Raw genomic sequence first — 129,818 nt, 5'->3', positions numbered from 1 at the left:
GAAAAACCATTGGAATGCCGATGTGCTCAAAAAATACTATGTGTAAATCCTTCGGATAGTACAATCTATGTAAGTACACTGATTTTGTTTACAAAAAGGCCATCGAGCCAGTATTCATTCAGATTGCGTGTATTCTTTAAGTCTTTATGCTTTCTACGGTTTTTCAAAAATTCAAGGTTTCATTCGGCGCTGTCCGGGGTATTGCATAATGATGCCTTGTACCTCGGCAAGCCGTAAAACCTGCCAAAAAAGGATACAAGCCCGAAGTATTGCATAGTGATGCCTTGTACTTCGGAGAATCTGTTCCTTTGGGCAAAAAGGCCATAGACTTATCCGAAACATAGCCTAAAAAATAGGAACTGATAAAGCCCCGAAGTATTGCATAGTGATGCCTTGTACTTCGGATGAATCAGTTCCGGGTGGTAGTTGCAACTCTGAAGTATTGCATGATGATGCCTCGTACTTCAGATAAACTGCTGCCCCGGCATGGTGTTTCGGATAGTTGTTCCCTTGGATGAATTGAAGAAAGTGTCACAAGAGTACCATCTCTAGAGTGAAAACTCTCAGGTGGGAAATCAGTACTTTAAAAACAGATGTAGAAAATAAAGCAAAGTGTTCAAAGATCCTCGGCTTAGTCGAGAAAAATTATCAGCCATTCCAGAATTCAGAAGACCTCATCTTCAGATTTCTGGGGGGGCAGAGGGAAATAGAGAAATGGCACAACTGATCTAATACCCTTCAGCTCAGCCGAAGTTTGATACTTATGTCAGTTTTTTCACAAGTTGAAAACATCCGAGTACAAACGGCAAAAAGAAGTCTCAGCAGAAATGATTCTCGCTAGCCGAAGTTCTGCACTTAGCAAATATTTGAAAGATCATTCAAAGAAAGCAGTAAAGTGCGAAGACTGGTAAAGCGAAGAAAAAAAAAAAAAAATACACAAGAAAGCTGAGAAAGTGAACTTCTTTGAAATAAAAATGTTGAATTACAAAAATAGTCGGCAGCCGCCCACAAGCGGAAAGTAACAGCTGCCGAAATACGTACAGGCAAAATAAAAATATAATAAGCTGTTGTACGATAAGGCAAGCTGAAGCAAAAAAAAACAAAAGGCAAAAATTCAGAAAGCGGCAAGTCTAAAGTTGAGCGCATGATGAACCGCAAGATTCTGAAGACGACTGCCCGAGTTCCTATGCTTCAGCCTGAGGATCAGACTGATCAGCTTCATTGGGCCCAATGGTGGTCTCAGCTCCAGCAGCAGAAGAAGCAGGCTTTGCACTCTGCCGAGCCTCCCTTTCCCTCTGCTCAGCCTCCAACTCCATCCTCTCAGCTTCTTCCTCGGCTTCCTCAGCCTTAAGGATTTCAGCTTCGATTGGAGTGGCATACTTCATGTGAGGGTCTTCGGGATCTTGGACCCATTCAGCACATTTAGACCAGCCAAGCTTCGGCTCAGCATGAAGGCAGAGTCTTCGGCATACTCGGAATCCGTTTCTGAAACCCATCTCATATTCCTCTTGGGTGTAAACACGGACTTTGAGTAAAGCCTCAGCATCAGCCAGCTTCTTCTGGGTCTCCTCCAAGTCTTCCTTGGATTTCTTCAGCTGTTCAGCGACTTTGGAGGAGGACCCCTTCAGCTCATTCAGCTCTTGCTGAATTTGGAAAGCCTTTGTCTGAGCTTGGGCCACTTCAACTTTCTGGATCAGCAGTTGATCCTCAGCCTCTTGTAGCTTAGCTCTTTGAGCTTCAGCAGCAGCAGCAGCCCTTGAGAGTTGGACATCCCTAGCTTGGAGCATCTCTTCAGCAGCCATTCTGCTGGCTTCAAGAGATTCTAGCTGATGCTGCACCTCAGCCTGTGCAGCAGCTCCTTGGATTCGGCTCTCGATAGCAGCCTTGAACTTGGAGATGTCCACCCCCAGGTGCTCTTGGAGGAATTTTTCCCCTTCCATCAGTGGGGGAAAAACCTCCATCTCCATAGCATCACAGAAGGTTTTCAGAGCTTCGGCAGCTTTTTTACCGTACTCCTCAACCTCCTGCTGCTTCTCTTCAGCTGCTGCTTGCTTCAGCTTAGCAAGCTTAACTTCCTCTTCAGCCACCTTCCTTTCGTGCACAGCAGCGTCTACCCTATCTTGTAGGGTATCAATCAGCTCTACAGTGAGAGTCTGATTGTGCACGAACTGAAAACAGGGGCACAAGTTAAAAAAGTAAAAAATAATAGCTGAAAGGTTGAGTTCAGAAAGAAATCAAGGCAAGGAGAATTACCTGCATCATCAGCAGTTGGTTGGACCTGGCAGGGTCAGGAACTGATCTGCTGGATTCGCCCATCCCAGCAGTGGCCTTCAGCGACCAAATCCTTGCCCTATCTACTTCGGACAGGCCAGCAAAATCGCCGAAGTAGGCTGCAGCACCTTCTCGGTTCTGACCCCATATGAGGTCCCAGATGTGGTCTGGGACTGGAATTCGGGGGGCCGAGAAACCCATTTCTCCAGACTGCAGCGTCTGGAAGGAAGGGAAGGATGACGATGGAGCCTCTTTAGCTTTGGGTGGCTCAACGTCCTCCTCCTTCTCAGAAGAGTCAATTATTGTGACCTCTTCTTCTTCAGGTGTGAGGACGAAGGCCCCAACCTCTCTGGCAATGTCCGCCGTGAAACCCTCAGCACTGGGCATCACGGCGTCTCCATCCTTGTCCTCGGCGGCACTCTCTCGAGCTTCTTCCAGAACCTCTCCCTTAGGTTTGGGAGTTCTCTGATCCACCTCCATCTCGGGGGGTGGCGGAGAGGCCCTTGGGGGTGATTGAGGCGGTGGCCGGGGAACCCTCGGCGATCCATTGCCTTCCTCGGGTTCCCTTATTTCAACGCCGATGGTCATCGGCCTCCGCTGAAAGTCATGCGGGCCGATGATGGCCATTCTTCGGCGCCTCTTCTGAAGCGGCTGCTCGTCCATATCTGAGTCTGAAGACTCTTGTATTTGATCTTCGGGACGAACAGGAGCTTTGCCTTCTCTGTGTCTGTTACTCTCTTCAGACTGTAACAGACAGGGGGGAAGAAGAGTGTGAGTAAAAAAAAAAAAAAAAAAAAAAGAAGAAAGACAAAGTTAAGTCTAAAGGCTCACCGAGGTCTTCAGCAAAGCCTCGTCTTCTTCAGCTGCCCTAGCCGCAGCTTCTTCAGCAACTCTGGAGGACCCTTCTCCACCTTCACAAGCTTCAATAACCCGTGCAACCTCTTCGGCTGTACGGGCAGCTTCAGCTTCTTCTTCCAGCAGCTGAAACAAGGGATCCCTCTTCTTCCACCAAGGCTTCTGCCTCTGATACAGAGCAACAGCCTCAATTTGGAAGTGGGAAGAGTCTAGGTGAACCTCTCGGCGCCTTGGTTCAGTGATAGGGGGAGCCCGATCAGTTACGACTCGTTCTCGGTTGACGCCAAGGCGAGCGTAATCAATGCCGATGTTGGTCTCGTCCCGTTCTGAAAAAGAAAAGGGGAGAAGTCAATTCAGTTAGTTCGGCACATCACAAGAAAGCAAAATGAAAGAAGAAAAGAGATAATTAAAAGGCCTCGGCCCCAGCCGAAGAAGATTACCATCCCTAAACTTTCGGCTGAGGCCGACAGCTGCCAGCATATTCTCTTGGAAAACATAGTGCGTATCGGGGAGCCAAGTCTCCGGGATATGCTGCATTCGGCCGCTGCCTCCCCGGTTCGGCAGCTTGCCGAAGATGTTCTGCTGATTAAGGTTCGGGTCTGGCCCGCTATCTTCGGGAGGACCTAAACTTCCCATATCAGGATCCGGCTCGGCAAGATACCGGGGAGCGCTGAAAACGTAAGGGTGGCTCGGCTCCGTGGGTGCCCTAACCCAAATCCATTGACCTCTCCAGTCCTTGTCTGAAGAGTCGTTCGGCCACATGGTTAGGAACGGGGGCCGAGACTCAATCCGATACCACCCAGAGCCATGGCATCCGTGCCCACTTTGAATGTTTGGCACTAGCCGATGGAGCCTTTTGAAGCAATGCAGGTTCGGCACGTACCTGAAGAATTTGCAGACCCATAAGTACGTCATTACCCTTCGGATGCTGGTGGGGGTCAGCTGGCACAGGGAAATGTTGTAATGGATCAGCAAGTCTCGGACGAAAACGTCCAAAGGGAACCTCAGCCCATACTGAAGCTGTCTCGTGTACACCCCCACATACCCCGGGGGTGGACGATGGATTCTATCGGATGCTGAGGGCATTCGGCACCAATATCCATCAGCTTCAAAAATGCCGTAGTGCAACTCAATTTGCTCGGCAAATCGATATTGATCGGCGTTCTCTACCCACCATGAGTAGGGGCGGTTCTTTATCATGGCCGAAGCGACTTCGGCATTCTCCCACTCTGAAAACCCAGGGAGGATATCCCAAAGGACAGCGGGAATTTCATCGTCCCGTCCAGAAGCACTCGGCTCATCCGTTCTCTGAGGAGGAGCCGAAGAAATGGGAGTCGCCCTAACCCCTTCAGCAGGGTCAGACTCTGTCCTTCGTCCATTCCAGGTCCCAATCCTGTCCCTGGGATCGGGGATTAGCCTTGCTCTTCTTGGAGCACGGGCTCCACCTCTAACTCCCCTCACCATTGACGAATTTCGAAGGAAAAAGTCGAAAAAGGGGAAAGAGTGCAAAGTCGAAGAAAGATGAAATAAAATCAAAGGAATTTACCTTGATCTGAAGCAAAAGCCGCCGATTTACGAATTGGTAGTGACAAGTCTCAGCTTCTAAGCTTAATGCTCGGGGAATTTGCGAAGTTTTGATGCGGGCTCTTGAGCGTTCTTGAGAATTCTGGGTTTGTGTTGATGAGTGAGTGGGGAGAGAAGACGCGCCTCTATTTATATCTCCAGAAATGGGAATTCAAGGAGTCTGCGTTTCAATTTCTCTCAAGCACCCCACTAAGTAACCGTTAAACACACGACCTTGCAGTTAAATCGCCCACTACCCATCCAACTTCCGCAATTATCCACATTAACTGTTGTTATCTCATTAATCATGGGTTAATTACGGTTTAAATTCACATTTTTGGATTAACAAATCATTCACTTCCCTCCTTTTCTGATTAAATCAAACCCGACCCGTCATCCTTCCAAATCGGGTCTGGGGGGCAAGTTGTTTGGGTCCAATTTAGTCCAATTGGGCCTGGTCACTGAATGATCCAATTAAAAGCCCAAGGTTAAGGTTCAACTCTCCAAATGTGCTAAAGTCAAAAATCAACATCCTCAAAGCCATGTCAAGGTCAGTCAACGGCCCAATCAGCTTGGCCCAGCCCAACTGACTTCCGGGCCCAATCCGCCTCCTTCATTAGCCAAGGTATAAAAGCCAACAATTTGGTCAATTCTTGGTAAGACAATAAAGCCTCAAGCAACTAAACTCTTGCACAGCTTTCTCTCTCTAATATACTGACTTAAGCATCGGAGGGGCCTTCCTCGGCGTCCCCCCCGAGGCTAGTTTACGTGTATTTGTTGTGCAGGAAACCCTCGGCTCCTGCGTCGTTCGGACCGAGACCAAGTTCCCTCAAGATAAAAGGATCTTCCGAGATTCGATTGTTTTCATCCGAAACAAAGCATATTGCACTTGAATCATTTACGACCAAGTAATTAGGATTTGAATAATATAGTTAATTAGAATATAAATCATTGATCTTTTCTTCATCTTAATTTTTTGGTTATTTTATTATGTAATTTTCACCCTTATTAGCTGTTATTGTTTCTTAATCGATCTTAGGTCCTAAATTTTCTATCTTAAGATTCTCAACCTTGTATTCCCCAACTCAAAAATCAAGGTGTGGAGTTGTCATTTTTGTTTTTTGGTATTTTTGCATCAATCATCTACTTAGTAAGATTTTGAACTAAATACTTACATTAATAGTATTATATATATACTCATGTCCCTAAATAAAAGTCTCATTTATCATAATATATATTATTGTTTGATCTCTAGATAACATTCATTTAAAGTCTTGTTTTCATCATCCACTAACTTTTTATTACTTTACTTTAGTTCCCAAAATTTTCTAAACATGTTATGTTCTCTCACTACTTGTTTTTAGAAACCAATAAACTTTTAACACAACTTTTTTCTACTATACGATTTTTATCAACAGTATCCTTCTTTTTTCAAATCTCGTGCATAGAAGAAATGATTTTTTTAATATTATTTAGATTAAAAATGGAGGGAGTATTTTAGTTGAAAGCCAGGCCATACATCATGATAATTTCTCATGAAATGTGGTTGATGTCAATCAATATATAGCTAGTGTTTACTTAGATATGGAGTATTACATTGTTTCAATCAGTTAGGGAAATTTGTTAAGATCACTAAAAAATGAATTCTATATTAACAAGTACATGGACATGCTGACATAATATTAAGGGTATTTTCTTAAGATAGAGTTGATTAATTAAGCATCAAATCTTTTATACGCCAGATGCAGGTCTGATTCACCCACACTCATCAAATTGCAGATGTTTCATTCAGTAATATACTTCTTATCTTCGTTGGATCTAAAAAATATATGAAGTCATTAATTACGCCTTGTAAAAATACGGTGAACGTATAAATAGGTACACTTAGATCAGATGTACTCCATATTAAAGAATTGTACACGTAAAGTTTCAATGGTAAGATCGATCTTTCTAAAACATAAAATATTTACATTACTCCGTCTTGCTTTTTTTTTTTTTTTCCTTTTCTTTTTCTTCTTAATAAATAAATAAATAATCAGGGTGAAAATGGGGTAAACATAATAGGTATAAAATAGCATGGAAAATCAAACTAATTGAGCATATACTAGAGCTAAATTAGATATTGCGATGCATTAGTTCATATGTAGTTACAATGCATGACTTGGGTAAAAATATGTTTAATAAATGTTTATGTGGCACACAAATTTCAAATTACAATGAGAATAAAGATGAAACATGCAATTTTAATAGCAAATTAACAATTATAAGTCGTTAAATTTGTTGAAGTAGTTTTTCTCATTTCATCTGCTAGCTTAGCATCATAGTATAAGTTTGAAATTTCATAAAGTCAAAATACAAAATAAATAATTAATAAATTTCACATTTCAAGTACAATTATATTTCCCTACTAATTGAAAGATCTCGCCAATACGCAACAATTTATATACCGACATAACACCAAATTAAGTTCCACATGAATGATGCATTTAGTTAGCCGTGTACGCGCGACTAAGGTTGTATTTTGTTTACTTAGCTTGGAATAATTTAATGTAGCAGTATCTTGATTTTAATCTTCTTGAAGACAAATGTGAGATTGGGTAAACCCTAGGATTGAAGTACATTCAACAAATCAATAATTATAAAGGTTAAAATATACTTTTTTTTTTTTTTTTTTTTTATCAATGCACATTTTATAACTTTAATAGTATTTTAAGTTGTAAAAAACAATATAATTATTAAATGTATAAATCACAAAAATCGATTGAAAAAGTTTGTGTGAATAGTGTGAAATTACAAACGTTGCGGTAAAAAAAATGAAGGAAGACAAACAAATATATTATTTAGGACAAACTAAATAAGTGCATGACAATTCTAACTTTTAGGACAAACAAAAACAAAATATTATTTACATATATTATAATAATATTTTCTATATATCTACGAGGAGAATATTTGATGAATATTCTCTATTAGTTAAGTCTAAGACTCTAAGATGGTCTGTTTTGTCCTTTTGATTTATTGAACTTTGACTTAATTGTCAGCTCATATGTAAAAATGTTCATTAAATTTCTAAAACATAGTAAAGAGAACAAAACTAATGCGCACACGTGAGGTCAACGTGTGACACGACATGGGTGCGTACCACAAGGGACACACATTGGCTTCACACGACACAAGTGTACAACTTATGTGTAGCGCTAAACGCTCCAACAGAAACACCATATCATGTTATGTGCTTGGCCGGCGCATAGCTAGCATATCATTTGCCATCAAATATTACCTGGCTCAACATAAAGGCCAGTTATTGAAAACTCCTTAATACATCCCTTAGATTGGTCTTGCATTAAGCTTAATCTACCCCTTAAATATCTAGGAGGTCTAGTTCAAACCTAATATGGCTGCCGCCCAAAGCTTAATTTCAAGCAGTAATATATTGTTTAGGTCTTCTTATTTATTATTTAGGTCCTCTAATTTGGCTTTTTGTAGCCAGCCAATAAGCATCTACACGGTTGTAGAATCTAACCCTCACCCCCAAAATAGGCATCATGCCAACACAACAAAATTTGTCCACCAACTAACGAAAAACATAAAAGTAACAAAATTAACAAAATTCTAATTGTGTGGTCAAGAATGTGTCATCAAGATTAACAAAATGGTAACATATTACATATATAATTATATTATTATCTAATAATAATTAAAAAATACTAATTATCATCATTAGCATATATATAGGTGGTTCTTGTTTTACATTGTGGTGTATTACATGTAAGCATCCATGCATTTATATTATCTTATATTACTATGAGTAATTTATAAGGGTAGCTAGCCAAGTAGATTTTTATAGCTTGGTATTTATTCCACTTTCTTTATTGTTTGAAAGCTACGTTGCATTTTTGACTTCTTGTCAAAACCAATTAAAAATTAGTATAAGATAATCATGAATTAGGGAGATTATATATAATATAAGCAAAGGCGGTCGAATTTGCTTAATTAATACACTAGGGTCTTAATCTTATCAAACTTAGTGACTCCATGTACTTATACAACGTATTATTATATTAATTGCTTTGATAATCCACTATTACATTGTGGAAATCAAGTCACCCAAGTGCCATGTATATGGAAGTCGATGATGTAGTAATAAATAAATTGTGATAGGAGCTTTGTTCAGAGGTTTACTTCTGTTCCAATAGCATTGTATTGTATAGCTACTAGCTAGTACCATGATTTTTGGAAGATTACGTACTTAATATCCAAGCTAAGCTATGCTGATTAGTATTTCATTCCAAGATGATATGGACTAATCAAGCTAGCTCTTTTGTGTGAAACTACTTATTGATATATATACACATTACGAGTACCAACTATATTGTAGAAAAGCCTTCTTTCCGATTAGAATTAGTTATCACGTTGTCTTTACTTCACATGATTAAGCAAGTATTGTATATGACATACACAATTTTTTTTTACAAACATATCTTTCGATAGTTGTGTTATCATAATATCATGTACTTTGTCTCTATCATTTCTCCATTACTAATTTCGTTAGATCACTTGGCTATTATTACTTTGGGGGGATTAAAATTGATGACAATAAGTTTAGAAAATCACTGTTAACTACGGACGTAGAAAGTAGTTTAGGGCGACGTGTTCAGAAAACTAGTCATAGTTCGTAAGTAGTAGCTAGTTGTGTGAGTATATGTTATATTTCAACTACAAGTAGTAATTTTTAGATATAGTTGCTAACATAGATGTATGGTGAATGTGTTCGGCAAATAATAACTATATATTGAAATAGTAAAATACGAGGTAGTAAATTTGAATAAGGGAAAGTACGTAGTGTTATGTCAACAAATTAAACACTACTTCAATCAATTAGCTTCTGTAAGGCGCTACTTGAAAAGTTAAATAGTATCATCCATACCTCTATAGCTCTACTACTTTGCCAAACACTATTACATGAATATATAGTGTTTTAATTTGCATTAGTTAAAATACTAAAAAGTTATTGTCAAACATGCCGTAATAGATGAGGTGTGGCGAAATGGCCTTACATAGACCTAAGTATTGGATATGCATGACTACAACCGTACAACATCTACAAGACTACAAGTAGTAATAGTGTCGGTAGGGTTGGCTCTATACTTCATAAGCCTGAATGCCTGATTACCCGATTGGAATATAAATTATTCGAACAATAATGTATGTTTAATTAGCAAGGTGTAATATTCACCTACTACTACTAATATAGGAAATCATTCTATTAATAAGTAGAAACGTTTCTACTTAAAATAGATAAATCCGTACTACTTCATATTAGCAGAGAATTGCCCTTGCTGACCATATTATATCTTCCAAAATTATATATCCACATACAAATAATTCAAGTATGTCTAAACTTAGCTATAATCCACCAAGAAACTGAAACCAAAAACATTATCATAGTAGAATGAGAATATGATGAATTGGAAGAGCACCTTAGCTTAAATTGTAACTAAATTAGACATAAAAATAAAGATTAACATAAAAATTAATTGTAAAAAGATATTATAGCATTATCTATATATCTTAAATTTATTTAGTTTGGATAAGAGGAGACTTTAATTAAGAAATAGCTAAGGAATCCATTCATGCACTAAACTAAGCATGACCAAACTAAAACTTTAACTTGTAATCAATCAATCTTCTAGCAAATTCGATAATACAAGTATTTAATGTTTAATCTCCAAAGTAGATGCATGCTAGTTAAGTTGACAAGCATGATCAATACACGTGCAATACTATTGGTGACACTATGACAGGTAGCTTCTCTTGATCTAAGATAATAATTAAGGGCACTAATTAAACAATTAGTATGACATATCTTGGGGTAGTTCAATTGATATTTAAAGAACATAGGGTGGATGAAGTGGATAGATGTATGCATGAGAGTGGACAAAGAATCCACTTTTAAAGGCTTATTATTATACAAGTATTTGTAACTTTGTAAGTATGATTTTGATAATTGAACTCTCACATAACCTTTTAAAATTTATCCGAAATATACTCATGTAAGACAATTGGTAGTTATTTCGATAACAATCTATTTTGAACTTGATCTTTTATGATTTTTTTATATTTATTTAATCATATAAAAACTAAGAAGTATGCATAAAGCTAATGATAGTAAAACAATGGCGACATTAGTTGCGAGGATGTGGGCTTGGTTTAAGCCCCCGGTCTATCTGATTTACTTTGTGGAGATTGCACGAACCTTTTGAAATTCTTGTTGGCTGGCTTGATTTTAGAGATGTCCATATTAGTTGTATATCAACCTTGTTCTCTTCATTTAATATTTCGACTAGGTTTTGAGACTATATTATGAGAATGGTCACCGAGTCTTTAGTTGAGCTTTTTTTTTTTTTTTTTTTTTTTTTTTTTTGGTGTTTAGAGAACCACAAGAGCGGGGGTTGAGCTCATTCCTTTGTAAACGCAAATGAGGATGTTTGTTACTATAATGTTGTTTAATTTGACAACAGATTCAAAGGTACGTAGTTCGTTCCTCCAAGAATAATTCTCGTACGTTCAAAAAAACTGATGATCATCCAAGTTACCAAGTACGAGTACCATCTTTTTCCAACGACCTTTCGACTCATCCTCTAGAAAAGGTACTCACGTGACAAATTAAAATTTGAGACTTGAAAATCTCGCCAAATTTACATAAGTTGAATCTAGCTAAAGCAAACAAGTTAAACATTCTAATTCCTCAATCATATATACAGTACGGAGTATTAACTAAGAAACAATAATTAATCATTGGAGTTTAATTAGTGATACTAATTATCAATTGAAACTTGTGGAAGAACAAGTAGCTACTAAACTAAACAAAAACTACGTGCAAGAAGTACAATAACACTATCATTCTAGCTACTTTACTACTTGCTTTAGTTGGATAAGAGATAAAGTAGGAGTAATTAATAACACAATTGCAATTAACATTGGCTAAGCACAGCTAAATGACCTACCATATACGAGACAAAATATTGTGTGACGATGCGTGCAATAGATGTTAATTTTTTTTAGATTGGTAAGGAGGACCCTGACTAAACCTCAACTCTCATGGTGTTTTTAGTCCAGTATTTGCGGGCCAAACACTTGAGAGTAGAGGGGAGGGAGGAAATCTCTACCCCTAAGTACCCTCACTTAGTAGGATTCGAACCCCAAACCTCTCGGATCCGAGGTAAGAACCTTACCAAGTGAGCCAACGCGTTGTTGGTGCAACCGGTGTTAATTACTCGGACTAAAAATAATAAGCAAAGTGGTGCATGTATGTACTTGTACTAATTAAAATGAAACTTTCTACGTGTGTGCGTCATGTTTTTGGCTAACTATATACCTCTATCGTTGTGTAAAGGGCAATACGTAATATAATTGCTTGAATTACTATACCGTCGATATGCCTTTGCTTGCTCATTTTATATGTAAAGGGCAAACTTATTTCCTATAAGCAAAGGGGAAAGGGAATATTAATAAAGTAGTACTTGAATTATTTTTGTTAACTTCTCACCTGTCTACGAGCGCACGCAACGCCAAAAAATTACATTCAAACTCATATATACATGAATGTATTAGTAGTTTTCCAATGAAAAATAGGTAGTTGCAAACTGTCATCTTATAAGATTATTTTATTTTGAATTGAAATTGATACTACTGATGTAATGATAATATATTGGATTGAGTACGGGGGAGATTTTAGATATTTGTGAGCGTTATTTTTTAGAAGGAAATAATATAAAATTTAATTAAATGAATCTTGCTACGTCACAATTTTGATGAAATTTCAACGAATTGTGATAATCTTGTATGCCATTGATGATCATAGTAGAGCTTGCAAACTTCAATCTTGTATATTACTCTTTTGTTTTTATTTTTTTATTTTTCAGTTTGACTTTTAAGTTTTAACCCTGGCTTCCCAATGGACACATATGGCCATTAAATATCTCTAATTTTACATAAATAAAAAGTATTACAAGTTGATCAATATTGAGACGATTTTAACAAAATCTTATTTGAATATATTGTCTTATGTATAAAAAAAATTGTGGTCAAATAGAAAGTGTGTAGTAGTGCCGATCATAAAGTGAGGGCGTACTTCATATTATTCTTATAGCAATGTCTACTTTGTGGTAATGGTTGCACATCCAAACTTTCATTTTGATTATAATATTGTTTTTTTTTAAGAATAATATTGATTATTGAACTAAAAGAAAATAGTATGAAATTAATATACAAGTATAAGCAAAGAAGTATGACTTTATTAATTATATTTTATGCACTATTGCCCGTTATATGTTTGTCCAAAATAATCTTCACCTACAATAGTTGTAAACCCAAAGCCTTCTCAACCAATCAAAACACACATATATTCTTCATTATGTTCAACTAATTTTGACTTAATGGCAACAAGATGAGTTTTATTACCCTTTTTTATAAGTTATAACATGTTCACCAAAAAAAAAAAAAGAAGTCGAATCCTGTAAAACTAAATTCAAAAAAGTTAGCAATCTGTAAAATATAAGTTTAAACAAACAAAAAAAAATTAATAAGAACATTGACATAAATTAATGGATATTTTTATTAAATTTTATCGTCATAAAATTATAAAGTACAAATGGGAAAAAAGATACATGTAGTACAACTCCTTTTAAAGAGGTTCAAAACTCATCATTCACTCTTATGGCTTAAAAAAATAAAAACTCCTTTAAACCTCTAAAATCTCCCATTGTCTCCAAAACGCTCATTGCCAAACAGATTATAGAGGTTTGAGAGGGTCATGCAGCAAAGGCCCAATAAAATAAAGGCCCATAACATGAACTGAGTAACGAAAAGCCCATTTTCTGGAGTTGTCAACTTGTCATCCATCTACGAGTAGCAATCAATCAAAAACCCTAAAATACAGAAAAATTCACACTGATTAAAACCCTAACCCTTCATTTGGGGAAAATTCATGTTTGAAATGAAATTGGTCAGTTTTGAATTCGCAAATATCTCCAAATTGCTATTTACAATCATTGATTTCTTATTGTTATACATAATTGTTGATTTTTAATTGCTATCTATAATCGTTAATTTATGATTGCTGTTTGTAATTTTTTTGCATTTTGATTTTACTGAAAAATGGGGTTGTTTTTTTGTTTCAAATTGTAAAATAATTTGATTAGCAGCTGGCCGAGCTAATTGGCTTAAGAACTGCCAAAATTAGTAAGTTATTCAGCTGCTTAAATTGAAATTTGGGGCATAAACCAGCTCTTGCTTGTGATAGTTTCAACTTGACAAGATTGATGTTGCTCTATATTTTTTTTATTGGAATGGTTAATTTAACCCCTTTTTTCTTAAAAAATAGAACTGAAAACTCCAGTTTAGAATTTCTGATGAATGTTTGTAATCTGGGTTTGATGATAAACAGAGAGGGTTATGTGTTTTTGAGCTTGAAAACCCGAATTATTACAATTTTTGATGGACTATATTAGTGCTCGAAAACCCGGGTTTGATCTGGTGATGTTATTGAGTTGGACATGTTACATGTTTGCATGATTTGTATTTCAGCTGCAAGTATTTTTAAAAGATTGTTCTTGTTTGCTATGTTGAAATATGAAGGTAGCATTGTAGTGGTAATGTGATAGGGAGGGAAGGGGAGACTGGGAGAGATTACAGTGCTCGTATCGTTGTGTGTCTGGTGTTTAGCTTTGAAGTTTGATTATGATGCTGTTTTATGTGATATTGTTATACTGAGCTGCTGAGCTGAAAATGTGTTCTGCTTATGTGAGATTGCAGTACCCGACTGCTCGTAGTTCTGAAGTTTTACTATGGTATAGCTTTTTGTAATTATGTTATAATCAACTGCTGATTATGTGATTTGCGTTTGCCTCTTTAATGATTATGGTCGAAATTTATTGGAATTATGAGGTACCTGATATACAATAGGTGCAATTACATCCTGAACTCTGTCGGAGATGTGAAAAGAATTCATTTTTAGGCAGATACTTTGTGATTGCAAGTGCATTGAAGCATACAAAAGGTCTCTCCTTATTGTTCCTTATGTGTTAGTCTTGTTAGAGGCATTAGACCAATGCCAATGGGATGATGATGAAGTGTGAATCTCATAATTCCGCTGCACTATTTTTGACTCTTTCGATTCTTTTATGTTCTTGTCTTAAAGCACCTTGATTTGCAGTTTCAGCACATGAACCATGGATAGGTAAAAGATGTACGTCTTGGTACCTCAGTTTACTGGGTTATAGCCTCACACCGAGATGTAAACAAAGCTGTTTGTTTTTTTGACCCCTTGCAAGGTTGCATGCTGAATATGTGTATTGCTTAAGTGAGGTTGCAGTGCTTGACTGCTCTTACCTCTTATTGAGTTAGTTCTGGTGTTTAATTCTGAAGTTATACTATGGGGTTGTTTTAAGGAGTTATGCTCTATATTTCTATTTGCTGTTTGAAGGAGTAAGGTTGAAAAGTGGAATTAAGACATTTATGATCTAGAATACGTGAAATTCCTTCTAACATCTGCCATAGATGTGAAAGGAGCCCAAACTTAGGCAGATAAGTACATGTATTAAGGTAGCTACTCTGTGATTGCGAGTGCAATGAAAGCGTATGTTATACATATGGCCTGCCCTTAGTTGCTGGTCATGTATTCTTGTTTGAGGCATTAAGGCAATGACAATGGTAATGATGGCGAACTGTGAGTCCCGTAGCTCCACTGGACAATTTATTGTTCTTTCAATTCGTGCATGTATATATTTGAGTCTGCTATTGTTGGGTTCCAAGTCTTGTTGCCTATGTTTACTCAGGTTCAATCCTCACACCAAAATGTAAATAAGGTGGACGCATTCTATGACCTCTTGCCAGGCTGCGTGCTGTCGGATAGCCTCTTTCTCTAGGCACCTCCTTTGATTTATCGATCCTCTTGTGATGACGCTTCCAAAACTTCAAATACGCCCTTCCAAATATTGGTTGGTTTGTATGCAGACCCTTAGAGAACTACCTTGTTTTAGAGTATTCTGATGAGTCCGAAATCAGAGTCTTTGTGATTACTGATGTAGAAATCCGATTTTGTGTGATTACTGATGTAGATACTGCTAGTCTAGCTTCCGTTAAGTTAGATGGAGAAATCTTAGCAGATTAGAGTCAATTAATCTTATATTACTACTCCGTAGTAGGAAATAGAAGACATGATTAGAGATTCTTCTAACATAAAACATAATGTTCTTGCATGTGGTTTATAGCTGAATCTAGATCTAAGTCTTTTGTTTATATTTTATCTGGTTTATGATTGGCTGGCTGTTGTATTAGAAGATGACAGGAACCCATATAGTTGATCGGATATTCACATGCATTTTAGTGATGTATTTATGCTTTTAGTTCTCTCTCCTTCCCTTTGGATTGTACCATAACCTTCTTAATTATTTTAGACTTATTGTATGTGGTTTTTATATTAATCATTACTCTTATGGCTTCTATTGAATAGTCTTTATTTTAGATAGAATATATGGTGAATCAATGTTGCTGAAGTGATGCATTCCGATGGGATCGGTTTTGAGGAACACGGTTGAATAAGTTATGGCCCTGTTTGGCAATTAGTTGTGATTCGATATTTAATAGTGATTTGTATTAGTTCACATGACGGACAAATTGTTTTTTTTTTTTGGTGTTTAGAGAGCCACAAGGGCGGGTGATGAGAATCGATCCCAAGATTTCCTAGAACCGGGAGGGGAGCTCTAACCACTTGAGCTATATGTCACTCTCTCGGACAAATTGTATTAGCTGACTTGAATAGCAGGTTGTATTTGGGTTTTCAACTATTGTCCATTGACTTTGAATAATACTAATAAGAGATTTTAGCAGGCTTCTTGCTGTCTTTTTTCATAGTCAAAGATTATGTGGTTAGTACTTAGTAGTTTATGAATTTGATGTGGAATAATACACTTTTCACAAGATCTATTTCTCGTGCATCTTTACAGCATCTAGTTATCATTCTGTTTACAAGAAAACTATGAGCTCAAAGTATAGGAGGAATTGTGAATAGTGGTTATTCATAATTTATACGTACTTTTCTTAATATTTGCTTAATTATAAGTATTATTTTGACAAACAAGATTAATTACTCCGTATAATTTGAAGTAGTGTACTGGAAAGTATTTTGCTAAACTACTACAATAGATGCTCTGTCGCGTGTACTCCGTATTATGCTTCAAACTCGACATACGTTGATGTTCTACAAGTTCACAAACATTATTGTGCTCGTTGGAAACATATTTGCTTCTTACAACACAAAATTCTTTCTACGCAAGCAATTATCCATTTACAATCGAGAGTGATAAAATCATGTCACACAAGTTACGAGTATATACATTGTTTTTTTACAATTATTCATTCCACCTACCCTTTCTCCCCTTTAAAACTAGAAAGCTTAAACTTCACTTGGTTTACAATAATTTTAGATAATTAAAAATGTTCCATAAATAAACTAATCTTAATTTTGTTGTAATTAATGTTTTGGTAAGTTTCCTAAGTTAAAAGAGTATAAATTAATTTTAGATAGTTCGGATGACCAAGTTTGACCGATGTAATTTCTAATAAGGGCAGTTTGGTAATAGGTAAGAAAGATACCGTTGTAAAACACATGTTCGAAAGTAGAAAACTCCTAAAAATTGCTATTTGCACACTCTTTTTCATTCGCTCTCACGCTCTCTCAATTTCTCTCTCTTTTAACAGAAAAATCGAAAAAAAAATAATAATATTTTGAAAACTGATGTAACCTGTAAATCCTGTAATACATCGAACAGAAGAAGAAAGAAGAGGGAAAGCCAAACATTTATAAAAACAGGTTTTTTAAAATTAAATTACAAGTAAATTATTAAATAAATACTCGTTATTATTCTCGAATTCATCCGAAAATTACGTAATGGGTGAAATTGAATTTTCTAATTCACAGCTGGCCGTCAAATTCCTTGAAATTCACACCTTCTTATAATTTTTTATTTTCTTTAAATAATTAAGTGGGTTGATCATGCAATTTGAGGAGAAGAAATTGAGATAATTTGGGAAGGCGGCGATCATTATTTACATCTTAATCAAGGTATACATAATTATATGATTTTCCCATTTTATAATTCTTTATTTTATTTTGTAGTTATACATTTTTGAATTTTATATTGAAGAAAGGCCAATTTTTTTGTGTTTGTATTTGATTGATGACGTGAATTTTAATTTATTAGGCAATTATCTGAGAATTTTTTAATAAATTATTATTTTGCGTGAGTGGTTTTTTTTTTGGAGTTTTTTAAAAAGATGGGATTTTTATCTTAAGAATTCCGTGTTAAGAAGTGATTGATGACAGATTGGAGTTTTGATTGCATGTTGTAAGTAAGCGTGTTTATATGAACTTATATTTTCTGGGTATGTGGGCGTTGTTTTTATAAGCTCTAATTTCTGCATGTTTGAGAATTTTTAGGGTTTTTGTGAGCAATTTGATTTTGGGTAGTGCTTATTAATGAGTTTGATTATATAACTACATTGTTCTAGCATCTGGGTACACATTTAGGAGATTGAGATTGAAAGAGCACGAGATGAAAAACAGATCAAGGATTCGGGGGAGGTTTTTTTTTTTTTTTTTTTTGATGTGTTAGTAAATTGAAGTTGTGGGACTCAAATTGTGTTTACAGGTTGTTGAAGTTTGAACTGATACTGTTAAAGAATCTACATTCGAGTTTGTTCTGATTCCGGTTTTACTTTGGTTTGCGACCTTGGGAGGAGATAACAGTGTTGGTTTGGTGGTGCATTCTTGAGCTACTTCTGTAATTGGGATTTGGCATTTGAGTCTTTCTATTGCATGGTTCGGGCATTGTTTGATGTTTGCATTGTTGCTTGTGTATGGGATGTTTGAATTGTTTCCTGGACTATTTTGTTGTTGGATTAATTAGATTTAAGGCGAATTGGAGTTCATTCCTCCAACCCCACTTGAAGGCGTTGCCCTTTTGATGTGAGGTGACCATCTGGTCATTGTGCATTCAAATGAGCATTGCACAATGAGTGGGGAAGGAGGACTGTCAGTAGATGGAGGAATCAAACAAGAAAGACTTTGATCTATTTGGTATTCTGAAGGCATGGCTCCCGTGGCAGAGCAACTCTGCTAATGTGTCGAGGTCCTTTTGGATGCCTGACCATAGCTGTAGGGTATGCTATGATTGTGATGCCCAGTTTACAATATTCAATCGTAGACACCATTGTCGGCTTTGTGGTCGAATCTTTTGTGGAAAATGTACAGAAAATTCAGTTCCAGCTCGTAGTGCTGATCCCAGTAATTTGTTGGGTGAATGGGAGAAGGTTCGGGCGTGCAACTATTGTTTCAGGCAAGAAGAGCAGCGTTTAGCTAATGTTGGTCATGGCCCTCATCGGTCTCACGAAGTTATAGATCGTTCACTCTCAGTAGCTAGTGACTCCAGTTCAACTTCTAGTGAATCTGCTTATGGTAGCAATGATACTATTTGTTCAATGTCAGTCGGTATCTGTGAACAGTCTTCTGAGTGTTTTTCTCACAGTCCATATCAATCAGCTTTGATGGATCTGTCTGTAGATGTCCTGGGCACTGAGGGATCAGGGAGGAGCACTTTTACTGCCCCCTATGCAGATGATTCATCTGTTAATCAATGTGGATCGGGTACAAACAGGTTCAATCCCTTCTCCTTTCTGGCTGAAGAAGTTCCATAATGTTTGCTGTTGATTAGTTTATTCAAATTGTCATCTTGAACCCTTTTTTCTTTGTCTCATTGCTGGTTTTGCCTATTAAATTTGTTGTCCACTTTCCTTTTCTCCTTATTGCTCTTTATAAAGGATTGGTTTCTTCTGCAATAGTAGTATCTGTAAGCGCTGTTGCTGTGAATTTGTGCTGTTTTCAGGTTCTACTATGCGTGCTGTTATTTTATTTATTTTTTATTTTTATTTTTATTTTTTTTGAGGAAATTGCATTCTGTTATTAGCTTCATTTCTTTCAAGCAACTTTTGTATGCCTCTTTAAGATTGAGTTTCCATTCCCTTCCCCCCCAAAAAAAAAAGTAAAAAAAGATCAATTGCTTACTCATTCTTGTCTGTGATTTGAGATGTCATATATCAGTATATTGACTTGCTTTTCAGATTTACAGGGCTTCAAATTAATCATTAGGACCTGTAAAAGTATTAATAGAGCTATACTACATATTACTCATTTCTTTTGCATTTCTGAAAAGAAATTTGATGTTGTAGTTCTCAAACTAGCTCTCTCTCTCTCATATTTATTTATTCATTTTTATGCTGCTAATGCTTCTTCCCCGTGAATGATGATGTTCTTACTCTGTTGCATTGTTTAACACTATCAACATTATGATGCAAAACCTTGGAGATATAGTGGTTGATGTGTTGATTAATTTGTGGTTAATAGGAGTGATGATGATGATGATGATGATGATGATGTCTTTGGTGTTTATGATATGGATTCCAAATCAACTAGTTGTTCACAGGCTAATGGCTACTATGGTACATTGGAAATCAATGCGATGCAAAATGCTTATGAGTCACATGATCAGGTTCCTGAAATGGGTTATTGTGACACAAAAGGCTTGAGTTGTTCGGCTTTTCAGGGCAGCTATGATGTGCAAGATGATAGTGTACACCAACTTAAGAAGAAAGAAGATAATGATTTTGGTGATGAATGTGAAGCATCTTCATCTCTTTGCGCTGTTGAGGATGTTAACACTGAGCCTGTTGATTTTGAGAACAATGGACTTCTTTGGCTTCCGCCTGAACCTGAGAATGAAGAGGATGATAGAATTGCTGGTTTTTTTGATGATGATGATGATGATGCAGATGCTTCTGGAGGGTGGAGACATCTGCACACATCTAGCAGTTTCGGTAGTGATGAGTATCATGAAAAGGAAAGCTCTGTTGAAGAGCAGAGTAATGTTATGAAGAATGTAGTTGATGGACATTTTAGGGCTCTGGTATCTCAACTTCTGCAGGTTGAGAACATTCCAGTTACTGATGACGACAACAAAGAGAGTTGGCTAGAAATTATTACTGGTCTTTCCTGGGAGGCTGCTACACTACTGAAGCCTGACACGAGCAGAGGTGGGGGGATGGATCCTGGAGGTTATGTAAAGGTGAAATGCATAGCCAGTGGACGTCGCTCAGAGAGGTAAGCACTTTTATCAGCTTAATGAAACAGAAGATGCATATCTTTGTGGGATATACCTCCTTAAGATTGTCGCACTTCTGGCTTTCTTTTATCCTTCTTTTTTTTGTTGATCACTTCTTGATGCAGAATTTTGGTATTGTTGCTCTTAGTATGGTTGTCAAAGGAGTTGTGTGTAAAAAGAATGTTGCACATCGTCGGATGGCAACAAGAATCGAGAAGCCTCGTCTCATGATCCTAGGTGGAGCTCTGGAATATCAGCGGGTTTCCAACTTATTGTCAAGTATTGACACACTTCTGCAGCAGGTTTTGAAAATCTTTTCTACTTTTGTGTCAGGGGAACCTGGAATGTGTTACTTAAATGGCAAATGAGATACTTTGATTGCTGATTTTCTCCGACCACCTCTTCTTCTTTTTTTTTCATCAGGAAATGGATCATTTGAAGATGGCAGTTGCAAAGATAGAAGCTCAGCACCCTAACGTCTTGTTGGTAGAGAAGTCAGTTTCTCGACAAGCACAAGAATACATTCTTGAAAAGGACATTTCTCTTGCTCTCAATATTAAGAAACCACTTCTTGAGCGTATAGCACGCTGCACAGGAGCTCAAATTGTTCCCTCAATTGACCATCTTTCTGCACAAAAGATGGGATATTGCGACCTTTTTCATGTAGAGAAGTGTTTTGAAGATTATGGCTCCGCTGGTCAAGCTGGAAAAAAATTGACCAAGACATTGATGTACTTTGAAGATTGTCCAAAGCCACTTGGTTTCACAGTAAGTCCTGACATACGAAGTATGCTGGAATAGCAGCCCAAAACATTTTGGTTAGCATAAACTTTGAGCCTTGGATTTTAGGATTTTCACCGGAGTTGTCTTGCTTGCAATGACAAAGGTTTAATTTTTTGTTTTTTGAAAAAATGATGCAATGACTTACCAATTGTTTGGAGATTAGAAAGTCTCTTAAACTCCAATGTATTTCAGTAGTCAGTGTGGGTCCAATTATTGATGGGGGTACAGAACTGTCCAATGACCAATGTCCAAAGCTACACCAGCTTCCTTTTTAGTTATATTTATTAGAAATTAGTGAGGACTATAGCTCTGAATTAAATTATTACAGCTAAAAATGAAGTAGCACTATCATCTTGTTACCCTTTATCTTTGTCCGTGAACAAGAAATTTTCTCTTGGGCTACTTATCGATTTTTGTAGCTAAACCCACTGACTTTTAGTGTATTTGTTGGTGGTGGCTGTGGTATAACGGTGTCCCTAAACCGATTTCATCTTCATACATGATTTGGACTGAGAGACAGCAAAATTCTCTTATACTATGATTAGTATGGCCTATTCTTCTAAGCCTTCCCATATGATTCTTGAATCAGATAACCTTTTTATGTAACATTATATTAGTATTCCATTTGTTAATGTAAAAGCTATGAAAATTTATTTTCTTAATATCTCAAGAAGTCTGTCCCAAGTATGATCATAGAAGTGTACAGATGGGAAATTTTGGTGAACTTGTGCTGTACATGGAACTTTTGCCCTGTTGATTTGTCTGCTTTATGTTGATAAGACTGTAGGTTGGAAGACCCTTTTAACTTGCTTGTGGCTAATTTTTTTTACCAATTTATTCTTTATAGTTTCTTATGCAGAAACCAAAGTAGATGATTTTTGGAATATCATTTACTTAAATATTTTTATTGGTTCATGTTTTAGATTTTACTTAGAGGTGCAAATGGAGATGAACTGAAAAAGGTGAAGCATGTAGTGCAATATGGAGTTTTTGCTGCATATCACTTGGCTCTGGAGACATCTTTTCTTGCGGATGAAGGAGCTTCCTTGCCTGAGCATTTGTTTAACGAATCATTAAATGTAGCACTTCCAAATAAATCCTTAAGTATCGATCGGTCTATCTCAATGGTACCTGGTTTTGCAATTCCTGCACTTGAGAAGCAAGAAAACTTTGGAGATCCCCAAATAATGAATGCTATTACCACTGCCTTACTAGGTGGTACTACTGTGCAAAATACAGAATGGACAAAATCATTGTCTTTACCTTTAAACACCACTATTCAAAATTCTGGATCCTCTCTTATTTGTGGCAGTGCCACTAATCTCACTTGTAAGACTTCAATCAATGTCTTGGGCTCAGAGCTTTGGTGTGGTGAGGTTGCTTCTCTATCAGCATCTGTCAAGGAAAAGCATGCAGGAGACTTTATGGATCAAGATGCTTCTGCAGTTATTTGTGGTGAAGTGTCACATGTTCACCCGAAAGAAGTGAATTCTGGCTCACTAGGGTCGAGGGAGATTAAATCTGTTGCTGAGGATGCGTGTAATTCGAACAACATGACTGGCTTAAATGAAACATCAGGTTCTGAGTCTGTCGCTGGCCAACAAGATGCTATAAGTATTGCCCAGACTGAGTCTGGTTCTTTGAAACAGGAGTTCCCTCCGACATCATCTGACGTTCAGAGCATCTTAGTTTCCTTATCATCACGATGTGTGTGGAAGGGGACAGTGTGTGAAAGGTCTCACCTGTTCAGGATCAAATACTATGGTAGTTTCGATAAACCTTTAGGCCGGTTTTTGCAAGATCACTTATTTGATCAGGTAATATTGCATATGTTTGCATGCACATATATCTTTGTTGGTGACTTGATAGCAAAATCTGATATTACTTTCTCCTGATTACATTAGAACTACAGGTGCCGCTCCTGTGATATGCCTGCTGATGCACATGTTCATTGTTACACCCATCGGCAAGGCACACTCACAATATCAGTTAAAAAGTTATCAGAGATTCTTTTGACTGGGGAAAGGGAAGGAAAGATATGGATGTGGCACAGGTGTCTGCGCTGTCCAAGGATCGATGGTTTCCCTCCTGCAACTCGAAGAGTTGTGATGTCAGATGCTGCGTGGGGATTATCATTTGGGAAATTTTTGGAACTAAGCTTTTCAAATCATGCTGCAGCAAGCAGGGTTGCTAGTTGTGGTCACTCTTTACACAGGGATTGTCTTCGATTTTATGGGTATGTTATTAATGCAACAACTAATAGCTGTCTACTTGTCTCTTTCTTGTATGAGATGCTGCTTGTATAGAGTTGTCCATACCAGCTTATTATATTGTCATATGCATAATTTTCTGGGCTCTTTGCTCATCGTGCTATTGGATTGAAGAGACCTAGCACATAGGTTAGTCAAATTGGTGTAGCTGGTGTTAATTTAATTTGGGTTAGAATGAGTCAATGAAATGTTGATTTGGGTTGGGTTTTATTCGGCTGTTTTTTAATCTTCAGATCATATTTTGGTCTATTGCGGAGTAACTTTATGAAGATCCAATCACCATTAATTTGATTGATTTTGGTTGACTTATTTCGGATAGGGCTCAGTCAAGTTTGGGTTGTTTGAGGGAGTTTTTGATTTTTTGACATTTGTGTGACTCCTGTCTGGTTCAGGTTTGAAATGTTTTGAATTTCATGGAGATCATAGCATGATATTGGTTGCATTTTGCCTCCTAGAAACTTAGTTCCAATTTCATGTGTTGCTGAGAATACTAGGTAAGAAAGCGGGGGGGGGGGGGGGGGGGGGGGGGGTTGTGGTGGCTGGTTGAACCATGGAAGCCCCCATCTTTATTGCCTAGCTATATTCTAAGTTGCCTCCCAGATAAATAGATTAAGGACAACATCTGCAATCTAGTCAGAATGGCAATACTTTGAGTTCCACGTGCAGTCGCGCACACTGGCAGGTCCCAGGATCGAATCCTGGTACCTATCTGTATATAATTTTCCCTCTTATAATCTTTCATTGTAGTACCTGTGAAAAGTTATTTGCTTCCCATTCTTTCTTCTAGCAACCTTTCTCCATCTTATTGACATTATTTTCCTTTAGCAAATTAACAATGCAACCTACATTCTTTCATTTTGCGTAGGTGTGGGAAAATGGTTGCTTGTTTCCGTTATGCATCAATTGATGTTTATTCTGTATACGTCCCACCTGCCAAAGTTGATTTTATCTATGAGATTCAGGACTGGATACAGAAAGAAGCAGATGAGGTATGGCTGTTGATGATATTTCAAAGATTCTGTCCCACAATTTCATGTTTTCATTGTGCATTGACGTGTCTTTGCTTTAGGTTCTTGAACGAGCAGATCTCTTGTTTTATGAGGTTCGCAATGCCATTAGGCAAATAGCGGAGAAAACATATGGTGGATTGGGTGCTGGTATAGATTGCTCTGAATCAAGAATTGCAACACTTGAAGGACTTCTGCAAAATGAGATGACTGGATTTGAGGTATTATATCCAGCATTATTTGCATTTGCTCTTTTTGTGGAATTATTTGCAGATTCCTCTGAAATGTCACCAAAATCGTATGTCAGGCTCTTTTCTGTTATAAACCTCTCCTGTGATTGACAATTAAAGAGTGACAAAGGGAATAATAGAAACTTAATTTAAGGAACCCTTGTCGTCTATTTGTCAACACTCTTTGAGTTTATAATCTTGCATTCATACAGTGAGTAGATGAGATATCTTCTGCGTAGTGCGTGCTTGTGTTTTGCTCTATTGGTACCATTGTATTGTGGTTAATTGTACCACATTAGTATCCAAGGATGTGTTTTGATAATAGCTAAACTCCAATGCGTTTATGTTTCTGTGGTGGAATATATAATAATAGTAATAATAATAATAATTAGTCAGATGATTATTTTATTTTTTGCAGGAAATGCATCAGAGATTGTCTAACAGGGAGGTGAAAAAGGGTCATCCTTCTCATGATATTCTGGAAATTAATAGATTAAGGATGCAGCTGCTCTTCCGGTCTTATATATGGGATCAGCGCCTTGTTAATGCTGCCAGTGGTGAAGCCCTTCCTGCAGACCAAAAAGTTATTAGGAGTTCCAATCTGGAAGATGGAACTGTGAATATTGTGAAACCACTGGAGACTGCTTTTCACTCTAAAGCTAGTCCAGATTGTACTCGCGACTTTGTAGAACAAGATGTCCTCTCTGCTAGCACTGGAAATTTTGAACCGCTTGATCCTTTGGATTGTGGATCAACTGTTCGAAGGGCAGCATCTGACAGTCAGTTTATAGATACCCTTAACCGGCTTGATGCTGCTTGGACAGGTAAAACTCATCCAGGGGTTGGGATTAAAGAAAACAGCTTGTCATTGATGGGGTCGACTTCGGTGGATTCTTCTTTGGCTGTTGTGGTGGAGAGGTTGGCGCTGGAGAGTCGAGTTGAAGAGAAGGGTGTTGCCAAGGCAACATCATCTTCTTCATCAGTGGCATCTACGAACTCGAAAGGCTCAGTTAGTGGGGAAGACACCATAAGCTGGTTGGGAATGCCTTTTCTCAATATTTATCGATCTGTAAATAAGAACTTTCTTGGAAATACTCAAAAGTTAAGTAATTCCATGTACATATCATCAGCTCGGGAGTTGGGGCTGCAAGGTGGGGCTAAGTGGCTTCTGCCTGAAGGTTCAAATGACCCTGTTATTCCAATTTATGATGATGAGCCAACCAGCATAATTTCTTATGCATTAATCTCAAAGGATTATCACACTCAATTATCTGATGATGGGGAAAAACCGAAAGATATTGAGTCTGCATCTTCAATGCCAGCGGCAGAATCAGCCAGCTTTCATCAATCTGTTTCACCTAATGACTCTTTGAACGAATCAAATAGAAGTCTTTCAATAGATGATAGCATCTTATCTACATCGGGTGCACGCAACTCCTTCATGTCAGACCCGCTTTTGTACACAAAGTCATTGCACATAAGAGTTGCTTTTACTGTTGATGGCCCTGTTGATAAAGTGAAATATACTGTTACTTGTTACTATGCAAAGCACTTTGATGCCTTGAGGAAAATTTGCTGTCCATCTGAGCTTGATTATGTTAGATCACTAAGTCGCTGTAAAAAATGGGGGGCCCAGGGTGGTAAAAGCAATGTCTTTTTCGCTAAAACTTTGGATGACAGGTTTATCATCAAACAGGTTACGAAGACAGAGCTTGAATCATTTATCACATTTGCTCCTGAGTACTTTAAGTATCTTATGGAAGCCATAGACACAAAGAGCCCAACATGCCTAGCTAAAATTTTGGGCATCTATCAGGTATTTTTTGATGCTTTAAGTTTGCTGATTACATTATATATGTTTGAGCAGACCTTATAGTAGTTGGGAATAATGTATTTAATAGTCTCCAACATCTGCTCTGATTTCTTTCTCTCTGCAGATTTTTAATGAATGTTGATAATTCATAAGATCTTGTCCTTGTTAGATGAAATAGATTAATGATTAGCCTCTGCTTTGGTTGCTTAGTATTTTGTTCTAAGTGTAACTGGATTATCTTTTCTAAGCTGTAGTGAGCTTAGTATTGTTCATTTCTGTATGATTCAATTTTTTCCTTTAATACATAGAGGAGGCCCACAATTGTTCTTGTATATTTATTGCTGTGCATATGCATGGTTTAAGCTGTAAAGCTACATTGTATATTGTTGTTACTTATTCATCTGTTGGCCATCTATTGCAGGTTACCACAAAGAATCTTAAAGGAGGTAAGGAATCAAAGATGGATGTTTTGGTCATGGAGAATCTTTTGTATAGAAGAAATGTCACAAAGCTTTATGACCTGAAAGGCTCCTCAAGATCACGATACAATCCAGATTCCAGTGGGAGTAACAAGGTCCTTTTAGATCAAAATCTTATTGAAGCAATGCCTACCTCCCCAATTTTTGTTGGCAACAAGGCAAAGCGCTTATTGGAGAGGGCAGTGTGGAATGACACTTCTTTTCTTGCTGTAAGTTAACCAGATTTCCTTCTTTAACATAAGGTTCTTACAGGCATAACACTTGAAATTTTAGATGCAAAGTTAGTTGATGGCTTTACATTCAAAGTTCTGATCTTTAAGTGCATTCATATTTTTCAGATAGAACTAATATTACTTATGAGTTAATGCTAAGAAGGAGGTTTTAAGTGCAGAGAAGGCTAGGAAATAAGATGTGTGCCAAAATAATACAGTGAATAATTTGTTATTATTATACCTTAAAATTCTCTGCGAATCTGTCCTGTTTTTCTTAAAAAAAAAATTTCCTGCACTACATTTATACCTTTCCATCTGTCTTACTTGGATTCCTCATTTTGCACCTTGATCCATTAATGTGATTGGGCACTTGATCCTCTATTTGGGTATAAACAATTCAGAGTCATGCAACACAGAGTTTGAAACTTGAATTCTCTGGCACTTGTCAAGTCGCAAACTCACAATAGCATAATTACAAACTAGGTTTAAGTCTTATTTGTATTGATGAAAAAGAAAGAATTTTTTATGACACGTGAAGCTCCATATGTAACTGAGTTCCTATATAAACCGTGGAAATTTTTTATTTTTATTTTTTTTGTGGGGGGGGGGGGGGGGGGGCGGGCGGTGGAGGTGGAAGAGTGTGCTAGTGAACGGTTCCTTGTTGACTTGCCCAATGATTAATTAGTTTGTACTAGTGTGGGATGGTAATCTTTGTCATTGTTACTTCCTTCGGACTTGGTATGCGAATCAAATGAAGGCTATTACTTTTGTTAGTCATTGAAATCCTGCATTTATATGTTATTCACTATTTTGTTGCTGCTGATGCAGTCTGTTGACGTAATGGATTATTCCTTGCTGGTTGGAGTTGACAAAGGGAAGCATGAACTAGTTCTTGGGATAATTGATTTCATGAGACAATATACCTGGGATAAACATTTGGAAACATGGGTGAAGGCTTCTGGCATCCTCGGCGGTCCCAAGAATGTATCTCCAACAGTAATTTCGCCCAAGCAGTATAAGAAAAGGTTCCGTAAAGCCATGACTACATATTTTCTCATGGTTCCTGATACTTGGTCCCCGCCAACTATTATATCAAGCCAGTCGCAAAGCAACCTTTGTGACGAAAATGCTCAAGGTGGGTCATGAGTATATTGAAGTCCTGTGAATTGGAATGTTCTAGGTCTAAACTGGTAACTTTGAGGCTAAATGTCTTCCATACCTTTTGATTTACATGATCCACCAATTTTTCCGGTGTCTCATTTTTTGGGTAGTGAAATTTGATTAGTCATCATGGATCTTAGAAAACAAGAGATTATATCATTAATGAAAAAAGATGCATGAAAGAGGCAGGCAAACTGAAGGTTTTGAATGTCTCATGTGGGGGTATATATTTGTTAGCTAATCCCATGTCTTGAATGCTGTATATGGTTATTTTTTCGCCCCCTTTTTTCGGGTGCCTTAGCATTACAAGCTGTAATTGAACTGCTACATTTTTTTGGTAGTGTATAGAAGAGTTTCCTAAGATCAATTTTTGAATGTAAGTCTGAGTGTAAGCGCACTTTTATTGGTTGCACATTGTGGCCCACACAGCCTACAAATCGGTCTAAAAGTGATTGTGAAGATGCTTATATTCCATCTTTTTGTTCCATTTATGATTTCTTTTCCAATCCCTTTTGGAAGGGAGTTAGTAGATACAGATAGAATTAACTAAATGCAGAAACCCAAATAATTGAACTACGCCGTAAAATTGTCTGACTACTTTCACAAAAACACCTGCCCCTTCTTTTTCAATGAAAGATGGGCTAACTTCGAAATTCGCAACATCAACCTTTTGAAAGGAGGTCACAGGACCTTAATACAAAATTCTTGATCTTGCTGTCATTCAGGTGGAAAATGGGAGGGGTGACAGTCTTGCCATTCTTGCACTTCTTAATACTTGTACATGCTATGTCGGAATATAAACTTTACTAGAAAAAGAAACTTGCACTTAATTAATCCTGAAATGGCTCTGGAAGTTAGTAGCGGAACCTCAACCTCACAGGAGGTAAAGTCGAACAATGTTGTTGGGTTGACCTCCATACATGATATTGAAGATAGGATCCAGATTACCAAATGAACGGATCATGTAAATGCGATTGATCAGAACTTTCTAAGGTAGAGTTGGATAGGTAGCAATTGGGGAAGCTTGTATACTTGGCTCAAGTATACACATGCAGGAACTACAGCTTGTTATAAAGCTCTGAAATGGCAAAGAGGACTGATTCATCACTTCATCAGTATATTTTAGGAATAATACGGTATCAACTGTCAAAGATACTTAATCTTCTTCAGATCCTTGGTTTGACCATACCCTTAGGAAAGTTCTGTTTAGTTATTTTACCATATACTATTCCTAAATTAGAAAACAAAGACATACAGAAGTGATGATATTCCATCTTCGGGTGTAAAATACAAATGTATTTAGTACAGACCCTGTTGAAGATTAGATCTGGATGTCTGAATGATTTCTGATCTGAAAATGTTATTAAAACAATGATCCATTTTATCGATCATATATATCGAATTACATGGTGTGGGAGTCTTCATTTACATCCTGTAAAAGTAGGAATTACATGACCAAGTCCTTTCAACTTAAGATAAGGTCTATTTTTATAAAAGAGAGAAAACTAACAGGTCTTAATTAAGAAAACATTTATACAAAGTGATCATTTAGTGTTGTTTTGCATTTTTTCAATGCAGCGTATTGAATCCATTGCAAGACTTTTTAAGCAGGTCGCTAGAGTTTGCAGTTTCTCCATCCATAATCTGAAGCCATCTCTGCTGAAGACGATCTAGGATACCGTCATCATCCCTGTATAATTTCATCTGTCAGATCAGATAACAACGCAAATACGAAATTTTCATGGATTTCTAAGAAAGATGAACTTACCTTAATGGTACAAGTGTTGGAGGATACTGCAAATGTAGACGAGGACCCTCATCGAAACCTTCGCATATAATTTCCCCTCTGTCATCTTTATAGCAAATTATACCTGTTGAATGATCTTCAAAAACCTGTAGTCCCAGTCAAATAATGTATCAAATCATTATATGCTATAAACCATGGATCAAGGAGTGGAAGGATAAAATGAGAAAGAAGAGAAAGGAGAAAGGAGAAAGAAATCGAACCTGGTCTTTTATGGAGGATCTGATCTGAAGTTTTGTTGCTTTCTTGACAGGAAGCAGAGATTTCCTAAGCCTTACCATTCCAAAAGCAGGCTGTTTGAGAGAAGAAGCAGATTGGTGAATTGCGAAATGGGGTGAAAAGGAGCCATTTATGGCTGCCATTGATTCTTTACTTAGATCAGAAAAGAGAAGCACAACAGCAAGATGAAACAGTAGAGGCAGAAGCAGCAGAAATGGAAGTATAAGAATGTTACTCAGAAGTGGGGTCTTTTATATTAGAAAACAAGGAACATCAGAAGTTCTAAGTTGAGGCAAATGCAATTCTTAAACTAATTTAATATAAGGTGTAATCTTATATTAAGAACGCATTATGATGAAGGAATCATTAATATAATGTCTAATCATAGTCCATTATGTAGAGTAAGAGGGCCCCACATAGCTTATCTTCTAACTGTTGCTGTTTGTGCAGACGAAGTCATTTCATTAGTCGGAGAAGCCACATATTGTCTTCAATCAATTGGCCTAAGCTCCTCTCAAATATGTTTGAAAAAAAATGTACTGCTGGTAGCTTTACAGTTTATCTTATCTGATCTGTATATTCTATTCATGTCAACTTTTGGCCACATCTCTAACTCTAGTATGAGATAGATTACCTATAAACAAAAAAACAGAAAGCCACAATCATCGTCACAACCACCACCCTAATGAACATCCACCACAAGCAAAGTCAAAGGAGAGGGAAAACTACTACATGGACTCAGGAGTACCTAAACGATGTTCCCATTGGTGCATATCGCGCATGTCATGCACGTGCCTGCCAGGGGGCACCGGATGTGTACAGATTCAACTAATCTCTAATATTAAACTGATCATAGTGTTGTAAAATAATTGAAAAAGAAGAAAAAATAAATATTAAGCTCATTAACTAATTACAAGATGAAGCTGGAACAACTTGACATACATTAAACATAGCTGATCATCAATAATTGAATGAAATCTCTCCCTTAAACAAATTGGCATCACGTTAGTTATGAAAAGTCATTCATCTTAAATTGATAATCAGATTCATAAGTGAATGATCCTGGAAATATTTTAGCTACAGCGTGTTAATAAATTAGTAGTACGATAAGGTGTGTGTTGGGGTTCATGAAACAGCAATCAGATTTAATACCAATATGTAATGGTAAACAAGGAAATTCTGGTATCTAATTATTTGAGACAAAGCCAATTAATGGTTTTGTTTCTTCCCCTAAAAATCAAATTAGTGTGGGGACCATGACAAAGGAAAGGTTTTTGATTGTAAGATATCGATTTCTAGTCTCAGTATGCTTTAATTTTAGGTGTTTAAAATTACTGATAATAGAAATAATAAGATAATATGATTAAAATCGTTACTAAAATCGTCAACGTATGACATATTATCCCTAACAAAACTAGACACATAGAAAAATAGCATTATTTGAAATTGATATATGGCAAATTATAATTGAACCTAACATCACAAGATAATTGACAACAAGAAATATCAGGGATTTTAGAGCAAAAGTGGTGAAATTCTCTCTTTTTCTGTTTTGTTTGTGAGAAGAAGGGGATGAATTGGGATCATGATATTTGAGAGCGTGATACTTCAGTCTGTGTTACCGTTAAATCTAATCAGTGTCATCAGTAGGATGATGTTGTGTAATAGTACAGCAGCAGATTAGACAATTGACAAAGGAATCATCTTCAACGTGTCGCATATTTTCATTCAATCCCATTTATTATAACTACGTCAACCATCCAATCCTTATCATTCACAACATCTACAATTACTTTATGTTAGATTTCCTTATCATGCTTATCCAGGACTATATTTGTATAGAATAAGTCAAATATTTTACAGGAACCAATTATAGACTATATGTGTTAAAACTAAGATAGAAATTCTTTCAGAAGGTCAATTTGGCCTCATCAAACTCTTATATAGTTTATTTTTGGGGGACGCGAAACTCTTATATAGTAATACATTATTTAGTAAAGCACAAAAGCTTATTTGAGACCAGTCTCACAAGTACTAGTCTTGGGGACTTGGGGTGCCTTGTTATGGCTAAAGGGTGACTTATTATATCACGTACGATTGACTTTTTTACGTCGCTGAAAGGATGACTAAGATTCTTGAGGGACTTTTGTTATTTTTATTGAGGGGTGGCTTGCTGTATGTCTCACCCAAGAGGCCAAGACCAACGAGACTTCTTTGAGTCACAAGACACAAGATGATAATCTGGGTAGTCAAAGATGCTGATAGAATGGGTTAGGGCTAGATTTTTTTTTTATTCCATCAATAAGCTAATAAGCAGCGAGTCTAGAAATATTTAAGGTGAAGAAGAGGAAGTAGTAGATAAGCCTTTCTAAGTGTCTGTAACAGTAAACTGAAAATCTTAGACCAAATGTGTAGGAGTGCAACACAAAATGACCAGCATTCTCAATTCCTCTAGTCACCAGACCCAAAAGAGCTACTAGATGATTTGTACATTAATAAAAGCAGGTTAAGGGAGGAGTGGCAAACCCCATCATACTGTGACTGCAATTGCAGTAGATGAGCATTTGCAAAATCAAGACATGAATCTTCTTTTCTTATAGTTCAGTGACAATAACAATAGTAGTTACCTTGGCTGTCTTTGCTGTTACTAATCCACCAGACCAACAAGTATTGCCAGAAAGATTCAGGGAAAATACAGGCTTGTCTCCAAGCACCAAGAACTTCCTGCAACAAGCACACTTTTATGAGATCACGGTAAAATTCAGGGCATCAACCTCTAATTATTCGCAACTCCAAAGATGGGTGAAGTTATGGAGACCAGACTTCGTGCACAATGCGTCATTACTAACTCATGTAATAATCTAAGTTAAAAAATTTCTGAAGGTGTCAAGACTTTCTGCTGTTTTTCTTTTTAACATATTAAGTTGCATTGTTGCAAAGTAGATAAACTCTATGCACTACATATATATTTCTTACAAGTTCCAAAACGGACAAAGATAACTCTTCTAGGGAAAAAAAAATTATGAAAATTAACGTAACCAACAAAGAATAGCAATCTCAGAAAGCAACAACCAGTCACAGATACACAACACTGCCTCTAAAAAACCATTGCCCAAAAAAAAAAAAAAAAAAAAAAAAAAAAAAAAAAAAAAAAAAGAGAGAGAGAGAGAGAACCTTCTGAAAGATTGCATATTCATATTACATCCACTTTTTTTTTTAATGAAATCCAGTGACTTTAGCTATCCATAATGATTCCTCAGAACTAAGTTAGACAGCTTAAACTAGCATGATAGCAGAACACAGTATATAATTTCTGTTCAATGTTTCATCAAGGCACATAAGAAATCTGAACATTTAACCAACATAAAAATGAAAAGTTAGAGGAAGAAAAAGAAGGCAAAAACCTCAATTGAATTAAATTTCCCAAACTGAGAGAATCTTTTAATATGAAATAAAGCCGGTTCCTGCCCAGGCCATTATGAAATCACCATCACCATCTGAAGATGAAGTTACACCTTGGAGCTTTCCTCAAGGCTACAGTGTTTGTTCTAGCCAAATCATTTCTCTTCAATGTTCACCTCATCTTGCCGAAACCTGGATGCACACAAATCGATAAAATTCATTAGTGTATCCATATATCTCCACAGAAGTAAAAAGTGATGAGATGAACAAGATGGCCACTAGCCAATCGTGATATTTGTTCACCTTCATGTTTATTTGCATACAAATACTCTCAAACAAGTATCATCGTATGTATAGAGAATGACAGCGGCAAGAATTAATTTCAGTGAGGTATACACAGTATACCTGCCATTGCTGCTGCTTAATTACATCAATTCATAGTTCATTAATTCTAACAATCATATATTTCTAGATCCCTGAAAAACATAGATATTCATCCAAAGCTCTAAGATGCCTGTGAAACTAGTGTGAAACTAGTCAGTAACTTAGCTGTGTCTCAATCAAGGGTTCAACAGAGGCAGTTGATAACACTTAAATATGACTTTATTCAGGCACATCACCAACTTATACCGGGAATCTTTTCAGTGCATCTAGTCCTCATTACATCTCTAACTTCTGTCGATCCATCCCAGTCACCTGCAGTAGCAAATATTCCAGATAGTTGCACATAAGCACTTGAATTTTCAGGATCAAGATGAATCATTAGCTCTGCAACCTCTATGCCCAGGTTCTTGTTACCATGGAACACACACCCTCTCAGAATTGAAGACAGCATACTAGCATCCGCCTTAAATGGCATTTGCCTAATTAGAGATGTTGCCTCTTCAAGACAACCAGCTCGAGCCAATAGATCAACCATGCATGAGTAATGCTCATATTCAGGTTCTATGTTATATTCAGATTTCATCATATAAAACCACTTCCTGGCCTCCTCAATCAATCCACAGTGACTGAAAGCAGATAGAAGTACAGTAAAAGTAACAACATTGGGCTGAACTACAGCATGTCTCATGGAAGCAAACAAATCTAAAACCTCCATTGCTTGACCATTTGTAGCATACCCTGTTAACATTGAATTCCAAGAAGCTTCATCAAATTTGACCATTTCATCAAATAACTTCCGACCAAAGTTAATGAAACCACACTTGTAATAAAAATCAACGAGTGAGGTACAGACAATCAAGTCAGCTTCTAAGCCAACAACAGTAGCTCTTGCAAAAACCTGCTCACCAAATCTAAGTGAACTGATGCTAGCGCAGGAGCTGATCACACTTGCAAAACTGTATTTGTCCATTCGAACTTCAAGCATATTCATCTTAAAGAAAAGATCTAAAGCTGAAAGGGGACAACTATTTTGACTAAAAGCTGCTAACATTGAATTCCAAGAGATCAAGGATTTATCATGCATACTGTCAAAGATCTGCTTGGCATCTTGCAATCTTCCACAGTTAGAGTAGACATTGATCATAGAATTAAGAAGGACAGTATCATGAAGTTCAAGCTCATCAAAGAATTTACAAGCATTACTTGGATTTCCAGACTTGGAATACATATCAATAAGGGAACAAGCAACAACAACATCCGTAGAGACCCCAACTTTGCAAGCATGATTGTGTAATTGTCTACCATATTCATGAGAACCACCAATACTCGAGCAAGCATTCAAAACATTAGCAAAAGTAGAGCAGTCTGGCTTATATTCCTTATTCCTCATCATGTTGAATAAAGCCAAGGCCTCTATAGGTTGATCATTAGCAACATAACCAGAAATCAACGAATTCCAAACCACGACACAAGGATTAGCTATACTGTCAAAAGTTCTTCTAGCATCATCCATCTTACCCACACTTGCATATCCTGTAATCAAAGCAGAAAGCGAAAAGTAATCAGCTTCTTTTGTCAACTTAAAGACATGTTTGGCATTGTCTAATGCACCACACTTGCTATACAAATTAACAATAGAGCTTCCTAAAACCGTATCGAATTCCACTCCATCAATAATTATCCTAGTATGTATTTGCTTCCCACAACCAAGAGCCATCATATCAGTACAAGCACCAACCATTGATGCCAAAACAAAAGGATCTCTCTTCCTTGATTCAGCACCATCAAAGTTCATATATTTGAACAACCTCAAAGCTTCTGTAGGACACCCACGACGAGCATACCCATGAAGCATCGAATTCCAAGCAATACCATTCTTTCTAGGCATCTCATTAAACACCATCCTAGCTAAACCCAATTCGCCCGATTTCACACATCCAGAAATAACAACATTCCATGAAAAATCATCCCTAAAAGGCATAGAATTGAAAACCTCTAATGATTTACTTACCTCCCCTGACTTCATAAATCCCTCAATAAGGGTGTTCCATGAGAAGCAGTTTCTCTGGGGCATTTCATCGAACACCTTAGCTGCATCACTCATAATACCACATTTTGCATAAACCTGAATAAGACGATTTCCGATGCTTAAAACGGAATTAAGGATACCCCTTTTGAGGAAAAGGAGATGAATCTGCTTAACTTGATTAATGGAGTTATGGCGGCCATTGTAGGACTGTAATTGCTGTATATAATAGCGCAGGTCATAGTCCATGATTATGCATCAAAACACTTAAAACACCCAGAAAATTCTTTCTCTTTTTTCTCCCTTTTCTCTCTTACTTTGTCAGATTGTTGAGAGTTGATAATGGGGATAGAGCTTCTTCAATTATTTGGCGCCCATTTTCAACAAGTTCTTCTCTTCATTAACAGTAAAGCATCTACAGTACAGAAAAAATGAAATTCACAAGGTTTGAGTTTATCCCCGTACTCAGACTCAACTTCATGATGTGTCACATCAGCTTTTCACTAACTTTTAATTAGTTTTTATATTATTCAGACTTACACAAGACTCTTTTTATTTTCACACGTTATCCCAAGACTCACTCTAGGCTCACTTACCCTCCTAAATACTAACATTAATTATTCAACAACTTGTGTTGAGTTAACAATATATTATTGGCCATGCAAAGTTTTTCAGCTTATTGCCCCCACATGCATAGTCTTAAAATGGGTTTTCATCTCCCAAACCGCATGCAAGACTCATGATAGTCTTTTATGACATTATTGCCAAAGTCTTGCATAAGACTCTTCTTGAAACTCCGCTTCAGACTTACGATAAAGACACCCTAATGTCGTAAGAGCTAGGCACAAACTGGGTCGTGCAAGTCCACATGCCGTGTCAGTGGGCCATGCTTGAAACGAGCTTGCATGATTTGTATCGATTTTCCATATAAAAAGCCCATGATTAAGTTGTTTTTTTAACACAAGTTAAAAAGCCTATGATTAAGTTTTTTTAACACAAGTTAAAAAGCCCATAATTAAGTTGTTTTTTAACACAAGTTAAAAAGTCTATGATTAAGTTTTTTTTAACAGAAGTTAAAAAGCCCATGATTAAGTTATTTTTGACTATGTACACCACTTAACTTTAAGGCAATACATTAAAATATTGTTCTCGTGAATAGTAACTAGTTTAGTTGGTTAAAATTTTGAAAGATTGTATCTAAAATTCGAGATTGAGTTCGGTCTAATAGTGTTGGAGTGTAAGCTTTCCAAATAATACATGAAGTGTCCTACATTGAAAGATAAGAGAGAGTTGAACACTTAAGACTAAGGACTTAAGGTATGACTTAGAGTCTCAGACTTGTATTTGACAAATATTGAGATTATTGACCTTGTGACTCTCTTTACACTAAATTATTTCTGTCCTCTTTCTAAAGCTGAGTCGTATTACACTGCTGTATGACTTTTATAATTTATCAACTCTTACAATTTTAATCGCATCCATTTATTTGTCTTATATTCTATTTTGGATCATCCCTTATAAGTACTTCATACCTTTGTTTTTTAAGACTATAAGTGCTTCATACCTTATATCTTTATATATTTAGAAATTACATGTCCTCTTGTAAAAATTTGGTTTAAGCCTTAATAAATTACATTTTATTTATAAATAAAGCAAATAAATGAAGACCGAGAAAGTAATTTATTTCAATTAAGTTCAATCCTTGATGTGTTACCTTTGTAAACATTTTAAATTCCCAAAATATCATAATCTAAATAATTTTATTAGAAATTTCATTGAGAATCAATAAGGCAAAATCCCAAAAATGCCAAAAAGAATCATTCGAGACCCGAGATTAGTAGGTGCGTAAGTGTGAATTGAAAATTTCAGCATTTGCAATGAAATCATCAACCACCTTAAGCAGAGAGTAAACATTGAAGCCATTAAAAATTGCAAATCAAATTCCATCCAGATTCACCAGATCACTGCTTCCCAATCTTTTAAATTCCACATAATTCACCAAAACATCATGCTCTAAAGGTGTTTGTCAAAATGCCCAAGAGAACATATCACTGGTAAGTGGTAAGCCATAAAAACTTCGTACACGAATGACGAATCTATATACTGCTAACAGTACACGTATTTGTTGAACATGTCACCTACGCCTCTCTACCACTGTATTTTGTATTTTGCATTACAAATTCCCTAGACTATGCAAATGAATGAATTGATTAGTGAATGTCACTCATATAGTCATATGTGCCCATATGCTGCTCATCATTTCATATTTTATGCAATATACTAGTAATACTTGTATAATTAATCGCACCCGTGGTGGGGAAATATGATACTTCGAATAAGATTGTCTCACATAGTTTATTTTGATGTAGGATATATTATTTGGTAGATATCTTGAATCTATATCATTGTAGGATTGAGTGGGAATATTTGTCAAGGCTAGGTAATGTGTTTAACTTGTGTAATCGTTTTATCCCTTAATGTTTGTCTTACAATTTGTTCATTTAAGTTTGATTCATAATAAGAATAATCACTCACATATATTCCGTAAATTTAGTCTCACCATTTTTTGTTTCTCATCTACTCCTCTCAAATAAAACTTAGAAATGTACGAAGTAATTGCAATCTAATGGGTCAAACAAAAGGAAATGGGAGGATATGAGTGATATGACAATGTGCTAGAGTAGGGAAAGAGGATATAGGCCATGCTAATAGGAGAAGGCTACAACAAAGACGTAGGATTTATGGCATGGTCCAACCTTACTCATGACAAGGAGATCTTGTATAGTTTCGGCCTGCCCTTGTGACGAAGTTTTATTTGTCATTTGTGTGATTAAATTTTAACCATAGAATGAAGGTGAATTTTGCTATGTTGTAGTGCTATATTTGACTCGTTGTATAATTGCTTAACATGAAGTACTAGATTTCCTACATAACATTACATCCTACTCCGTAAGAGGTTAAGATGGTATAGATCGAAGGTAATTATAAATCCCGAGAGTTAATACTGTATTTTCGGAAGTGTATTTTCGAGGACATATGGATTATGGAGTAGTTTAGAAGCATAAAAGAACATTTTGGGCAGATGGGAAAATGGAGAGTCCACTTTCTTGCAAAACTCTGAGCATCTTTCACCTATGTATGATAAGGTACTCCATAGTAGAAGCAAAATTAGAGATTGCAATTGCATTAGTACAATCAATCATCATTCAAAATTAATACCATAATACAAGTATAAACAATGTTCCCTCAAAAGAGTAAACAAATCATTAATACAATATAAAATCATTTAATAAGTACAATTTCAAGAAGTACACTCTTTTCTTCATCCTTTGTCATTACTCATGGGTTACTTTTCCCTCTTTCCAAAGTACCCTATTCTTTTCATAAAACACACATTTATGATATGATTAACATTTACCTAAACTATTTTTATCTATATCTCCTAATCTTCCTTCCCTTTCTCTCTCTATTGACTGTCATGCACAAACCAAAGGACTAATATTTCACTGTTACATTGTTTTGGGCAAGAGAAGCCAGAAAGAAAGAGGTGGTCCAATTATTACTACTATAGGAAAGATAAAAGCCCATTTTATAAGAAGAAACACATCATTCTACTGCATCACTGAACTACTCTCATCACTTCATCAGTATTTCTTTGGGTGGTCAAATACCTCCCTAGTCCCACAACAAGGACCTAGTTCGCTAAGCTGGGCCGGGTTGTCCCGTGTGAGGTTTTAATCGACCCCGTAAGACACTTCTTCTTAAATACTCCATAGGGAGTATAATACAAGTATAGAGTATTATTCATTGTTACTACCATTTTCATCTCCAAAGAATCATAACAAAAAAAATGGATCTCACAACCCCAAAATACTATAAGCCCACACCTATATTTGCACCATCCCAAATGGTAAGAAAAACCAACTTAAACTCAAATGTTTGTTCTTTTCTGATTTTACCTCATTGTTTACTATTACTTTCAAAATCATTTGTTTTTCACTCATGATTTTACTCAAGTTAGTCTGAAAAAGTTCAATTTTTTTTTCAATGCAGGAATCAGAAGGAAAAACAAAGACAAACCCATTTGCAGAAGCATTATTAAACAGTAATAATAATGCAGTAGACCCAATTTGCAAGCTTAATCTGAAAGAAACATCAGATTTTGTAAAGTCATTACCAATGAATACTAGCAATGGAACTCAATCAGCTCAAAGAAGAAGAGATTACATTATTGGGAATTCAATGCCAAGAAAGATGGAGGCACCTTCAACACCAGGAAGACCTATTTTTAGTTTCAGTATTGCAAGAAAAAGTGTTCCTTCTAAGTGGGATGATGCTGAAAAATGGCTTTTCAATGGCGGTAGCGGAGGTGGTTCTTGCCATGAATCCCCTGCTCATCATGCTTTCAATACTCATAATAATCAGAATCATAATCTTCATAGCAATCATAGTAATAACATGATTATGAAGCAAAATGAGGTGGGTTCAAATTCAAAGGCAATATTAAATGAAATAATTGCAGAAAAATTCAGGGTAATTGAGGAAGAAAAGATTACAAAAGAGACAGTGCCAAAGTTTATTAATTGTTCTGCTTCTGCTGCTGCTACTTCGATGGAGGACCACCATTATTATCAGAAGCAACAACAACAACAACAACAGCAATTGAGTTCAGCTATCACTTTCAATGGGGTCATAATTCCTGCTGATTTGCCTCTAAAAGGTATGCCATTTTTCTTTAGTTTGAGCTTTTTGGCTACTTTTAAACTATTATTATTTCCCTCCCTTTTTATTAAATCACTTTTTGGGTTCCATTATAGTTGCTTCATAACTGAAACACCCATTTTTCAGAATTCAGGGAACTTTTCTTGCTGATTAAAAGAAATTTTTGTAGAATTTGATGATTCTGCTCAATTTCTGATGGATTATGTTACTAAATTTGTTTGTCTTAATATTGATCTTGTTATTTGTTCTTGTTTTCTTCCTAAGAAACAAATTTGGATCAAATGTTGTCATGAAATTGAACATGCAGATTAATTTACATGAGATGAAGTTATTAGTCCCAATTTTTATTGTTCATAATTCAAATTTGTAAAAAAGGAAGGATTTTTCTTGTAAGTTCAACATTAATCTGCAATAAAATTATGATTTTGTAAATATTTTAATCCCCATTTCTGATACATTGATTTTGCTGTTGGTTTTTCAATTTATTTGTTGATAGTTTTGACAACAAAACTGTTGTAAAAAAAAATGCAGACAAATTTACAGATGAAATGAGTCCTTATATCACCAATTTCAAGTACTCAGAGCCTACACAAGAGGCATTTTTGTTCAAAAGTCACAAACTTGACAATAATAAGGCTATGACAGATGCATGTACAGAAGTGATCCCATATCAGGAGGTGAAACACAGAGATTTTGGCACTGAAATGACTCCTTTAGGTAGCTCCACAACCTCAAGGTGTCCCACACCCTTCAAGAGCACCTCGCCCATCCGGCACAATACTCCGGCTAGCCGTTCCGGTCCACTAGCATTGATGGACCAACCCACCAGCACAATTAATATGGCTCAACTACAAGAGTGCCACCTTGCCAAGCTCCAAATTGGGTCAGCCCAATTCGATTCAGTTACGACTAATTGGAGTACCAAAGAAGAAGAGGAAGAGGAGATATCCAAGAGCTTAAGGCATTTTGAAATTGGGAGGAGGAGTGTTTCTGTTTCTGAATCCAGAGCATGTGCTTGGGAAGAAGAGGAAAAGACTAAATTCTGTCTTAGGTGAGTTAAACTAATTAAATTAAGGAGTAACAGTGTTGATTTTAAATTGATTTATTACTATTGTTTATTGAAATTGGATGAATTGGGTTTTGTAAGGTACCAAAGAGAAGAGGCCAAAATTCAAGCATGGTTAAATCTTCAAAATGCCAAAGCAGAAGCTCAATCGAGGAAATTAGAGGTACTATTACTACTATTCTTAATCTTTTGTCCCTTAATCTGTGGCATTGTTTTTGTTTTAAGCTGAAACTTGAAAGGGTCTTCCTTGTATCAAGAGATATTCCTATAACACTCTTAAAGCACCCCAGAATTACTAGAAGTTCAATATTTGTTGTTATACATCTGTTATCCATCAATTAGAAAAAAATAGGTTTGAACCAAGGTCTTAAATAATACAGAATACAAAGTACTTTACTTTCAGTTAGAGCATATAAAAGTCTGTATATATATATGCATTCATGCAATTTGTTAGGAGACTGGTTTATGCCTGTTACTGGAGTAATTTTCTGAAAGAAGTCGCATAGGTGACTAAAATGCTGGCCGTTTAGAGTTTTTAACAAACAAATACCCATGTGAATTACAATTGCAATGCCCGGTCCTAAGTCATGGGATCGGGAAAGAATGACAGATACATAAAGCAATGGCTCGTCATCTTGTCTATTGCTTCGAGTTTGTTGTTTAGCGCCATAAATTAGCTCTTAAAACTAGGAGATTATTTAAAATACTGTAAGTTTAAGTGTAGCTTTGTGTGAGTGCTAATAAACAAACACCAAATCCCAAGTGTTAGTTAAGTTGCTGTATTATTTTGACTGTGATTTAGTTTGAAGACTGTGTTTTAAGGTGTTTTTTTTTTTTTTTTTTAATTTTATAGAGCATGCATTATCCATCTCGAGCCAAGCGTAGCATGCAAACAATATCCTTCCTCAAAAAAAAAATTCTCATCCTTTTTAAAACTGGTTTCTTACCTGCTTTTTCTTTCTAAGTACCTTCCAAAATCCAACTATACTTTACATTAAATTGGTCCTTCAAAAACATACTTTAAGTCTAAGCAATAGAAGAAGTTATGCAACTATGAATACTTTAACTTGAGACCTTCCATGTAAAGAGTCTAAAGACAGCTGTTTTTATATTGTAAGTTGTGTACTCCCATGTGAGGTAGTTCTTGTATCGATTGAATATAAATACTACTACGTGTATGGAGGATTTTGTTATTGAAAATAAAAAGCTCGAATTATCAAACACAAGTGTTTAAAAATAGAAATTTAGAAGACATGTTTTGACCATTTTTACTATTCTAGGAGTGAAAAAGAACCTATATATCCTGCTTGTGAATCATTTGAGTTTGGCTTGATCTAAGCTTGACTTTCACTCGACTAAAAAACTTGTTATTAGACTCATATATGAGCAGTGACTTAAATAAAGAAAATAATTTACGACTTGTGACTTGACTATTAAATTTGAAAATACTCGTGTTGAGACTCTCAAAACATTAGCAAGGATTAGAAATTGGAATATGGTAGCTTGAAAGTTTTTCTATTGATCAGAGCACATTATTTGATCTTGATTTGCTTGAGCTCAAGTTGAGCTTAGCTTTATGTTTTTGAGCTCAACAAGTTTGAGTACAAGTCTAGGTTGCTTAGAGCCGAGCTGAGCTACCCCAAACTTGAGCTCTTTGGCTCGCTATCACGACTACTATGAATTATCTGGCCAAAACCCTATTGATTGTTTTCTAGTCAATAGTCATATCTCAAAACATATTACAACACATTAGTAAATTAATATTCCCTCTCTTAGCTTATGCATGGTATTAAATCTGCTTTTACTCCTTAATTGTCTACTTTATATTCATGAAACATGTTTGAATGGCAACAAATAAACAGGTGAAAATACAGAAGATGAGGTCAGATTTAGAAGAGAAATTGATGAGAAGAAGGGCAATAGTTCATCGAAAAGCCGAGGAATGGAGAGTAGCTGCCCAGCTTGAGCACTCTGAGCAAACAAGGAAAGCCAGTGAACGAGCCCAGAAGCTGATATTGAGCCACCACCACCATAATTCCCATCTCTCTCCACACATTGTATCATGTGGCTGCTTCCCTTGTACTTCTAATTAGTAGTCATTATATAATAATGACCAACATTCATAAAAAAAAAATGAAATTTTTTAGTATACTTACATTATTACTACTCCGTATATGTCTAAATGTCTTTCCCTACTATAATCTCTTTTTTTTTTTGGTGAGGACTTTAACAACGTAATAAGGTTAAAAGATAAATTTCTTACCAATTTTACCAAGCTTGACTTGGTTTCCCAACAATTAATAATTGTCACATTTAGGTACATTATTGCGATTTGCGAAAATCTAGACCATATACCAAAGAATTTTAGTATCCATAAATTTAATTTACTACGGATACGTATAAAAGTAGCACATCAAGCTAGTGCGGAGTAGTTAATCATAGGATATTTGTATTTGACAATTTAGTGCAACTAGGCGCATAACTGCTATTTGTTTATGATTCATATAGGAGGTTAACCGGTAAATTCACTTAATTTTTGTGATTTTTTATTGATACAATGGTATTTTTAATGTACTATTATACTTACAGTGGTATATTTAATGTACTATTATATATGTATTTTATACTACTAGAGTATAAGTTGTTTTAGTAGTACTATTTATAGCCATTATAGGTAACAGTGGTACAATATTTGTACCACTAGGAAAAAAAATAAATAAATAAAAAGAAAATCACCACTCTTTTGTCTTATAGCTCAGCTATGCGCCAATACTTAACCTTGACAGTATTAGCAAAAATAGTAAGTATAACTATTGTTCTAGGAAATCAGACCGGAATAAAATTAGTAATTGTCACAAATCGTTTTTACGTAATATCAGGTTCAAAAACTCACAACATGATTCTTACCAATTCCTAGCTTCTAGCAACTGTTTGGGGGATCCGTGAGAACCTACTACTTTAGGAGCCTGATATTAAAATTTTGGGATAATATAATAGTCAAAGTTACATCAGTATTACAGACTTTGTTAGCCTGAAAATCAGCTGATAGAGTACGTCACCGTTTCAGATGTCATGGAATCAAAAGAACAATGTTCTTTGGAACAATTTAATTTAAGGAGTAATCTGCATGGAAAGAAAAAAAATGTGAGAAATTGATAAATTTAAGAGATCATACTCAAGGCGCATGCATGCATCATACTCCCGAAAAAACAAGGGGTTGTTAAACAACACTCCTATTTTACTAGGCACTGCTCGCATTTTTAATATGAATTTCCATATTTACCCCTCGTAAATAAATACTCACGACACTCATTTGTGAAATCACAACTCTCTCATAAAAAAATAAAAAAAAAACCTTAACCCACCATCGACAGCCACCAGGGAGGCGAGCAGAAATCTGGGCAGAAGTTCGGCGATGGCAGACTCACGGCGAATCCAGGTGACCTACGGAGGTCGAGGCGGTGGCACCGGAGGCGAGTAGGTACGATCGATGTTCCCCTTGAAAATCGCAAAAAAAAAAAAAATTAAAGCTGGAATCCGCCTGAAAATTCCGGACAAACCAAGCTGGATCCGAAATTTTTAGGCGGATCTACCCATCCGCCTTAAATTTCCGAATGTTCGAGGTGGATCCGCCTGAAATATCCAGATCCTCCTTGGTTCATCCGGATATTTTAGGCGGAAATCCTGTGAGCTTTTTTTTTTAAAAAAAAAAGTGATTATTATTATTATTATTATTATTATTATTATTATTATTATTATTATTATATTATTATTATTATTGTTGTTGTTGTTGATTTTTTTTTTTTTTTTGTGGGACAGGATTGTTGTTGTTGTTGCGAAATATGTGGTTTATAATAATAATAATAATAATAATAATAATAATAATAATAATAATAATAATATTATTATTATTATTATTATTATTATTATTATTATTATTATTATTATTATTATTATTATTATTATTATTATTATTATTATTATTATTATTATCGTCCTTATTATTATTAATAATGTTGTTGGTGGTGGTGTTATTCTGAAATAATTTTTTTTGAATATTAATATCGGCTGTTCAACTTTAATCAAATAATTATATTTGTAATTATTACTGAGATTTGATTTTGTTCTTATTTAATGTAGATTGAGGGTTCGGGTGCTCGTCATGCAATATCACGACGTTTGAATGCGTCTGTTAAGAGGGAGTCATGTCGTTTAGGTTAATTACGAGGGCACCGCTTCGTCATGAGCAGCAATATGGGTCTCCTAGTAGTTGGTCGGGAGAGCATCAGTCACAAGGGAACCGCCCAATGTACTCGTCGGGTGGACTGTCGAAGAGCCGGCAAGTCATGATGATCGGGACGAAGACTCGGACCCTCAAGATTATCATACAGTATATAGGGGTCAGTATGGGAGATTTATTAGTAGTCAAGCGAGTCAACCTACTACCAGCTCAGCAAAGACATGGTTAGTGCAGCAGCCGATGCCAGATGGTCCTGAGGATGGGACTGTTATCCCTAGGTTTGGTGGTCAAGTGGCGTCATATATATGGGGCGGGAAGGAGCGAAATGTTTTGCGCTGTTTGAGTAGAACACAGTTGTGTTCTAAATTGGTTAATTGGCGAGGTCATCTTGCACAGGAGCACCTCGAATTGATTGATGGAAGTGGTCTGTCTCACTTACCCGAGATTATGTTTAAGCGTCTCGACTGGCCGTTGATTTCTGCTTTTGTTGAGAGATGGCAGCCAGATACGAACACATTTCATATGCCATTTGGGGAGATCACGATCATGCTGCACGATGTGTACCATATTCTTAGGCTTCGTGTTGATGGTTCCATGGTTTCCACTACCCCTAGCACGGACGCCGTACGGGACGCGTGCTCGGTTACCATGGATATGACTGCAGATAAGTTGAATGAGAAGTGCGGTACTAAAACCATTTGGCAGGGTAGTGGGGTGCTGACTGAGAGGATTTTTGGTAGGACTTTGGAGGCGCAGAGGCCCTTTAGTGTCCATTGTATTGCATACATGTGGTTAGTACTAGGAGGATCGCTGTTTTTAGACAAGAGTGGTAACCGCACTCATCCTTCCTTCCTCCACGAGCTTGTTGTTGAAGGTCTTCCGATTAATGAGTACTCTTGGGGTTTAGCTACTCTAGCCTACCTGTATCGGCAATTGGGTACGACATCACGAAATGGTACTGATTCGATTGCTGGCTGTCTCACTCTTCTGCAAGCGTGGATTTACAAGTACTTTCCGTGCTTTCGGCCTCAGCAGGGTACCTTGACGAGGGAGTTTAATATCCCTCGTGCGTCTACTTAGGATGTTGGATCGGGATGCCCTAACAAGAGCATGGAGCGCCTCTTAGATTTTCATAGTAGACCGGATGAGCTGACTGACCGTGAGGTTAACTGGCTCCCGTACGGAGTTGATCCTGCACGACACGTGCCTACCACTTTATTTATTGGCTGCATCCAGTACCGTAGCATCATTGAGCCGTACATGCCTGATCGAGTGGTTCGACAACTTGGATTCGTGCTGGACATTCCAAGGAGCATTATCAGGCCTGAGAAGGCCAAGAGACCGACCAACTTGAAGATGTACTGGGTAGAATTTCGACCGAGATTACATCTGTGATGTGGACTAGGTTTGTCCCTGGTTCATCTTTCAGTGTAGTTTTAGGTACCCACACCAAACTTGGTCGTTGAGCTCATACGATCGCTCCTGGTTACATGCAGTGGCTGCATAGATTTTCTCACCCTCGTGTATCACCTGGGGTTCAGCAGCTGGGAGCTCCTACGGTCTACCTGAGAGGACTAACACGGATTATGTTAGTAGTTTTGTTTAATTATTCTATTAATCTGACTTTCAATAATTGTTATGTCTATAATATGTTGTTTTCTTATTTTCAGTGGATGAGTCGATCCATGGAGATTCACCAAAGAGCTCTTGCTGAGTATCCCAACATGTCGCGTGACTTAAGGGCAATGACTGAGCAGCTGGTAGTTGATTGGAACGCGATGATGGGGTTGTAGATTACTCTTTATTCGGATTAGTGGTTGCATTTTTAGTACTTGTCTTAATTATTTTACAGTACTCTTTATTCGGCATATAATGTAAGAACTGGACACTTTTATATTTGGTTTTGTTGGATCTTAGTTTAATAATTACTTTTATTAATCTTTATTACATAGCTACAACTGTTCAACCTTAGTAAAAGTACATAAATAAGTTCATTGCCTAATTAATGCATCCCACATGTTCCTTCTAACTTCATATTGCTGATCCCATCCATCAACACTTGGCTCGTGGTGCTCGGTCCACCAACCTGCAATTGGGGGAAGAGGTGAATCATGTGCAAGATCAAGACGGATGAAATGTGACCCACCAACTTTAGCGATCACGAACTCTCGAGTGGGTGCCCTGACCGTGCTTCGTGCCCACAACGGTAACACCATGATGCATGGGTAGTAGCAGGTTGGTACGTTCCCTATACTGAGACAAATCACCCTTGCGTTGAACCAAGTAGCAATAGGAAATAAATCCTGAACTGCTACATCCAACGTCGCATATCAACCGCCCCACCATCCCATCGAATACGTTCTATATTCAACCCAACTCTTCCAATCCCGTAAATCCTTTCGTACAACATTGGATAAGCGGCGACCTCGTTTGCTATTGTTTCCCGAGCGGTAAACCATTGTGCTTGATCACCAAAGAAGAAGTCAGCCACACAACGAAAGCCACAGTTTCCATTACCAATGACATCCTTCCATGCCGTGATGTAAGGCACTATCGGTCCTGGAAGCAAGTGCAAATACTACATTGGCTGATGTCACATTGATCTTTTGCACAAAATAAATGGTCATTTATTAGTACGCTACAAGATGAAATACGTGTAATTCACAATAGGCGTAATAAGTTTAATTTTATGACTTACCTGAGGTCGTACCTGTTTGTTGTGTACCACGTTGACTATTTCGACGGTTTACATGCTCGAAATTATAGGGATCACGCTTGGTATCATTATTCCTTCGTCGACCTCGAACATTGTGGTTTACATGTGGTTCTTCAAGGTTTGTATGATGTGGATGCAACTCCTCTTCAATGATGCGAGATACATTTCGAAGTATAGCAGGATCACTACCAATGACCTCATCAACCAGGGAACGAAAATGTGCAGCTTCCTCTGTTGAATCGTCAACGAACACGGGTATATCAACACCATCACCAATAACCAAGGTCTTCCAGAATGGATGAATTTGCCTGATATACAAGCCTGACTGTGCAACTAGCGAATCATGTATCTGGAAAGCACATGGTAAACCATGGGTCACACGCATTGCACATCCACAATGCTCATACACCTGGTAACTCAACTCCCTCATCCTTGTCGTCTCATCATCCAGAATTTTCAAACAATGTTGAGACACTTTTCCATTTATACGTGACAGTGGTAATTGTCTGTACTTCTCACCAATTTTCGATCTTGATGCCTCCAAACCATTACAAATTTCAATGATCTGATTACCAATATGACAATGTACTCGGGCCCATACGGTATCCAAAGAACCTGCCGTTGATTCAGATTATAAAAAACATTATGATTTTTATTAAAATTACTAAAAAGAAGTAAAGACAACAACTACAACATTATAACAACGAACCTATCGATGATTCAAACCACGTCTTCACTTCCGAATGTTGGCTCTCAACTCTACAATTACTCGTTTTACCAAAGTGAAGAACTTGGTTCGTTCAAAATGTCACAAATTTGATTTTATGACAAAGCCATGTTCTCTCAACGTAAGTAATCACTGCCGGATAACTTGCCCACCTAGCTTTCATTATATCTACATCAACATTATAATCCGCCTCGATTGTAGCATCCATGATACGTTTCCATTTTCCATTTTTAAAACTCGCACCAATCTTCTTTTTTTTTTTAACATATCAGTCACCCTAGCCTCCACATCTTTGTTAATGTGCCATCGACAAAGTAAATGCGACGTCCCTGGAAACACTTCTCTCAATGCCGCACAGAGGCCAAGTTCACGGTCAGACAAAAATACCGATGGTTCTTTATCATACCCAATCAACTCTCTTAATCTCTGCAAAACCCACTGATAGCTTGCCGTGCAATCGTTGCGCATGAACACATAACCAACGAGGAAATTCTGATTTGTCGGTGTTACACCTACTATCTCAAAGAACGACACCCCGTATCGATTGGTCTTGTAAGTGGAATCCATACCGATTACATGTGGATATGTGCGTAGTATGTTTACCGTGATTGGGTGCACCATAAATGCATGTTGTAGAACATCGAGTTCATCGGCCATGACCCAGTAAATATACAAACTCTGTCTTGACAAATGAAGAAATTGCTGAACAACTCTTCTGCCTTCGGACATCTCCGTTCTCTGAAGTCATTCCGGCAGTTGTAAATGTGTCTGATGTTTGGATGATCTTATAGAAATTGCTCTGCAATAGTTGCCATGATGTTACGCGGTGCAACCTTGAACTTTGTCATGTCACACACAACCTTTTTTGCACCCGGGCTCAAGCCACTGATTTTACGATAACCCTCCTGATACATAATCATTGGATGGTTATGGGTCCCAGTTTTATCATTTTTTGCACGGATCTTCCAACTGTCTGTGGTGAATTCATAATATATCTTGATGTAGAAAGGACAAGCATTAGCTTTGGTTTTTGTGTCCTTCCGTATCGCGTTCTCCAAATCTCTCGGTTTGCTCTTCCGTCCCCGATCACATTTTCAAATATCGTTACGGCCGACCATCTTTGGTTTTGTTGTAAGACGATTTAACCAAAATAAATCCTAGATTTATGGAAACAACATCCGTCCATTTAATTGCATCATCAAACGTTGGAAATAACGTGTTCGTGACGACATGACACTATAATTCACACCATCACCGCCGTCTTCAGACTCCAAATCCTTTGAAAATTAAATAAAGCACACAATATTCAATATTATTTCTTTTATTATAATATTAATAACAATATTTATAAAACAATAATAATACTAATAGAATTACTAATCACAAGTTAAATAATAATATTAATAATAAGTGTAATATATTTAAAACCTTAATCACATAAGCAAATAATAAAAAAAAAACCAACAATAATTAATATCCAAATAATTACAACATTGATCACAACAACAATAAAAATACTAATTACTCAATTAATCACAAATTAATAATAATCACAATAAAAATTATAATAATAATACAAAGATTACATTAATAAATTTGATTAATTAATCAACTAAAAAAAATTAAAAATACATTCGCCTAAAATGTCTAGAACCACCTAGGTGGATCTGTTTAAAGTTTCCGAAACCATCTAGGCAAATCCAGAAATTCTGGGCGGATGTACGGATCAGCCTTAAATTTCCGGATCTGCCTAGGTGGTTCCGGAAACTTTAAGCGGATCCACCTAGGTGTTTCCGGAAATTTTAGGCGGATGTATTTTTTCAAAAAAAAAATAAAAAAATAGTACGACGACTTACAGAATCCTCCGACGATGCCTCCGGTGTACGAACGTTGTCATCATCCATCGTCCTAAACCCATAGCTAAAGCTTAATAAAAATTTTTTTAAAATAAAAACTTGGATTTTTTGGTGATGGACCAAATGTGGTGGGGTCGGATGTAGTGGGGCCGGATGTGGTGGGGTCGGGAATTTTTTTAACAACGTGGTAGTAAGTGGAGGGGTCGGAATGATATTATAATGCAAACATATCCTATAATGGACCATTATATAGTACAACTTACACAAAGAGCAGTATCATACTTCCATGTCAAAATGGCAGCGATGCCTTTTAAAATAGGAGCGTTGTTTAGCAGTTCACAAAAAGATACTTTGTGATTTTAAAAGTGAAAGAAGAATATAAAGAGATTTTCATTCCTTCACAACATCTTACTCGTAACTAACTAAACTAATTGACATTTACTCGTAACTAACTAAACTCATTGACATTTACTCGTATATATTAGATGAATATCGTATCTTACCAAGTTACATCCACTTAATTACTCAAGATAAGAACAAGTATATACTCCAATATCAATAATTGTAGGCATAGACTATAGACATGATGTGCTATAAAGGCATAGACTACATCGTTGCACAGAGGTTATTGTGAACATTGGGAATTGCAATGTGAATGAAAAGAGAAATAAGAAAGCGATGTAACAAGCAAAGTGAAAGTAGTACAAGATTCAAGAGCTAATTTACTAACAGAATTCACCCCAAATAAATCTCAAATCTTTTAGAACAAGAGGTCATTATTTCATGAACCTTTTGTTGTTATAACGAGACAATATGCAAACAACCCCTTAGGGCCTTATACTTCATCTGTTTTTTTTACTCCGTAACTTCATCTAATTTGACTTATATATTATTCATACATGATTTTCTTACCTTTTTATCTTATACATTTATACACGGGAAAAAACAAAATCAATTAATCATAACGGGATATTGTTATTGTAATCTCATCTTGTACAAGTATTGTACATAGTAATCGAAGATATTGATAGTAAAGTTGCATTGACAAACATGATAAGGTGGAAGTAAATAAAGTCAGGAGAAAATAAATTATAAGGTAAATTGCACAAGAAAGAAAGAAAGGGATTTCATAGGTCAGGTGGTGTAAGATTTATGTTGCATAGGCAAGAAACATAAGCAGGGAACCCAAACCAAAACAAAATAATGCGTCCAAAACACACTGACATTGATTTGATTTCCACATTGAAAAGACCTAGAGATAGTAAACTGTAAAGACTAAAGAGGATACATACATAAAAGCTAATAAAGGAAAATCATCATGTTTATGTAATTACTTGCTTTCTTTATAATTTCTCTATTTAGGTTGGCTTGTTTAGACTTTTTACCAAGGAATCATAACATTGGAGATTTGGAGAAGTGGAGAGCTACTAGATTGCTAGAATCCTCCTATTCTTGTTGTCTTCTATGTAGATGGTAGAACTCATGTGCATAATTATAACGCCTAATTATAAGTTAAGTATCAGCACAACCGATAACTTGTCTCATGTTAGCTGCCTAACTACAACGCATTAACTTTTTTTCTTGTTTCTAACTACCTAATAATACTCCGTAGGTTTTTTTTTTAATAGGTAAGGAGAAGATTTTACCGAAGGGATAATATGCGTAGGTTAACCTGATCCAAGTTGAGGGAGGAGGAAAGAAAGGATAACAGATCTCAATCCCCAAAGAGCATCCTAATTGGTTTCATCCGATCACAATCCCAAAGTTATGAAATCCTTTAAATGGATGAATAGGCCAAGTTTTTCGAATTTATATAGCTATGTAGGTACATGCAAATCCATACCATTTTTGAGAAAAGTTTTCTACCAATTTGATTTAGGAGCATGGGGCCCATTCAAAGATAACACCTGAGCCTTGTGTTGTGTCATATCTTAGAGCTCAAACAAGAAAATGTATGAGAGCCAATTATTGCCTTAAAAATTACTATCTCCATCCCTAAGCTAAAGGCCGCATTTTACTTTGTGGTCAAATTACATGAATTTTAACCATTATTAATCATTATTATTACTGCAATAAAATAAATATGTGATACGATGTACTTCATAAGTTCGTATAAGAAAAGAAACATTTCCTCCAATATACAAAGTAATTGTTTAGAATTAAGTCGTAATAACGAAGCAATGAAGCAATGAGAGTTTCCCACCCGAGATTTAAACTTTGAGGCCATTGCAAATTGTTTCTGAAGAACTGATGAATGTAAAGTTTAATCTTGAAAGCCTATTTGATGTCCAGCAGGCTGCAGCACCAGTGCTGCTGCAAGCCAATTCAGTCCTCAATAGCACTGTTTTTAGACAATAATGGAGGTATTCGCAGTGATATACATCAAACCTCAAAGTCGAGTGTTCAAGCCTTAATACCCAAATCAGGATTAAGAGCAGAGGTTCTCCTTCACCGACCTTGTCATCCTGCTGAGCACATCAGTACTGTTATAAAAAAAAAAGAACGAATGAAAGAATTAGGGCAGCAAGATAACACGAATTAATCAAGGAAACTTTTGCTGATAATGCTCATATTTTGCCTTCCCCAACAAAGTTTATTCGAGCATGATGCTCTTTTTTATCCTGATAGCTAACCATGATGCTAAATGTTGCTAAGGAAACCTAAAAAAAGCTTTGACTGCACAAATGCAGAATTTTTGTGTGAGAGTAAAATCAAACTGACTATAGTTCCCAAAACAATGGTACATAAAACTACATCCATGTGAGTTCACCAAACTTTTGAGTCAGGAATGACTAACAGAACGTGTTTGTTAGATGTTCTCAATCACGGTACTCATCCATGAACTTCTTGTGGAATGCAGTTAAACGCTCAACAATGGCTGGAATTTTATCCTCCTGAGGAAGAATTGTGCACCTGATATGCCAAGTGCCTGGGACCTTCAAAACAAAGCACAATACAAGGTCAACCTCTCAGCCATAACCCATAAACAGAAATAAAATAAACAGGGAACAGAATTAAGCCATCTTTCAAAGAATTATCTCCAAGTTATATTTTTTTTACCACCAAGTCATTCCAATTTTCAGAAAACAACTACAATGGTTTATAATTTTATTTTTTTCAAAAGTTACCACATTGCATTTGTTATGACTTGTCTAACCTCGGCCAGATTACATGACATTGTTCGGTAATTCAAAGTTTCCAACAATAGTAGAACAAACCTTAAATGCTTGTTCATTAACTAACCTGTCCAAATCCAGATCCTGGAACAACAACAATGCCAGTCTCTTCCAGCAGGCGACGAGCATAGTATGCATCAGCGGCAATGTGCTCTGCTTCAGCTGCCTTTATCGCTTTCTCGGGAAGCTGAAGGCGAGGGAATAGGTACATGGCTCCCTCCGCTTTGTTGCACGTCACGCCTTCTAAGCTGTTGAATGCATCCTCAAGTGTCTGTTGGAAAAATAAAACTTGAGTTTATGAAAAATACAATGACCAGTATTTGTAAAAGTAAGAATCTGAATTACCTTCGCACGCCTGGCCAAGGATGAAAGGATTCCCTCTTTCTCGGCAGCATAGGCTACATAAGATTCATCTCCAACCTAGATCACATGGAATGCACATATATTAGTATATGAAAGAAAAGATGTACATCCTTGTACAAGTTACATATTGGCATGAAAAGTGTTTCTAGAAACCAAGAAGAATGCACTAAAAGATACAAGTACTAACATCAGTTTCAAAGCTAAGCATAATGTTAGCATTACAGCCCTTCAAATGTCACCAAAATAGTAGTAATTAATATATATACTAGTAGCGTAGCTTGTATATACTCCCCCCCCCCCCCCCCCCCCCCCCCCCCCCCCCCCCCCACATGAGTGGCATTTATGCCACTATTTCACCTCTCTTTAGGGAGGATTTACCCCCATTTGTCACTTGTTTGTGCCTTCTCTAGTCATTTTTACTCTTATTTTGGTTATATTTGCTTCCTTTCGTGTTTTTCTTCTTTTTTTATCTCTTCTTGTGTTTTCTAGCATTTTTGTCTTTTCTTATGTAGGTTTTTAGTGCTTTTAGAAGAAAGAAGACAAGCTATGTTAGCCAAGGAGAGGGAGAGATGGCAGCTTGGAGAGGGCGCGCAACTTTCCAGCAAGCCGCGGGCGCAGGTGTATGAGCTGCATGCGCGGAGAACTGATTTTGGAAGTTCCCATTTGAACCTGTAGATGGCTGCCCGCGCCCTGGGAGAGAGCTCTCCACTGACCACCGTGGGGGCGGCGTCTGGAGTCGCGGGCGCGGCCACTTGATGACTTGACTTCCCCTATTGTAGCGCCGCAGCCTCTCCTTAGGCCTCTCCATCAGCCACCGCGGGCGCGGCGTTCCAGGCCGCGGGTGCGATCCTTGAGGTCTCCTTTCCGTACCCTGATGAAAGAGGGCGCGATGCAGCTAGAGATGGCGTGGCTTAGTTCGTCATTTCCGGATTTCTTAAGCACTATAAATAGACTTTTTCTTGAATTTGTGAATTATCTAATGTTTCCAATTATTACTAGAACTTTGTGGTGAGAGAAACAATAGAGATTTTAGAGAGAGAAAGTGGCTTAATCATCAAGTTTCATCATTATAATCAAGATTTCTTCAAGTTTTCCTTCTATCTAATGCAAGTATTTCATGTTTTCTTCATCAATCAAGCTTCATATTAGTAATCTCTTAACTTCTTCCTTTATATTTTGTTTGATTGCTTTTGATTTTGTTGATCTTCATCTATTTCCTTGATTTTACTTGTTTGATTGATTTACTTTGATTTTGAATCGTGTTTTGTTTGGTTAAGATTGAGTTTATGCTTAGTGTAGCTTTGATGGCTAATTTCTCCTCTACCTTAGATTTCTAGCTAGGGAAGGGGGTGAAGATCATGAATAGCTTGGATAATGGTGTTGATTGATTGGATATTGCTTTGAGTTGATGATTTTGTGCTTAAATTGCTTGGAATTATTGATGTGCACCTCTAATTCCATTTACTTGATTTCTAAATTGGATGCATGGGAATGATCTAGTTTAGTGTTGATCCACTTCATCATCTTGCTTGAATAATTGCATGGGAATGAATTATTTGGGTAGAATTAATATTCCTTAGCATTTATCCATGTTAATCTTCATTGTTTCCTTGGTTGATCATGATTGGAACCCCCTCTCCATAGTGATTTGATCATATTTCTTTAATCTAGTGTTTCAACTTCATTTTAGTTCATTTAGTTTGACTTCATTTCATTTGGTTGCTTTTATTAATTGTGGTAGCTTTAATTCCTTTAGAAGAACAAAAATTCAAAATACCCCTCTTTACCTTGCAATAGATTCTTGATTTCACCTTAATCGTGCATTTCTCCCGTTTTCTTTGTGGTTCAACCCTTGCTTATCACTATCTAGGTAGTGGAAATGTAGGTATATAAATTGTATGATTTGATCTAGGATAGTAGATAGCGACCTATTATCCGGCCATCACCCCCTCCCCCTTCCACCCCACCCACACACCAAGCGAAAGGAAAATAAACACAGAGACAAGGAATGAGTATTATTAATTACCAATCGAAACCAAAAAACAAGAATAGATACAGCAAAAACAGAAGGAAAATAAATTACCTTAGGTGGGCTCATGACAAGACTGGCGAGGATCTGACCGGTAATATTTGAGCACAGATTGACTGAAGCAACTTTGTAGATTTGTTCCCTTACATCTGCACTGAAACCTGTAACTTCCATGTAACCTCCTCTTTTCCCACATTCTCCATAATAACCTAGAGCCACAATAGAAAGAGAGACAAACTAGTTTAATACAAACAGCACAATCAATCTTATCAATATTACACAACAGGCACAAGAGCAAGGCACCTTTGGAAACTGACTGAAAAGAAACCAAGGAAATATCCTTCTCCTCATGTCCCATAGAACGCGCAATCTTCTTGAATGAGTAAAATTCTTTGTCAGGAGCATACACATTTTCCTGGTAAACCTGTTTAAGACATCATAGCACAAGCAATGGCTGATTGGTTAGAAAATTAAACTCAAATGAGATTCATCTAGCATCTATCTATATAGACTAAATAGACTAAATAATGACAGATATCTATAATTAGCTATATCACCTCATCTGCCAGAAGCACAAGACCTTCTTTCTTGCAAAATTCAACAATTTGCTTCTGGTTTTCCTCAGCAAGAACCTGAAGGCAATTTTCAATATGTCACAAAGATCCAGCAATTAAGTAGTCTGTTAGTAAATGAGACTTTTAGTGTTCAGCTATTAGTGAAGAAATCAGTAAAAAAACTTGAATGTACTAGAGTTATTAGGAGTAGTTGAAATGCCAAAAGTTGTGACTCTTCATTGCATCACAATAATGTAGAAGGCATCCCTCACCCCTACGTACTCTTGTATATGTCAAAATAATATAAGAAATCTTCCTACTTTCTTTCTACATACACTGTCCAACTTTGCTCTAACAATTGGTATCAAGAGCCTTATGATCTAAAGGGCCTGAATAAAAAAATAAAAAAAAAAAAAAATAAAAAAAAAAAAAAAAACCAGAAGATTGGAAGAAGAAGAAACTGAGCAGTTGAAGTATGGCTTCAACGTCAACCTCTTCCACAACTTCTATGCCAGCACCTCCTACTTTCACAGGAGAGAGTTATGATTATTGGTGCATAAAAATGAAGCTTTTTCTAAAAGCAAGTGCTTTGTGGGAGATAGTGGAAATTGGTTTTGTACGAAAACAAGGAGTGCAGTACACAGAAGCACAATTAAAGAAGATAGTGATGATGAGATGAAGGATGCTAGAGCCTTATCTCATATCATCAATTGTGTTTCTGACACAATCTTCCCCAAGATCATGAGAGCCTCATCGGCAAAAGAAGCTTGGAGTCTTCTTAAGGAGGAGTTTCATGGCAATGAAAAAATCAGAAATATTCGACTCAATACTTTGAGGAGTCAATATGATAATATGAAGATGAAGGAGAATGAGGATATAAAAGGTTACACTTCTAGATTCATGGAAGTTGTAAACTAAATGAAGATTTATGGAGAAGAGATCTCGGATGCAAAAATAGTGCAAAAGGTCTTAGGATCTTTGGACAGAAGGTTCAACACAATGTCCACAATAATTGTTGAATCTAAGGACGTCACAAAACTCAGTGTGACGGAGCTAATGGGTTCGCTGCTTGCCCATGAGCATAAATTTGCAAAGGATGACCCCACCCTCGGAGATTGCTTTTCTATCAAAGTCTCATAAAAAATTTCCATTCAACAAAGGCAATAACCGGAAGAATCAAGGGGCCCCACGATCTGACAGAAAAGACAAGGAGCAGCCACAGTCCAAAGGGAAATTCCATCCATGTGGTATATGCAATAAGACAAATCATCTTGAAAAAGATTGCTATCATAAGGGGAAACCGAAGTGCAGCCATTGCAAAAAACTAGGCCATTTGGAGAAGGATTGTTGGCACAAACAGAAGCAACAATCGTCAAACACAAATGCTCGTGCTTCCAATGAATCAGAAGACTATTTGTTTTATGCACGTCAAGTGATGAGCGCCTGGAAAGATGGATGATTGATAGTGGGTGCACATCCCACATGACAAACAATTCAAGCTTATTTTGCAAGCTTGACTCTTCCATCAAAGTTCCAGTTCGTATGGGGAATGGTGCTGTTGTACAGTCCACTAGAAGGCACAATTGGTGTTCAAACCAAGAAAGGTGTGAAGTACATCAATGATGTCTTGTTCCAGATTTGAATGAGAGTTTGCTTAGTGTTGCTCAGATGGACAACAATGGTTATTCACTTGTCTTTGAGAATAACCATTGCACCATCATTGACTCGAATAAGAAAGAGATTGTAAAAGTTCCGATGGAAAACAAAAGCTTTCTATTGAAGTGGGATTATCCGGTAGAGAATGTGAATGCAGCAAACTCAAGCAACACATGGCTATGGCATAGGAGGTATGGACACTTTAATATGCGTGCTCTCAATGAACTTCACAAGAAAAATCTAGTGAGAGATTTTCCTGCAATTTGTGTATCTAATGATCTTTGTGAGTCTTGTCAATTTGGCAAGCAACATAGGTTGCCTTTCCCGAAGGAGATGTTCACACTGATGTTTGTGGACCTCATCGAACTTTATCTCTAGGTGAAAACAAGTATTTCATCCTTTTTATCGATGATTTCACCTGCATGACGTGGGTGTATTCATGAGAGAAAAATCTGAACTTTTCAGTGTTTTCAAAAAATTTAAAGCAATGGCAGAATCTCAAAGTGCTGTAAACTACAAAAAATCAGATCAAATTGAGGCAAGGAATATACTTTCTCTGTGAAGATGAGGGAATTGAACATCAGCTTACAGTGGGTTATACACCTCAGCAAAATGGAGTTTCTGAACGAAAGAATAGAACCGTGATGAGATGGCTCGCTGTATGTTAAGTGAGAAAAATCTGCCAAAAAAATTCTGGGGAAAAGCAGTTCGCACATCTGTTTATTTGCTTGCTTGAACAGGCTGCTCACAAAAGCGGTTCAAGGCAAAACTCCAATTGAAGCATGGAGTGGAAGAAAGCCAACAACAAAACACTTCAGAGTATTTGGATCAGTTTGCTATGCTCATATTCCATCTCAAAAGAGAAGCAAACTAGATGCAAAAGCCGAAAGAGGAATCTTCCTTGCTATGATTCATAAGCCAAAGGATATCGACTTTTCAATCTTAGCAATAAAAAGATCATGATCAGTCGAGATGTTGAATTCGATGAAGATGCAAGTTGGAATTGGGAAGAAGAGAAGGTTGAGAAGAATTTTTTTCAAGTTGACAATGGAGTGCATAATGAACCTAGAGATGAGAATATCGAAGAAGCTCCTTCCACTCCTATACAAGCTGGAAATGGTACTGGCGAAACTAGTGATGATGATAATGCCACGGGTCCTAGAGGTAAGAAGTCTCTCTCGGATTTGTACGAGGAATGTGAAAGATGTTACCTTGGTGTTTGAAGAGCCCCAGACATATGACAGGCTTTTGAAGACAAAAGGTGGCAGCAAGCAATGGAAAATGAAATCAATATGATCAAGAAAAATCAGACTTGGAAGTTGGTTGATGGACCAAGTGATCGCAAAGTGATTGGCATCAAGTGGATCTACAAAATCAAATTGAAGATGGGACCATAAGCAAGTTCAAGGCTAGATTGGTCGTCATAGGATACTCCCAACAAGCAGGAATTGATTATGGAGATACATTTGCTCCGGTGGCTTGACACAGGAGGAAACAACCTCCCAGATTTGCTATTGAAAGGCAAGAAGAAAAAGTGTGCAAGCTGAAAAAGGCTCTTTATGGGCTAAAACAAGCGCCACGAGCATGGTATAGCAAGATTGACTCATATCTACTTGCACAAGGGTTCAACAAAAGTAAAAATAAGCACACTCTCTATGTGAGAATCAAGGAGAAAATGATTTGCTCATTGTTTCACTCTATGTTGATGATCTTGTCACGGTAAACAATTCAAAGATGATCCTCTCGTTCAAGGAGGAGATGAAAAGGAAGTTTGAAATGACAGACTTAGGCTTAATGAATTATTTCCTAGGGATGGAAGTTCATCAAGCTGAAGATGGAATCTTCATCTCTCAAAGGAAATATGCAAATGATGTTCTTAAGAAATTCCATATGCGAAACTGCAAGCCACTCAGTACACCTCTTGTAGTGAATGAGAAGCTGTCCAGAGATGATGGTCAAAGGAAAGCTGACACTAGGCAGTACAGGAGCTTAGTTGGAAGTCTACTTTACCTAAGAGCCACAAGGCCAAATCTGATGTTCGCAGCAAGTTTGCTTTCAAGGTTCATGAGTGAACCAAGAGTGCTCAGTTATATAAGAGGAACTTCAGATTTTGGTGTTATGTTTAACGCAAGTGCAAACTCCAAATTGTTGGCATATTCAGACAGTGACTGGGGTGGTTCAAACGATGACATGAAATGTACTCTGGGATATGTTTTTTCACTTGGATCTGTAGTGTTTTCATGGATTTCGAAGAAGCAAGAAGTACTAGCTCAATCCACAACTGAAGCCGAGTACATTGCAGCATCGGCAACTGTTAATCAAGCTGTGTGGCTCAGGAAAATACTTGCTGACTTGAGACACAAACAGGAAGAAGCTACTGAAGTTCTAGTAGACAACAAATCAGCAATTACTATTTCAAAAAATCCAGTTTGTTTCAGCAAGACAAAGCACATGAAGATTAAGTATTATGCACTTCGAGAAGCTGAGCAAGAGAAAGAAGTGAAGCTGATTCATTGTCCTACTGAGTTCCAGCTCGCTGACATTTTGACCAAGGCTTTACAAAAAAGCAAATTTGAGTTTCTCAGACTCAAGCTTGGTATGATGGCCAAAAGTCTCAAGGAGGAGTGTTAGTAAATGAGACTTTTAGCGTTCAGCAATTAGTGAAGAAATCAGTGAATAAACTTGAATGTACTAGAGTTATTAGGAGTAGTTGAAATGCCAAAAATTCTGACTCTTCATTGCATCACAATAATGTAAAAGGCATCCCTCACCCCTATATAAAGTACTCTTGTACATATCAAAATAATATAAGAAATCTTCCTACTTTCTTTCTACATACACTGTCGAGCTTTGCTCTAACATAGTCCTCCTAAGTTTACCCACTAGAGGAAGATAAACATATGTCAATGTCAAATCTTTTAAAATAAGAATTCAATTCACCTGTCCAGTTGGGTTGCCAGGGTTTATCACAACCAAGGCTCGAACTGTTACACCTTTTGACCTGGCAGTTTCTAATTGACTCTTAAGGTTCGAAATCTCCAAACCCCATCCAGTTGCTTCATCAAGATAGTATGGAACCTGTTAATGCCGCACAAGATTACTTTCCGTGAAACAAATTCAAACAATATGACAGCTGTAAAGTTGTGAGACTGGCATATAATTGATTTTGATTATTATCATAAAAGATAGCAAAATGTAGTTAGTTATCTGAAGTTTCCAAACAGAAAAACCATTCAAAATGACTTCAGTTGCTGGATATTTCTAGCATTAAGGTAAACATACCAAAGTTCCACCATGGAGAGCTATTGAAGCAGAGTACAAAGGATATTGTGGAATGGGACAAAGAATTCCATCTTGCTCTGACCTCAGTAACAATTGCATCATCATATGTACCTATCGGGTTAAAAAAAAAAAAAAGGAATTCACCATTATATTTAATATAACATGAAGAGACAAGTCTGAGCATAGTCTATGACTCAATAAAGGCACCTTACCCCAGGGCTTGCTCCATCAGTCAAGAAAATGTCATTTGGATTGGCTGGGAAACCATCACGTGCTTCAATTCCAGCAGCAATCGTTTCACGCAATCCCTTAATACCCTATTGCATGATCGAGCCAGACAAAAATTCATTACAGAACGGTACGCAAAACATTATTCATCTATGGACTTCCAAACTGTTTTCCCCCTAAGGGCAATGAGGCACAAAAAATTCCTTGTATTGAGTTAAATTGACAATTTGTGCAAATGGAATGAGCAAAAGGAAATGCAAGTATTTTTGTAAGGAAAAAAAGCAAGACACGGATGCGCACAGGGTTACGAATCAAGAAACTACAAGCAACCAATTGGTCCATTTGATTGGGGAGAGTAATATTCTACAATTTTAGCACATTTCCCTCCATCCGTTATTCAATCCTTGCTCTCTTTGGTTTACTTTTCTTTAACTATGAACCAATAATCACCTGACTGTGACTGTATGCACCAGTTGCTCTTCCAGGGATTTGATCCAGGATCTGCCAAGCTCTCTCTATTGAGTCAGCACTGCATTAAATGAAAGGAACAAAGAAAATATAAATAATAAAGCCCCAAATTAAATTGCAATGCTCTTGTATAATTGTATTGATCAATTGAACACAACAACTCAACAAGTCTAAAGCGAGGCAGCAAAATTGAGCTTTTGGTCTGTTAATATCAGCAACTATCCATTATAGAAAAGCAAAGTTGGCTTAGGTACAATTTTTATTTAAAAAGAAAAGGAAAAAAAAGCATCAAGAGACATATGTTCCATATTATATGCCTCGACAGTTTTGAACTAGGAAAAAAAATGGACTACGAAGAAAATACCTGAAGAGTCCTTGTGTTTCACTTTTATCCAAAATGGTTGGATGATCACACAATGCTAGGACCTAATCCAAATCAAAATAAACATTAAGTATGATACTTAATACAACAGTTAGTGAAACTCCCAATCTTAAAGACTAACCTCTCGGAAAAATGTGATCGGCTGCTGCCCAAGAGATTGAGGATTTCCTATATTACAGAAAAGTATCTGCACAAATAAAAAAATGTTGAGGACTTGAGGCTATAATCTTGAGACAAGATATACATTATTGTGAGCTTCTATATGACAGAAATGTGGTATTCAAACTTTTTATCATAGAAGGTGGATTAGATAGACGAGTCAGCACAATGACATGCTTCTTAGTCATAAAAATGGTCTGCATTTCATTTAAGTGCTGATCTATAACACAGGTGGCATTGAAAAGATCGGAGGTGAAAATGATTTGCATAAGCACAACATAGCTAATAAACCCTAGTGGCAAATTTTGTTAGTCTTATATAGTTACATGCATCAGACATTTGCTGATATTAATGTTCTGTAAGTTTCGTCAAATCTTTATTTTTGAAGGAGGAGAGGGTAACATATATACCTCATCAAAAGGGAGAGTCCCAGGTTCCTTCTTCAATTGTTCATTCAATTTCTGCGAGAAGAAATATAACAGCACTATCAGAAAAGAAATTGTATTGCAGAAGACACACCGACCCGTAAAGCAGTACTCTTATTCATTTCAGTTGATCATAATCCCCCTTTTTTCAGAACAAGAGTTGTTCAAAGCTATAGAACATACATTAAGAGAATTATTGGAATCTAACATTACTAATTAACCCTCATGTTTAGAATTCAATTAGAATATCATACACAGAAGTAAATGGTCATATTTTACATTGTAACTGTAAACTGTCAATACTTTTGAAACAATAATAGTTTTGTTTATATCGACACTTCACTAATGTGAACCAGAGGGTCAGAGAGCTATACATGGCATTTGAAGCTGAAAACAAGCAAAAACAGTATAAAATCATCTTAAGTTCTTAACAAAGACAATAATCAATTCATTTCTTTTCTTACCTCCGCCTGGGTAACAATCGCTCCACGAACAGCATATCCACATTTCAAGACCTAGCAGGATCAATACATCATCATAAGTTAACAACTCAATCAATTACAATAAAGCTTTGACCAGTAATATACAGTATAGAGCAATAGATTAAAAGCAACCAAAAAAGACATTCTCCTAATGAAACAGTATACACATAACACATTTCAAGCTCATTTGTCTCAATCACCCAAACAGAACAAGGCAAAGATATTTACAATGGATTTGGAGGTGTATCATACTCTCATAAGTCTCATTACAACACAAATTCATCTTTTCCTTATAATCCTATCATACAAACAGCACAATAACAATATACTAAGTATTTAACATTGGTCCCACCATATAAAACTAATCATAGTGTGAGGATCCCTATCATTTTCCACAAATTAAATTAAACCCCAGATGGTAAAAACACAAAACCCATTACACTCATCATAGTCATCAACAATATGAAGCTAAAACAATGACAAAACATAAAACCAGATTCAAAAACAAAAAATCAGCAACACCCATTAACGCAAATGAATCAAATAACAAAACCCAGATGCCAAATCAATCAATTAAATCATCAAAATCAAAGAAGAGGGATTATAAAATCAAACCTTAGGATTAATGGTTTGAAGAGTAACTCCAGATGAAGACTCCATTGAAGAAGGATCAACAATTGTTGAAGAACTTGAAGAAGAAGAAAAGAAAGAAGACTGAGATGAAAGAAAACTGTGATTATTAGAAGAACTTAAAAAGTTTTTCCTGATGAGATGTTTTGTTCTCTCTGCTACGAATCTCCGCATTACCGCTAAATTGCCAGAAAACCGAACAAAATATTTATATTAATTTACAATTTAATTTGAGAGGAAGAAATTTGGAAACTGTGGGTTTAATTTTGCTTAGAAAAATCAGACACGAAATCTCAGAAATTTCGGGTATTGGACAAGGTGTAGCTTCCTGAGCCGCCCACAGGAAAATTCGACGCTAAAATAGAAGAATTCTGGTTGAATGTGTTTGTGTGTATTTCACTGTCATGCCGTTTCATGTGAAGAATAATTTGGAAAAGGGAAATCGAATGTGTGAAAATTGAATTTATGCTAATGTCAGTCATCTGATTTCCAATTTTTCATGGATAATGTGAGAAGAGAACAAAATTCCATAAATACGCTACATTTTAATAAAATTTCCTATGTACCGTCTACGTCAGCAAGAGTAATTATTAAAAAAATATTTGCCAAATTTAAAACAAAACCGCTAAAGGGCTTGCTTGGCATTGTGTTTTGTTTTTAGTTATCTGTTTTTTTTTAAACCAAAACCAAAAACAGGAAACAAGAAAAAGGTGTTTCCACTTTTACATTCAACTAGAATTCTTCTATTTTTCATGGATAATGTGAGAAGAGAACAAAATTCCATAAATACGCTACATTTTAATAAAATTTCCTATGTACCGTCTACGTCAGCAAGAGTAATTATTAAAAAAAATATTTGCCAAATTTAAAACAAAACCGCTAAAGGGCTTGCTTGGCATTGTGTTTTGTTTTTAGTTATCTGTTTTTTTTTTAAACCAAAACCAAAAACAGGAAACAAGAAAAAGGTGTTTCCACTTTTTTGTTGTCAGTTTTCTAAATTATTAGGATTTTAATAAGTTTGACTAATTTTTATTCATTATATGACATATATCATATGATTTTGAAAATCAAAAAACCAAAAAACAGAAAACCACAACAATGCCAAACAAACCCTAAATTAACGATTTCATATAATGTAAAACCGCTAATTGAATTAGCGGTTTTATGTACTGTAATATTGATTGGCTTGCTCAAGCAAATGAGTGGAAAAAAAAAACGCTAATTGAATTAGCGGTTGAGTTTAATGAACCGTTAATTCAATTAGCGGTTTCAAGCTTTTTATTTTTTTTAAAAAAAATCAAGTTTACAAAAAATGACGTGGCCAGTACGCCGGGAATTTTATTAAAATGTAGTGTATTTATTGAATTTTATCTTCTTCTAACATTATCTATGGAAATCTCAATTATGTCATACAAGATTTTTTTTTATGTACTGGTAAGTCGCTTTAGGTAACTTTTCTTTTTGTACAAGATATTATATATTTGTTTTATTGGGATTTTATGCTAATTTTAAATGAAAACAGTAATAAGTGGTGATTTTTTCGCTATAATTTGTGAGAAATTGCCTTATACGGAGTAATATTTTGTTTTGTAAGAAATCACCTTATAAACTTTTTTTTTTTTTTTTGAATTGAATCACCTTCTAAATACAACTACATTATTTGGTAAGTTATTGTTCTTCAAAAAAAAAAAAAAACAATAAATAAATAAATAAATAAAATTGGCAAATATAAAAAAGTTAGATCTTACATGAATTTGCATAATGTGCTTTAGGCTGCAAAGAATATGCGGAGTACATTTTAAAATAAAGGAATGCATAGTTAAACTGTGGAGGACACAATCATGTTCTATTTTCTTTAAATTTATGTTTTCCAAAAAAAAAACTTTATCAAGTATTTAGTTAAAATGTCCCCAATAGTCATTTCATTTTTTATTTTCTTCCTCTCCCACTTACAAATGGTCATTCTAAGTTAAAGAAAAAGTTAATGGTACAACAATCCAATTGATAAAATAGGGTGGTTTAGGTTAATCTTTATGTATTGTTCAAAAAAAAAAAGGAGAGGTTAGTGCTTTTATGTTAGGCTCAACCGCTCAATATAGTTTTCAAACCAAAAAAAATAATTCACGTGGCTTAATTAACAAATTTTTTAATGTAACACTTGAAATCAAGCTCGACTCGAATTTAAAATAAGGCCCTGTTCTTTAGAACTGCTCTGTTGAGTCTTGTTGTGCTCTACTTAAAAATAATAATTAATATTGAATTATTATAATAATAATAATAATTAATATTTAATAATAACAATAAATAATTCATATTTAATAATTATAATAATAATAATAATTAATATTTAATAATAATAATTATACTAATAAAATTACTAACAATAATAATGATAATAGTAATAATTATTATTATTAAAGAAAATAATAATAATAATAAAATAATAATAATAGTAGTAGTAGTAATAACAATAATAATAATAATAATAATAATAATAATAACAATAACAATAATAATAATAACAATAATAATAATAATAATAATAATAATAAAAAAATTTCCTCTCGTTTAAGGGCGATTAGGGTAGGCATTTGTGCTCGACTTCCACGTCCTTTTTCCGGCAACATCTCTGGCAAGTTGTCAAGTCATCTATAGGCGTTTTCCAGGCGATTTTAATTTGGGGCTGTTTTTGGGCGTGAATCAGGCAGTTTCCTCGGCGGTTTTCTAGGTTTCTCGGCATTTTCCAGTGAGTTAATATCCTACCAGGTCTTGTTGCGGTGTTGGGTTAGCGGTGGCTCAGTTTAGGCTGCGAATTTCCGGCGGCTTCGCAGCAGTGTTTCCTTCTCTTTTCGCCATGCGCATGGTTTCTAATTTAGGTTGCGGTGATCGTCGTTCAGTGTTGTAGTATCCAGGTCTTTTTCCGGCGGGTTTTCGCTGGTGATATCGGCATTTTGATCAGGTTACCCGGCATTCTGATCAGGTTCTTTTTTCTTACAGCAAGTAATTAGTCTTTTTCCAGTTTTTGCATGTGTTGTTGGGTGTTTGTAGTTTTGTGGTTTTGTTGAGGTTTGCGTTTCTGGTTTGTTCCGACAATTCGGGGACAGTTTTAATTTGGGGTGATTTTGGTGCAGTTTTAGAGAGAATTTGATGCTGTTTTGGGTGCAGTTTTGGTGTGGGTTTGGTGTTGTTTTGGGTGCAGTGTTGGTGTGTATTAGGTGTGTAGTTTTGGTACTTTTTGGTGAAGTTTGCATTGTGTTGTATTGCGGTTCTCTTGTGGCAAGTTGCGGTGGATGTTATGCCTCCTAGTGTTCTCTTTCATTGCCCGTTCGTGGGTCTTAATGGGTGTCAAGATGGAAGGGGTATGCTCACTAAAACTTCTTTGATCACTCATCTCCGTGACCGCCATTGTTGTGCGGATGCGCGGGATATGACCCGAAGCTCTCTTACTTCTGATTTGGCTATTTTCTTAAAGGCGGAGTCAACTTTTCGTTGTATGGGCATTTGGCTTTGTGGGGAGTGTTTCAAGACTCATACTTTTCGTACGAAGTATCGACATGGTCGTGGTTCGGATGATATTGTGGACCCACCTGATTCGGGGGATGGTGTTGTTCGGTTTGTTCTTTATGGTTTTCCTAAACCACAGGGTCTTTCTTCGGAGGTACCTGATTTGTTCCTAGTGTGCCTCGTCAGCCTCTTTTGGCGTTCGATGTTGATCTCCTGGATAGTTTGCTATCTAAGCGGTTCCGTTCGGTGAAATCTATTCCTCCTAAGTGTCGCTAGGGTTTTTCTCGGGTTCTCAAAGGAGCGCTTGATAAGGTGATTTGCAAGCCTGATGACGTCTCTTGTTGGGTTCAACTGCTTGTGTTGCCTCTCTGTGTTCTTAAAACCTTTTCTCCGAGGAGTAGTCCTAAGTGTTCTTCGGGTGTCAGGCGGCAGCGGCAAGAAGAGAGTATCACCACTGCTATTCGTTCTTGGTGTGAGCCTGGTGGTTCTGTGCATCTTGTGCAGGATACGTTGGCTGATGTGTCTCCTCCTTTGTTGGATGCTGATGATGAGCATGATTTGTCTGAGCGTAATATTAAGCAATGTAAGAGAAAGAATTGTGACGGACATTACACTACTGCGGTTAGGGTTCCTTCGTCTTATGGTCTTGCCCCTTACAATAATGCTACTCTTGCTGATTTACAAGCTAAGCACCCTTCCTTTTTGGCTCCTATCTTACCGGATATCCCCATTGATCAACCCCTTATTATTATACCTGTTGTTGCTTTGGATCAGTTTAAGCGTTTTCGCGTGGTATGTCATGCGGTAGAGACGGCTTGTGTGCTCAGCACCTTCTGGATTGCTTGAGTGGTGTTGCAATTGCTATTTCAGATGAGTTGGTGGGCTCTATTACGCAGGTGGTTAATCTCTTTCTCGTAGGGAAATGTCCTGCTGACTTGGGGGAGTATATTGCTAGTGCTCCTCTCACGTAGGGCTGGCAAAAGCTGACACGACCCGAAAATCCGACCTGAAAATAGCGGGTTTGGGTTGAGATTTTTGACCCGAAAACTTAAACGGGTCGACACAAACCCGACCTGATAATTAAATGGGTTAGGTTAAGGTTGAAATTTTCAACCCGAAAAAAAAAAAAAAAAAACCCGTATAAGTTAAACAGCTTTGATGGCCCAAGCCCAAATAAAGGTTTTATAAAATCAAAATCTAAACCCTAAAATCCTATATGTTCTTAACTCTCAGCCGTCACTCTTACTTTCCCTCTCATGTTTCATTTTTTTTTTCTCTCTCAATTTTCTTTCTCTTCAGATCTAGAGAACTCAAACAACTTGAGAGTTGAGACGTTGAGCCATTGTCCTATGTGAGTCGCACTTCTCCTTCACCGTTCAAGCGTTCAAGCTAAAAGGTAATTTACTGATTTCGATTTTCATTATCTACGATTTTGCTTTCATATATATGTTGTTGTTCTTGTTGATATGCTTAAATTATCTGTTGTTGTTGTGTTGTTGCTGATATAATTTAGATTTATGTTGTCTTGTTGTTGCTTTAGATGTTTTATAAACTGATTTAATTTAGATCTTAATATCTTAAGCATGTGTAAGCATGTTTTTGTATGTTATTCTTGTATAATTACTTCAGTAGTATTTTTGTTTTTGGCATGATTTATACTTTTATTATTGATTTAATTTAGATCTATGCATGTTTGGAAATTATCAGCATGTTATTCTAGTATTGTTACTTTAGTAAATTTTGTTTTAATAGCTTGTTATAATTTTTTTGCAGATTTCTTCTGGTGAGGAGGAGGAGATTAATTTGAACCGTTGATGAAATTCCTATTATTGCATGATGCATCCTTTAATATTATTTGAGAACTAGAATACAAATTTGTGTTTTAAAATCCTTAGTATCTTTGTAATTCATTAAGTAGAACTTCATTTGGCTTGTAATTCGATAATTAAGACTTTATTTGGCTTGTAATTCATCAAGTAGGACATCAATTGGCTTGTAATTCGTTAAGTAGGATTATTACTTTACTTTGCTAGACAATTTTATTTTGGTTGGGGTTGAAGGCTTGAAGCATTGAACATTTGAACCTGTAAACTTGTGTCTTTGAAAATATTAAGTGGTTTGAAACAAAATGTTATATGAAAAAAAATCAGGTTTTTAAGGTCAATTTCAGGTCAACCAACCTGATTTAAACCCAACCAAAAAATCAGGTCAATTTCGGGTTGACCCGATTATCAGGTTCGGGTTGGGGTTTTCAACCCGAAAACTTAAATGGATCAGGTTCAGATTGGGGGTTAGCTGACTCGAAAACCGAAAACCCGAACACGAACCCGACCTGACCTGATCCGTTTGCCACCCCTACTCTCACGCCACTTGTTAAGCCTGGTGGTGGTGGTATTTGGCCTATTGTTGTGGGTATTGTTTGGCGGCGCCTGGTTTCAAAGGTTGGGGCTGCTTTAATTGGTTCGCGTCTGGGAAGCTATTTAGGAGGTCTTCAGTTTGGTGTTGGGGTGTCGGCGGGTGGTGAGGCTATTCTTCATGTTGTTAATCGTTTGGTTGAGGCTCGTGGTGGTGATGTTAGCCTCTCTATGTTGCTGGTGGATTTCTAGAATGCCTTTAATTTGGTAGATCGTGCGGCTTTACTGTGTGAGGTCCGTCTCCATTGTCTAGCTCTCTCGCGTTGGGTTGAATTCTGTAACTCTTCTCCAGCCAAGATGTTTTATGGGGAGCATACCTTAAGGTCATGTCAAGGAGTGCAGCAGGATGATCCTCTTGGCCCTTTGCCTTTTGCTTTTGTGCTCCATCCGTTGGTATGTCGAATCAGGGATTTTTTCGACTTATGTTTGCAGGCTTGGTATTTGGATGACGGCACTATTATTAGTGACACCTTAGTGTTAGGAAAGGTTATGGAGTTGTTTTTGGTGGAGGGCCCTCGTCTTGGGCTCCATGTAAACGTTGAGAAAGCGAAAGTTTTCTGGCCCACGGAAGACCCACGTAGCCGTCTGGTCGGTGTCTTCCCTCCAAATATTGCTCGTCCTGTTCATGGTGTTAAGTTAGTTGCTTGGTGGTCCTGTCAGTGCGGATTCCTCTTTCTGCGGTGAGCTTGTTTCGCAGAGAGTGTCGAAGACCATTGTGCTAATGGATGTTGTTGCTAAGCTTGATGATCCCCAATGTGAGTTGTTACTACTTCGTGCGTGTACTGGGGTTTCAAAACTCTACTTTTCTATGCGCACTTGTCCTCCTCGTCTTTGTGAAGTGGCCGAGATTTCTTTTGACGTGGCCCTTCGAGCTTCTTTGGAGCGCATTGTAACTGCTTCGGGGCCAGGTTTTGGTGATTGGCAATGGCGACTTGCCACCTTACCTTTTTCTTATGGTGGATTGGGTGTCTATTGAGCGGGTGATGTTCGGCACTAGGCATTCCTTGCGTCGCGTTTGCAGTCTTCTGGTCTTCAGGCTACGCTTCTTCGTAATTCTGGTATTGTTGGTCCAGGACCAGCCTTCGATGGTGCTCTTAGTCTTTTTAATAGGACTGTGGAGACTGACCTTATGCGTAACCCTAGTGAGATCGCTGCCCCCAAACTCATGAAGAAATTGGCAGATACATATTTCACGAAGGTCACTACTTTTACAACATCCACTTTCTCCTTATCTCCGCGTCAGGTTGCCTTATGGAAGTCCCAGCTGAGGGATCACCCTTCGGCATGGTTGCGTGCCGCCCCTATATCGGGGTTAGGTCAGACTATGAATGGTAAGACTTACCGTTGTGTTCTTTGCTACCGGTTGGGTGTTCCCTTGTTCTCCGTTTCGACACCGTGTTCTACTTGCTCAAGGGTTTTGATGAGAATATTTATGGAAATCATGCAGTGTCTTGTGCTGGGATGGTGGGTATTAAACATCGGCACAACGTTGTTCGTGATACCCTTGTTGATATTAGTTTTCGCTTTGGGATTTCTGCAAGAAAGGAGGTTAACGTTGGGTTGACTGAAGGGAACGACGGGGCTCTTCGACCAGCAGATGCGTTGCTTTATTCTGGGATAAAGGCCTTTATGTATGTGTTGACTTGATGGGGTCTTCTCCTTTGACACAATCTAGGTTGTCTGACTTCGTTCCTGGTCGTGTTGTGTCGACTGCGACTCAGCGGAAGCGAGACAAGTATGGGGCGCGTTGCAGGGCTATTGGCTATGGTTTTCTTCCTTTATCCTTTTCTTCATTGGGGGAATTAGAGAAGGATGTTGTTGCGTTGCTGAAGCGGGTTCAGGCGTTCGCTAGGACTCAGGATATTGGTGCCGTGCAGCTGCTCACATTTTCAACAGGATCGGGTTCGCTATAGCTAGAGTGGTGGGGCCCAAATTGTATCTCGGTTCCCCACTAATTTCTTGTAAATCGATTGACTTTGTAGGTTTTTGTTATAATGATAATAAAAATCCTCTCGTTGAGGAGCGTTTAGGGTAGGCTCCTTCCACGACATTTTTCCAGCAGTGTTCCACGGCGGCGTACCGGCGGTTTAAGGTCAGTTAGAGGGTTATCGGCGGCGGTTCATTTTCCGGGCGATCTACAGGTGTTTCTCCGGCGGAATTCTGGTGGTTTTCGTGTTTCATTGGTGCAATTCGGAGTGCATTTCAAGCAGTTACTGGTGCGTTTTGCATGTCCAATTTCAAGGTGCGCTTCAGGCGACTTTCAGCCGGTGCTCAGGCGGATTTAATCAGGTTTTCAGGCGTCCAATCAGCAAATAATAATAATAATAATAAATAATTAATATTTAATAATAATAATAATAAATAATTAATATTTAATTATTATTATTATTATTATTATTATAAAAATAATAATTAATATTTAATAATAATAATAATAGTGATAATAATAACAGTAATAATAATAGTAGTAGTAGTAGTAGTAGTAGTAGTATAATAATAATAATAATAATAATAATAATAATAATAATAATAACAACTATATTATTATTAATATTTAATAATAATAAAATAAATAATTAATATTTAATAATAATAATAATAATAATAATAATAATAATTGATGTTTAATAATAATATTTAATGATATAATATAATGCGATAATAATAATAGTGATAATAATAATAGTAATAATAATAATAGTAGTAGTAGTAGTGCTCTGCTATGTTTGCAATCTGCTCTGCTCTGCTTAGTTCTGCTCTGCTGACCCCTGCTCTGTTCTGCCTAGAAGCTCAAAAGAACAGGGCCTAATGTAAGCTTGAGTTCAACTCAATTATTTGGAGTTCTCGCATAAGAATTTGAGCCAAATTCAAATCAAGCCTAACTATATAAGAAGTGGACTTTCTAGACTTTTAGCAAACAAGTTAATCTTAAAGTAATGCTCATATAGATAATCAAATTCTATAAATCAATATGTGTATATTCTAATAACAATAAATCATGTGACACATCTAATAAGCATATACTCAACAAACTTTAGAAGATGAATTAAATACTTATATACATCCAACGTCTGTATATATCATTAGTGTCAATTTAATTTCATTATGTAGACACAACTATTATTTAATACTTAATTGTTTTGGGCCGAACCGTTCATGAGCTTACAAGTCAAATATGCAAGATTTTGAGTTCGAATCATTTAACATTTGAACTATTTTTTGAGATCAAACTCGGCTTCACGATTCAATCCTGAAATGTTAGCTAATGGCTCAAGTCCATCACTAGATACATGCATACATCAATTACACATGAGACAGCTAATTCTGAAAATTATAGACTAGTGAACATTTATAGTACTTCCAATATAAGAGGTTTGCTAAAAAATTTCAATCACGGAACTCATCCATGAACTTCTTGTGGAATTCTGATATACGCTTTACAATGGCCGGGATCTTAGTCTCCTGGAGCAGAATGGTGCACCTGATGTGCCAAGTGCCTGGAACCTTTGAAACACAGCACAAAACATACAAAGTCAGCCATCTAACCCAGAAAAATGAAAGAAAAGAGAAGGGGGGAAAAACAAGACAATCTTTCAAAGAAACAACTCCAAGTTATGATTCTATGGCCTGTTAAATAAAAGGTTTCCAGATGAAAAGAGCAATATCTTAAAACCTAGCCTTAAAACTAACCTGCCCAAAACCAGATCCTGGAATGACGACATTTCCAGTCTCTTCCAGTAGGCGACGAGCATAGAATGCATCAAGGGCAATGTGCTCTGCTTCAGCTGCTTTTATCGCCTTCTGGGGAAGATGAAGGCGAGGGAATAAGTACATGGCTCCCTCTACTTTGTTGCATGTCACACCTTCTAAGCTATTGAATGCATCCTCTAGTGTCTATCAATTCAAGAAATAGAGTTATTTACCAAATATACAATGACAATTTAATGTATCTGAAAAAAAAAAAAAAAATTGAATTTACCTGCGCACGCCTAGCCAAGGATGAAAGGATTCCCTCTTTCTCAGCAGTATACACTTCATAAGATTCATCTCCAACCTAGACCACAAAGTACATATAAAGAAAAAAAGAAAAAAAAGGATTTTGAAGAAAACAAGAATTCCCTTCCATAGCTCAAAACAAATTGGCATCATCAAGCATGGTTAGCATGCACAAGAAGTTCATAACTTCAATTACTAAACAAAGTTTCAAAAAAGGTCTATTACTATCATACAACAACAACAACAACAACAATAACAAAGCCTTAGTTCCAGAAAGGCCTATTACTATCATACACAGTTGGAAATTGGCATCAAGGAACACTTTGAATGCCACCATAAGAACAGCATACTGGTATTTGAGCAGCCTGAACTACATCATCAGATCATTCCCAAGCCTTCTCAAAAAAAAAAGAAAAAGAAAAAGAAAAAAGAAAGAAGAATGATGCCAATGCAGGTTTCGAAAGGGGAAGATAATATGCTGATAGTACCAGCCCCTTATGTGTCTGCCAACCGGAAAAGATTAAGCACCATTTCAAATAATGTCCTTGACTCCTTGTACTACAAAGTGTTGCACTGATTGAGTTCTTGGTTACAAAAGCCGTGCACATTTTAGAATTTGGCCAGATGCAATGAGTGACTAACTTCAAAGTAGATTGAGAGTAGTGTAAGGAAAGCTATTCAAACTGCTGCGAGCGTGTATGTTATGGTCTGAGTGTTTGACACATGACTGTGCAGTGCACACTTGGCTTCTTTTTTTTTTCTTTTTTGTTGAAATTGTGGAGAATTAGAAATGAGGTTATACGCAAGAAAGTAGGTGTGGCAGGCATTGCAAACAAACTACGGGAAAATCACCTGCGTTGGTTTGGGCATGTAAGACGGAGACCCAAGGGTGCACCGGTTCGAAGAGTGGAAGAGTGGGACCATGGAGGGGTTAAACGAGGGAGAGGGAGACCGAAAATGACTTGGTTGGACGGAGTTAGGAAGGATATGAAGTATATGGATTTGCATGAGGATGAAGCATTGGATCGTAAGGGATGGAGGAGGAAGATTTTTGTGGATGACTACACGGAATAATCAAATTTGGTTCATGTAGCCGACCCCATTTATGGGATTAAGGCTTTGATTGATTGATTGATTGATTGAAATTGTGCAAGCCTAATGCAAAAGGAGCTTGTGCACGTGTAGCAAGCTTAAGCTATGTTGTAGTACTAAGAATAGAGCTCAAGTTTCAGGATCTTGGGAGCACTTAGTTAGACAAGCGGGGCAGATATACGAGAACGAGCATTTTGAGGGCATCAAGAATGTAGGGTAAAAGGAGGGATCAAAAAAAGGAAAATATCCAAAAAAATAATTATGTGTTCGAGGAAATAATCTTTGATTCTCATTATTCAATCATTGCTCCCAATAGAGAGGATTGGAGGGATATATTGGAGATAGAATATATCCCCAGTGAACGCTGAAACAGCATTAACATCATGATGTAATCTAAAGCCTAGAAAACCTTAAGAAAATTACAAGAAAACATGAAAATAAAGAAAGTAAATGCAATGGGAGATGGATTCTAACACTATGACTTGCTCAAAATGTAATATTTAACAGTAGATTAAGGGTCATTTAAACAAGTTTGTAATAGAGTTGCGGCTAACTTTCGAAAGAAAACAAGTGTAAATAATAGCAATAGGCTTGATGAATCAAAGTAGGCATTGGGGAGGCCCTCATAAAAGGTAAGCCTTACCCTGTTGCATGATGTATGCAGGTTTTCCATATTATTCAATACAAGTATATGTCTTTCTATATCACCTAGGGGAGCGAAAGAATAAGGCTAAATACTGCCCAACAGATGGAAAGAATTACCTTTGGTGGGCTCATGACAAGGCTGGTGAGAATCTGACCAGTTATATTCGAATTACATGAATTGATAGAAGCAACTTTATAGATTTGTTCAGCTATGTCGGCACTAAATCCTGTAACTTCCATGTATCCACCTCTTTTTTCACATTCTCCATAATATCCTAGAGCCACAATAGAAAGAAAGGCCAAAACTTGTTTAATACAATAAGCTTGATTAATATTTGATTTTATTTAAATATAACACATCAGGCACAGGAGCAAGGCACCTTCAGAAACCGCATGAAATGAAACCAAGGAGATATCTTTCTCCTGATACCCCATAGAACGTGCAATTTTCTTAAACGATTGAAATTTCTTGTCGGGAGCATACACATTTTCCTGGTAAACCTGTTTTGGACATCGTAGCACTAAAAGTGGTTAGTAATTTAACTCTAATGAGATTCATCTAATCTATAAGAGCACAAAAATCATGCAAAACTTGTGAAAAGGATAAGAAATACTCTGTATTTATCTTTTTTCATTCCATAAATCTTTGAAGTTTGAACGAATATATACAAGTTTTGATGGATGAATATGAGCTAACCTCGTCTGCCAGAAGCACAATACCTTCTTTCTTGCATAATTCAACAATTTGCTGCTGATTTTCCTCAGAAAGAACCTGAATGAAAACAGCCAATTTCAGCCAATGTCACTAAACTCAAACAAGTAAGGAGACCACCAGAGTTCATATTCCAATAGAAGAACACATACATGCAATATCCTCAAACCTTCACAAAAGAGTTAAAATATCAACAGATTCAACTCGCCTGTCCCGTTGGGTTGCCAGGGTTTATCACAACCAAGGCTCGAACTGTTACACCCTTTGACCTGGCAGCTTCTAATTGACTCTTTATCTCTGAAATCTCCAAACCCCATTTGGTTGCTTCATCAAGGTAGTAAGGAACCTGTTAATGGCAAAGAAGACTTCTTCCCATCAAATTAAATCAGACATTACATCAGCTTTAAAGTTGCCTTATGGGGGCATATAAACACCCACATACAAGCAGGGCAAAAATGGAAATGTCATAGAGTTGCTAAAAAATTTCAACATAAAATGCAAACATACCAGAGTTCCACCATGGAGAGCTATTGACGCAGAGTACAAAGGATAATGTGGAATGGGGCAAAGGATTCCATCTAGCTCGGACCTCAGAAGTAATTGCATCATAATATGCACCTATACATAAAGACAGAATATGAATCCACCATTCGGATCTTATATAGAATGGAGTTATGGACTTGCAGGAAAACTAGTCTATGCATGACTTAATAAAAGCACCTAACCCCAGGGCTAGCTCCATCAGTCAAGAAGATATCATTGGCATTGGATGGGAACCCATCACGAGTTTCAATTCCATAAGCAATTGTTTCACGCAGTCCCTTGATACCCTATCAAATCATTAAGCCAAACAAAAACTCGTTACAGAATGGTAAACATATATCAATTCATAAGAACACTATAAAAGAGCAAAAGCAATCACTTCTTCCATTTGATGGAAGAGGGTATTATTTCCATCCTTCTATTACATCAAACAAGGTAAACAACTACAGTCTTCTCCCTCAAATATTCTTTCCTTTCTACTTTAACAACATATCAATACCTGAGTGTGACTATATCCACCAGTTGTTCTTCCAGGTATTTGATCCAGGATCTGCCTAGCTCTCTCAATTGAATCAGCACTGCATATAATCGAAGAAACAAAGGTGTAAATACTACAGCAAGTACAGCCCCTAACTAGAATATCGATTTTACTGATCGAAAAAAAAATATATAAAAAAAAATAAATAAATAAAAAAAAGAAGAAGAAAAGAGCTCCTTGCTTATTAAAATCAACAACCAACTATACAAAACACTCCGTAGAGACATAATAGCAGATTCCTGGCTTACGTTAAAAAAGTCACACATGTTTTTCATTTTTATATGCCTTAAGCTAAGGAATGAATATAAAGGCATATGGAAAACCAAATCAAGTCAGAAAGAGAATATACCTGAAGATGTTTTGTGCTTCACTTCATCCAAAATGCTTGGAAGACCACACAGTGCAAGAACCTGATACACATTATGGAGAAAAAATACATCTACGAAGTATAAGGTATGATAGATTTTAGTATAATTGATAGTGATAATCCTTACTTTGGCGACTAACCTCCTGGAAAAATGTGATTGGTTGCTGCCCAAGAAGTTGAGGATTTCCCATATCACAGACGAGTATCTGCACATACAGGTAATAAGAAGCTCAAGCCGCAAGCTTGAGACAAACATGCAGTACTGCAATCCTCTAAATTAGTCTAAAATAACAAAAGAAATGTGGTATTCAAGCTTTGACCATAAAGGTGAGATATTCTCATGATAATTGTTGATATTAATGCAATGCAAGATGCATCGAGAACACAAGTGGCGTTGAAGATATCAGAGTTGAATAGTTAATTGCATATGCACAATAACATAGCTTAATGAACTCCCATAACAAAACAACAGCAACTCAGTTACTATCTGCTTTAGCAGATTAACAGTAGCTTCTGTGAAATTCCTTTAAAGGGATCGGAGGAGCAAGGAGACTAGATTATACCTCATCAAAGGGGAGAGAACCAGGATTCTGCTTCAATTGTTCTTGCAACCTCTGCAGGAAGCAATACAATAGCACAATCAGATAAGCAACAACGTTGTTACAGACACATCTACCAAAAAAGAAATGATATTACTCATTTCAAATAATCATACTCCCTCCTATTCTAAATAAGTGTAGCTCTAAAATATTGATCATAGATTAAGGAAGTAGGTTAAAGCCATATTACATGTCCTCTTTGTTTAGATTTAATTAAATACAACGTTTCATACAAAAAACTATTGTAATATATAGTGTCTTTTTAGAATAAGTTTTGATCTAAAGAGTTGGACATTGTAAGAAAGCTTGTCAACATATTGCATTGTAATTGTAAAGTCAGAATTATTTTGAAATATTAAACTTTTTTTTTTCTAAATCAAACCCCAATTAATGCAATCTACATCATATATTCTCTGTTTCACTATAGATGACTTGGTTGATTTAGGCATGTTTATCAATGCATTACTCTAACCAATGATATCTTTAATTACGTATTAACAAGTAAAAATTATACTAGGTTGATACATTGAGACAAACTTAACAAGACCCCATATGGTTATGTTGTTTCTCCTGATAAATCAACAAAGATAGTCAAAGTAAATTATGTGTATAGCGTAAAAAAATCAAATGGACCATCTTGAAAAGAATGGAGGAAAGAGCTTTTACTCCTTACATACAACCACTCTAATTTATAGTTGTGTCCACATTATACATCAAAATCAAGTACAAACACTCGAAAGCATAATGGACATCTAATAACAAGACATTGAATGCTTACATATAAGCATAACAGTAGTACAGTACTGAACTATCTTGTCAAGACTAACAATAATCAAGTTTTAAATTTTTTTTTAAAAAAAAAAAAAAAAAATCAGCTTACCATAGCATGGGTAACAATGGCTCCACGAACAGCAAATTCACATGTCAAGACCTAGGGGTAAAATTATCGTAAATTAGAAGCATATCCTATTAAAATGCACTAAATAAAACAGCATAAATAAATAAAATCCCAAATGGTTAAATCAATCAATTATAAGTTCAAACAAAGATTAAGAAAATAATCAAACCCAAAGTGGGGAGATAAAAGATGAAACCTTTGGATTAATGGTTTCAAGAGTAACTTGAGGAAACAACCCAGAAGAAGATTCCAGTGACGAAGAAGAAAAACTTCTTGTGATGAAATGCAAATACTTCGAATTTTTTGCAACGAATCTCCTCATTATTGTCGCAAATTAATGCTGCAAAAATGTGACCCTGGAATGTTTTGTTAAGTAGAGTAAGCGGGTGTTGGAGTATTTGTTTGTTCGAGCAAAGTCAATGGGGCCACAAACGTATTTACCCCAAGTACCAGGTGCCGAGTGAGCTTTATGATGATTGTTGAAGTTGATGTTAGTCCTATCCAAATAAAGTTGATACCACTCGTGAATTTAAATTATTAGTGTGACAAAGTTCCATTCATCATACACAGGTTCTCAGTAATAGAGTTATGAAAAAAAAAAAATTTAATGTAATACTTCGTACAATCTTTATGATTCAATAAAAGATATTTTCTTTGTCCCTTATCTACGTGTTTATTTTCCATTTTTCACGGGAATTAGAATTAAGGAATTTAAAGATTTCTTAAAACTCATGATTGGGAAGTATAAATGTGAAATGTGGGGTTAGAGAGAGATAAAAGAAAGAAAAGGTAGTTGATAATTATTAAAGAGATCGAGAGAGAAAATGTTGGAAAATGATGTCAAAAGTACAAAAAAATAAAAGAAAAAGGATGACAACTCATCAAAAAGAGTGAATATTGTCAAAAAATACATTATTTAAATAGAAATAGACATGTACTTTTGAAACCCTCAAAAAGAAAAATAGGCATATAGATAAGGGACGAAGGGAGTATACAAGAATCAAATAATATAATTATTGATTACAAAATATATTTGATAGAGAGAGTCTACTTCACAAAGTCCGAAGGAGGTTCCATCCCAACCCTATGGCAATAGGAGGAGTCGCCCCTTAGCCTTATAAAGTAATTAACTCTCTCTTGTTCAACCAATGTTGGAACACTTACATGTGGTGATACTTGGAATGTATATTCTTCAACAGATACCAAGAAATATATAAAATCTTGATATCCCCAACGAATAGGCTATGTGAATAGTATGTGAGTACCAAAAAAGTAATTCGAGTCCTAGTAAGATTTATCATTGGTATTGGAAACTTAGGCCTTGTTTAGTTCACCTTATTTTTACTTATTTCAGAAAAAATAAGTTCAGATCAGATCAGAAAAAATAAGTTCAGATCTGAACATCGTTTTATGTGCGGTTTTTTATCGCTAAATATTCTTAATTTCGTAATGAAAAAAATTGTGAAAATTACATATTAATAAACTACACATTATTACGAATCTAACAAGATCCCACTTGATATATTTTTTCCTTATAGATTATCGTACACTTAAGGTCAAAGTTTGGTCAAATCAGACAATCAGATCAGATCAGAAAAAATAAGTTCAGATCAGATCAGATCAGATCAGAAAAAATAAGTTCAGATCAGATCAGATCAGATCAGCATAAATAAGGTGAACCAAACAGGGCCTTATTAAAAATTCTTTGTTAATTTTTTTTGAACCAAAAGTCCAAACAAATATATTTAACGATAATTTGTATGCTACAATTTAAAAATTGAAAGACATAGTAGAGATGAGCAACAAAATTTGAAAAACCATATAGTCTAATTTTCAATCTATTATTTAGTTTTAATCGGATTGCATTCGTATAATCAGATTAATGTTACATTGGTTAGAAAAAGCTTTACAATGCATTGTATATTGGTCAAAGCCTGAAATTGTTGTGCACATATTAATGATTCAGTTTTTCACTTACCTTAGATGAGTTACATCTAGACATGGTTAAAGATTCATAAACTAACTAAAAGTTAAAATTTTAATTTGGATAATAACAAGTTACATGGATATAGTTGTGTGACAAATAAGTTAATTTTGGTGACGTATATGTATAATAGTGAAGTTGTAAGCTCCCATTAAAAATAAAAAAATAAAAAAAAAATGTAAGATATGTTACTCTTACTGTTCATTGTACCTCAAGTACTCATGTTGGGTTCTTGACACTACAACACTTCATTTTGGACTAAAATCATAAAACAACTTTGCCAATTTGGACATTTGAACGTTAGTACCTGATTCAATGTAACATAGGTTGCGAGTTTGTTCTTGAGCATTTTTTTTTTTTTTTAATAGAGTTTGTTCTTGAGCATTTATTTTAGGTTGGAGGAAATAATTCTAGGATTGTTGAGCTTAATGTTTCATTCCTTGTAATATTTCATGAGTTTTCTAATATTGTTAATAGTTATCCAACTACATATATAGGCATATACTCTTTTTTACAATAAGAGACAATGGCATGTTTACAATGTTGTCTCGAAGGCTACATCAGTGCTTGTTAACCAAGAACTCCCATCAATGAAGTTGCCCACTGTAAACTTCGAGGCCTCATCTGCCGTAATATCGGGCTTAAACCCAGCCCATTTAACCCTCTTGCTTAGATCAGATCCAGGCCCAGTATTTTGGTATTCAGCATAATAAATCGTCGAAGGTGGATCAACTCCATTGACCCATCCTATCCAGCCCAATGGATGTAAAACAGGCCCAATAACAGATTGCATGACCAAAGTAGTGGAGTATTGTTGCCAAGGCCGGCCCAAGTAAGTTGGGGCTGTCACCTGGCCCAAACCTGAGATGGTGCATTTTTGGATTGAGATCCCAGTGTTTTGGTTTACGTCCTTCTTACCTTGGGCCGTTAAGGTGTTGAATTGTTTGGCCATTGGTTGCCTAGGCTGGATCTTACAATATTGAAACAGTACAGCCGCGTTACCAAATATAAAGTCGATGGTTCCTGTGATGGTGCATTCTCGGTAGAATTGGCGATAGGAGTGTGTGTAGAGGGTGTCTTGGTATCCATCAAACAAGCAACGGTAGAAGATAGATTGATCCGACTGAGACCGTAAGGCCACTGCTTGGTGCTTCTCAGCTCCCGCCGTATTCTTGAAGGCCATATCCTTGGCAATAAATCCTTTTCCAGCAATAGCTATACATTAACATTATTAAAGAAAGTATTAGTCTTTAGCTAATGAGTATTACTTATCATTGAATGAGTTATACTAGGGGCCCAGCCGCTTGTTTGATGCATGGCAAAAAATATTACACGTAAAATATAAAATGAAAGATGTAATGAGGATGCATTTAATTGCTAATTAGTTAGCATCCAATCAATTTAATAATTTTAAATCCGCCTTCATGATATACCCTGTTGCCGAGGCTAGTGTAAATTGACGGGCACATGTTTGGGCCACGGCCATAAATAAAGAAGTCATTCAAATTGTTGTTGCAGTGTTGCATAATAATGTCCAAAAAATTGACATAATGTTGCTGACCCAAACCACATGGCATTCACTAATGCTAATATAGTAATATACTATGATTCTATGAATCATTATTTACTCGCCTTCAATTGCGGCCATTTTTTTTTTTTTTTTTTTTTTTTTTTTTTTTTTACGGAAAACCGATCAAAGCAATACTATTACTTAAAGCGAAGTGTCCAAATCACCCATTACAATAAGGTTTATATCACTAGGAACTTCCTCCATCCAAACTCTAAGATCAGCAAAAGAAGAGCTTAATTCGCCTTCAATTGCGGCCAACTTAACGTAACACTATTTGCTTTTCAACTTTCTTCTAACTTATTAAATATCCATAAATGATCCAAAATATGGTCAATTACAGTAAGCTGACTGAATGAAGTAGATTAAACTAAGGTCCTTATTTTAAGTAATTAACTATGATTAGTTTACTAAATTACTAGCATAATCAACATACACTAGCAAACGTATGTAGTGTGTTAATTAAACATCTACAGAGTACTTCACGTATGTCTACCTAAAGTTTATATAGAGTACTATCCGGCCTTGTGAGCAAGAAATTGTACAAAACACTGAAAATTTAGAAAGTATATGGTTCAAGTAATATATATAGACCTCATGTTGCCGTTATCTATACCCCTCATGACTAACTAGATTTCTTGGTATCAAATAAAATTGACATTTGACATAAAACACATGAAATTCAAAACCAAAATCTGAAAATTGGTAACGATAATGCTAATCGAATATGCAATTAGGTGATAATATATCATGTATATATGTACTATTTTAAATGCAATCAATATTCAATATTAAGAAGTTCAACTCAAAATTAGAGTTAGATGTTACATACCAAATGTAGCAGTAGAGAAGGTTGGAGTGCCATCAATGAAATTCAAATGACCAGAAACAACACTCTTATCCATTCCATCACCATACATCATCACATTCCAAACATGTTTACTCAACACTACATTCTCCTCATACACTCCTTCCTTCACATATATCACATACCTCTTCACACTCTTCAACTGCACCGCCTTTATCGCCTCCGTTATCGTCTTATACTGTCCACTCCCGTCCTTAGCCACCACCGCGTCCGCTCCCCCCTTCTCCTCACCTTCCCCTAACAACAACCGTCTCTCGACGGACCCCACCCACTCAGGAAACATTTGGTTATTCCCATCATTCTGGAGAAGTTTCCTTAAATGGAAAGGAACCTTATTATTATAATTATCTTTAAACTTACCCAAAATAGATCCAACTTTACTCACAATAGCCAAACTATTACTCACTAGTTCAGTAGCGTTTTTCATCTTTAACCTCAAGTCCTCCACTAACGACGTCGTTCCATTGATCTCCGACACGCCTTCGACGCAAGTATCAAGGTCAGTTAATACAGCACTAAGCCACGTCCTAAGATCATTCCCTTTCTTACTCGACAATGTCAACTCCAATGATTCTCGGAGTTGATCCTCAGCATCCTCGAATAACTCATCACAATCCTTCAATGCCTTAGCCAATACGGTGTCGTTTCGGGGCTTCGGAAGGATCAAACGAAGCTCCGAAACCGAGTGCTTAGCCACTTGAAGAGAAAGATTGAAGAGTCTAGTAGGACTACTAAAAGTGGAGTTGGATACAAGAGGTGATAAAGAGGTGAAGCAAGTGTCAGGGTACTGAGTCACGCCGCATACTGCTTTTAGTGACTGAGAAGGAGAGGGAGGTGACTTATCGCCGTGGTCCGCGCCTCGGGGGGTTAGTAAGACTCCTACTACGGTGGCGATGACGACGGCGAGGAGGATGATGGCGGAAATGGAAATGATTATGATTTGTTTTTTTAATTTTTTTTGTAAGGCTGCTTCTTCTCCTTCGTCTACCTTACCATATCCTTTAAAGGATTTTATGCTATCCATTTTATTTTATTTTATTTTTTTGATTTGTGGATTTTAATTTGAATGAATTAGATTATAAATTATAAGTGTGTAGAGTACTAGACAGTAGAAAAGAATGAGAGATTTTTGTTTTTGCTGTTTTTGGCGGGTAGATACAAAGATAACAGCTAGAAGATATAGGCCCATTAAACAGACATACAGTTGCCGAGTGGAAAATTGGATGGGTAGTGAAGTGCATTTACGCGGAAACAAATTGGGGGTTGTCCATACTATTGTTTGTGGCCTATTATTAGACGTGTTATATGTGCGCGTACAATTGTACAAATAATTTAATAATCTCAAAGCAATACTTGTAGTTATAATAGTAAGCACTTCATGTTATTATCAACTCATGCGTTAGATGTCGATAAACATGTCACACCTAGTGTTATTGTGTTTTATATATGCATACGATTGTACAAGTAATTTTATAACCTCAAAGCTATGCTTGTAGTGAAAATATGATGGTAAGGATTTCATGTTATTACCAACTCGTGTTAGATGTCAATGAGCACATGAGGATCCTCTTATATCCATTGCCCCCCTCTCATTTTTTTAAGGGCTTAACTATTGCAACATCGGATAAAGTTTGAACAACATATAAGATGCAATCTAATAATTCAATCAATGGTTTTACTCGTTGTTATTACATCAATAGTTTAATACATCATTTGACATGATCAACTCCTTTAACAAGTAGGCGCTTAACCCTTGCATTCAACCAACAATATCTAACACAACAACAAATACGGAGTACAACGAATCGAATTATTGAATGGTAAAATAGTTGACTAGAGACCAAGAGAGAAGGGGAAAGAAGTGGAGGCTAACCAACTTCCTCCTGCAATGAAATTCCCCGGAGTGTATTGCTGAGCCTCGGCGACATCAGTAAGTTCTCTGACTCCCCTCCATTGTACACGTTTCGAAGTGTCGGCTCCTGGACCGGAGTTTTTATACTCTCCATAATGCAAAGTTTGAAGTGCAAACTCACCTTCCCATTCATGCCACCCTGCTGGATGAACCACATCACTTATAGATGATTGCATGATTATTGTCCTAGAGTATTCTTTCCATGGTCTACCAAGATACGTCGGAAAGCTATTTTTCGTGGCTTGTAAATCCGAAGTGGCTCCAATTCTACATTTTTGGATCACAATCCCGGTATTTTGATTAGGGTCTGTTCTTGATTGTGCCGTGATCATGTTCTTTTGGTTCGGATTTGGTTTACGTGCATGAATGTCACAGTCTTGGAACACAACTGCCGCGTTACCAAATATAAAGTCTACCGTGCCAGCAATTAGACACTTGACGTAGAATTGTCTACTTTTGTGGACGTATAATGTATCTTGGTATGCTAAGATGTCACATTGGTAGAATGCTGCGAGGTCTGCTCCTACGCGAAGTGCTACGGCTTGGTGCTTTGATGGACCGGCGGTGTTTTGAAAGGTCAAGTCTCGCGCCAAGAAACCTTCTCCATTAATCGCTGCAATGCAATGCTCAATCAAGTTAATTACTAAGGAGTTATAGGGACAAACCCATAATGTTGTTTGCTCCTTTTTCAATTTGCAACTTTATTTATGGTACGAATTGATACATTTTAATTAACATCGTCAACTAGCTTATTTTTTTATTTTATTTTGACGTTATTAAAGTAGTGAAAAGGACTAATAAGACATGAAAATCAATTAAGATCATCACTTTGAAATAAATTAAATGGAGTCTTACTTTATTATATATGAGATTCTCTTTTTGAAGCTAGGGTGATAATTATCTTTCATTCTTTTATAAGTAAAATATGAAAGGGAATATATAGTAGTATAAATGATTTTTCAAGGTTAATTCTACTACTTTTCTTGATGTTTAGATTATTATTATAGACAGAAAGATGAAAAGATTATACCATATGCATTATTATTGTGATGTGATTTGTGACTTTATGAGTTGTGATACGTACTTTAAATTAATTTCAACAATAATAGATGCCAAATTAATTCGCCGTTGTACAAACATTATATTGAATAATAGTTTAGTCCATTTATATACTATTCAACCGAAAATTGATTATAAGAAAGAGAGAGAAAAGGAAAAGCCAAGATGTAAATTACAATTAACATATGCATGTGTCATATTCAAGCTAAATGGATTGAAATAGCCTATTCAAAACATCGTTAATCATAAAATTGAAATTAAAATAAAGCCATTAATAGTGCACGGTAATGACTCATTATCCTAGTGAATCAACCTGTACTAAACTATTAAAGTGTTTTCTCCATTATTTTTTAATTAATTGCATTATAAAAAATATATTACAAAATTATGCATGTATGTGTCAAGACGAATATAATAGGACCTCACATAAACATTACTTCACTTATAAATCATAAAAAATAGTGAGCATAGTAATGTAATTAAATTGGTAGTGTATGAATAATTGAATAGTATGTATATACGTCCAAATTAATATTGTGATTGAAAAAATACCTATGATTATCGATACTTAGCATCCATTTTATTTTAGTTGTCAAGATTTTCCTTTGTAAAATGTCATAAAACAACCATCTAAAATTTTGCTCTAATAATGTATTCCTTCCGTTTTAAAATGCTTGCTCCACTTTCTATTTCCGGCCGTTATTAAATACTTGCTCAATTTCCTTATTTGGAAAGCCTTTACAATATTTAATTCATTTCTTTTACCTAGTAGACTTAACATAAATTATATTTTATTAATTTCATATTATTTCTCCTCCAGTTCTCTCAACTACTTTTGCTTTTTATAATTTTTTATTCTTCACCTACCCCACTACCTCCCTATTTTATTACTTTCTTCAATTTCTCCTAAAACTCCGCGCATGAAAAAATGAAACAAGTATTTAAGAACAGAGGGATTACTTCTTACTAAATCATTGTATACATGCCACCAATGTAAATGACTATTATTCCTTACTAAAGTTAAAGTAAATGACATTCCCTTTTTTTATGCAAATTATTATATTCTTTTTAAGTTAAAAAAATAATAATAAATAAATAAAAGTAAGAAAAAAAAGTAGAAAAGAAAAAACATACTCCGTAATATTCTTCTTTTTGCCATGCAAATTGCAAAATATAACATGGGGACGATGTATGGAGTATGGAGTATATAGTTTTATGTGCTTACCAACTGTAGCAGAATCGTACGTGGTGCTGCCATCAATTACATTCTTCTTTTCAGTAATAATAGTATTAGTTCTTCCTTCTCCAATAAACATAAGATTTGTCTTCTTCTTACCAACATCCACAATTTCATGATACACTCCTGCTTTGATCCTAATCACATACCTCTTCTTGCTCTTTACCGGGGCAGCCGCCACGGCCTCGGCTATTGTCCGGTGATCACCACTCCCATCAGCCGCCACCAAGGCATCCACCTTTGTAGGACCCTCTTGGAGGATCCTTTTATCCACACTTGACATCCAATGTGGCCAACCGAATACTTGATGACCAAGATCGTTATTAGCATAAAGCTGCCTCGAGTTCTTCTTAGTGGTTGTCGCGGCAGCCATATCAGTGTCGGTCATGTTCTTGATCATGGCTAAGGAGTTGCTACACATTTTTTCTACGTGGACTTGCCCGCTTTGGAGCGTTTCCCTCACGTGCCTATCGGCGTCATTATGGGAGAATCCGTCTAGGCACGTCTCTTGATCGGTGATGGCAGATGATATGAGTGTCTTCATATCATCCGCGTAGTTTTTTAAGGACTTACCGCCTTTATTATTGTTATTGTCATTATGCTGGTAGTTCAGGAGGTCCTGTAAGGTCATCCTGAGCTCGTCCAGGGTTTCATCAATAGAAACCAGACAGTCGTGTAGGGCATTCCTCTCACGAACCGTAAGATTCTTACGTGTCGTGATGAGGTTCTCGACTGTGAAGTAGTTGTGCTCCACAGCCCGAGTAGTGAGGTTTAAGGAGGCAGCAATGACATCCTTTTGAGTAGATATTTTTGTAGTGGTGGTGGAAGGAGCGGAGGCAATGGCCGAGTAGCAAAGGTCGGGGTATCGAGTACTACTACACGAGGATTTAAGAACCAAGTGTGTTTCGGGGGAGAGTCTAGGGTTGTTATTGTCTCTTTGGTGAGATGATCTTACTCCAATGCCGACACCGACAGTGGTGGCTATGAGTACGAGGGAAGAAAGAAGGCCTATCAAGAGTAGTTTCTTGTATTTTTCAGATAATTGTTTCATGATTATGACTTTTCTCTAGCTTGAATGTTTGATGAGAAAGGATAAGAAGGTTGTGATTGTTTTGATGGGAATTGAATTGTAAGAGGCATAGAAGTGGAGATATATATTGGAATGTTAAGGTCGTTTAATGTACTTTATTTTCAAAAGTAATATTGACATAAGATGCTCAACATCTTTGGATCAATAATTGTGCAATTAGATACTTTATCCGTAATATGATAATTATTTTAATATATTATAGCTCCGTTTTTTTTTTTAATTTACAACAACAGAATTTTTTAAGTTTAACAAATAATACCGCAAAATAAACGCATTGAAACTGCAAATGAATTTAAACATAATGCACGTTCAAATTTTATTAATTTAGCCCCTTAGGCCTTAGTAAAAACAGAAACTGCTTTTGCTTCTTAGGAATCAATCATGGTCAAGCAACTTCACTTAGGGCGGGCCTACAATAAAATAATTAAGTTATACATACGAATTACGAAGTACTAATGTTATTAATTCTAATATTACTTGTATACTAAGTTTCCTAAAAAAAATATTAGTTATACTAAGGCTATGTTTGATAAACAGTTTATTTGAGTAAAATTAGCTTATTTGACTAATATGAGCTTATTGACTATTAAATAAGCTAATTTAAGTTGTTTAGTGGGAAGCTTATTCAAACAGCTTATTTCACTAGATAAATTCTTTTTAGGAGCTTTTTCAATTAGCTAGTTCATTCATTTATGGTGAAAAGACATTTATACCCCCATTTAATTTAAAATCCTACCTAAACTATCTACCCCACAATTAGCTTATTGGTCATTTCACATACTCAAACAACTTTAAGTTATCAACTATTTACCAAACATTGTTATACAATCAGCTAATAAAATAAGTTAGTTGATTCAATTAATACATTCAGCCAGTCAAAATCAGCTAACACAATCAGTTTCAGTTTTCAGCTTTAAGCTATTCACCAAACACAACCTAAGTTTTATAGTCCGTAATGAACTAATAACAACATCTCGCTACAATCATAATTCTAATCCATATTCGACACGTTAATGCATGCCTGCATGGCTTGACAGTTTAGTTGTGAAATTTTTATGGTAGAGGCGTATGTACCAAGCTTGGTACATCAACCTTTTATTTATTTATTTTTTTTAAAAAAAAAAAGCGGAAAGAACATTTAGCTGTTTTGTAAATAACATATAGTTGTTTTGTAAAAAACATCCAGCTTTATATTCTTTTTGCATATCTAAACAACATCCGTAATATTAATAAAGAACATGATAATATTATGTAATGAACATTATATATATTTACCCACCATAATCTAAAGACAAAATCTAAAGAACATTTCACAATCCAATGAGCAATGAACATTATGTCACAAATAAAAGCAAATTACACTGACAATCAAAGAACATGGACATTTACAATAATTTATCAATATATTTAATAAAGATTATTATTTGATATATAAAAAGAACATAGTATTAATAGTTAAATGTACATTATAAACAAATGTAAAGTACATGATGTATTTATTCTGATAAAGAACATTATTTAAAAGTATTTTCTTTTCATTCTAAGTATATGTTCATTACATTTTAATACTATGTTCTTTTCACTGTAACTTATGTTGATTACATTTCTATAATATGTTCTTTCCGTTTTTTTTTTAATGAAACATATGTACCATGTGCATGGTACATACGACTCTACGAACCAGGGATTAGTTTAGTTGCGTTGGTACCTTTATATATATATATATATATATATATATATATATATATATATATATATATGCATGTTCGTTATTAATGTAGCTAGAATTTAACGATCAAAAATCAGAAATGTTAAAAGTAAAAAATATAAACTTAACTGTTAGGATATAATCCAACAAAATCTCTTGTGGACAACCAATAAGGAGTATTTTTGCTTTACCTCCTCCACTAAAAACTTATTTTAGTCGAAAAGCATTTATCGTACAAATATTAGAGTAAAAAGTTGGGAACCGACAACCTAAATTAAAGCAACTTGAAACAAATCACGTTTTTAATTAATTTATGAATCAAAGCATGCCTTTTTCTTTTCCTAAAGCATAAAATTTTGGAATAACTCAAGAAAATTAATTAGAAAGATATGGAAAAAATAAGGTTGTGTTCTATTTACTACCTAAAGTTTTTCTAACTTCATACTTCATTTGATCTTCATCCCTTCCATGCCTGGAAATCATATCTTTTTTATCATCAACAAAGTCTATCTTCAAATAATTATCAACTTACTCAACATTACTAGCTAATTCAAATAATTATTAACTAACTCAACATTATTTACACTGCATTTCAGTAGTAGAGTTTTTCCCATAAAGGTTTTTTGTTTTTGTATATTGTTCAAAATTAGATGACACGTTTTGACTTTTGACACTATTTACAAATACTAGTTTAACTAGTTTTTGTAATTTATAGATAAAAAATGTATAGTCATGTGAGATTTTGTTAAAATACTCTAAATGTGTATTTTTAATGTATCAACTTTTTATAAATTTTACTTATTGATAATTAGAACTATTTAGTGATAAATTTATACATCGATAAACGTGTAAAAGAAACGTGTCATCTAATTTGAAAAGAATGGAGTAATAATTTGCATTGTACATGAGTAGACCAATTGTTGGTGAGAAGTACTAATATATCAACCAATGAAGAAACATTTTTTCTATTAACTGCCTTCCTTACAAGATCAAAGCATTGTTATTAATTTGTTATTACCATAGGTTAATAGTAGAAATCGCACTCGATTGAAGATCATCGTTAACCTCTTTGTGTTCATCTCCTTCGAAATCACCATTTTCATGTTGATCGTTTTCCATTGTTTTCAACATCTTCAATTTAAATTTGCAAATTTTCTAGTATACATTAAATAGAATTTATGTTAATTGTTGCTCAATTTTGCTTAGAGAGTTTTTCCTCAAAAAAAAAAATAAAAAAAAATAAAAGAATAAAAAATTGCTTAGAGAGTGGTTTTCAATGGGTTTTAGACTTTTAGTAAGGGTTTTGGACTTTTGGTTTAGGTTGGATTGGGTTACGAGAAGCTTATCCTTTTGTGGGCTGACACGCATATTGGCACGTGTGAACATAAGTTCTACAATTAATTTATCGGAAAGTTGATGTCACATATCAACAATTTTTGTTTATCACACGACATTTTTATTAAAAAATCAATAACTTTTATTTTAAAAATGGGCCCCATAGTGATGATGACTGGATGAAGTTATTGATTTATTTACCAAAATGTCATGTGATAAACGATTTTTATTTATCATATAGATTAACCTGAACTTCCTCGTAAGATAGTATGAAGTATTAAAATACGGAGTATTATTAAAATTTGACATTTTACGGAGTACTCGTATGGGTAATAATGAGCCTGATCTATTCGTGAAAATTTTGAGCTCGACTTCGTTAAAGTTCGGTCAATGCTCGATTTGTGGTGGCTCGGCTTGGGTTTGAGTTTGGTTCAAGACCTTAAACTTCACGAACCGAGCTGGGTTATGCCAATCTCGGTTCGAAAAGTTCGTGAATAAGCTTGATTAGTCTTTCCCATAAAAAAAAAAAAAATTGTATATCAACATAAATATATTTATCCTAAATATCACATAATAATAAGTTGTATTTCATTAGGAAAATTTGCCAATTACTACCGCGTATTAATATCATTTTGAAAATTACTACCGCGAATTAAAAAACTTGTGACTTACTACCGTAAATAGTTTTAAAAATTTTATTTTACTACCAGGGTCTACTAAAGACCATTTATGACGTCACTTAGATCCTTAACTCACGTTTAACCCTTGGTTAAGCTTTTAAACTACTAAAAAAAAAGAAAAATAAATTCCCCCTAACCCATAGTTACCCCCCCCCCCCAACTAACTTAACTAAAACCCCCTTTCCTTTCTTTCTCCCTCATCGATCTCTCTCTTCACCATTTGTAAAGTCCCCCAAGCTTGATGCTCTAAATTCACACTGACCCATCTATCCTCTATTTGCTCCGGGTAAACGTTTAATTTGCTTTTTAAAAATTAATCTAAAACTGTTTTCGATTCTAGGGTTTTTTGAATTTTAGGGATTTTGCAATTTAGAATTTATGGACTACGAGTTGGGTTGATTAACATAGGGCTTTTATATTTTTCTTTGAATTAAACTATCAGATAAGTGATTTGAAGTCAAAGTGTAGAAGAAAGAGAGAGAAAAATGGGTTGGGTTAAGGGGGGTTTAACCATGGGTAGGGTTTTTTTTTTTTTTTTTGGGACATTTAAAAGCTTAACTAAGGGTTATACGTGAGTTAATGTTTAAAGTGACGTCATAAATGGTCTTAAGTGGAGGCTAGTAGTAAAATAAAATTTTTAAAACTATTTACGGTAGTAAGTCACAAGTTTTTTAATTCACGGTAGTAATTTTCAAAATAACATTAATGCGTGGTAATAATTGACAAATTTTCCATTTCATTACAAAAAATATAAACTCAAAGCAAAGTTAAAAAAATAATAATAAAAAATAAAGAAGACAAGTAATCTAAGGTTTTTTTTAAAAAAGACTAGTAATCTAAGAATACAGAGTAATAATAAAAGTTTGCAAAGTTTCAAGCTCGGTTCAAATTCGAATAAACTTAAAGGAACAAGACCGAGCTGACCATAATTTGGGCTCGGCTTTTCGATTAGCACCCCTGCTCGTTTCATTAACCTTCTTTCCATTTTGCCCTCTTGGAGCATTTCACTTGCGCTGCACTTCTCTCTCTTTTCCACTGAAACGTACTCTGAATTCGCAATTGAAGCGGCCTCTGAGCTTTCTCTCCTTCATTGAAGCAACTTCTGAGGTATGATGTTTATTCTTCCTTTAAACCATCGAATATTAACCTCTCAATATATGGTTTAATTTCACAATATCGTTAATTTAATTTTCAGTATAGTCAATTTAGGGCTAAGATTTTATTATTATTGCTGAAGTTGTTAATTTAATTGCTAGAACGTTGTTATGTGCATTTTACGTTGATAGTCTTAAACGAGAAGGAATTTATGTGATATTTTGATACTAATTTGTTGATTGAGTCATATTTGGTTGCTAATGTGTTGCATTTTCGAGCCTAATTGAGCATATGAGCCGAGCCGAATGATTATTGTCTCGCCAAAATGCTCAAATGATTAAGAAATATGGTTAGAAGTGTGGTGGTACTTAGGTATAGTTGCAGGCTTCCCAAGTCATTAAATTTGTGTGCAATTGATAACAAGAGTTAAATTAAAAGAACTTAAAACAATTTATGCGCCGAAACCGGGGTTATTGTATTGTTGAACACTTCTTATTGTCTGTCAGTTTGCTAAAGTGCTTATTGTTGATTATGGTTCTGTGGCAGCTTTGGGTTCTTATGGTTGCTGTTGGTTCAAAAGCATTACCTCTTAGAAGGACGAAGGGTCATACTGTTGCTGATACTTGTCGATTGTTTGGAGAAGACGTTGGCATTGTTAGGCAGGGAAGAAGTAGAAGTATGCGGAGAAAGGCAGATGGGAAACGAGGAAATTCTGATGGGAGTTACCAATCTAAAGGTTCCCATGGAAGTGAATCTGATGGGGCTTTTAAAGATCAGAAATATCAAAAGAAGCAAGATTTTTCGGAGGATGCTGAGACTTCATATATCAGGTGTCTGTTCTGTTTTTACTTTTTCACCCTTTAAGATGATAGTGTGTTTGATATCTTGTTGCCATTTTGTTTGGTGTTTGAGTGCTTACTGAAATGCTAACATGAGTCTAATATACTCATAGGAAGCAGATAGATGCTGAAACGGTGAAATACTTTTCTGAGATTGCGAATGTACTAGAAAGCGGTGAAGTAGAGTTGGAGGAGCGTTCTGTCGTATGTGGTAATGCTTTGGAGGAAAGCAGAGGGAAAGAAATGGAACTTGCGACTGACCATATTATCAGCCACACAATGCAAACATTGTTGGATGGCTGTGACGCTGACCACCTTTGTGGTTTTCTCCGTAGTTGTGCGAAGGATTTTGGTCGGATTGCTATAGATAGGTGTGGCTCTCATGTTGCAGAAACGGCTCTCAATTCTCTATCTAGTCATCTCCAAGATGAAGACTTCTACAATCTAATCAAAGATACTTTAACCTTGCTATGCCAGGTATCATTTATTTCTTTTATCCTTCTCCTTATTTCTACTCTTATGTTGAACAAAAAGGATTTTCTAGTTTTGTCATTTGCTATTATTTTTTATTGCCTTTTCTTGATGATACTTCTTTCTCTTGCTGATATGCTCTCTAGATTTGTTATGGTGCGAGTTAACATGGTTGCTATCGATGCAAAGTAGATCTTGTAGTGCATAGTTAATTGTTCCTAGGTAGTAGCTTAAATACTTGTCTTGGAATTTTTTTTGTTAGCATTTATTTCTCTTTTGACTGACAGGCATCATTCTACTTTTTACTTGCCAGGAAATAGTCCGAAAACCTGTAGTTGTTATGTGCAACTGTCATGGATCTCATGTGATCCGAAGTCTTCTATGTTTATGCAAAGGAGTACCATTGGATTCAGAGTTCCATTCTGCTAAATCATCTACAGTTTTATCTAGAAGGTTGAATCTTTATTCTGATAAAGAGCACAAGAATGAGACACTGATTGTCCATCAAGGGTTTCCAGATTTACTTGAGTTTGTTGTGTCTGAAATGTTAAAGTGTAACCCAACGGATATTGCGGCCCTACAAGTGGACCAGTATAGCAGTTTGGTTCTGCAGGTATGTTCCAAGAGCCTTGGGCATTATAATCTGAAGTTCTAGTTATTCCATATTTTTTCATTTCTCTTGGCCTCTTGCTCTTGTAATCTTGTTATCCAATCGTCCCATTATGTAGGATAACTAAATTTGGTGTGAATTTTATGTGGGAACCTGATAAAGATGGCCAGGTAGCCTGAATAAAAGCTGACTCTTCCATGCAAAAGGCTGGAAACTTTATACAGCTTCAATTGTTGGCTGCTTGTCACCTGTCTGTTCAAATTTGTATAGCCAAGGATTCTGTTTGAGTTATCTAGTTACAACTCTATAACTTTAATACTTGTCTACTTTCCATAATTCTGTGGATTCTGTACCGTGCAGACAGCTCTGAAGTTGTTGGCAGGACAAGAGCAAGAGCTCCTCCGTATCATTCCTGTTATTATGGGCTGCAATGTGGAGAATGCAGATCAAAGTTACTTCATAGAGACAACTGAGGTTCAGAACATCAGAGATTTGGTAAAAGAAAGTGCATTTAGCCATTTAATGGAGGTAGGATTTTATGTATGAAAATTATTTGATTTTTGTTCATGAACAGTAATTTCTGCTTCAAATTACCACTGTAATTAATTTTGATTTTAATAGGATCCAATTCTGATTAAAAGTTGTTTTCCTTCCTGGATCACTCAAGAATTGTGAGTTTGTGACTGTCTGAAATGTTGAGCTTTATCTGAATTTTAGAAATTAGAAGGTAAACAGATGAATAAAGATAAAAATGCCACTCTTCTTATTTGATAGAGACCCACTATAATGACTTGGTTATCCTTTGTGACTCGCAATGTTACTAAATTTTAGTTAAGATTCGTTGAGTAATCTGGATAAATAACTGAAAAATCTGCTATAAGAAGGTGCCACCTAGTTTGCCCTCTTATACACCCATGCTTGGGAGTAGAAACTGATTTTACCTGTTTGGTTTTGTTTCAGTAAGTTGTAGTAGACTTTCAGTTTAATGTAATTTATAAAGGTACAAAATCAAGAAATTCTTACTTCATTTTAGTGTTTCCTGTATACTCTCTTCATCCTCTTTCCTTTTTCCTTTATATACTCTTCCTCTTCCCAATATATGGCAATGTACCCATTTTGTCACTGCTGGATACAGTTATATTCATCAAAGGATTTAGCAACCTGGCCTATGTTGTCTTGTTGTGTAGCTTGCTACATATTTTCATGTCAGTGGTTATATCAGAAATTACCAGTTCAGTTTACGCCTCAGTGGTTATATCAGAAATTACCAGTTCAGTTTAAGCCAAGCTCATAAGATATATTGAAGAAATTGAGTCAAAGAATCCAATAGTGTTTCACTGTTTCGGGCTTCTTTAGGAGGCAAAGGTGTGGTTTATTGTAGGTGGTAGATGGAAGGATTTAAACATATTATCTCTGGGTGTATTTTATTTCTCCCTTCATCCTTTTCCTTTTTTAATTGAAAAAGCTGCCATACTTTGCAGGTCATATTGGAAGTGGCTCCAGATACTCTGTATGATGAGATATTCATGAAAATCTTCAAGGGTTCGTTGTATGATATTTCATGCCATCACTATGCCAACTTTGCTGTGCAAGCCTTAATATCTTATGCAAGAAACCAAGATCAAGTATGTCACTTTCTATTGCACATGGAATATTGGTTACAATAGTGCTGCATAAAATGCTTGAGCATCAATGTTAAAAATCTTATCCTCTACTTTTTGACAGATAATTATATCTTGTCATTTTGTGTCTTGAGTCAATCAAACATATGCCAAATCTTGTAGCAATTCTTGTTGTATACGTTGCGTAATCCATTCATGTTATCCTCTAGGTAGGTGCAATATGTGAGGAGCTTGGACCCAGAATGAGGGATCTCCTGAAAATGGGAAGAGCAGGCGTTGTTGCATCTTTGATTGCAGCAAGTCAGAGACACCATGCTTGTGAACACAAGGTACAAACTTCAGAGAGCGCCTCTCGTGTATCTTATGTTGTGCTGCAGTAGCTTTATAGCAAGCTGCAGCAATGATGATGTCAATTTCCTCTATGTCTAAGCAGCGCACTAATAATATATTTTGGTTTTCCTTCCTGTAAAATTTATTTACGCTTCAGTAGATTTGATTGTAGTTATTTTTTTTTGTTTGACTGACAGTGCTCTAAGGAGCTTGCAGCTGCTGTAATCATAGCTAACGAGGATCCGAATTGCATTGTACCTCGATTACTATTACTTGATAATTACTTATTCTCCAAGGATAAAGCAAACTGGAGCTGGACAAGTGGCTGTAGAGTACATGTTATGGGCTCTCTGATTCTGCAATCACTATTTAAGTATCCAAGTGTATGTGGCCTCCTGCTTTTTTTTTTTTTTTTTTTTTTTTTCCTTCATACAGCCATTTATGTATCTGGAGAAAATAAAAAGTGCATGTTAGATGAAAATGCTTCTCTCATGCTTGCATTATATGTACTTTGTATATCTTTTCAGAAAGATTCAAGAATCTCTTGCAATGTTTCCCAAACAAGAAAAACATCAACTGCAGCACAGTATTAAGCTTTAAGCTAGCAAAAGTAGGACTCAGGAGGTCTAGATTCACATTCATTATCTCTATAATGTATAGATATATTAGTGAGGCTATGTGCAGAAAGCCTATGAGATCCTCCCCCTCCCCCCCCCCCCCCTCTCCTCCTGGGTTAATTATGGCAAGCATAAATTGAGTAGTAATATAGCAAATATAATGATCATCTATAACTTCACCTTTTATTGCTAATAACCTTCAGATTTAAAAAAAATTATTATTGCTATGTCTTCATAGTACTTGGAAGAAATCTTTTATCCTTCATAGCTGAAATTCGTATGTGTAGTTCTTGAATCAGTATAGCTTGTTTATTGCAGGACTGTATACAACCTTACATCACAAGCATCACATCAATGGACAGCTCTCATGTCCTGGAAGCTTTGAAGGATTCTGCAGGAGCACGTGTTATTGAAGCGTTTCTGGGTTCAAAAGCTCCTGAAAAACAGAAGAAGAAGTTGATTAGCAAGTACAATCTTGGCCCTATTTTCTATTCAATTAAAGTTTTGCTTTCCACTTGTTCCCCAGCGTTGCATTCTATAATTGATAAAATATGATAAAGAAGCTCTCTGTTTATCTTTATCTATTTCTATGCTGTGACAAAAGAGAAACTATAGAAGACTGAGTAACAAAGTGTATAGGAGAGAGTTAGCATTTTGTCTTTTTTTCAGGCAGCCAGTTTTCTGATTAGCAAATTATTTCTGTATATGTTATGAAGGTTGAAGGGTCATTTTGGAGAGCTTGCATTGCATCCATCGGGCTCTTTCACTGTTGAAAAGTGCTTCAATGCTAGTGATGTTCCATTAAGAGAAGTGATAGTTTCTGATATGCTTGGTGTTCAGAAAGAACTTTCTAGGACAAGGCAGGGTCCTCTTCTCCTGAGGAATCTTGATGTCGATGGGTAAGCTTGCTTAGCTCTTCTCTCATTCTTTGAGCAGTATTATGTTAGGTTGATCAAGGAGCATAATTATGAAAAAGGGTTTAAATATGTGGCAGTGGAAAGTCAGTTGCTGCAATTTATATGATCAGCTTAAGTTTCTTAAGTCAAAATTGGATGCGTTAATATGTAGCTAAGTAGCTTGTTGTGATCCTCATCGTTGAATTGCATAGAGATTTTGATTAAGCATGCTGGACCATCTGGGTTTAGATATTTTGAATTCAAGATTAAGCTTTAACTCAAGCATTTACGAGATTTTTTTTAAGACCAATGCTTTCTACCTATTTTTGAATTTTTTTATTATCATCTCCTGTCCAGTTTCTCAAGACAACCCGAACAATGGAGATCTAGACAGAAGTCTAAACTCACAGTTTACAAGGACTTTTTAGCCGAATTTGTTGATGCAGAAAGTGTCTCCTGGGAAAAAAAGAATCCTCCTACTGCCGATCTTTCTAAGAAAGCAACCCAGCAAACGAATATAAAGAAGATGAGGCAAGAGATTGACACTGTCTTGGCATCATTCACAAGCTCAGATTCTTCAAAGAAGCATAAAAAACAGAAAAAATCCGGTAAAGAACAGGCTGATAATGATGTTGAACAGAAACCGGCTGCTGACAAGAAAAAGCGTAAGCATCGCCAGAAAGATGACCTGTCAAAGTCTTCTCGGAAGAAGCTCAAATCCTGAACTTGCAGATGCTGTAACAGCTATATCTGCTTAAAATTTTGTTGCTCTGTATTGTAATTGTTTTCATAGAAAATTATCTTTGTAACAATTCCCTTTTTCTGTGTAACAATAATATCTAGGAAATTTTGACATTGGAAAGTTTTATGAATTAAATTATTGATCTTGGCTTTGAGAATTCTACCATCATATTTACATTGCATACACTCTTATCCTAGTAACTTTCTTCTGTAAATCTGGAACTCATGCCCACATTTTCTTTCTACAATTTTTTGCCTTCTTAGTATTCGCGTCATGAAGCATTTGTTAATGTATACAATTGGGATGGAACTTAGAGAGAGTATAATTTAACATCTTCAGAAAATGATATCAACAGCATAAGAGATTTGAGACAGCAAAATTGTGGTATTTCACTATATTATATCAGGAAAATTTGTTCTTAGAGATATAAGAAAAGCTCATCATATACACTAAGCTAAAAGCTGTCCATTACAAACCCCCAAAAAAAAAAAAAAAAAAACTACTCTACAAAACTATAGACTATGGATTGGAAACCTTCATCCTTCATCCTTGAAGTGTAGGCTTCAACCTGGCAAAAAAAACAGAACAAGAAACACACTATCTGAGACAACTAAGAAGCATGCAACTGTTCTTTCTGAAGACCTGATCAGAATTAAAACCAGACTTTACTTGTTCTGAGTAGGATTCGATCTACTCGGAGGTATCATTCGAAAACTCGAGTCTACTTTCTTGAAGGGCTTCTTCATATCGGATCGAAGATGTTTCAATGTTTGAGAGGAGACACCAAGTAACCTCGCTTGCGCCCCACTCGACCACGACAGCAACACCAGTGCAAAAACAAGAACAAGAACTAAGGTCTTACATTGGACTTTCATTTTTTTAGTAACAAGTTTGTTGAACAAAGATACAGTCTCAAATCATATGAAGTGATTAGAGGTTTAGTTAAATACCAATAGTAGAATCTTAGTATACTCTTGGGGATCTGAAGAAGGTGGGATCATGTGCTACTTTGTTTGACTATATGCATGTTTGTAGTCTGACCATTGGATTAACTACTAACTAAATACTACTATAATCTGATTAATCTCAGAGGTAGTCATGTGATCTATCACGTGATAATGTTAGTTTAGTTTTCTTGAAGTTATAAAAGGGTGATAAACTAATGCATGCTTCTTTTTCTTTTCTGATAATCTTAGGTTATTTTATTTTGCTAAGTTATCAGAAATCAGAATCAGAATACTGCATACATATTACTCGGTTACTCCTTGTACTTCTCAATCATACAGCTGTCTTAACGAACGATGTTAGCATTTTTGTCAAAGACACTTTTATTGTTGTCTCATTTCTTATAACTTGCATTTGTTAATTAGTGCCTCATCTAGTCATCTACTATAATTTATTGTTAATGAGGGCCTTAATAAAATGGTTTTCAATTCTCTTAAAAATTTAACAAAAGTGTACTTTGTGGATTATCATTTAAGTTTAGTGATCTGATGTGTAACATGTGTTGTTATATCTATATACTTTCTCCGTTTCTTTTTAGTTGACACGTTTCTTTAGTCACGTTTGTCAATGCAAAAGTTCAACAATTAATATCTCTAATTACCGATAAACAAAAATTATGAAAAGTTGATATTTTGAAAATATATATCGCGACGAATCTAACAATATCTATGACTATATTTTTCATTAGGTATAAAGCACAAACAATGGTCAAAGGGGAGTGAGTGAATAGTGCTAAAGTCAAAACGTATCAACTTAAAAAAAAACGGAGGTAGTATATCTTATCAATGAAATGTAAAAGGCCTGTTTGTATACAGTAAGTTTAGCCGACTTAAATTACATAAAATTGATTTTATGTGATTTGACTTGATGCTAGTTACATTTGAGATATTGCTAGATTATTTGGAGTTACATTTATGAGATTTGGGGGTAATTAATCTCGTTAACCTCTTTTCTTATGTTTACACTAGTTCTATATGCATATGATGCGAACTTTAAATTAAATTTCTAAACATACATGCTCCAATCATTAAATATTAAGTGGATTTTATATATTTCATATTATTTTCATGTGGACATGACTACCTAAAGTTGGCAGACCTATCACATTATCACAGACATGTGTCTTTCCTCAACAATTTTGACAATTGCAACATTCAACATATATTTTGAGGTAAATCAAGCTGTTGATTGAATGGTTAATGCTGGTCCATTTTTATTTATTTTTTGAATAAAGTTAATGCTGGTCATTTAGTTACTAATCATATGGATTTTTTATTTTATTTATTTATTTATTTATTTTTATTTTTTTTTGGTAAAAAGCATATGGATATTGTACCTTGTAATAATTTTAGTTTATTTTCTATTATTGTATATGCATGATGAATTGCCCTCGGGAGAAGGGTCTCCTAATGTTATACTCTCCCATTTTTTTTTAATTTTCTACTCACTTGCATTTTGTGTGGTCCCTAACACGCATGGTTGACCAATAATAACTTTAACTGTGTGTAAAGGATAAACTATGAAGATAGGGTATTTATATAGCTAAACATTGATACAATTCTAAGAAGATCACACATGAATACATGATAATTTTTTGCTTTGTACATAAGCTGCAATATATGGTCAATGTTTCATAAGCTTGAATAATAATGAATATTAAGTGAATAAAACAAAAAAGAATGAATGTAGTACTGCCTTTTTCTAACCTTTCAACCCTAAAAAAAAGACCTTAGCCTAGTGATAAGGTATGTTCATAACCACTATTAAAAAAGAAGAAAAAAAAAAGATAGGTTTCATAACCATGAGGTTGTGAGATAAATTCCCAAAAGTAACAACTTGAGGGTGGGGATTCCTTCCACACTCAAGGAGTCTTGTCCCGCTAACTCGAATTAGTCAATTAGGTTGTCATGTAAATTTGGAATAGGTTGACGTGTAAGAGGTTATGGTTTAGTAGAGGAGTCATAACACACGTTGGTATTTAACATGATACCAACAATAAATTATATCGATACCAACAAAACATTTTTGCATTCGTTGGTATCACTGAATAAGGTTGTTGGTATCATGATGATATCATCTAAAGTATAATGAAATACCAACGCGTGTTTTGACATTTTTTTTTTCTAAGTGCGGTAAAAGTGAATGGACAGATATGCCCTTATTAGAGTCATAAATGACTCTAACTACTAGAGTCTTAGAATTCCTCTTAGTAGAGTGGTTTTTTTTTTTTTTTTTAATTTTTTTTTATACCTAAAATCTTATATATAATTTAAGAGTTATTTTGCAACACTTCACTACAGCACTCCAAAACCCCAACTCTCAATTCTCATGCACTCCGTTTTTTTTTTTTTTTTGAAAAATAACTTCAAATAACTCCCACAACTCCAAATAATTAACTTTAAAAAAAAAAAAACCTATAACTTCCTTTCCAAGACAAAAAAAAAAAAAAAAAAAAAAAAAAGAATCTATAACTTCCATTTATAATAATTTTTTTCCTAAACATACATATATCCCATGCATTAGCATGGGCAGTTTGTCGGGAGGGAACAAAAGAATGAGGTTTGTTTCACAAATTCTAAGAAACCAGATACGTAGCTTAAGAGTAAACTTCGTTAATCCACGCTAATTTAATAAAACCATACTGTCTGACCGGAAGGAGCTTAGCCTGTCCGGAGATAGTGGAGCTAAAGACAGTAGACAGTACCTGATTGATTCAATACTCCTTGCAGCTGGCTGCTCCCTTCGCCAACAAATGTCTTGTATCTATTAAGAAGGATTTCTCTTCGGGTTCAAACCTTGAATGCCATACCTTGCGGAAGGCAATTCGCGAGAGAATCGCGCACAATTCTTTTTGACCGAGATGTGAATGCTCGTAATTTCCATCTACTTCCGAGATTCCTCCTGAAATATTTTTCAAATACAGAAGCTCCGCATCTTCACCCAAATTAGTGAATTAAACCGGATTCTTTTTTGAAATTGTTTCACTAGTTTTATAAATTGAACATCATTATGTTAGTTAATTTTCTTTTACATGAATTATTAATTAAATTTTCAAATAATGTATTTGTTCCAAATCACAAACCCCTCAAAACTATTTACTCCTAAATAAAGTAGTCAAATTGTGAAAGATATGTTTAATGTTTTATTCTAGTTTATTATTTTCACTTTTAGCTTCTTATAAGCAATTCTTCTTTTCTATAAACAGTCTAAGGTCCTGTTTTTGTTAAGATGTTCTGCTCTGCTGAAATCTGCTCTGCTCTGCAGTGTTGGAAGTTCTGTTCAGAAGCTCAAAAGAACAGGGCCTATATGAATAAAATTTACGTGAATAAACCTTAGTAAATTTGATAAAAATCAAATGAGGTATAATTGCAAATTTGCAAGTTTAATAAAGAAATAAAGATATTGTTAGAGCTCTTTCCCAAAATAATGCTGGGAAAAACTCCAATTCCTTAAATACAACTTCTTTTTCTTTTATTCCCTAAATACCGTCCACGTAAGCAAGTTAGAAAAACCCTTTTTTTTTTTTTTTTTTTTTTTTTTTTACCGGTTCAGGGAGAAACCGCTATTTGAAGTGGCGGTTTGGCGGTTTTCAAATAAAGACCGCTACTTCAAGTAGTGGTTTTCTGCTATAATTTTTTTAGAAAAAAATATAAAACTAGCAACATAAATCTTTCAACAAACAAATAATCAAAATACAAAAGCAGAGTTTACATAATTATAATACTCCAAGATTGATAGTAATACTTAGAAGAAAACAAAATAGAGCCAATTATGATTGATAAAATTCCAAATCAAACAAAAACAAAACTTAAAAAAATGAATAAATTAAAACTTAGTATGTTTAGGTCTGGATTACACAATTACAAAAATTGAATAAATTAACAAGTGAATTGAAAAAATAGAAACGAAATTAGGCCTAATTTAACAATTGAATTGAAAAAATAAAAACAAAATTAGGCTTAAACTATACTAACCCTCCATTATCCCTAATTTAAACATCAACCATCTCTAGCGTCAAGCGTCGCTCCGATGGCGGAATCAGATGGGTTGAATAATTTTTCTCCATGTTTGATCAGTGTGAGAAGTCTGAGAATGAATGTCGTCCTTGAGAAATATTTTTTTTTGCTTTTACTAGAAGCCAAAAGTGAGAAGGTGAGAGAGAATAAAGTTTAAAGTGTTTTTTTTTTTTTTTTTTTTTTTTTTAAAGCCCTAAAACCACCATTTCAAGTGGCGGTGTACTAAGATAAAAACCGCTACTTCAAATAGCGGTTTTCACATAAAACCGTAAAAATTATAATTTGACTTGAACCAGTGACGTAGTCGATATTGTGGAAATTTATAAAAAAGTGACTGTGTTTGTGGAATTGAGTTTTTTGGCTGCATTATTATTTAGGAAAAAGGGCTCATATTGTTATAATCTACTCGTAATACTAGTAATAAAGATATTGAAAACCAAAAGAGGCCCTTTTCCCAGCCACCCCCCAAGAAATACTTACCAAAAAGGGGGAAGAAATAAACAGCAGCACATGAATTTCCATTTTCACGACTGATTATGAGGAGAGAGATTACGAGATACGATTATTGAACTGCGATCTCTTCTTTCGTCTCGCTATCTTCGTAATTTAGGTATTTTGCTTTCAATTTGATCCCCAATTTCTCTTTTCATTGATTCTGTAATATTCGATTTGATTTCGTATTTTTGTAGGGTTTTCAATGAATTTATTCTTTTTGATTCACAAATTATGATCCAATTGTCGTAATTTTGTTATTGTTGATTTGTAGGCGTTCATCTGCTACTAGTAAGGGTTTTGTGGTTGCTGATTGATTGGCCTCTTTGTTTAAATTGTTTTTCTTGGTGAATTGATTGTTAAGGTGATACTTCTTTCTTACTCTTCTTTTGTTTCGCTTGTATTTTTGGAATTTAGGAAATTTTAATTATGTAGGTTTGTTAGCAAATTAGTGGAGCAAAAAAAAAAAAAAAGGGAAATTTAGATAAGAATGTTAGAGAAGACTAGTGGGGATTGAAGAATCTGACTGCAAATTGTAAGATTCTTGTTGTAGGGTTTGTATGTTTGTGAGGGTTTGGTGTAGGCGTTTTTATGATTAAAGTTACACTCTTTGTATTTCAGGATCTATGTGTCTGTTAATAGCAATAGAAATTGCTCTTTGAACATTGAATTCGTGCTATCTTGCTGACAGACCCGAAAACGTCAGTTTATGTATCTTGTTTGTCAAACACCATTTTTGTTGAGGATTCAGGGGCTTAGCAACTACTCTGACCTTTCTTTACTATTGAGGCTGCCGCTGCGCAGGGAGGGGGTAGGCTGATCGTCTGATCCCTTAAGAGAATGAGGTAGAGAGGAAGGAGAGAAGAAAGCTAGGAAGTGGCTGAGAGGTTTGAGAGTGAGAAATTAAAATAAAATAAAATAAAATTGAGTGAGGTTAATATTGTTAATAACTAAATACGTGGAATAAGGTATGGGGTTTATGTGTCAGTCATTCTTAACCTAGGTTTGATACTGAAACACATAGTTGATATCTTTGGTTGAACCAAACTGCCCCTTAAACACCACTAGACCATTTGGATTATCATCATACAAATCCACCTCTAGGTCCATTATTATCTAAGCTACCACCATAATTTTGTCTCATACAGACTTGAAAAGTTCCATCAAACCTATCCAACTTGCCGTAGAAAACTCAAATTGGAAATTATGAGTTCTTCATCATGAATTGGCTACACCACAATGCAATTTGCCAATTTTAGTAATAACTTCATATGAGTTTGGAATCATGAGATTGTTCCCACTGGTTTCTATAAGATCAATTCGTGTATGTCACATTTCCAAAGCTTGAGATACTCGCTGACTAAGTTTCTCCAATGGCTTCTGATTTTCAGTTCTGCTTGGCTAGTGCTTGCCGTGAATCTCTAGATTTTGTGCTTGTATTTATATCATTGCTCCTCTGTTATCACTTGTTATATATATCTTGAGCATCACACCCTGGAAGGCTTGGATGCTTGCCACTCAAAAGTCTATCATCATTGACCTTGTTTATGTATGAATTGAAACCACTTATTTATTTGGTAGACCATTACATGACATGACATGACATCATTGACGTACTCAGCTGGCTTCTGACCTTAAGAGCTTATATTGATGTTTTTGGAGAATGCAATGTGTCAAGTCGTCAACTTCTTGTTTTGGTTTGGGATTATTGTTTAAGGCTTTAAATGTAGTTACATTAGGCAGACCTCGATCAGCCAGGATTTTCTTGAGAGTTAACATTTTTACGTGGTTTCGGAGTCAGATACAAGAGAGAGGATCAGAAGAGTGAGATAAAAAAAAAAAAAAAAATAGAAAAGTTAGATATCTGATGGAGCAAGATAACTAAATGGAGCAAGTATTTTTTTAGACTGGTAAACATTTTTTAGTGTTTGGGAGCAAGATACAAGGAAGAGGGTGTAAAAAGATTGGAAGTTGGGTATAAATTAGGGTTTGGAAGAAGTATCTCCTTTAATTTCAGAAACTAGTTGCTCGTTGAACTAATTAATGTTTTGATTAGGCATGTGTTGTTATTGTTTCTAATTAATATAGCCGTTCTACTGTTCTACCTATTGATAGGTTTTTTATAAGGATTAATAGGTTGTATTGTACTAAAATAGCTTGAGGCTTTAAGTTTGTGGGAAAGTGGTAGTGTAAAAAGGGAGCATGAGTTGAGTTTGGATGCATTAATTCTTTAGCAGTGATTTTCTAGAACAAGATGATTTTGGACTATTTATTGGGTGTTCTACCACATTTTATTAATTTTCATCCTTTAGCTGATATTAATTTTAATTAGAAGAAATGACTATGTAAATCATAGCCAGAAATTTATGTATCACAAAGAATTAAGATTGGGGTTCGAAGTTAACATTTAGTGAAAATTGATATTGAGTTGGACTTTCAAGTTTGACAAATGGAAACTATACTATCTCAGTTATGATCGTTTTAGTTATGTTTTTGGTGTACCACATGTAGACAAAAATGTCCTGTTTTGTTTTGTAGCTCTTGTGTTCAGACTGCTACTTATATTCCTTGGTGAAAATTTTAGGATTAGACATGTTGGGATGTTCTTGTGTGCAAAAGCTGGTTATATTCTCATTTTGCATGTTTGTTTCAACCTTCTTTGTACAACTCCCATAGTCCTTTCACATCTTATCTACTCCTCGTCCACTGCTAGGTACTAGCTCCAATGATGCCTTTCTCATAATTTTTTTCTCCTGGCTATAACTGTTATTCCCATTGTTTGTTTTACCAAGAATTGATCAAATGCTCACTGAAATTCATGCCTTTCTTTCTTCACTTTTGATGTTTAAGGGCAAGGTTGCCTTTTGATTAGTTGTTTATCAGTGTTGCTAGCATAAATTGATTGGATTTAACACTTTTTTTCCAAGATGTTGCATTTGATGGGGTTGTCTTGACTCTTTAACTCTGGGTTTTTGTTAATGTTCTAGTTGTGAAATCAGTTTGTTCTGTCAATCCTAATTGTAATTATTTCTATGGTGTTTTTTACAGTTTTGTTCTGAGGTTCAAGTTAGGAGTGTTTTATTTGAAGATTATAAATGGCTGAAAAAGCTTGTGTCAAACGTCTTCAAAAGGAGTTTAGAGCGCTCTGTAAAGTACGTTTTATCTTTTTTTTCACTCCTATTGCTCACCAGCCGGTTTCTTACTTTCTTTTGAACTATGTTCTATATTTGATGTGTATAATGTTTTACTGGTTTATTTGTCTGTATATAGCCTTATTTTCATCTCATTTGTGGATCTCTTGCAAACTGCTTTCTCTCTTTCTCTTCCAAACACTCACACACATGCACAATTTTTTTTTTAATTCACTTTTTTCACCCACTTACCCTAAAATCAATAAGCTATTCCCAGTACTTTCCTTTTTTTTTTTTTTTTAATTTTTTTTTATTATTATTATTTAATTTAAAACTACAGAACCCCACTACAATCCCTCTCCTAAATTATTGTGCCCGAGTCAAATGGAGCTTTTTTAAGGGTTGGAGGAAGTATCTTTTAATTAAGTTGCTTGCTTCTTTGGGGGGGCAGAGTTTACTTGCAGATGAAAGAAGTTTCTCAAGCTGATAATTTTTCTGATTCCTTTGTTTAAAGGATAGAAGAAAGTTAATGTTTAAGAATCCTATTGTCGTGAACTCTTTCCTCTCTATATTTCAATGAAGAATATTAGAGAATATAATTTTTTTTGCATATGACAGAGCAAGCTTACCCCAATTCTCTAGGAGTTACATTATCCGAGAACTCAGCTTTCTCAAATTAGGCCTTGTTTTTTTTTTTTTTTTTTTTTTTTTTTTTTTTTTTTTTTTAATTTTAAATCTGAAATAAATTTGTCGGAAAATGAATGTTTCGGAAAAAATATGTCATCACTTTTTTGTTTAATAATTTTGGCTTGTGCTCCTACATTATTTCTTCATCCTTCAAAATACTCTAATTGCATTTTTTTGAATTTGCAGGAGCCTGTATCTCATGTTGTTGCTCGCCCCTCTCCAAATAACATTCTTGAATGGTGTAAGTTTTATTTTAGCAGTCCTTCCCTTACCGATGACTTGAAATAATGCCCTAATTCATTTGTTTACATATTGGAACTTTAGTGTATTTCTAGTTTTTGTATGCCATTTGGTGGAATATGGAAACTTTGACAACTTAGGTTATGCCTTAACCTGGTAAGTCCAACCTTTTCAAAGATTGTTTGCAAGATAAATAATCATGTGACTGTATACATTGCATACCTTTTCATCTAGACTTAGCTTTTTATTTAAGTGGATCGTAGTATCTGTAGATCATTTTTCTCCAAATTTTTTATTGTGGGTTTGCTGGTTTGGAGTACAATTGAATTAGAAGTCTCTATTTCACAATTGCCATTAAAATAGCATGTTCAAGTTTTTGGACATTGCTTAAATGATGGGTATTATTGTTTTTAAATTGTTTTAACTTTTAGAAGATATGTTAAAAATTATATGTTGTGTTAGTCTTTTTATTTGGTGTGCATCCCTCTTTCTTATCTTTCTTTTGTTTTCCAATTTCAGATTATGTACTTGAGGGAAGTGAAGGAACACCTTTTGCAGGTTTGTCCTTCCTGCTGTTATTCTTTTCCCTGCATCTTTTAGGCTTGAGTTTTGAACTCTTGTTACTCATTCATTGCTCGTGTCACTTTCAATTATGTGAGTTGATTTTCTGAATTTTACATTTTATCTTATGAAGGTGGATATTATTATGGGAGGATCACGTTTCCATCTGAATATCCATTTAAGCCACCATCAATCAGGTTACCTCACTTTCTTTTTTTTTTTTTTTTTTTGGCTGGCTAGTAATCTTCTCCCTTGAAAGCATATAGAAATAAAAATGCTTGTGGCTTTGGCATTTTAATGTTTCCTTGTTAATAGGATGACGACTCCCAACGGGCGGTTTATGACTGATACCAAGATATGCTTGTCTATGAGTGATTGTAAGTTTTGTGCTTCATTGATGCTCCTTATCTGCTCAATTTTTTTTGTCATTGATTATGATTTAGTCTCGTAATGATTGTCTCTTTTATTTATTTGCAGTTCATCCTGAAAGTTGGAATCCAATGTGGTCAGTATCCAGGTAAGATAAAGTGTGCTAACAGTTTATTCTCAATGCATGACTTCATAGCATGTCCTTCAATTGAGGGAAAAATAGAGTAGAATGGTAGATTCTTATAGGATTCATTTCTAACCATTTATAGGAAAAGCAAATATCGTCTGTTATGGACTCAATGGTATGGAGCAGCCTTTTCAATTTTACTTTATAACTTATGTGATATCATTGATGAAGTAGAGTTTTCATTGATCTTGATAACTAAGATACTGTAGTATGTACCATCTGAAGTTGCTGTTGCTGGAAGAAAGCACATTCTTTTTTATGTAGTTGTTATTTTATTGCATGTTATTGACTATGCTTTGTTTTAAAATGCAGTATTCTTACGGGTCTACTCTCATTCATGGTAAGTTCATGCCTGTGATTTATATATATGCTTCTCCATTAATAATGTCTGACCTATGTGCTTGAAACTTCTGTGTGTTATATACTAGTATCACTTAGCTGGTAAGATTATGTGATTCGTTGCAATTGATAAATTTGGTTTCTGAGTCTTTCTTGTGTCCTGCAGATGGACAAAAGCCCTACTACAGGAAGCGTTTCAACATCTGTTGAGGAAAAACAATGTTTAGCCAAGTCTTCACTTGCCTATAATTGTAAAATGTAAGTGAGTGGCAGTTTATTACTGGTGTCTGTTTTGTTTATTCTCTGTTGTCTGACATTGTCTACTGATGAGTATTGCATGCAAAAACCCATTTTGATATTGCTCTTTAAATCTTGGACATATTTTTTCATAAATGTCCAACATTGGTTTTTCAGCTGACTGAAATTAAGGTTTTGAATTGATATTTTGCTCTTATCACAGTCACCAAAGTTGATGTTCTGTTTTTGGGTTTTTTGTCTGGCATTTCTGTATGAGCCATTTTTTTTCTAAGATAACTCATAGTCTCATACTGAATTAAAATTCATCCATGGTTTTCTCAGATAAACCATAGTCTCATAATGCGAATTGGAACATAAACAAAACATTGTTTTCCCATGTTTTTCTCTCAGTTGCATCATATTGTCAGATGATACCCATGCCAATTTTATAATTGTCTTGAAATTCAAGGAAGGCAATTTTGTGGAATTAGTCAGTTGATTTTTCTTTGAAAATAATCTGTCAAATAATTTTGTCTATTTTGGGTTTTGAAACTTTGCTTTTTAGTTCTACTTTCAGGAAATTGTTTCCCGAATACGTTGAGAAGTACAACCAGCAACTTGCTGAGCAAGCTCAGAAAGAGGCATTGTCAGTGCCCGCACAAGAAGAATCTTCACTTCTCAATTCGGAGACTATTAATAATAACATGCAAGATAATGCAGCAAAAGCAGAAGATGGGAACAGAAGAAATAATCGTAAGCAATCTGTGCCGACCTGGATGCTGTTGTTGATCTTCTCAATATTTGGTTTAGTTATGTCCTTGCCTCTTCTTGAACACTGATGTCACTCCCTGATTAGGCTCGACCTAAATGGGTAGATCTTCAAACTTAAGATCATATAGATATGCATGTGAGCTGGTCAAAATTTTCACATCCAAAATTTACCTTTTGTGGTGTTTCACTGTCTTGTAATGTTACGGAGTACTACACTAACTTGTACAGTCTATGGGATGCTATCTTCTTTCAATTCAATTTTCTAGTCTGAAAATTTTGTGAAAGTGTTTTGTCAAATCATCATAACAAATTAAATGAGCCTGTGAGCTCTAATTGTTGAGGTTCATTTTTACAAACTTGAGAAAAAAAGGTTTTCTTTGAATAAGGTGGTTTGGGGGTGATATCAATGGAAGAATTCTTCGAAAAGATTTGTGCCTATGCATTATACAAAGAGCGTTGCGTTCAAAATCTATGTCATGACCCGGAATTAAAACCTGTGACAAAAACTCAGCTTAAGCTTATCAACAACGAAGTCTTACGGTTGTAGTATGAGTATTTTGCTTGCAAGAAGCTCGAAGACTTTTAGTTAAGCCTTCATGTTAAGCACAAAGGAAAGTATATGGTGGAGGATCTTAAGCGTGAGCAACATTGATTCCTTCGATTTTTCCATGACCTTGGTACATTTGTAAACAATGCTATGGATTTGATTCAAAGGAAAGTATACGATGGGAAAGAAGAACAATGTTCAGCAACATCTAATGTTCTAACAGTATATTGTTTTCTGGTTTGGGGAGCATGTAAATTTTACTTCAGTGAATTTTGAAGATATGCGATTTTTGCAATTTTTATAGGTACATATGATTATGGACTGGGGAGCATGTAAATTTTACTTTAGTGAATTTTGAAGGATTGATTTACTTAAACTCTGCTGTCATATTATAAATACGGAGTAGAAGACTTCAAATTTTAATCCTTTGTTTCCAGTTACCCTACATTGATTTGATTTTGTAGAGCGAAAACAAGATCACTTAGTCGTCCTTTGAGACCGAGAGAAACCCTATTTTATGCATTCTTGTGCTTATATACTTTTACTTCATATCTATTTGAAATTAAAGGTTATATGGGAAAGAGAGTAAAAAATTATTCGATATTCTAGGTTATTATTTATACCACCTCGGTTTTCATTTTGATGTTAAAAATATATTTGCTTTATTTTTTTTTTCTTCTTTCCATTTTACCTTCTTACTTCCAAACCCCATAATAATCGCGCATACTCGTATTTTTCTTTACTCATGTTCTCTCACTAATAAATCACTTTTTTAACACTCTTATTTTAACCATTCTTTTTCAATGTTATGATCACATGGAAATGGAGGAAGGTAGTATTTGTGGACTAAGCACATGAAAGTGATGGGAGAGGTGAGGAATCCAATCCTCACATGTCACAATCTTAGGCTCCGTTTATTTTGGTAGAAAACATTTTTCTGATAAATGATTTTCCTTCATCTTTCCATTTTCCTTTATTTTGATAAAAGGTGGAAAACAATTTTTCTAAAGGTGCAGAATTGCACTTTAGAAAAGGAAAACCGTTTTTCTTTAGAAAAGATGGTATGCCACATTTTCCTATTCACTCATTACTTCTCCTTATACTCTACTCCCATCCTTCCTTTCTTTTTTACTTCATTTTTTTTCCTTAAGTTTTCCTCTAATCAAAACAAGGAAAACTTACTTTTAAATCGTGTTTTCCATTAGAAATTGTTTTCCTTGAAAAGTAATTTTCAGGACAATTGTTTTCCTTCAAAACAAACAGAGCCTTAGGATGAAACCGAACTAAATACCATAGTACCGGGAAAAGAAAAAGAAAATACCGTGTGAAATTAACGGGAAGAAAATACCATAGTACCGGAAAAAGAAAAAAGAAATTTACCGCGTGAAATTAACGGTAAGAAAATACCGCATACGAAAAAATAAAAGTAAAAATAAAAATTACAGACCGGATAATCCCTCAAATCCTAACATAGAAAACGCGTGTGCCGTGAAATATCACCGCCATATCATATCATATTATATAACTAATACTACCTCCGTTTTTTTTAGTTGACACGTTTTGACTTTAGCACTATTCACACACTCCTCTTTAACCGTGTTTTGTGCTTTATACATAATAAAAAAGGATCTTGTTAGATTTGTCACGATATATATTCACAATATTAAATTTTCATAATTTTTGCATATCGGTAATTAAAGATATGAATGGTTGAAGTTGTGCGTTGGCAAACGTGAATAAAGAAACGTGTCAACTAAAGAAACGGATATATAAATTAGTCTTTCTCTCTCTAATAGTTTTTCTCTCTAATTTTAAACACCTTTTCGGACCACCTAGCCCCGTTCATCTCAGCTAGCTCATCGGTGTCTGGAATGGATCAAATATCATCCCTCCGGCATCGACGAGCCGAAATTCCTGCTCTACACCTTGCGATTAGTAAGTAATGTTGGAACAACAAGTGTGTAGTGTGTGAATTTTGTGAAAAAACTCAAAGTCCCACATTGGTGGGAAATGAGAGTTTTACTCTCTTTATAATATAGAGAGTGGGCTAAAGGGGTGTGGCCCTTGGGTTATTAAACAAACTTAATTTTTGTTACCGGTTTGTTTAATATTCAGTTACAAAACGTTTTACTGTTTTGGTTTAAATTTTTCCGTTACATTGCTTGATTCTCGTTGCTGTTTTACTGCTAAACGTTGCACCGTTACACTGATTTAATGCCTTGATTCTTGCTTAACGAATACACTAATTGCAGTAAACGTTGCTAATCTTTCTCCCGTTTTCATGCTTAAGCTGTTACGTATCTTTACCTATAAAAGGACGGTTCCAGCTTTGTTTTTAAATACACGAAAAAAAATACAGAAAACCACTTTGCAAAATATATTTTCTCTTCCTCTCAAAACAGTCGAGCAGTTTCTTTCTGATTTTCTGGTGTTCCGTTGTCCGGTGGTTCGGTGCAAAACCGCCGGTATTTTATACTTGTGAAAGACTGTTTTATCCTGGGGGCATCCGGTTTGGTACGAGCTGCTTGCACAAGTTTGAGGCAGTGCCGCGAATGTTCTAAAGAGAGCGACATAGTCCGCGACTCAGTCTTATTCTCGGTAACATTGTTCTTACTATTTTATTTGTGCAATTCCGTTTATAACAAGTAATCTTGCCTTCCTCTACATTTTGGGTAAAAGTTGGTTTGTTCTTTCTTATGTCTTTCTTGTATTATATTAGTCCCTTTTGAGTATTGTGTCTTGCTGTCGTCTAGTATGGTAAGCTTGGGGGTAAACTTTTTAATTGCACCTCTTCTATCACACCACTTAGATAACTTAGATGAAGATGACAATGATATTGAGGAGATCTTTGTTAAATTCATTGGGCCTGATGAGGTTGTCCCATATGTAACTTCCCTTAAAGGAAGTAGGCAACTCCCTTTTCAAGGAAGGTGAATGATAGAGTATATAAACTGATTCTGGTATTGCTGGTATTCAGAGACGAGATCGTTTATATTGCTCTCTGCCTCGGTGAACTCCATCTCTTCCATACCTTCCCCGGTGTACCATTGCAAGAAAGCCTTCCTCCTAAACATACCTGTGAACTGCTCGCTTACTCTCCTGAACATCTCTTGAATGGAGGTTGAGTTCCCGATGTAAGTTGAGGCCATGCTCAAACCACGAGGTGGGATGTCACAAACACTGGACTTCACATTGTTAGGGATCCACTCAACAAAGTAAGATGAGTTCTTGTTCTGAACATTAATCATCTGTTCATCCACCTCCTTAGTGGACATCTTGCCACAGATCATGGCCGGTGAGGAGTGAGCACGGATCGGATATCCGATCCGAAATTGGATTTTGGATCGGATATCCGTATTCGAAAAATAAGATATTTGATATCCGTATCCGATTCGAAATTTTCGAATATCCGGATATTCGGATATCAATCCGAAATTTTCGGATCGAATAGTGCGGATATCCAATATCCGACCCATCTAATAATATGAGTTTTTATCCAAAATTTTAAAAAAAAAAAAAATTTAAAAAATAAAGACCAAGGATTTCGGATCGGGTTGTGCTTTAGGGCGGGTTTAATCTTTTAGGTTGGATTCGTACCATCATCCCCGAATATCCAGTCATGGTTCCGGACCACTATGGAGTTAGCGATCTCCGTGATCGTGAATGGGTGTAAGTGTGTAACCTTCACATCGTGAACGGTTTACAAGTTTCTAAAACTTGTTGACGACTTTTTTGCTCTAGCTTTTTTCCCTGTGGACGCCACCGTGCTTAAATGCATGATCACAGTGGGGCTCAAATTTAATGTTTGAAATATTCTCTATACCGACACTTGGCCTTTTAACTTTTCGCCAAGTGTCGTGCCACGTAAACGACATATAAGCTTTAATATGACACCTTTAATGCTAGATAAACGACTTTAAGATAGATTTTTTAGGATAAAAAAGTTATTGTGAATTTTATTTCTGATAGAACTTTTAATTTTCCATATGAATAAGTAGATTGTAACTTTAAAAAATTATCTTATAAATATGTTATTTTTATATCATAAAATTTGTTTTAAAAAGTTGTACAAAACTAGATTCATTAATAATAAATTTTAATCAACTAAAACAAGACATCGAAACTTGGCTTTTCGCCAAGTGTCACATCACGTAGACAACAAATATGAATTAGTGTTACACACATGATACTAAGTCGGCGAAAATCTATCTTTGATATGTATAAAATAATTATAAATTTTAAAAAATGATTTGTTTTTATAAGCTAAACTTTTTAATATGATTATCATGTAATTATTAATCCATCAGTAGCAAATTCGAATAAAATAAATATTTTCCTCGTATATAATGTATATTTCTATGATATATATTGCACTTTTATAAAAATCAATGGTATCAAAAGTCAAGATATCGTAAATCAAAAGGACATTATTTGTATCAATAATACACTATATTTTAAAATTTAATTTGATAGATAGATAAAAAGTATTCTTATTAAAATTGAATAAACAATCTGGACATCGGAAACAAAACTACTTAACGATATAAAAACGTTCTTACCGGTGATAATTCTATTCATAATCTCACATTTCTCAGTTTTTTCTCTCCTCTCATTCCCGCTTTCTGAAAGAAGTAACATTTCCCGATCAAAATCCTGTTTTTCCATTCTTCTAGATTTTTCCTCCAATTACATTAAATCGTTGATCAAATTTCTTCACTTTGGGGAATAATTTCAGTTTATTAAGCTGTTTTTGGCAATGAATGACTGTTAGGCGTAATGTATCTGATTCGCCTCCTACGAAACCCTCATTTTGGGGAGAAATTCTGTAATTGGCATGTTTGAGGCAACGGAAATGTGTCACTTCAGTCTTTGTTACGAAAATGTTAGGGTTTCATCGGAGGCAGATTTGGTACAGTTAGCCGATTTTTGTGGAGTTGATGATGATGAAAGAAGTATGAGTTCGAGGAATTCACTGTAGGTAGCTGAAAGTTTTTATATATTTTTTTTTTGTTTGTATTTTAGGTTTTACGAGTTTTTTTTTTTTTTTTTTTGGTACCATTGCTGTGTAATTGACTCCTATGAAAGTGAATTGCATAATTTTGTCTTAATTGTGTGTTATTATGACTTTATTCGTATTCAGATTACGATTTTTTTTTGTTGTTATTTTGTGTTTGGAATGATAATGATCTTATTAAGAGTTTAGGGCTTAAGATACTGTGAGGCATATATTGGGGATATTGTGGAATAGAAACCTAGAAATGAAGTATCTGTTTTAATAGTGTTTATCAGTTAAATTACTCTTTGGTGTTGGTTGTGATTTTTGGTAAATTAGGAATTCCGAGTTTCGCATCGTGGACCTTTGTGGTTATTGTATTTCATTCGTGGGTGTAGTTTAGAGAGCTGTTGATATGAGGATGTAAAGTTGTTAACTTTGCACTTTTTATTGGTTTGTAGCCTGCCAAATATTTGTTATATTGTTAAGTATATAAGTAAAGGTTGAGGGAGTAGCTATGTTTGAGAGCAAGGTATTATAAGGCAAGTAATATTAGTACAACCCTTCCCTTTGTAAAAAAACTCAATTTTGACAAAATTTTGGGTCCAAGCAGAGACATTTTTTCATGGATGTATAGATTTTGTGGTTATTTATGTTATGAGAGTGGATGGGGCTTTTGAGGTTCTAGTGGCTATAAGTGGTTTATAGAAAGCTTACTTTTGAAAATAGACTTTGATAGTTCGATCAATATTGTGAATAAGTTTGTATCTTGGGAAACTTTTGAGAGGAACTTGAGAAGCCAAGACCATTATGTCTTGATGGCTGTTATATTTTGTTGTTTGTGAGTGTAAATGATGAGATGTGTTGGCTCAATGTAGTTATGATATGCTGAGAACATAATTGTGACGAGGGAGTTCCTGTTACTTAAAATGGGTAGTCTGTGTGTCTTTTGAACTGGAAACTTGATGATTTTGATGTGGAAGTAATAGGTATTGAACTGGATAATTGTGATGAGGAAGTTCCTGATACTTAAAAATGTGCTACTGTAAAGGTGAGAATGAATAGAGCTTGTAGACAATTGTCTTTTGAAGGGAATACTTGTGTTTGTTGAGGTTCGTGTTTTTCGGGAGGCGGTGCTTGTGTACTGGTCTTTTGGTTTAGTTGGTGAGGTGTTTATTCTGAGAGAAATATGATGCATTATATTGTAATATTAATTTTTTGAAGAATTCTGATTATTGGGATACATTCAATAATTTGGGAATCCTGGTTCATTATATTATGATGGTTGTAACTTTTTGTAAATTGTGGGTATGAGATGTGATAAGGGAGTTTGTGATACATTGATTGGGTGATGAGATCATTTGAAATGAATGTTTTAACTGAGTGGCTATCAATTGAAAATATAGGTTTTCAAGTTGGAAGTTGTATAGTAATGGATTAGTGTTACTTATTGGAGATTTTTTTTTTAAACTGTTAAGTAATGGCCTATTTTTAAGGTATGAATGTCAATAGCTTGTTGTAGGTTATCTGATTTCTAAGGGGAATTTAGGTTGCTGAGTTTTATGTTTTCAAAATTGTAGGTTTGTGTGTTGATATGTTGGTTTTTTTGATAAGGGTTTTACTTTTGAATGTAGTATGATGAGATGCATGATTTGTTACAGCAAGAGCTGTATGCTTTTGTAACAAAATGCGTTGTGGTACTCATGCTTTTATAGCTACTTGGCTTTGTCCGACATTTGCTTAGATTTTGACACTCTAGTTCTGAGGGGAATTTGAGATGCAGAAGTCTTGTGTCAACTTAAATGATTTAGGGTGTATGTGTCTGTTTTGATGTGAAGTGTAGTTTGGTGGACAGAAGTAAGATAGTTTTGTTCGTCAGATGTAGTTACAGCCTTAGACGGTAGGATATATATTATAGTTGCTGAAATGTATTCCAATTATTAATTTTATTTTACTGATATTATGTTAATAAATATAGTCATACTGTCTGATTACTATAGATAAAGGCATAAAGCTTATTGCAATGAGTAAAAATTTCAAGTATCCCATGTGCCATTTCTGTTATTGCTAATGTATGTTCATTACTGTTTAGAACTGTTGAAGTACTTTTCTTTTTCTATCTTTTTTTTTTTTTTTTTTTTTTGGGGGGGGGGGGGGGGGGTGGGTAGGGGGTTGTGGCTTAGACATTCAAGAAGTGTGCTTATTGGAATGAGTTATGAGTTGCTAAGTTTAATGTGCTCCTATGGCTGTGGACATTGGCTTGTTGATTTTTGGGTTTCTTTGATTCAGAGGTTTCGGTTTGATAGGAATGTGATGTTATGTTGCTCTTGAGTTTATTTACGGTGTAATAGTGGATTGGTCCTTTGAGGTACTAGTGGCTATTTTTTATGGTTTCTTTGATTCAGATGTTTTAGTTTGTGAGGAATGTGATGTTAAGTTGCTTTTGAGTTTATTTATTGTGTAATAGTAGATTGGTCCTTTGAGGTTCTAGTGGCTATTTTTTATGGTTTTTTTGATTCAGAGGATTCGGTTTGAGAGGAATGAGATGTTATGTTGCTTTTGAGTTTATTTATGGTGTAATATTAGATTGGTCCTTTGAGGTTTTAGTGGCTATTTTTATGGTTTCTTTGATTCAAAGGTTTCGGTTTGAGAGGAATGTGATGTTATATTGCTTTTGAGTTTATTTATGGTGTAATAGTAGATTGGTCTTTCGAGGTTCTAGTGGCTATTTTTTTATGTGTGGTTTATGACAAATTTATTTTGGAAGCATCCTTGGAGTAGTTTTGTGAAGAAATTTATTGTGGGAACATTTGAAAGGAACTGGGGTAGCCAAGTCCATAATATATTAGTGGTGGTTGTGTTTTATTTGAGGGTCTGAATGATGGCATGTGTTTACTTAAGGAGGTAATGATATGTGAGTAGAATTTAAATTGGGAAGTTACTGATACCTAATCGGGTTATTTGTGAGATCCTTTGAACAGAAAGACTGAAATGAGTGACTATTAATTGTCAATATAGTTGCACATGTTTGAAGTTGTGTAGTTGATTGATGATTTTATTCTGGAAGGCTTTATTGGTATAAAGTGTTATTTATAGTGTATAACATACTTTCTATGTCAAGTATTGTGCTATATAAGGGATGAGTGCTAACAATATGTTGTAGATTAGTGAAGTTCTGAAGGGAATTTAGGCTGAGTATGTGTGATTTGAAAGTGGAGGTCGTGTGGGATCTTTTGGTTATTTGATGAAGGGGTTTCCTTTCTGAACGACGTTTGATGATATTTATGATATAGCAACTAATACTTGTTTAAAAGTACTTATTAGGCTTTTTCCATCATTTGCTTTGCTTTAGATTATGTAGTTCTTGTGGGAATCTGAGATGTTGAAGGCTTGTAAACTTTAAAGAAGGCTGTATATGCCTGTTTAGTCTAATTGATTTAAGTGTTGGTTGGTGGACTGAAAGTGTAAGAGAAGTTTTCATAATTAGCTATAGTATAGTTATAGTCATATACGAAGATTTCAAATTATATATAGTGATATGTATTTCCAATTTTTTCTGTAAACTTTGGTTGTTATGTCTAGAAATATTGTCCTACTGTCTGATTAAAGCATATTGCAATGAGGAAGGTTCCAAAGTGTCCCATATACGAAGTACTTTTAAGGTTGATGTGGGCAAGAAAGGGTTTTTGTACCTTTAAAGGATTAAGAACAATGAAAGTAATTTTTTTATTTTTATTTATTTTTTTTTTTATTTTAAAAAAAAAAAATCTTATTATCTATGGTGAGTATTGTGCATATTGGAATGGAATGTTGTTAAGTTCAGGGATTTCTTATTGTGGTGGGCAGTGGCTGTGTAATCTTTGGGTTTATCTGACCAGTTGTTTTGGTTTTGAGAGCAATATGATGATATATGCGTTTGAGTTTTTAATAATGGTGTGAGAGCGGATTGGACTTTTGAGGTTCTTGTGGCTGTGTTAATTATGTGTTTTATGAAAATTTTAGGAAAAATTAATAGGTATTATGGAGTAATTTTTATTGTTATAGGGTGTAAAATACTTCTGCCACATGATGTGCTATTTTGAAGTTATGATACTTAAGAGTGGAGAAAACTTGTAGATTTGCTTGCTTTTGCTGGAAACTAGGTTTTGCTGAAGGTGGTGGTTCTGTTGGTTTATATGTTGAGGGGTCTCATTTTTAGAGGGATAAGCTGAGCAAGTTATATGAATCAGGAAGCTGAATAATATTGCCAATTTTTTTTGGGGTATTGAGGTTTGTAGAATTACTTTCTGGGCTTAGTCCAAGTTAAGAATATTGAGTTGAAGCTGGAAGTCTTGCTGATAACCGAAAAGAGTTTGTGGAAATAAGTAGATTGTTGCCTTCTTTCATATGCTTAATATTAAGGTTGTATTTATGAGATGTCACTTGGGAGATTGTTTTGATTTAATTACATATTGGCTCATGAAATACTAAAGCCTACTAAGCCATAATTGTAAACAATTTATGTTTATGGGCTAAGGCTAGCAAGGACAGTCATATTTATTTAAAGGATGCCTAAATACTTTATCTCATGTGGTTCGGTCTGAGAACTTTGAATAGGAAGGCCAAGTTGGAGATTTTGATCTCTAAATGAGCACAACTACAAAATTTGTTAAGGGTAGATTGAACTTGTTGTGTTTCAAGGCTTGGGGGTTATTTGTGTTGAGGATAGATTATGGGTAGGGGACATGTCTTATAGATGGAAATTTACACATCTACCTCTGAACGACTGTCTTGATGTCCGTATACATTGTATGCCAAGATAGAGGGTTTTTTACGTGATACTACCTCCTTTTCAGATGATGTTTCTGTTTTCGTAAATCGATACAAGTTTTTGCAAATATTTGACCGCAAATATCTTTAATTTCATACTACCAAAAATTATAAAAGTTAGATATTAATAATGTACTCACCAAGACGAATCAAGTTAGATCCCATATGATTATATTTGTTCTTATGACCTTACTAAATCCAAATACGTTAACCTAAACATGTAATAATGACACTATACTAATTGTATTATATACTTGTAGTTGTAGTAATTTAATTATCAAAAAATGCTTGTAATAATCTAGTTAAAGGCTTGTTTTAGGTACTTCTAAAGCCTCTTTTGGTGTAGGAATATACAAATGAGCCAAAATCATTAGATGGAGCAAGAAAGTGTATCCATCTCTATGTGTATGACTACAAACCAACAGTAGTTTAATGAATGAAGTAGGAACCTTCCTCCATGGTGAACCTCTCTGAAGTCTTATTCCCTTATTGATTCCCCCAATTTCCTCTAAGACTATAAGTGGCACTTCTCTACTCCCCACAAACATATCTTTGTACATATCTACCTCTGAACGACTGTATTGTTGTCTGTATACATTGTATCTGTATACCAAGACACAGGGTTTTCTACATGATAATAAAATTAATTTATCGGACTTATTTATAAGTAATTAAGAAGTATTCCCCTCTTATTAAATACACAGTACTTCTTCTGTTTTTTTAAGTGCTCTTACTTTTTCTACTATATATATACAAATTAGTTTTTAACTTTTTCTTAACACTTGTATACTATGTATAATAACTTAACAATAATGTTATATAATATTGGTGCCGCATTAGTCTCAAATTTATATTTTTATGATATTAATTATATATTTTTTTTTACTAATACACACAAGTAAAGATATTGATAACAGTACAAAATATATGTACCGACATGCATAAAAAGTGCTAGAGTGTCACTTTAAAAAAAACAAAGGGAGTATCCATCAGCGTCAATCCGAACTACTAAGAATTAAATAAATCATTGTATCCCAAGGAAGTTTTTAGGTTTATGACCTTACTAAATCCAAATACATTAACCTAAATAAGTAATAGTTAATGACACTATACTAATCGTTTTATATACTTGTAGTTATTTAATTATAATAAAATACATACGGAGGATAATTATATAGTTAAAGGTGTGTTTTTAGGGATGGTAATCCAATCTGGATTCGAGGAAAAAAAATCCGCTCCGAGTTTGAGAAAAAAGTAATCCGAGTCCGACTATGAGTCGGAGGAGGGTCGGAGTTGGATTCTACAAAAAAATCCGAGAAAAATATCCGACTCTGACAAATGTTCGACTTCGATGGATCGTGCATTTGGGTGTGGGTTGTGGTGGCAATGGGTGTGGGTTGCAAAGGCTTAAATGTCCCAATTTCTCAAAGTATATTGAATAATTGGAAAAAACTTAGGGTCGGATCGGAGTTGGAGGTCGGATATTGAAGTCGGATCGGAGTCGAAGTCTCGGAGTCAGATGTCAGAGTCGGATTCGAAGTCAGATTTAGCCTCTGACTTCCTGCAGGGTCGGAGTCGGATTCAGAATAATCCGTTCCGAGTCTGACCCGTTGCCATCCCTACTTGATCCGAGTACTTTTGAAGGCTTCTTTGGTGTAGGACTATACAAATGAGACAAAACTATAAAATCGAGCAAGAATGCTCTAAAGTGCGTCCATCTCTATGTGTATCAGAATAATATAATAGAGATATTGGTACAAGTTACATTCGTTTATACTTTTTTTTAATAGAATCAACATGCTATACTATATACTGGTATCTAATTGTCTTGGCTGCGTTGTTCATTTCCCAAGTCCTATCATTCTGCTCCATTAATAGTATTATACTCCACTAATCTACATTAAACTTAATTAGTTGACCTATTGCAGTCTTCAACTACTACAAATAATTTAATTAGTTTAGGTACATAAATGTGTGGTACTGATAGCCCGACTAATTATTTTATGTTCAAGGCGCATCCACGTACTATGTACGAAGTTACATGTGTGCAGTTGTTGCTCTAATTTAGTAGTGGTCAACTCTGTCAATGGTTATTTTTTAATTAGATGCTCTGAAAAACTCTCTAAGTTATTGTTAGTGAAGTACAATCATAATCTTCTTGACCGGTTTTTAAAATGTTCCATTTGTCTTTCATTTATATAAAGATTTATCGAATAGCTGATTGGATAGCTATAAAAAGTGATTTTCATACGAAGTATAACATACGGAAAACTTGTTTATTTTAATATGTGTAAGTATTCAAGTTGCCTTTCCTCATATATACTACGCCTTATTATTGAGGATAACAAATCATGCAATTAATTCTGACTATAAAAGGGTTACCCTACTACTACAGTTTTACTAACAAAATGCACCCAACTAATGGATGCTCTGTATTTAGCCTGTTGGAATTATAAAAGGGTAACCTTACTACTACATTTTTACTAACAAAATGCACCCATTACTAATAATGGATGCTCTGTATTTAGCTTGTTTGAGTTATACTAGCTAGAGTACAAGATTGAGCTACTCATAAACAGAAATGTATAATCGAATATGGCTCATTCAATGATTCACTATTCAAGTTCGAAACTTTAGTTAATTTTGTAATGACAAACTTTTGACATAATTAGCTTAAAAGTTATTTACAAACGTATTATTTCATCTACAACCTCACCCGAAAAGAAAAAGTACGTAACAAACATGTCAACCTAACATAGTATCGAGTCAGGTCGAGTCGAGTCATAATAACCCACAATTATTGTCATCAACATACATTGGCCTACCTACATAATTCTTTATATGGCTCCTTAATAATGAAGCAAAAACGCGTAAAATTTAACAAGATCGAGTAAGTGCATAAATTTTAGTAGTACCTTTGTTGCTAGTATAGCAAGACAGTGTGAGTTGGAGGTTACATATCTTACTACCTTCCTCACGTGGATACTGATTCTAAACAACCGACCAATTTTTTTAATTTTTGCAATTTAATTCCCTCATTTTTTGTACCCCGTGTTTACAATTGGCTCCAGCTGTTACTTTTATTATTTATCCTGCCCATCCATTTAATTATTTATGTCATAAACTTTATAATTAAATTTTATCTATATATACCCCGTTTTTTGTTACACTCTACACTTACCTCCAAACCAAAAAATATCACACTATTACATAGTTTGTTAAAGAAAATCTAACAAAGAAAAAGATAATGAAGTTTTCAGTTCCAACTTTGGTTTTAATTTCTCTTGTTATAACTTGTGTTTTCATTGAGATTACTGATGCTGTTTCAGCTGCTCCTATATCTTCTCCTACTACTTCTCCTACTCAAGCCCCTCCTGGAGGTACTTCTACTACTAGCTTTATAATTATCTTGTTTTGAGTTTTACGTGTTTTAGTGTCGTTGTAACTTGTAAGTAGAGCTGATCATCGATTGGTTGAACTTAAAAAAATCTGCTCATTTTGAGTCAAGGGATAAGGTTTGAAATTAAGAGTCTAAGACCAACCTATATGGTGGTAACACTACTACAAAAATAACCAAAGATTTGAAGACATTTAACTTCATCTTTATTCATATATATTTAGTCAACGAAATCACCGGAACACTTTGACTAATTCTTTATTTTTTTTAATTGTAAGTAATCATCATTAGCATGAATTAATCTTATATTATTTTATATAAGAGTACACACTAGTCATAATAGGTTATGAAAACAATTTCAGAGAGTAGACCATCACTTTGACTGTTTTGACACTAAACTTAAGTATAAGTACACTTCATAAACCTACGCCGCACAATGGTATTTTTTTAATTGTTCTAATTCGCTCAAATTTAGTTGTCACATTAACTAATTTTGGATAATCGTATTTACAGTGCCAGGATTTTGTGCGGATAAATGCGCATACAGATGCTCAAGGAATCCAAGGAACTTATGCAAGAAATTATGCATGCATTGTTGTAAAAAATGCCAGTGTGTTCCCAATGGTCCTTTCGCCGACAAAAGCCAGTGCCCTTGCTACAGAGACCTCAAGAACAACGAAGGCCAATCTAAGTGTCCTTAGTTTTAATTTAGACCAACAAATCCTATGTATCTATGCTTAATATCTTTAATCCATCATTATAATCCTTAATGCTTAGTAATGGTTATTAGTAAGAAATAATGATAATTATATATATAGGGCATCATATATATTGATTGTCGTCTGCCCATAAATTATTAAAGATTTAGACAGTTGTTGTCATATGTTGTGTGATAACTAGTGTCTCGTCTTGTATCTGTCGTTTTGATTTATTGGTTTGATGATTATCATATTTTTTGTTGATCTTATTATGAGCTATGAAAGTTTGGATGTAATTTGATGTTTATAAAGTTTGGTTATGGCTTTATATGCCTTATTTATATTAAATATTGAGTGTATTGGTAGAATAAATTTTGTGTAACCTGAAACGTTTGATTGCTTGATTGTTTAAATCAATATATACATGTATTAGTAGTGTGACAATAATGTGAAAATGATAGTGAACTAAACGTTATGATATCAAGTAATCAAAGAACGGACAACCACGAACTTCTTTGTTCTCTCTCATGTTCATCCCCTTCTCTCTCTTGTTCTTCAGATTACTTCGACTTTTTTCTTTCACTAATCAAATTAAGATTTGATTTTGTTTTTCATTTTTTGTGTTTGATTTGGAGGAGTATAAGTAATTTTGCCTCAATTTCATTTTTTCATCTGGTTCATTACCTTGTAATTATTTTTATTTTATATATAAATATATATATATATATATATATATATATATATATATATATATAAATTAAAAATCGCCACTTGAGGCTTGTTTGGCATTATTTTTTGTTTTTAGTTTTCTGTTTTTTTTAAAACCAAAAACCAAAAATCAAAAACAGGAAACAAGAAAAAGGTATTTCCACTTTTTTGTTATCAGTTTTCTAAATTATCAGGATTTTAATAAGTTTGACTAATTTTTTTTTCATTATATGACATATCATATGATTTTGAAAATAAAAAAACCAAAAAACAGAAAACCACAACAATGCCAAACGAACCCTGAGTTGGCGGTTTTTGCATAATTGAAAACCGCCGACTCAAGTAGCGGTTTTTAAACTTTTAAAAAAAAAATTAAAAATTATACTAAATAGTTACGTGGATAGTAGATTGGGAAATTGTAAAAGTGTAGCTGTATTTATGGAATTGCTAATAATTGGAACATTATTATGGGAAAGCACTCCCTAATATGATATTAACGTAAATAGACTATGAGGTAAGTTTTAAAAAGGATAATATAGTTATTTTGTTGAATTATTTAGAGTATTAGTGACAAATATTCATGTGTTTGATAAAATTGCGAAGAAGATTATCGCTGGGCAATCGCCCGGCGGGCGTGAGAGCACCCAGATTTATCTGGGTTGCTTGGTTTCTCTCGCCCGGTAGGGCGCGGGTGAAGTCTGGCAGTTATTCTTCGTTTTGACTTGGTATTTTGCTCTTAATATATACTTCGTATATGTTATATGTGATGAAAATGGAAATTCAAGAGATCTTATGATTGTTCTT

General features: G+C 35.4%; 12 protein-coding genes and 1 pseudogene across 16 annotated transcripts; 6 read left to right on the top strand and 7 right to left on the bottom strand.

Moving 5' to 3' along the window:
• Positions 1 to 17,351: 17,351 nt before the first annotated feature.
• Positions 17,352 to 29,241, top strand: LOC110688025 (1-phosphatidylinositol-3-phosphate 5-kinase FAB1B-like). 2 transcript variants are annotated; one of them, XM_021864689.1, is made up of 12 exons: positions 17,352 to 17,815; positions 18,402 to 19,406; positions 20,153 to 20,905; positions 21,055 to 21,208; positions 21,330 to 21,674; positions 22,613 to 23,506; positions 23,594 to 23,925; positions 24,825 to 24,948; positions 25,029 to 25,187; positions 25,615 to 27,012; positions 27,431 to 27,697; positions 28,529 to 29,241. In XM_021864689.1, exons 2-12 carry the CDS (start codon positions 18,793 to 18,795, stop codon positions 28,844 to 28,846), a joined length of 5,358 nt encoding a protein of 1,785 aa, XP_021720381.1. In that variant the 5' UTR covers positions 17,352 to 17,815; positions 18,402 to 18,792; the 3' UTR covers positions 28,847 to 29,241. The 2 variants fall into 2 exon arrangements, with proteins under 2 accessions (XP_021720381.1, XP_021720382.1); XM_021864690.1 differs by lacking the exon at positions 17,352 to 17,815 and having other exon boundaries at positions 18,003 to 19,406.
• Positions 29,242 to 30,191: 950 nt separating this feature from the next.
• On the bottom strand, positions 30,192 to 37,193 carry LOC110688026 (putative pentatricopeptide repeat-containing protein At1g77010, mitochondrial). Of its 3 annotated transcripts, none has more exons than XM_021864693.1 (6): positions 34,289 to 37,193; positions 33,512 to 33,608; positions 31,301 to 31,518; positions 30,869 to 30,958; positions 30,630 to 30,754; positions 30,192 to 30,551 (listed from the first exon to the last, which is right to left on the bottom strand). In XM_021864693.1, the coding sequence occupies exon 1, from the start codon at positions 36,943 to 36,945 to the stop codon at positions 34,903 to 34,905; it is 2,043 nt and encodes a 680-aa protein (XP_021720385.1). In that variant the 5' UTR covers positions 36,946 to 37,193; the 3' UTR covers positions 30,192 to 30,551; positions 30,630 to 30,754; positions 30,869 to 30,958; positions 31,301 to 31,518; positions 33,512 to 33,608; positions 34,289 to 34,902. The 3 variants fall into 3 exon arrangements, with proteins under 3 accessions (XP_021720385.1, XP_021720384.1, XP_021720383.1); XM_021864692.1 differs by lacking the exon at positions 31,301 to 31,518 and having other exon boundaries at positions 34,289 to 34,478; positions 34,590 to 37,193; XM_021864691.1 differs by lacking the exon at positions 31,301 to 31,518.
• Positions 37,194 to 40,354: 3,161 nt separating this feature from the next.
• On the top strand, positions 40,355 to 44,671 carry LOC110687614. The gene is made up of 5 exons (XM_021864253.1): positions 40,355 to 40,606; positions 40,750 to 41,416; positions 41,950 to 42,469; positions 42,566 to 42,647; positions 44,347 to 44,671. The coding sequence occupies exons 1-5, from the start codon at positions 40,547 to 40,549 to the stop codon at positions 44,575 to 44,577; spliced, it is 1,560 nt and encodes a 519-aa protein (XP_021719945.1). The 5' UTR covers positions 40,355 to 40,546; the 3' UTR covers positions 44,578 to 44,671.
• A 2,293-nt stretch (positions 44,672 to 46,964) lies between these two features.
• Positions 46,965 to 47,804, top strand: LOC110687715 (protein MAIN-LIKE 1-like). Its single transcript, XM_021864336.1, has one exon. The coding sequence runs from the start codon at positions 46,965 to 46,967 to the stop codon at positions 47,802 to 47,804; it is 840 nt and encodes a 279-aa protein (XP_021720028.1).
• Positions 47,805 to 49,035: 1,231 nt separating this feature from the next.
• LOC110687714 lies at positions 49,036 to 50,896 on the bottom strand. Its single transcript, XM_021864335.1, has 3 exons — positions 50,524 to 50,896; positions 49,423 to 50,055; positions 49,036 to 49,283 (listed from the first exon to the last, which is right to left on the bottom strand). Exons 1-3 carry the CDS (start codon positions 50,894 to 50,896, stop codon positions 49,036 to 49,038), a joined length of 1,254 nt encoding a protein of 417 aa, XP_021720027.1.
• Positions 50,897 to 54,552: 3,656 nt separating this feature from the next.
• On the bottom strand, positions 54,553 to 66,353 carry LOC110688024 (alanine aminotransferase 2-like). Its single transcript, XM_021864688.1, has 15 exons — positions 65,843 to 66,353; positions 65,210 to 65,260; positions 64,731 to 64,781; positions 64,283 to 64,348; positions 64,144 to 64,205; positions 63,762 to 63,840; positions 63,296 to 63,400; positions 63,084 to 63,194; positions 62,742 to 62,879; positions 58,149 to 58,223; positions 57,895 to 58,015; positions 57,646 to 57,800; positions 55,545 to 55,619; positions 55,267 to 55,470; positions 54,553 to 54,959 (listed from the first exon to the last, which is right to left on the bottom strand). The coding sequence occupies exons 1-15, from the start codon at positions 66,029 to 66,031 to the stop codon at positions 54,843 to 54,845; spliced, it is 1,599 nt and encodes a 532-aa protein (XP_021720380.1). The 5' UTR covers positions 66,032 to 66,353; the 3' UTR covers positions 54,553 to 54,842.
• An 8,637-nt stretch (positions 66,354 to 74,990) lies between these two features.
• On the bottom strand, positions 74,991 to 82,382 carry LOC110688023 (annotated as a pseudogene).
• A 760-nt stretch (positions 82,383 to 83,142) lies between these two features.
• On the bottom strand, positions 83,143 to 86,608 carry LOC110688022 (pectinesterase 3-like). Its single transcript, XM_021864687.1, has 2 exons — positions 85,549 to 86,608; positions 83,143 to 84,364 (listed from the first exon to the last, which is right to left on the bottom strand). The coding sequence occupies exons 1-2, from the start codon at positions 86,606 to 86,608 to the stop codon at positions 83,685 to 83,687; spliced, it is 1,740 nt and encodes a 579-aa protein (XP_021720379.1). The 3' UTR covers positions 83,143 to 83,684.
• Positions 86,609 to 87,214: 606 nt separating this feature from the next.
• On the bottom strand, positions 87,215 to 91,028 carry LOC110688021 (pectinesterase-like). The gene is made up of 2 exons (XM_021864685.1): positions 89,781 to 91,028; positions 87,215 to 88,109 (listed from the first exon to the last, which is right to left on the bottom strand). The coding sequence occupies exons 1-2, from the start codon at positions 90,841 to 90,843 to the stop codon at positions 87,418 to 87,420; spliced, it is 1,755 nt and encodes a 584-aa protein (XP_021720377.1). The 5' UTR covers positions 90,844 to 91,028; the 3' UTR covers positions 87,215 to 87,417.
• Positions 91,029 to 95,396: 4,368 nt separating this feature from the next.
• LOC110688020 (pumilio homolog 23-like) lies at positions 95,397 to 101,995 on the top strand. Its single transcript, XM_021864684.1, has 11 exons — positions 95,397 to 95,712; positions 96,247 to 96,530; positions 96,653 to 97,016; positions 97,324 to 97,623; positions 97,981 to 98,148; positions 99,102 to 99,245; positions 99,452 to 99,571; positions 99,770 to 99,955; positions 100,508 to 100,656; positions 100,906 to 101,088; positions 101,443 to 101,995. The coding sequence occupies exons 2-11, from the start codon at positions 96,259 to 96,261 to the stop codon at positions 101,807 to 101,809; spliced, it is 2,253 nt and encodes a 750-aa protein (XP_021720376.1). The 5' UTR covers positions 95,397 to 95,712; positions 96,247 to 96,258; the 3' UTR covers positions 101,810 to 101,995.
• Positions 101,996 to 107,255: 5,260 nt separating this feature from the next.
• On the top strand, positions 107,256 to 114,208 carry LOC110688018 (ubiquitin-conjugating enzyme E2 34-like). 2 transcript variants are annotated; one of them, XM_021864682.1, is made up of 11 exons: positions 107,256 to 107,458; positions 107,615 to 107,704; positions 110,389 to 110,492; positions 111,345 to 111,399; positions 111,918 to 111,956; positions 112,093 to 112,156; positions 112,275 to 112,336; positions 112,437 to 112,476; positions 112,828 to 112,855; positions 113,021 to 113,112; positions 113,657 to 114,208. In XM_021864682.1, exons 3-11 carry the CDS (start codon positions 110,436 to 110,438, stop codon positions 113,928 to 113,930), a joined length of 711 nt encoding a protein of 236 aa, XP_021720374.1. In that variant the 5' UTR covers positions 107,256 to 107,458; positions 107,615 to 107,704; positions 110,389 to 110,435; the 3' UTR covers positions 113,931 to 114,208. The 2 variants fall into 2 exon arrangements, with proteins under 2 accessions (XP_021720374.1, XP_021720375.1); XM_021864683.1 differs by lacking the exon at positions 107,615 to 107,704.
• A 3,122-nt stretch (positions 114,209 to 117,330) lies between these two features.
• On the bottom strand, positions 117,331 to 118,061 carry LOC110687713 (tubulin beta chain-like). Its single transcript, XM_021864334.1, has one exon. The coding sequence runs from the start codon at positions 117,883 to 117,885 to the stop codon at positions 117,331 to 117,333; it is 555 nt and encodes a 184-aa protein (XP_021720026.1). The 5' UTR covers positions 117,886 to 118,061.
• A 9,303-nt stretch (positions 118,062 to 127,364) lies between these two features.
• LOC110688017 (peamaclein-like) lies at positions 127,365 to 128,654 on the top strand. The gene is made up of 2 exons (XM_021864681.1): positions 127,365 to 127,591; positions 128,122 to 128,654. Exons 1-2 carry the CDS (start codon positions 127,459 to 127,461, stop codon positions 128,307 to 128,309), a joined length of 321 nt encoding a protein of 106 aa, XP_021720373.1. The 5' UTR covers positions 127,365 to 127,458; the 3' UTR covers positions 128,310 to 128,654.
• Positions 128,655 to 129,818: the final 1,164 nt, after the last annotated feature.

Source organism: Chenopodium quinoa, unplaced genomic scaffold (assembly GCF_001683475.1).
Source record: "Chenopodium quinoa cultivar QQ74 unplaced genomic scaffold, ASM168347v1, whole genome shotgun sequence".
NCBI classification, from domain to species: domain Eukaryota; kingdom Viridiplantae; phylum Streptophyta; class Magnoliopsida; order Caryophyllales; family Amaranthaceae; genus Chenopodium; species Chenopodium quinoa.
The sequence above is the reverse complement of the archived record's forward strand: the minus strand, read 5'-3'. Positions and strand labels throughout refer to the sequence as shown.

What these genes read in the sequence shown, in the direction of transcription:
- LOC110688026 (XM_021864693.1), bottom strand. Translation starts at nt 36,945, where the DNA reads ATGGACTATGACCTGCGCTATTATATACAGCAATTACAGTCCTACAAT.
- LOC110688020 (XM_021864684.1), top strand. Translation starts at nt 96,259, where the DNA reads ATGGTTGCTGTTGGTTCAAAAGCATTACCTCTTAGAAGGACGAAGGGT. An exon ending in GCTGAGACTTCATATATCAG is followed by an intron (nt 96,531 to 96,652) that starts GTGTCTGTTCTG and finishes ATATACTCATAG; the next exon opens with GAAGCAGATAGATGCTGAAA. An exon ending in AAGAAGAAGTTGATTAGCAA is followed by an intron (nt 100,657 to 100,905) that starts GTACAATCTTGG and finishes TATGTTATGAAG; the next exon opens with GTTGAAGGGTCATTTTGGAG.
- LOC110688017 (XM_021864681.1), top strand. Translation starts at nt 127,459, where the DNA reads ATGAAGTTTTCAGTTCCAACTTTGGTTTTAATTTCTCTTGTTATAACT. An exon ending in TACTCAAGCCCCTCCTGGAG is followed by an intron (nt 127,592 to 128,121) that starts GTACTTCTACTA and finishes TCGTATTTACAG; the next exon opens with TGCCAGGATTTTGTGCGGAT.
- LOC110687713 (XM_021864334.1), bottom strand. Translation starts at nt 117,885, where the DNA reads ATGGGTCGGATATTGGATATCCGCACTATTCGATCCGAAAATTTCGGA.
- LOC110688024 (XM_021864688.1), bottom strand. Translation starts at nt 66,031, where the DNA reads ATGCGGAGATTCGTAGCAGAGAGAACAAAACATCTCATCAGGAAAAAC. An exon ending in GTGCATACAGTCACAGTCAG is followed by an intron (nt 63,401 to 63,761) that starts GTGATTATTGGT and finishes ATCATGCAATAG; the next exon opens with GGTATTAAGGGATTGCGTGA. An exon ending in CCTTGGCCAGGCGTGCGAAG is followed by an intron (nt 55,471 to 55,544) that starts GTAATTCAGATT and finishes TTTTTCCAACAG; the next exon opens with ACACTTGAGGATGCATTCAA.
- LOC110688018 (XM_021864683.1), top strand. Translation starts at nt 110,436, where the DNA reads ATGGCTGAAAAAGCTTGTGTCAAACGTCTTCAAAAGGAGTTTAGAGCG. An exon ending in TGAAGGAACACCTTTTGCAG is followed by an intron (nt 111,957 to 112,092) that starts GTTTGTCCTTCC and finishes TATCTTATGAAG; the next exon opens with GTGGATATTATTATGGGAGG. An exon ending in ATGCTTGTCTATGAGTGATT is followed by an intron (nt 112,337 to 112,436) that starts GTAAGTTTTGTG and finishes ATTTATTTGCAG; the next exon opens with TTCATCCTGAAAGTTGGAAT.
- LOC110687714 (XM_021864335.1), bottom strand. Translation starts at nt 50,896, where the DNA reads ATGTCCGAAGGCAGAAGAGTTGTTCAGCAATTTCTTCATTTGTCAAGA. An exon ending in TGACCGTGAACTTGGCCTCT is followed by an intron (nt 50,056 to 50,523) that starts GTGCGGCATTGA and finishes AATCAACGGCAG; the next exon opens with GTTCTTTGGATACCGTATGG. An exon ending in ACAAACAGGTACGACCTCAG is followed by an intron (nt 49,284 to 49,422) that starts GTAAGTCATAAA and finishes ACTTGCTTCCAG; the next exon opens with GACCGATAGTGCCTTACATC.
- LOC110688022 (XM_021864687.1), bottom strand. Translation starts at nt 86,608, where the DNA reads ATGGATAGCATAAAATCCTTTAAAGGATATGGTAAGGTAGACGAAGGA. An exon ending in CTTCTCTACTGCTACATTTG is followed by an intron (nt 84,365 to 85,548) that starts GTATGTAACATC and finishes GTTAATGTATAG; the next exon opens with CTATTGCTGGAAAAGGATTT.
- LOC110688021 (XM_021864685.1), bottom strand. Translation starts at nt 90,843, where the DNA reads ATGAAACAATTATCTGAAAAATACAAGAAACTACTCTTGATAGGCCTT. An exon ending in GTACGATTCTGCTACAGTTG is followed by an intron (nt 88,110 to 89,780) that starts GTAAGCACATAA and finishes ATTGCATTGCAG; the next exon opens with CGATTAATGGAGAAGGTTTC.
- LOC110688025 (XM_021864689.1), top strand. Translation starts at nt 18,793, where the DNA reads ATGGAGGAATCAAACAAGAAAGACTTTGATCTATTTGGTATTCTGAAG. An exon ending in TTGACACACTTCTGCAGCAG is followed by an intron (nt 21,209 to 21,329) that starts GTTTTGAAAATC and finishes TTTTTTCATCAG; the next exon opens with GAAATGGATCATTTGAAGAT. An exon ending in AAGATCACTTATTTGATCAG is followed by an intron (nt 23,507 to 23,593) that starts GTAATATTGCAT and finishes TGATTACATTAG; the next exon opens with AACTACAGGTGCCGCTCCTG.
- LOC110687614 (XM_021864253.1), top strand. Translation starts at nt 40,547, where the DNA reads ATGGATCTCACAACCCCAAAATACTATAAGCCCACACCTATATTTGCA. An exon ending in TATTTGCACCATCCCAAATG is followed by an intron (nt 40,607 to 40,749) that starts GTAAGAAAAACC and finishes TTTTCAATGCAG; the next exon opens with GAATCAGAAGGAAAAACAAA. An exon ending in TGCTGATTTGCCTCTAAAAG is followed by an intron (nt 41,417 to 41,949) that starts GTATGCCATTTT and finishes AAAAAAATGCAG; the next exon opens with ACAAATTTACAGATGAAATG.
- LOC110687715 (XM_021864336.1), top strand. Translation starts at nt 46,965, where the DNA reads ATGCCAGATGGTCCTGAGGATGGGACTGTTATCCCTAGGTTTGGTGGT.